The sequence below is a fragment of the Meles meles genome, chromosome 18, assembly GCF_922984935.1.
Source record: "Meles meles chromosome 18, mMelMel3.1 paternal haplotype, whole genome shotgun sequence".
In the NCBI taxonomy this organism is placed as follows: domain Eukaryota; kingdom Metazoa; phylum Chordata; class Mammalia; order Carnivora; family Mustelidae; genus Meles; species Meles meles.
The window spans coordinates 9,727,980-9,860,963 of record NC_060083.1 but is presented as its reverse complement, the minus strand read 5'-3'; the positions used below and the strand labels follow the sequence as shown (position 1 = coordinate 9,860,963).

The window sequence follows — 132,984 nt, the reverse complement described above, 5'->3', positions numbered from 1 at the left end:
CGGAGAGGATAAAAGAGCCACACACGAGGAAGGAGGCGGTGAAATCTCCCGTCTCGTCCCTTAGGAAGCCTGTGAGGAAGGGGAAAGGAATTTAGGGGCCTGGGATCCCGGGGCAGAGGACGGTTGCGAGCAGATCTGTTCACTCGGGCCCTTACCTGACAGCGGAGGGCCCAGAAGCCCCCCGAGGCTCATCAGCAGCATCACCAGCCCCGTGGCCTGGACCACGCCTCCGACGCCCACCAGCCCCGGGAGCACCCCGAACACCAAGGGCGCGTAACTTCCCGCGCTGAGCCCATAGGCCCCGGCCGCGGCCAGCAGGGCCCCCTCGCAGCCCTCCTGGCTGCCCACCAAGGGCACCAGCCCCACGGCCAGCAGCCCCAGCCCGGTCAGGGCCCCGAACACCGCCAGCAGCCGCGAGAGGGGCACCCAGCCCCGGTCCGCCAGCCACCCGCTGACGAGCCGCGCGCCCGCATCCCCCACCGCAGCCACCGCCACCACCAGCGCCGCCCCATACCCGCCCAGGCCCAGGTCTAAAGCGTGAGGGGCCAAGTGCACGTAGGGGACGAAGTAGCCGCCCCCGACCAGGGCTGTGCCCAGGGCGAACACCAAGAAGGCCCGGCGCGCGAAGAGGTCCAGGCCGAGGGCGGCTAAGGGCCCGCGGGGTGGGGCCGGGGGGTCGTCAGGGAGCACCAGGGGTCGCAGGAGGGCGCCACAGGGGGCGAGGTGGAGGGTGACGGCGCCGAGGAGGAGCAGGGCGCCCCGCCAGCCGAAAGAATCAAGGAGGAGCTGCAGGGTGGGCGCCAGCAGCAGCGAGGAGGCCCCGTTGCCCGTGAGGGCCAGCCCCACGGCCAGGACTCGACGGCGGGAGAAGTAACGGGACAGGGTCCCGAGGGCCGGGGCGAACACCAGCGCCCAGCCGGAGCCTGCGGACGGACGGGACCGGGTGAGGACTGGGACCCCGGACGCGGGCTCCGGCGATCCAGGCCCCGCCCCTCCGAGGCCCCGGCCCTCGTGGGAGGCCCCGCAGCCCCCAAGAAGCGCCCCTCTCCGGGATCACCCCTTGGGGACCCCGTACCCCTCTCCCCTCACCGGCAAGGACGCCCAGGCCCAGGTAGAGGTGCAGCAGACTGCGGGCGAACGCCGAGAAGACGAAGCCCAGCGAGGTGAGGACGCCCCCGACCATCACCACGGGGCGCGCCCCCCAGCGGGTGCTCAGGGCGCTGCCCACTGGGCCTGGAAGGGGGCGGAGTCAACGGAAGACACGCCTCTGCGTCCCAAACTTGATCCAACACTTCTCCTTGAAGTCTGGCCAGGCCTAAAACGTCTCCCCCAGCCTAAGAGCTCCTCCCCTTGACCTCAGGACCCTCTGTTTTCTGGGACTCGGTCCCAGCGGGCGCCCTTTCCCAGGGAGTCCGGTCATCAGGTGGGTCATCCATCTCCGCCAATCCACCCCGGTTCCCGCCTCCCGCCTCGGGGCCCCCCTCACTGGCTGCCTGCTGCACCGCCAGGGCCAGGGCGCTGACCCACGCGGTGTCCTGAGTGCTTCGGTCAAAGTGCTCCGCGAGGTCAGGGAGGGCAAGGCCCAGCGAGCGTAACAGCCCGTAGGAGAGCCCATTCACCGCGAAGGCTGCGGCCGCCACCACCCAGCCCCAGCCCCCGTCCGGGGGTCCGGCCGGCTTGGGAGTCATCGCCGTCTGGGGAAGGGGGAACACACCACGTCTGTGCCTCCTCCAGGGTCCAGGGCATCCCTGAGATCCGGGTTCCGGCGGCTGGCCCGGGGTGGGCACGTCCCAGGGGCACGGTAGGGCAGGGCGGAAGGAGGGGGAGCTAGGCCTAGGGATACATCTCCAGGGTGCGCGCGAGCTTCCGGGGCCCGGGTAACAGCCGGATCCCCCGGGCCTGGGACTCCCCCTCCCACACGCATCCCTTCCCCCTTACCCGACCTCTCCGGGCGGTGGGGGGAGGGGAAGAACGAGGAGCAGCTGGGCCAGGTGTCCTCCCCGCTTGCTGCGCGGGCGGGGCCCCCGAGGGGAGTGAGCGCGGAGATGGAGCCCCACCTGGACCGGCTCTCTCCGTAAACAGAGATCGCCACTGGGGGCCTGAGCCACCTGGGACGCGGGGGTGCGGAGGGCGGGGAGCTGACACCGTCAGCCAATCGGCCGAGCCGCGGGTGAGGCCAGACTCTGAGTCCCACGGGGATTGAATTATACACACGCACACACACACGCACACGCACACGCACACACAGCCCCCGCAGAGGGAGCGGCGGCGGGGGGGTGAATGCAGGCGGCCCCTCCCGGCTCAAGCGCACGCACCTGCCGCCTGCTGCTCGCGGAAGAGACGCGGGGATTGCAATCCCCAGGAAACCCAGGGCCCGGAGGCAACAGTTGGAAAGAGGGGTGACCCCCCCAAAGCCTGCCGCGAGGAGTACTTTTGTTCTCATGGAACTTTGCTGGGAGACCAGGTCATTGTCGGTATGGAATCGCTGACCTCCATCCCAGGTTTGTTCCTTGCTCAACAATAACCGGCTGTCCAGGGCCTACGGGGAAGAAGAGGGCTCCCTCCGTATGAAAAGCTGGGATGTGCCAGGCATTGACCCACCTCACCTGTTCCTGCCCAGGAGGAACGGCTCAAGAAGGTGTCCTGCCCATTTTCCTGATGAAGTCACTAGGAATAGAGAGGTTAGATGCCTTGTTCCCAAAGCACCCAAGTTAAAGATGGTGAGGACATTTGAATTTGGGTCTGTCCCGCTGCGGAAGGTACAGGGCGACCAGCCCCAGCATGGAAGCAGAATGCCCCCAGAGGGAATGACCTCATTGGCCTGGAAGGATCCCTTGGATCGGAATCGCTGAACACTAAGATTCGGCGTTGTAGAACAAGATGGGAAATCCGGGACTCGCTCCCAGGCGCTGGCTGCTTGAAGAAGTTGATTTGAAAGGACCCTTTCCACATTCGGATTGAGGTTACCGAGGCTTTACTTGAGCTGTTTGAGTAAGAGTGTTCTCGGGTTCAGTGATGACACAGTGAGAGAATTGGACGGCGTGCGGCTGGGAGCCACGCGGTGGCAGTGTTTCCTAGTTGTTGAGAGCCCCTCCGCGACTCGGAGGAAAACAGCCCATTTCTCTCCTTTGGCGATTAGGCCTTTCACTGCGGAAGGAACACTGCCTCCCCATCACACACACACACACACACACACACACACACACACACACACACACCCACACACACACGTCTCTGTCCCGAGCCCTTCCGCCAGCCTCAGCCAAAAGCTCCTCACCAGCTCCAAGGACATGCCTAGCTTTTTCTCACTCCTGAATTTCTGCATCTGCCATCCCCTCTCCCTGCAATGTCCTGGATGGGAACAGGTGTCCTTGAAGGTAGCCGGTCCTGCCGTGGACGCCCTAGGAGACTGATCTCACTGGTTTCCCCCGCCTGGGCTGCTGTTGTGGGAGACACCCGGCAGGGGAAGCTGGCCAGTCCTGAGCCAGCAGCTGAGAACTCTGAGGCGAGCAGCCCCCCTCCCTACCCCTGACCCCCCAACAGATCACACCCATAGCCAAAGAGGAGACTGGACCCCCTGTGTCTGGGAGTTGTACAAAGTAACGCCAGGCACCTTCTTATGAACCCAGAGGGCATCCCAGAGCCTGGGACTGGGATGGTTGGTCATCAAAGGGCACCGTCCTCCTATGCCACGTGCTTCGTACTCAGCCAAAACGACCATTATGGCGCCAACACAGCAGTGAGGCTGGGAGAAGGCGCTCCCAAGCTCGACTCTCTGGGTTTCACTCCCAGCTGTCACTTACCCTCCCTAGGGTTGTGAGCAAGTTACGTGCCTCACCTTCCTCATCTCTGAAATGGGCTCATAAGAGCAGCACCGCAAATGCGGGACCTAGCACAGGGCCTGCAATGTGGTGTGTGTCGCTCCCTTTTCTGGGATTGTTGGAGGACCCGGCTGGACCCTCCAGCGCCCCGTCCTCTCCCGACATGTGTTACGAGATGTGACTGGTGGCAAAAAGAGGTGGAGTTAATTTTGTTTTCTTCTTTATGATGAGTGGTTTTCTGAGCATTTTCCAAAGTTGGTGAGAAAATGCTAGCGTCCCTATCTGGGCTCCAAAAACAAAAAAGAAAGGCGTCAGAATAAGTTTTGTTCATTTGCTCCTTCAAACAAAATATTTTTAGACGCCTCACCATGCTGGAAGCTGTGCTCAGGGCTGAGGATACGACTATGAATGATCCTGCCTCTCCCCTCCGAGCCCCCACAGTCAGATTAGGGGAAAGGTGAATTGCAGAGAGCCCCACACGAGGACGGGGACAGACACCGATGCATGGAGGAGCTGACTCATTCTGCTCGGGCCTGCTGGGAAGGCTTCACAGAAGAGGAGCCCTTTACGTGGGGTCTTGAAGGATGAGTAGGAGTTTGCCAGATGGTTGCGTGGGCAGGGGCATTCCAGGCAAAGGGAGAAGCTTGTGGAAAATCACAAAGGCACCAACCAGCTTTACATATTCTTTATTGTTTGGGGAGCTATGGAGAGCAGCTCTGTGGGGAACGAGAGAGGATAGGAGGGTGGCATAGGGCAGAGGCTCCCATCGTCATGGGAGTTGAAGGCCAGGCTAAGGAATTTAGATGTTTCTCCAGAGCCTGATGGTTCTCAAAAATTTCCACTGATGTAGCATTCACTAGTATTCCATAATATTTGATGCTGAACACAGAGGGTAAGGATTCACACCGGTCAGTGCGGGGGGGAGGGGCAGGAGAGTCTGGTGTTAGACAGCTTTCCTCGGTGTGAGAAATTTCTTTGAAACATCTTGTTTTACATTGAAAATTCATCTGGAAGTTTGCATCCTACTTCATTCTACTTCGTAACTTTTTTTAAAAATTTAGTTTATTTACATAATCTCTATATCCAACACGGGGCTCAAATTCACGATACGGAGGTCGCGAGTCTCATGTGCTTCCCGCGGAGCCAAGGGGGCGCCCCTCTACTTCATGATCTTTGATGCGCAGGAAAATAATGCTTTAAATAACTAAATAAATTATTTCCATTTTTCTGCCCAGGTCCCCACTGGCGGTGGGGGTTGGGGGGCTCCCCTGCGGGAAGTCATGCCCCATCCCCACCCACTGCCTATCTCACCCCTCTGGGAGCCCTCTCAGCCTGCGGGGACACCATCCGTCTTTGCCTTCTGTCCCTCATCCCCACGTAGCCCTGGAGGTGGGACCTTGCAGAACTGATCTCTGCACAAAACTGGCTGAGACAGAATTGAGCAGGAGATTGGCAGACAGAGCAAACCCAGGGCCCAGCACTCCAGCGACGGGCCGGGATCCTACGGAACCGTTCGGAGGGCCTGGACTGGTAGTGGCTACCCACAGGGAGAAAGCTCCAGAAGCAGATGCTGGGCCAGCTCAGGTCTTTAGGGAGATCAGAAGAGAGGGTCAAACTCTGTCCATAATTTGCTTTGGGGACCCGGGGGTGTGCAAGTGTGTCACTGTCTGTGAACTCTGAAATTGCTTTGGGACTTTTTCTTGGGAGCACCTGCACGAGGTCCTCAGTGGAGGGGGCCCTGAGCCAGGCCCGGCCATTCCTGGGGCCCACCTGCTAGGGGGTGGGAGGTGTACCCTCTGCAGAAGGTAGGCGGGAGGGAAGGGGAGAGGCAAGGAAAAATGGCTCTACTTGAGGTACCCAAAAATAGGAGGTTTTCCCGGGTTTGGCCCGGCTGACCTTGGACTTCTACGTGCCCAATTAAGGGGCCTCTTAGCCCTCACCCCAAAGTCTCCTCCTTCTTCAGCTCACCCAGAGACCAGGCTTTGGGAAGTCAGCAGAGACCTCCAGGGCCAGACCCTGGAAGAGTGGAAGGAAACAGGGCACAAAGGTCAGGATGTGTATTTCGGGGCCCGGGAAGCAGAGATGCTGAGATGCTCTGGGAGGGGGTGGGGACGAGGCTTCGGGGAAAAGGAACCCACTCAGGGCAGTGGGGCTCACTGCGTGCAGGGAACAAGTCTGCCTGGGTGACCGCATAGGAATGGAGATCTGAGCCAGGTCCCCTGAACAGTGTCGGGGGACTGGGACGGGGTGAGGAGTTTGCTGAGTCTGTGGCTGGGGGAACCTGGTGATGGGGGTCACAGGGCTAAGGCTAGAGCCCGGCTGGAGCCAGGACCTGGGCCGGGCTGCACCGGCCTGGGTGTCCGATCCCACTCCTTACTCCTCACTTACTCCCTCTACCAAGTTTGCCTCCTGGGCCTCTTCCAGGCCCCCTGCCACCGCCCCCACCTCCCGAGACCCCTCTCCAAGGTCTTCAGTCTGTGGCTGCTGGAACTCTCTGGACAGCCCAGTTTCCAAGGACGAGGATCAGGATGGCGGGAGCCCCCAGCGAAAGGCTCTGGGTCTGGGCCGTGTGCCTTAAATACCCCAACGTGTCTGATCTGGCATCTTCTGGGGACTTTGGCTAACATCTGTGTTAGAATTCTGAATTACAGGCTGTGGGCACCAACTGTGACTTACTGAGGGACAGAAATGATGGATTTCGGATTACTAGGCAGTGTCAGAATTACCCAGAGGGCTGCAGAACTGGGTTTGGCAGAACATGGGCCTGCCACTCTTGTCCCCAGCAGACGCTAGACGTCCCTTCCGGCTTGCTGCCACCACTGCGCCTGGAAACGGCTGCTTCCACCCCCCATGATCTCCAGATTCAAGGCCAGGGTCCGTGGTCCTGACCACCGGAACCCCGGGCACAGGCTCTCATCCTGGCTGGGAGGGGACACCGGGGAGAGCACCTGGGCTTTCAGCGTCCACAGATAGCTGGATTCTTCCTCCCGTCAAAAGGAACAAAGGACATGTCGATCATATCTCAACAAAACACAGAACAAGTGTAGGTTCACCTCCATTCAGTTTCCTCCCATTGTTCCGGACACACGCAGCCACCGCTGCATGTCCCCCCATCCAGTGTCTTCTCCAGCTCCCTGTGGGCCTCCTGTCTTGATTTGAGAAGGGGGAGTTGCACCAGAAAGGGCAGGGGTGAGGCCTGTCATTTCTCCTCTGCAGTAACCCAACCTCTTGGCTACCCCTGCATTTGTCAGCCTTCCCAGGCCCAGTCTGGGACCTCACCTCGGACTCAGAGGACTCAGCCTCTTAGGGGACTCAGCTGACAACACCCGGACCTGCCCTTGGCCTGTCGGGACCCCAGAATCTGCTTCCCAGCTGAGCACTGTCAAGAGGGACCAAAGCCAAGGTGGGAGGAGACACGGAGTCAAAGAACAGGTTTTCCCGCCCTGGGGGGGATGTAACTTAGACTTCCCGGATTGTGTCCTGCATCAGGCAGAGTCTGGAAGGCCAAGAGGGGCGAGGGGACCTGCTTTCTTTCCCCCTGGAAGAGCGCCTTGTGTGCACACACTGGGAGGAGTGGTTGGGCAAGTCCCAAGACTGCTGGAAGGGTGTGCAGCTCCCAGGGTTCCAGAAGCCACACGACCTCTAAGTGTCTGTGCACAGGGTGGGAAAGACCTCCAAAAGGGCTCAGACCGTCGGCGCCAATCTCTGCCCCTCCCACACTCCACTGTCCTCGCCTCTGCAAAGCCTTCTCCAACATCTCCCTCCTCCCAAAGCATTTTCAGCCCGGAGCAGTCAGTCTCTCTCCCTAAGGGTCCCTTCCCTCTATCCTATCAGGCAACCAGCTTTACCCAATTTTCTTCCCTGAGCCTCAAGTCTGGTCTTATCTCTCTTGATTTACAACCAGAACCTCTCCAGGTGGGGTGGATCCTAGCTTAAAGCACATTTGTGAGTCTAACAGCTCCTGTCTATTTGAAGGTGGTGGCAGCTGGCCCAGAGGGAGGTCATACCTGAATGGGCCAACAGTGAAGGGGGATCTGGCTGGCCGGCTGCCTAGCAGAGGCACCCTGATTTATGGGTTATATCCCTACCTGCTCCTGGACCCAGAGATCTGGGAGGCGGAAAGCTGGTGCTGAGAGCTGAGGGGCACATGTTCTGGGGGACAGTGGCCAGCGACTGCTGAGAGCACTGAGCAGCAGTGTGGGGTAATATTGGGACCCAAGCTCCATGGTACGTAAAGTCTGGCTGTTCGTGGGTGGCTCGTGGCTTCTGGCTTTATTTTCATGTTGTCCTTGAGGAGAGCTGATTCATCCCTAGAGTATACAGGGCTTAGGGCTAGAAGCTTTCCAAGTGCTTACAGATAGCTTACAGGCCTAAGAAAAGTTTATTGAGTCTAAAATACAAAAAGAATGGGCTCCTGGAGGGCTCGGTTGGTTAAGCGTCTGCCTTGGGCTCAGGTCATGATCCCGGGGTCCCAAGATGGAGCCGGGAGTCGGGCTCCCTGCTCAGCGGGGAGTCTGCTTCTCCCTCTTCCTCTGCTCTCTCTCTCTCTCTCACTCAAAGAAAGAAAGAAAAACATTTAAAAATAAATAAAACACAAAAAGAAAACTGTAAACACCTAAACTGATAAACGTTTAAATAAATGTGTGCAAAACATCACATTAGTCAATCACCTTCTTTGTTAAATTTCATATTCCTAAAATTTCACGACACTGGAAAACAATTTGTGGGTAGGTTTTATTCACGTTCTAGAATTTCCTAGATATTCATCGGTTCAATCAGTTCCTTGTAGGCAATTCTTTTTTTTTTTTTAAAGATTTTATTTATTTATTTGACAGAGATCACAAGTAGGCAGAGAGGCAGGCAGAGAAAGAGGGGGAAGCAGGCTCCCTGCCAAGCAGAGAGCCTGATGTGGGGCTCGATCCCAGGACCCCGAGATCATGACCTGAGCCAAAGGCAGAGGCTTAACCCACTGAGCCACCCAGGCGCCTCCTTGTAGGCAATTCTAAAAAAAGAAAATCCTTTCAAAAATCTTAACAGCAAACATATTTTGTAGGGAACGTAAGTGTATGTTAGTACACAGGACACTGACAGGGACCAGGGACCCGTAACCAGACTGCCCAGGTTAAAATTCTGGCTTTGCCACCTTCCAGCTGTATGACCTAGAAGAAACTATTTCACCCACCTGTGCAATAGTTCCCTCCTCCCTAAAACAGGTGGTGATAAGACAGCACCTACTTCGGAGACAAAAGGGTGCCAGTGACGCTGATGGTGACGGTCAGGGCAGCTCCTGGTTGTTACCAGCACAACTTCGTGGGACTGTTGTGGAAATTCAGTGGGTTAATAGCTGTAAAGCATCTGGAACAATTCCAAGTAAGGTGGAAGCTCTATTTAAATTAAGGAAGCTCTATTTAAATTGTTTGTTTAAAAAAGCAAACGAATGTGGGAGAGCTGTGGATTTCTCCGTGTTTGCTTATGTCTTTAAGAAAGTTCCGTCCCAGGGGCGCCTGGGTGGCTCAGTGGGTTGAGTGTCTGACTCTTGATTTCAACTCAGGTCGTGATCTCGGGGTCGTGGGATTAAGCCCCCCATCAGACTTCACAATGAGCAGTCTGCTTGGGACTCTCTCTCTGTTCCCCAAATAAATTTATTATAAATAATCTTTAAAATATGAATAAGAAAAATGAAACTTAAAATTACTAGAAAGATTTCCAGCAGAGAGCGCCCACAGCAGGAGTGAGAATCCCCCACTCTAGGCACAACAGTGAGGCTGAGACCCGAGCTGGTCCCCTGCAGGGGCTGCGGGGGCTGGTCGGGCTGTGTGTGTGGGCCGTGTGTCACCAAGCTGGTGTGGATTTGGCCATGGTGGGTGGCTTCCCCTCAGAGGAGTAGAAGAGATGGGTTGAGTCCTCTCAGATCCCAAACAGATCAGGAGTTTGATTCATTGCCTACCTTACCATAATTCTACAAAATGCACCTTTTGGATGTGAATGTGTTGAAATAAGCTCCCAAGGGGCCAGGCAGGGAAACGGGGTGACTCTCAAGCAGGAAGACCCAGACGGCACGTAACCCAATCCTTCTTTGGCTTCACCGGATGTGATGGAACAGACCTTACCTCAAAGAAAACAGACATCCTGAGAATCCAGGAAAAGTCCTGAAGAGCAGTGGCGGAATGAGGACAGGGAAGGCAGGAGGGGGTTCATCCCAGTCCCTGCGGTTACGAAATAGAGACCTGCTGGGCTGTGCCGGGTGGTCACTGAGGGACGCTGGGACCGGTCCCCTGTGCCCTGCAGGCAGGAACCCTCCCACTCCCCGCTGCGCCCCAGACGGCTCCGCAGGGCCCAGGGAAGCTGCGGCAGAGCAGAGCCCGACAGACTTGCTGCCCACGGAGGACAACCAGACGCGGCCTAGCTTCGCACACACCCGGTCCTGACCGCCTTTCGGGGCGGCGCGTCTCCCCTCCCGGCTGTGCGGTCAGGGCGTGAAGCCAGAGGATCCCGAATGGACTCCCGACCCGGGTCACTGCAGGCAGCCGCGACCGCGCCCTGGAGAGCAGGTGGCGTCCGGCCCCGATTCTCGGGCGCAGCCTGTAGAAGGCGGCGGAGTCAGACCTGCGCCCGCGGACCCGGCTTCCCGGACGGTCTCGCTCTCGCCCCGCAGCCGCTCCATCCCGCCACAACGCCCAACCCCGCCGCCCCGCGCCGAAACCGAGCGGCACGCGGAGGAGCCGCGGCGAGAGCGGCCGGGTCGGGCCCCTCGGCCACCCGCAATCCCCGTAACTGGGGCGCCGCCAGTCGTCCCCCGGGCCCGCGGCTCGCGCGCTTCCTCCGGACCCCGCCCTCCTCCCTCGACCCGAGGCGCTAACACCGACGCCGGTGTCCGCCCCCGCCCCGGGGGTCGCAGCGGCTAACTATACTCCTCACTGCTGGCTGTGCCTGCATCGCGGGGCCGCCGCCGCCGCCGCAGACCCCGCGGCCAGCACGGACACAACGCGGGGCGACGTCCGCAGCTCCCGCCCGGCTCCCACTCCCTCTTCCCACCCGCGAAGACAAACTTTCACACAAGCCCCCGCCCAGTGCCTGATCCTCGCGTACCATTGGCCAGAACGGAATCCCGTGTCTACCCCTGAGCCAATCACCGGCAAAAGAGAGTGGGCGTGTCCTGCTAGGTTTAAACCAATCCTAACGGCGCTAGCCGGGGAGGGGGCGGGGCTGCCCTGGACCTGCGTCGCCTAGAGCGCGGGAAGAGGCCGCGGGGCATGCCGGGCTGACGGGCTGGGCAAGTGAGCGCGCCACGTGGAGGGCGGCGAGGCCCGCATGCGCCAGCACCGCTTTCCGGCCTGTCTCCGCTTCAGCCGCTTCCCAGCCGTGGGTGGGCTGTCGGTCTCTAGGGCGGCCGAGGAGCGACAGATCCCCAGAAGCGGACCACTGTGTGCCGGAGGCGGCAGCCTCCAGTCTGGGGCCGACGGGGCAGCGGGGCCTGGACGCCAGCGGGGCCGGCTCCCTCCGCAGCCGGGACGGGACGCCCCCACCCTGGCCTCTTCCTGGCCCCCGTGCTTCGCGGGCGGTCCTTGCCGGGCTGCCTGGGTGGCCCCTGGCGTTCTCCCCTGTGTGTCTGCGTCTGCCCTCCCCCGGGGACCGCGGCCATCCTGGATCAAGCTATCGCGACCCCATCGTACTAACCGCATCCGCAGCCGTCCTGTTCCCAAATAAGGCCGCAGTCACGGGTGCGGGGAGCTGGGACTTCAACACCTTCTGGGAGGACACAGTTCAGCCATGAACAGGTGTGCGGGGCACCCTTGTGCCAGCATGGCCTTTCTGTATCACCCAATCCACAGGTTTTCTGCAGCTTTTAACCAGACAGTCCTTCTAAGGTAGGGTTGCCACGGGGGTTCCAACGAGTCCAAAGAAACAAGGGCCACACCCTGTTCCGCAGTCTCATCCCCTCCTCACCTAAGCCTCCTTGTTTCCAGAAACAACTTAGAAAAGCCAGCAGGATCACCAGCGAGCAGTTTTATCTTTTTCAAACCCAAGTCCTTTATCAGAAGAGGGTCTCGGGTAACTCCGAATGCAGAGGGTTTGTTTGCAAAATCAGAGAGCCAGCACCGGCCAGCTCTTAAAATTAAGAAAGTCTTCTCTCTCTTTCTTTTTTAAAAGATTTTATTTATTTATGTGTTACTGTATTTATTTATTTATTTAAGAGAGAGAGAAAGAGCACAAGCAGGGGGAGGTGCAGAGGCAGAGGGAGAAGCAGGCTCCCCACTGAGTAGGGAGCCCAGGGTGGGACTCTATCCCAGCACCCTGAGATCACAGCCTGAGCCAAAATCAGACCTCAGCCAACTGAGCCACCCAGGCACCTAGAGCAGTCTTCTTTTGAAATATATTCTTGCCATTCAGAAGAAAATTCAGGGTGCTGGTTGTTATCGTTTTGCTTTGTGAAAACGTAGCTTTAACATAACACTTTTTATTCAGTCTTTGAGCTTTCTGAGGCATCAGCTGTCCCAGATTAGTTGAGCTGCTTCTAGTCCCTTCCCCGCCTTCTGGACATTAATATTCCTAATATCCAGACCCTGTCACAAATCACACGTGCTCACCTAACCAAGCCTCCCCCCAGGATTCCGACTTTTCTGAGCTGGGGCAGCCCGCTTTTTGTGGCCCCCCCATGACACTGCCTCCCGAGACCAGGTTGTACTTGATTTTGTCTTTGTTGGGGTGTGTGTGTGTGTGAATAAAATTTAGAAAACACAAATTACACAGTTAGAAAATCCAAGATATTAATTGAAACTTTTGCAAGCAGGCGATACCATTTGGAGCAGTCAACAAGGCCTCTCGGTCCCCAACATCAAGCCCCGCTTACCTACTGTCCTGCCCAGCCCCCAGGCAGCAGTGACCGCTCCCCACGGTCTCTCCCTCCTGAGTTGGGCAGATATGCGCGTAAACCAAGACAAAAAATTCAGCTGGATTTCTGAATGGATTTGCAAAGCTCATGACCGAAACCACATTGGGGAGGGCAAGGTGACTAAATGTGCAAGAAGCAGGCTGTGGAGGAGAGAAAACCTGTTTCGATTTCCAGCACTTTGATTTTCGGGATGAGCAGACCACAACGGCAGGGACACGGGCCGCAGGGCTGACTGCTCACCTGAGTCCGGAGAGAACGTCGGGACAGAGCCAGCCCCCCTGGGCTTGGAGAGACGCCGTGCCACCCGGGGACGGGGGACCTGCAAAGGAAGCGGGGAGTCATTTCTGTGGGTCCTGTCCCAGGGATCGGAGCTTGGACCGTTGATGGGGTCGAATTTCTGGGGACAGGAAGACTGAACGTGCATTGGGTTGGCGGTTGAGCAGATCAGAGAGAGTCTGTGCTTCTCAGATGAAGGGCTGGCAAAGGACCTCAGAGGGAAACCCCCCCTACAGAGGGCCCCCCAAGTAGATGTGGCAGCCAGTGTGTGCGGGCAAAGGGAGCTGAGGACAAACCCTGAGTCTCCCATCAGGACAGTTATCTAAAGATTTCTGCGTCCTTAAAGGAATGTGTGGGAGGCTAAGAGTGACCAGCAGACCCAGGGGCCATGGGCTTTGGGGTTGGGAGAAAGCAGGGTAAAGGGTGTGGACCAGCAGCCCAGGAACCTCGCCATATCCCAGGGTGGGGTGTGGGCACCTCGGCAGACCCCAGTGAGGACACTGTGAAGCCCCACTCGGACAAGATAGGGCTCCTGGACCCACAGGGGGAGAAGAGGGAAGGGAGAGAACCCAGAGTTCACCAAGCCAGAAAAGGAGGGAAGGCCACACGTGACCGGGGTGTGAGTACGGCCAAGCGACCGTCCCAGGTCAGAGCCACAGCTGCTTGGAAAGAAAGCAGTCAAATCCCCTTACAGGGTTGGATCACCTCGTCTGCTTTTTGAGGTGCCCTGTCCTGGGTCCTGCAGTCTGTGGAGGCGGGAGGGGGGCAGGCGGGTGTGGGGGCAGGTGGGGCCGCCCCCCTCCCCCCACCTCCACCAGAGCCCCACTGCCCTGATTGGAGGAGATGAGGCAAGTGGCTGACACTTGGCACCACCATCCGGGGCACGCTTCCTCTCCTTGTCCCCTTTCCCCAGCTCCCTGATTCCTCCTTTTGGGTCCCCCGGGGAGAAGGAGCAGGACTGGAGGTGGCCAGAGGGCTGTCTGCTCTTCCCCTCCTGCCTTTCCTGACCCTGAAGTCCCCGGACTGTGATGGCTCCAGATAAGTTTGCTCAGGTCCAAGGGAGCCGTTCCCCTTCCTCTCGCCAGGGCAAGCGCTTATTACAGGGCTCGTTCGTGGCCGTGGCGCCAGGCCCAGGGCTCTGCCTGGCACAGTCACCTCCCAGCCACTGCACAAGATCCACGAGCCCTCACGGACACCCCAACAGACTAACATGAATGGCAGGAAGACCCCCGATCACAGCCAGTGACCTACGGGCTGGCTGTGCTGAGGGTTTGTAAAAAAAAAAGGAAGAATGAATATCATGAGGCTTTCCCAGCCTGGACACCTGATGCCCCAGAGGGACCAAGATGGGGCGGGTGGGAGGGGCCAACCCTCCAGGAGCCGAGGCCCCTGCCCCTGCTTGGGCTCCTTGGCGACAGGCTCACTGGCAAGTGCTGTCAATTCTTTGAGTTGAGAAATGAGCTCTGGTAACAGCCTGGAAGCCCCCATCCTGCAAGACCTTGGCTGCAATGCTGTGTGACCTCTGGAGAGTTGGTTAGCCTCTCTGAGCCTTGGCGTCCTCTTCTCAGAAAGGGGAATGATCATCCTTGAACGCACACATCTCTCTTGTCTCTGGCCAGATCTCCTCCTGCCTCTCCTCCTTCCTCCCCCTTCCAAACCCACTCATCTTTCGGGGAGCCTGGTTGGCTCCATTGTTGAGCCCCTGACCCTTGATTTCTGCTCACGTCACGCTCTCAGGGTCCTGAGATCGATCCCTCTGTAGGGCTCTGCCCTCATCATGGAATCTGCTTAAGACTCTCTCTCCCTCGACTATGGACCCTGAAAAACAACCTGAGGGTTTTGAAGGGTCAGGGGTGGGAGGTTGGGGGAACAGGTGGTGGGTAATGGGGAGGGCACGTTTTGCATGGAGCACTGGGTGTTGTGCAAAAACAATGAATACTGTTATGCTGAAAAAATAAATAAAATGGGAAAAAAAAAGACTCTCCCTCTCCGTCTGCCCCTCCCCGCTAAAATAAAGAAATAAACCTTAAAAAATAATAAAATCTGCTGAGATTTCAGATATCACTTAAACATCGATTCCTCGACGTAGGCTGCTTCTTCCTCCACTCCTCCCCCTGCTCATGCTCTCGCTCTCTCTTTCTCTCAAACAAATAAATAAAATCGTCAAAAAAACAAAAGAATAACCTAGTTATTTTTAAGATCAAGGAAACTCAGCTGTACAAACGGACCAACTCCTAGATCTTCTGCATTTTTGTTTTGTTTGTTTTAAATTAGTAACATTCGTGCAGGACAGCAGGGCTGAAAGACAGAGAAGGACACCATGGAGCTTTTCCCTTCCTTTTCTTGCCTACCCCTCAGTCTCCCCTGGAAGCCGAAGCGTCATCCTTTCATGTGTGCTCCTGGGAGACCCTATGCATTCGCAAATGTATTTATTTATTTTTTTTTTTTACTCGAAGAGTAGCATGCTTCATACACCGCTCCCTACCTGGATTTCCCCATTTCACAACTAACCTTGGAAATCTTCCCTTGTTGAGCAGTTTCCTTTCTCACGGGCATGACATTCCACTCGGCAGCTCTGCCGTCCCCAGGTGGACGTTTAGGTTGTCGACTGGCTTGGGAAGGACACACCGTGTATCTGTGGGAGACATGTGTGGTGGAATTGTTTGCTGTTTCACGTTAACTGCTTTTGTCAAACTGTTTTCTAGAGGAGTTGTACCAACACTCCCAGCAGCTCTGTGGGCCGGTGCCTGGCTCCCCCAAACCCCCATGGATATGGTGAGTTTAAAAAGCCTTTTGGTCTCGGGGCGCCTGGGCGGCTCAGTGGGTTAAGCGTCTGCCTTCGGCTCAGGTCGTGATCTTGGGGTCCAAGGATCGAGCCCCGGGTCCCGATCCCCACTTCGCTGGGAGTCTGCTTTTCCCTCTCCCTCCTGCGCATGTGCTCGCTCTCTCAAATAAGTAATCTTAAAAAAAAATGCTTTTTGGTCTGTGACAGCTTGATAGATTAAATATTGTTTTATGGTCATTTTAATTTGTATTTTCCCTATTATAAGTGAGGGTGAGGATCTTTCTATGTGTTTAAGAGCCATTTGCACTTTATTTAAAGACTGTATTTATTTATTTGACAGAGAGAAACACAGTGAGAGAGAGAACACAAGCAGGGGGAGTGGGGGAGGGAGAAGCAGGCTCCCCGTGGAGCAGGGACAGGGACACGGGGCTTGATCCCGAAACCCTGGGATCATGACCTGAGCCGAAGGCAGAGTTAACTGACTGAGCACCCCAGGCACCCCCAGCATTATACTTTTAAAAGGCTCCTCACTCTGAGATTATGGGAGAATTATCCCCGGTTTTCTTTTAATGCTGCTATTATTTCCATTTTTACACTGACCTCTCGAGTCACCTGGAACTCGTTTATGTTAAGGACCAAAAGAAAGATCTGATTCTCATTTCCACGTGCCCATCCACTTGCTAACACGTTACTTGTTACTCCTCCGCGGAGTAAACCACACTTTTGTCACGTACTGAGCCCCTGTATGTATCTGGGCTCTCCGTTCAGCTCTTTTGAACTGTCTGTTCATGTACCAGCTCTGCACTATTTTAACTATTGTTATTTTTTAACTATTTTAACTATTTTTACTATTTTAACTATTGTGGATAATCTACCCACATTACTTTCTTTTTCTAGAACTTGCCTCGTTCTAGATATCCTCGCTTCTAAGGCACCTTCATACGATCCGTAGAATCGGCTTATCCACTGCTGTGTAGATCCTCCTTTGACTGTCTGTCTGCGATCGTCTCTGATCTGGTCTGTGTCGCTTTCCTGTCCCCATGGACAATCTTAGCAGATTGACCTGCTGGTGGTTTGCCCTCCGTCTCCTCTGGCTTTTAAATTTTGTTGTCCTCGAGGTGCGAATAACTCTCCTTATAATTCTCCAGTATCTGGGTACGACTTGCTCATTAGGTAGGTGCTACATGGTAGGGAACAATCAAGAAACAGCTTTCTTTGTCTCCCTCCCTTACAACAGTCCAAACACACACCTGCTTCAGTCTCTCTTCCCCGCACAGCTGGAGAGTGTCTTGGGTGTGCTTAGAACTAAGTGGTCATTTAAGTTTTGCACAGGGTCACCTCTTCAGCTGTGACATGCCCAGGCCAGCTGGAACCCAAACCTCGACTCCTAAGCATTGGGACCGTTCCCTGCCCCACGTTCCGCTTGCTGGGGGCAGGGCAGGGGGGCTGCGCTGGGTGACACGGCTGTTCTGTCCCTGTTCTTCCTCCTCTTTGTCTCCCTGTCCCATTGCTGTGTTTCTCTTTGCTCCTCCAGGGCTGAAGCGAAGGAGGGAGAGAAATAAAGGGGAGGGGCCCGCGGTCCTACGTGACTGGGGACTGGCGCTGTTGTGGGGCCCGGGTGATCTTCAAGGCGGGCTTCCAAACACTGGCTCTTCCGTGGGGTCCACTGCTGGTGGAGACCCCATGGTGCGCGCCCGCACTAGCCGCCCTCAGGAGGAGGAGGCGGCCCTCCCTGGGACCGTCACCCCCAGCTCTGCCCACTCCTCCCCTGCAGGGTCATCCCTACATGTCTCAAGCCTGAGCAGGAGCATGTAAACCTGCATGGGCCCTTAAGCATTGTAGACACCGCTCCCATGGCTGATGCCGCTACCAGGGCGAAAGCTCACTCCTTCCATGAAGCCCTCCAGGCTCGCAGGTTCTCTGATGTCCCTGCCCCCAGGGGCAGCTTAACCCCACGATACCCAGGGCAGCTCTAGTCCCACATCTCTGCTTCCAAATAGTTCCTGCCAAGAAAGGCGTGTTAGCTCTCAATATTTCCCAGGACGCATCCAGAGTGTTCTCTTAAGGTCTCCCGGGCGCCACTCAGAGGGCACCTCAAGGTGGGCCCTGGAGTCCCTGGGGTTCAGCTGCCACTAAACCCGGGGCTAGGAAACGCCCAAGGGGAAAAAGCCAAGCCTGAAAGGTTAATACAGCAGGATTGCACTTACGTAACCTTGGCAAGGTGACAAGATTCTCCTTCGGAGAACGGACAGTGGCCCCCCGGGGTGGAGTCCTGGGGGAGTAGGACTCAGTTGCTCTGATCGAGCTGCGTCCTGAATCCCGTCATACCTACTTAATCTACACAGGTGTTAACATTTCTAGAACTCTCCAGGGGCACCTGGGTGGCTCAGTGAGTTAAAGCCTCCGCCTTCGGCTCAGGTCATGATCTCAGGGTCCTGGGATCGAGACTCACATCGGGCTGTCTGCTCAGCGGGGAGCCTGCTTCATCCTCTCTGCCTGCCTCTCTGCCTACTTGTGATCTGTCTCTGTCAAATAAATAAATAAAATCTTTTAAAAAATCATTTCTAGAACTCGCCACCAAAGACAAACAAATCAAATAATGCATTTAAAACTGGAGAAACCGGGGCTCCTGGGGGGCTCAGTCGATTGAGCACCTGCCTTCGACTCGGGTCCTGATCCCCAGGGTCCTGGATCGGGCTCCCTGCTCAGCCTGCTTCTCCCTCTCCCGCTGCTGCTCCCCTCGCTTGTGCTCTCTCTCTCTCTAATAATAAAATACTAAAAAAATAAAAACAAAACTGGTGAAAACCCCTCGAAAGTCCTGTGGTTTGGTTAATAGTTTTGTACCCGTGTCAATGTTCTGGTTTTGAGAATTCTACTACGGTCCCATAGGATGTTGTCATCGGGGGAGGGGAGGAGGTACAAGGGAACTCTTTTTACTATTTTTGCAACTTTTCCTTTTTTCTTTTAAGGTTTTATTTATTTGACAGAGAGAGAGAGATGGAACGCACAAGAAGGGGAAGCAGCAGACAGAGGGAGAAGCAAGCTTTGGGGCTCAACCCCAGGACCCTGAGATCATGACCTGAGCTGAAGGCAGAGGCTTAACCCACTGAGCCACTCAGGGGCCCTATTTTTGCAACTTCCATGTGAATCTAAAATTATTTCAAAATTAAAACTTTGATTAAAAAAAGAGAGAGAGAACCCTACTGGGGTTTGACTTGGAATGGCATTAAAATTACTGGGAGAACCGACGTTTTGATGAAACTGAGTCTTCCCACCCCAATGGCAGGTGTGACTGTCCATGCATTTGGGTCTTGCTTTCTGTCCTTCCGTCAGTGTCAAGGTTTTCTTCAAAGACGTCCAATGCCTATATTTCAGTTTTTGAAACTATTGCGGGTAAAATAGATTCCTGTTTTTATGTTAATAGGTTCGTGTCATGGGACTGGTTTTTTCTGTACATTTGTTTCTCTTTATTTCTTCTTGAAGACCATCACCCCAACGTGGTCCCTCCAGTCCAACAACCAGAGCTTCCTTCCACCTCCCTGTTATCCATGCTCATTTCCTCCTGTCCCTTTGCATTCTGCTCTCCCCCGAAGTCCATACTCCCTACCTCGGCCATACTTTATGTTTATGGTATTTATTTCTGTTTTTAAAGATTTTATTTGTTTATTTGACAGACAGAAATCACAAGCAGGCAGAGAGACAGGTAGTGACAGAGAGAAGCAGGCTCCTCGCTGAGCAGAGAGCCCGATGCAGGGCTTGATCCCAGGACCCTGAGATCATGACCTGAGCCGAAGGCAAAGGCTTTAACCCACTGAGCCACCCAGGAGCCCCTGAAGTAAGACTTCTTTCAAATGTACCTTCTGCCTCTAGTTTTCCATCAGTTCCACGGTGGGTTTGGCCTCGAGCACCTGCTAGTCCTAGTGGTTGGTTACACGGTAATTGCGAAACAACACACCCTACCAGCTTTTCCCGACAGCTCTGGGCTCTGCCTTTCCTTATCACCCTAAGTGTGCACAGCTCTTAAGCGACAGAAAAGAATTGAACTGAAACACTTGTGAAAAGGAAATGCTCCTTTCACAGTCACAGAGGACTGCCCGAGGCCTCACCCAGCCTTCTCCACTCTGCTGTGTTAAGATTGCTGAAAATCAGGCCATGTGAGCTACATAAGGTTTCGCAAAAGAGCATATAGTGTGAACTTCTAGAACAGGCAAAACCAGTCAATAGAGAAAAGAAAGCAGGTCATTCACTGGCTCCCTGGGGACAGGAAGCAGTAGACAACGAAGGGACAAAAGGCAACTTTGGGCAGATGGAAACGCTCTGTATGTAGATTGGGCGGGAGTTACATAGATATTCACATTTGTCAAAAGTCATCTCTACTCTTAAATGGGTATATTTGGGGTGCCTGGTGGCTCGGTCGGTTAAGCAGCTGCCTTCGGCTCTGGTCATGATCTCGGGGTCCTGGGATCGAGCCCCGCATCGGGCTCTCTGCTCAGCAGGGAGTCTGCTTCCCCCTCTCTCTCTGCCTGCCTCTCTGCCTACTTGTGATCTCCCTCTCTCTGTCAAATAAATAAAAAAATTTTTTAAATGGGTATATCTATATTTATATTACATATTAATTTATGTAGGAATTAGATTGCAATAAAATTGATTTTTAAGATAAAAAAAAAAAAACTTACAATCCTCATGCACCGTTGGTGGGAACGCAAACTGGTGCAGTCCCTCTGGAAAACAGTAAGAAGGTTCCACAAAAAATTAAATATAGAACTACCACGTGATTTGGCCACGCCATTTCGGGGCATGCAGGCAAAGAAGTGAAAATAGAGTGTCAAAGAGGTATTTGCCCTTCCATATCCGTTGTAGCACTAATTCACAACCCCCAAGATGTGGAAACAGTCGAAATGTCCCACAGTGGATGCCAGGATAGGGGGTGTGGAGTGTATACAACGCAGCCGTGTCCAGCCATGAGAAAGAAGGGAATCCTACGCTTCGCAACAATAGGGAGCGACCTTGAGGGCATCGGGTCAAGCGGAGGAGCCAGAGAAAGACAAATACTGCACGGTAGGATTTATATGTAAATCGGAAAAAAGAAGTAAGTCAAATTCATAGAAAGAGAGAGTAGGTTGGGGGGGGCCAGGGAGTGGGGAGATCGGGAGAGGCGGGTGAAGGGACACCAGCTTGCGGCTGTTGGTTGATAAGGTGTGAGGATCTCGCCGTGATCACAGGTGTCACATGGTATAACTGGAATTTACCAAGGGAGCAGAACTTATGTGTTTACGCGCGCGCACACGAGACAAACAGGTGAGGTTATTAACTGGATGGGGACCCCTTTCCAGGGTATATGTTTACCAAATCACAGGGACGGACACCTCAAATGTCTTATAACTTTATATGTCAAAGACACCTCGATGCGCGCGGTGTTAAAAAGGCAAACCCTTGAGGAACTTTAGAGAGTCTTTTGAACGCCAAGGAAAAGGCTTGGTCCTCTCCCCACCGCGGGGTGAGGGTCTCAGGGAAGCCCCCCTCCCGCTCCCTGCGTGTGGCGGCGAGGGGTCTGCAGGAAGCTCCCCCGCGGCGCTAGCTGGCCGTGCCCAGGCCGGTCTCGCACACCCAGCGGAAGAGCCTCTGGCAGGCGTTGTCGTTCCACTTGCCGTCTTCGGCGTGGAAGTGCGCGCAGTCCTCGCCCCCGCCCAGCCCGTGCCCGTACCAGTTGTCCGGCTGGTCTGGCTTCCAGTTCCTGCGGGGAGAGGACCACAGCTAGCTGGGACGGTCCGAGGGCACCCCGGGGAGCAGGGAGGGACCCAGGAAGGAGGGGCTGAAAGCCAGACCCTGCAGGAGCAAGAGCTCCGGGCGGGAGAAGGGCATGGGCAGCCAGGGCGCGCTCACTTGAAGTTGGTCTCGTAGTCCGTCCCGTCCACCCATTTCCAGGGTCCTTCAGCGTCAGTGAGGCCCATCCACGTGTATGAGCTGATGTGATCCTGCACAAAAGTCTGGGACGACAGAAGGCCAAGGGTGAGGTCTCCCCAGCCCAGCCAGCTCCTCGTGCTTGCCATGTCCCAACCGTCTGCCCAGGCTGGGGCTGTTTCCTCCAATAACCCGCCCATGAACCCTCCGAAGGTGGCTCAGCCGGCTGGGGGGGGGGGGGGGGGCGCGGCTGTCAAGCCCCCAAGGTGATTCCGCCCTGCAGCGAGGTTGAGAACCACTTCCTTAAATGGGACACGTCTTGGGACCCTCGCCCCTGTGGCGCTCACCTGCTCCTCCCGGGAGTTGACGACCACCAGGTGCGCGCTCTCCTGCCGGCAGTACCGGTCGGCGTCCGCCCACGTCTTCTCGGAGGAGCCGGAGAACCAGTAGCAGCTGCCCTCGTGCTCCAGCCAGTTGACGGGGCAGCAGGTATTTTGAGAGCCTGCAGGGCCAGGGGAGGGAGGGTCTGAGATGCCACGCCCTGAGGGACGAGCAGGAGATGGGGCCCAGCCCACGCTCACCCCCTCACCCCCCTCACCGTTGCTCTTGAGAGCGGCGATCTGGCAAGTCAGGGATCTTAGGTCTCTGGCCAGCCGCTGCACCCGAAGGAGGGTATCAGAATGACCTGGGACACACACAGGTGCGCAGTGGGGGCGGTGCCTGGGGCTCGGCGAGTCCCTGGTAGCCCGATGGCCCTGACGGGGTCCCGCCGCAGAACCCTGGTGCCCTCCCACGCACAACACGCCCGGCCCCCCCGCCAAGTGCAGGGGAGCGGGGTGCGGGGGACTGACCTGCTTTGAGCTCCTGCTGCTCCTTCTCAAGCTTGCTCTCCAGGGAGAACACCTTGTCGTTCAAGCTACGGGCTGGAGGGGCGGGCACTCAGGACTCCGCAGCTGCCTCCACCCCGCCTCCGCCCGGAGAGCCCCTGGGGCTCCTTCCACACGGGGTCCTGAAGGAGCTCACCTGCTTGCACCTCCTGCTTCTGATTTTCCACCTCGGCTTTCAGAGATGTTATCACTTCTTGCATTTTGCCTCCTGCAGGACAGAGGGACTTGGTAGGTGCTCGGGACTTGGCGCCACCTTCCCCACAGACCCCCTGTCCCGAGCCGCTTCCCTGCGCAGGGCTCACCCTGGGATCTCAGCGCCTGGACCTCGGCCGCACTGTTTGCAGTGAAGTTGCTGAAAGTTGCTCTCAGGGTCACCAGGTCCCTCTGAAACCTGGAATCTGAGCAGGGAGGGGACAAGCAGGGCTGAGATTTACTGCCCCTCTGAGAGCTGGCACTGAGCCGGGCAGGTGACATGGCTTGACTCCCTGAGTCCTCACATGACCCAACACCAGGGGACAGGCAGTATCCTTATCCAGAATCCGGGATGAGGAAACAAAGTTCAGAGAGGTCAGGCCACTTGGCTAGGTTATCGAGCCCATAAGTGACCGAGCCAGCAGCCACCCTACAGGCCACTGTCCCTCACGACCACCCACCCGCCCCAGCGCTCCCAGCTTTCTGTCCCCCCCCCCCCCTGCGACCCTCACTCTGGGATCCGAGCACACAGATGCCGACCAGCAGGAGGAGGCTGAGGCCCAGGGAGCACAGCAGAGGCCGGGGGCCAGCGCAGAGCTGCTGCAGGAAGGGCCGGGGAGGAGGCAGCCCTGTGAGAGGAGAGGGCGTCAGGGCAGGAGACTGGGGAGAGGAGAGAGCCCCAGGGACCTGTCGGGGACGAGGGCTGGCGCAGGTGACGCTGGTGGGAGGCTGCCCCAGGGCTCTGTGGGGCAGGGGACACCCAGGCCTCTGGCCCTTCCTGGACCAGCACAAGCCCTCAGTCACACGGGCCCCTCACGCCCGCAGGGACACTTATACACAAGGGCCCACAGATGGGGGATTATGGTGACACTCAAGGTCCCATCCCAGTTGGGGGAGGGGACAGAAGGAGCCAGACCGAGCTGGGGCAGCCAGGCCCTTGAAGGCTCAACTCGCCTGCACGGTCAGGGTCACGGGTGAGGTTTCCTTCCAAACCCGGATGCTCTTCCCCCAGAGTATAAGAACCCAGGCCCCCTGTGGCTCTCCCTGCCCCTGTCCCTGTCTTTCTCAGGACCTTGAATCCTCTTCACCCTGGAGTCCCCAAGGCTGGGGCCGGGCCCCCTCCAAATAGGGGACCCTCCAACTGCGCACAGTAGGGGCACAGATGAGACATCACAGCAGGAATCCTCCGCACAATGGGGGGGCCGTTCAGGGCGAGAACCTTTTCCCCTTCTACTTACCCTTTCCAGGGCCCTGGCTCTGCTGCTTCTCGCTCTCCAAGTGCTGAAATTTCTCGTACTGCGTCGACATGCTGGGACCCAGACTGGGGCCGGCGGAGCCGAAAGGCAGGGCCAGGGGCCAGGCAGAGGCAGAAGCTGGGCCGAGTCGAGGTTCGGACGGAGTCGAGGAGGAGCCCAAGCTGCAGAGAGGCTTGGGGGTGGTTCTGGGTGTACAGGTGAGGTTGGGAGTGGGGTCAGAGCCGGGCACTGGGCGGGGGGCGGGTCGAGCAGGGCATTGAAGGTGAAGGTAAAAACCTCTGGTCCTGGCCCCAAGGGACACCTGCTGGGGTGTGCCGGGGGCTCCTGCGGGAGCCGTGGGTGTGCTGGACAAGGCCTAGCACTGAAACCAGAAACTGAGTCTAGGGTCAACTTCGGGTTGGGGCTGCTGCGAAGATTCAAGCTGACTCCGGGGTCAGAGCTCTGGTTGGGCTTAAGCGGGAACTGCGTGAGTATTAGGGTCAGGGCTCCAGCCCGGCTGGGGCTGGAACAAGGCTGAGTCCACGTCTCGGCTTGTGAGCGAGGCTGGGCCACCCTGTTCCGAGCCCAATGCAGGGAAGGGAGTGGAGGCTGGAATCTGCACTTGGCCATTCAGTCCCCGAGCAGCCCCTCACCTCTCCTCTGATTCGGTCCCACCCGAGACCCACGGTTCCCCGCTCTCGGCTCTCCCGACACCCTCCCTGTCCCCTCGGGCTCCCCTAAGCACCCAGCCCCGTTACCTGTGGAATGTCTGAAGCCTGCGATTTGGGGGTTCCTCGTGCAGCAGTGACCCAAGTTGGAAAAACACGATATCCTGGAGAGCGGAGGGGGTGGGGGAGTGAGGGAGGAGTCCTCTAAGGGACCTGAGCCCAGCAGGCTGTAAGCTGGGTTCTGGGGTGTCCCAGTCTTCAGGCAGTGAGTGGAGGAAGGATTGGAGGGGAACTCAGGGAGATCGCGCGAGGTGGGAGGTAGATATGGGGCAGCTCTGGCTCTCCTCCTCCGGGGTGTATCTACTCCCTTTCCGCTCCTCTGGAGCCCCCTGACTTCCTCATTTTTACCATTCGGGAGAAGGGAGCCAGGCCAGAGGGAGCAGAGGTACAGCCGGCCTATCTCCTCCGCCCACACCCCCTTTCACTTCCTGCCTCCCAAGTTCCCAGAACTGCGTCCCCAGCACCGCACAGCTGGGTCCGGAGGAGCCCACTTCTCAGCTCTTGCCCAATCCCACTGAGTCCTGGCTCAGGAGCTTTCCCTGGGGCCTCTGCCTCTGCGCTCTGAGGAGGAGGGAAGAGGAGAGGCCAGAATGGGGTTTCCTGCCTGGGAAAGGGAGGGAGGACCCAAGAGAGGAAAAAGGTACTGATCAAAAACTAACTCACAGCGATGGGGCCAGACCCGTGCTTGACATTCAGCTTTCGGTTCCCACAAGAATCTTGGGAGGCACAGTGGCCCGGGGTGAGGCTTGCATGGGCTTGCTGAGCACAAGGGCCGGAATTCAAGCCCCGCACTCCCTGACACCCTGGGCTGCCGCTCGGTACGCGAACCATCTGCAAGAAAGGGGCTCAGTCCACTCCCGTGACCTATAAATCTCGTGAAGGGGCTGCCCCGACTTCACACTCACAGTCTGCTCCATAGGAAGGAGCTTTAGTGTCTTAAAAGATAGAGAAGGGGGGGCGCCTGGGTGGCTCAGTGGGTTGAGCCCCTGCCTTCAGCTCAGGCCATGGTCTCAGGGTCCTGGGATCGAGCCCCACATCGGGCTCTCTGCTCAGCGGGGAGCCTGCTTCCCCCACCTCCTCTCTGCCTGCTTGTGATCTCTCTCTCTCTCTCTGTCAAATAAATAAATAAAATCTTTTAAAAAGAAAAAGGTAGGAGGGGAAGCAAATGCACCTTACACTACATTTTCTATATAAGTGGGATTGTGTTCTACTGGCTTTTTTTAAAGATGTTATTTATTTATTTGAGAGAGAGCAGGAGCAGGAGGAGGGGCAGGAAGAGAAGCAGACTCCCCACCAAGCAGGGAGCCAGACCCAGGACTCCATCCGGGAGCCCCGGGATCATGACCTGAGCTGATGGCGGACGCTTCGCTTCACTGACTGAGCCGCCCGGGCGCCCCTACTTGCTTTTTATTATTTGGTATTCAGATCGGTATTTGTCACAGGTTGGGTTTTTGGAAGCCAAGGCTGAGAGTGAAGCTGGAGGGCAAGTTGGTTTTAGGGACCAACACCGAGAGAGGAAGGGGGAAGAAGGGGGAGGGGACAAAGGGAGAAGGTGCACAGCTGTGCAGCCAACCCAACAGTCACTCTGGCAATCAATCTGGCCATCTGTCCCAGCTGTCCGCACGCGGCTGAGCTGGGACCTTCACACCCCTCCTGGCTCAGGCACCAGGGGCCCCCCCTCTCACCCCAGCAGGGGCGTGACCTCGGGGGAGGCGGCTGTCTGCACAGGTCGCGCTCCAGGGAACTGGGCCTCCCGTCCTTCCTGGAAGGAGGCGGAGGCTGGTGGGCAGGAGGATGTAGGGAGCTCTTGTCTGTGTCCCCAACAGCAGTGCATTGTACCCGTGCAGTCATCAGGACAGACTTCACAACCGCGCGTTGTTGGATCTGTCCCACAGAGAACATTCGTCCATTCTTCCCGCGTGCCTTTACTCATCCATTCCAAAAGCCAGGTGCCCTCCTTCCAAGATGCATACTTCAGAATGGAGCAGACTGACAGAAAAGGCCAGGCCCTCCCAGGATTTACATCCTGGCAGGTGACAGATAAAAATAAATGAGTGAAATCTGTATAATGTCACACGGTAGACGTTGGAAGTGTCACATGGTGACATATGGAAGAAAATACAGCCGGGAAGTGAGGCGGGATCCGTTTTCAACAAGGCCATCAAGAGTGAGGTGTCAGGGTCAGCCTTACTGGGAAGGTGATGTCCGAGCAAAAGTCACAAGGAGGTGAGGGAGCGAGTTGTGAGGAGCTCCGGGAGGAAGATGATTCGAGACAGAAGGCACAGCCAGTGCAAAGGCCCTGGGGTGGAAGAATGTCTAGTGTGTACAAGGATCATCCCTTTGCCAGAGATGCCAGAGATTTTATTGGAGAAGTGAGCCAGAATGGCAGGAAGGAGATGATCATGGGGAAAACATGGAGCACCAGTTCTCCAGGGCCCTCAGACTATGGTCAAGGATCTGCTTTTACTCCAAGTTAGAGCAGCGGACTGTGGAGGGGATCGGAGCAGAGGAGGGAATGAACGAGATGAAGGTGGAAACCGAGAGTCCCGGTAAGGAGCTGTTATATCCGGGTGACAGATATGCCCGGGGACGGACACACACACACACACAATAGTTCTCTTCCAGTCCCCCCCCCCAAAAAAAGTAAACTTTGAGCATTTTCCATAAATTGCTGACTCCTTAGGAAAAAAAAAACAGCTTTATCCCTGACTTTTGCAATGCCAACGCCTGAAGATAAGTCACAGCCTTTCGTGCACGTGATGATTGTGAGGACAGTGCTGTTTTGTCATCAGGAGCTGACAGATAAAAAACTTGATCGCTGTGCAGAGTTTTTCTCTGAACACCTCCTGTGGTCCCCCCTCATCCCGCTAAGCCTGTCTTCCCAAAGGCTGATTGCCTCACGGCTGCTTTGCCAGTAGCCTTCTTTGCTTTCCTAAATGCTTTTGCCTCTGAGACTTCTTTCTCGGTGGACGAGCACAGCTTCCCCGTGGAGCCTTAGCCCTCTCCCAGCCCCTCAGCTGGGCAGGATCCTTTTACCTGGTGCAGGGACTCAGAACGTCACGTCCACAGTGTCCAATCCTTTGCGGTCCTGTCTTACCGGCTCACCGCGATTTGCCACCGACCATTTCATGATCACGCGGGGGAAGCTCTGCAGCTCCCCAGACAGCCTCCCGGGCTGCAGACTCCGTCCTCTCCCCTCCCCATTGCCAAGCAGCACAGCCATGTCCCTCCTTAGCCAGCATCCGTCAGTCCCCTCCAAGGCGCAGTTACCTCCACCCCTACCTACTGGTGGCTTTGAGGAGCCCAAATCAGGCAGGAATCAAGAGGCATCTTCAAATCGCCACAGAACCAAGGCTGCTTTCCCTGGGGGGTGGGGGGGGGCAGAGGTTCCTTTCCTTGGGCACTAGGACTCCCAAAGTCCAATGATCCCACGGCGCAGATGGAGGGCAAATGCTCCAACCGTGGACTGTCAGGCGTCGGTGAGAGGTGGGGAAGACGGAGCTATACTGGCCACGGATTGAAAGGGTCTCGCTGCCCCCCGCCCCCAGTGGCTCAGGCAGGAGAGGTCAGGGAAAGGTAAGTAAACCAATACACTTACCCCATTTCCAGCCCCCAAACCCAGAGACACGATGAGTGGTCTTTTCAGACCAATTTCTCTGCATATTTGTACACCTGTCGGGCTATGCACACGGATGGGGCGGGTCACTGTTTTCCTTTCACTGAAATTTTTCTCCATGGCAGGCGTCTGCCTAAAAATGGGTCTCGAGTGTTTTCCCACGCCATGGCCCATGGCCGTCTGTTTAATGGGGCTCCGGAGCATACAGGTGCCAGACCTTATCTAGTGAGTCCCTTGGCCGTGCATTTTGGGGACGCGGCGTCCCTGTCTTCTATAAGTGATGCTGAAGTGGACAGGTTCCTCTCTGCCTGTTTGTAGTAAGAACGCATAATTGCTCTTGGTTAGATATCTAGAAGCAAAATGAGCAGAAACATCGACCTTAAAATTTACAAGTGGATGGACACTGCCAAGGCGCACTCAAAAGACATTACCAAGTCACCTTCTCTCCACCTGAATGAGGATTTCACTTACCCACACCTTTGCCGACCTGTGCATTTTCGCCAACGTGATGTTCAAGAAGTTCCTTCTGTCTTATCTCAGTTAACACCAACATGACAGCTGGTTTGGAAGAAACAAAGCTTCGAATTGTATTTTAAGTTTAGAAACTGTCCGAGGCGCTTTTATTTAAAGTTCATTATGAGCACCCACACCCGGGAGACAAATGAGTAACAGCTCTTCTAAAGCAGGACCCGCGGGGCCCCTGGGGGCTGCCCTCGACTCAGGTCGTGATCCCAGCATCCTCGGATCAAGCCTCGTGTGGGGCTCCCCACTCAGCAGAAAGTCTGCTTCTCCCTCTCCCTCTGCCCTTTCTCCTGCTCCTGCGTGTTTTCTCTCTCTCAAATAAAATCTCAAAAAAAAACCCCAAACAAACCAGTAAGTACACATCAAGAAAATGACTGTTTCCCACATTGTCAACACATTATGACTTCTCACCATTACTGAAATATTTCTCACAAGCCTTGATGTCCACACAAACAGAAAGATGGACACCTTCTACAGGAAAAGGCAGCCTCTGACCATGAAGTTTTGACCAGAGGATCCTTATCTTCTTATTCCTTTAAGTTAAAAGGCTAAAAAGCCCATCACAATATAATGCAAAACAGGGCTGATTTAATCTCACGTGAGGACACTTGCTGTGGCCCCCATGTCCCCAAATAATTGTTTCTTTAGCGCCATCCGTTGTAAGTACCCAGGTTCTCCGAGCACAGTACTGATGACCCACCACCACTGTTTTGGGTCCGAAGGGATGGGCTTTCTACCCATCTCTCACATCTGTGATTCAAGTGGATTCCCTTTATAAAGGAAGGCTTCTCCTTTCCTCAAAGATGGGAGCTTGCCTTATTCTGTTTCCATAGAAGAGGTGAATTCTCTTCAATGAATGGTGCTTTGTAAGTTTCCCTTCTGTTTCCATAAGCTTTCCAGCCCGGAGGCTTGGATGTACTCCTTTAGCTACACGATCACCCATCACTTATTTCCCTGCATTTCACCTTTTCTCCTAGGTGATACCCGCTCCACGCCCTTCGTGCTTTTTGTCTGAAGGTCGCTTCTGTCGTGTTTCACTTGCTCTATTTCTATTAGCGTTTGTCTAGATTGTATTTCCCTGTCTTGGTTTTCAACATGTTTGTGTCACTTTGTTTTAAACACAGGATCATGAAAAAAAAATATATATATATATATATATGGGCATGGTTTATAAACAGCATGTCACTGGATTTCTCTAACCCAATGTAAGAGTTTCCATCATTTGTTGGAATTAAACCCGTTCGTATTTATTGTGATGATTGATATGTTTGGATTCTATCCTGCCACTTGATTTCCCATTTTCAGTCTATCATATTTTCTTTTTTTTTAAGATTTTATTTATTTATTTGAGAGAGTGAGAGAGCGTGAGTACAAGCAGGGGGAGGGGCAGAGGGAGAAGTAGGCTCCCCACTGAGCAGGGAGCCTGGTGTAGGACTCGATCCCAGGACTCTGGGATCATGACCTACGCTGAAAGCAGATGCTTAACCCACTGAGCCACCCAAGCACCCCTACATTCATTTTTTTTAAAGATTTTATTTATTTATCTGACAGAGATCACAAGTAGGCAGAGAGGCAGGCAGAGAGAGAGGAAGGGAAGCAGGCTCCCTGCTGAGCAGGGATCATGACCCAAGCGGAAGGCAGAGGCTTTAACCCACTGAGCCACCCAGGCGCCCCACCCCTACATTCATTTTTAATAGACATGTTTAATCTCAAACCTATCTTTTTTTTTCTGTCAATATCTTTTTTTTTCCTCACATTTGCTGTGTGAGATTTCAATTTTGTACATTCTCTTCAATTTTGTTCCAGTATTTTTTTTAAGATTTTATTTTTAAGTAATCTCTTCACCCAACATGGAGCACAAATTCACGAGGGCGAGATTAAGGGTCGCACGCTCCAGAGACGGAGCCAGCAGGGCGCCTCTGTTCCAATATTTTTTAATGATTAATGTTTACATTTAAATAATTAATCCATCTGGAGTCTATCATTTCTGGGTAGTGTGAGATGGAACTCTGGCTCGGTTCCATGCCAAATGAAAAACTGATTTATAAACTATATTCTATTTTGTGTTTTCTCCCAACAGATTGAAATAAGACTTCTGTAAGTTCTTAACTATTTTCATACGTATTCCTGGGCTGGGAGTCTGTGTCACTGATGTAGTTTCTCTTCTTGTGCTCATACCACACTGATTTGATTTCAGTGGATTTAGAATAAGTTATCTGAAAGGGATCTATCCGCAACCCCCCCCCCCAACCACATTTGTACACAAAGCTCATAGGTGTCTGCTCTTGGCCCTAACTTTCTCTTTCCAGGTTCCAGCGCCCTACGTTCTCGGAAAGGAGACCCCAGCTGCAAGAAATACCCTTCTCTAGCCTGACCATGACCCACATCGTGGCCAAGCGTAGATCCCTTTCCCACATACCCAACCACGGGCACAGCTGCAACCCTCTCACGTCCTTAGAAACCCCTTAAAAGTCCCGACCACAGCAGATCTCAGAGCTGACATTTCTCTTGACATCTGGCCCCCTCCTCCCTTGGAAACTGAGTCAACTCGTCCTGCTCCTTGGTCTAATCTCGACGCAATTCCTTGCCGTCTGCATCATGGGCCAACCCAACATTATCTCTCACAATTTTTAACCATAAAATTTTATACATGGTTAGGCTTTTATTCTTCTGTGTGAATATTAATGTTATTTTATTCTGCCCCCTCCATCGTTGGCATTGAGGTCAAAATTGTATTTTGTTTATCCATCATTTCTCTAATGGGCATTTCTAGACCACCCCACCCAGCCACAATGCGTTGGACAGAAGACACAGTGTTTTCAATCGCGTATGGAACTCCCACCGGATAGACCAGATCAAGCAGCACAAAACAAACCTGAACAGAATTGAGCACGCTGAAATTTTCTTTTAAGATTTTATTTATTTATTTGACAGACAGAGACCACAAGTAAGCAGAGAGGCAGGCAGAGAGAGAGGAGGGAGCAGGCTCCCTGCTGAGCAGAGAGCCCGATGCGGGACTCGATCCCAGGACCCTGAGATCATGACCTGAGCCGAAGGCAGAGGCTTAACCCACTGAGCCACCCAGGCGCCCTGAGCAAGTTGAAATTTTACAACATACGTCCTCAGATTGTAATGGAGTTAGGCCAGAAAACAATCAGATAGAAAACAGAAAGATCATTTAAAAACCTCCAACACCGAAAAAAATGACACAACACATTCCAGAAGAATCCAAGGTCAAAGACAGAGTCTCTAGAGACATTAGAAACTATTTCAAACTGAACTGCGACGAAAAGACAACAAATCAGGATTTGTGGGATGCTGCGGAAGAAATGCTTGGAGAGAATTTTGTAACATAAAATGCTTATGTATGAAAAGAAAAACGGTCCTGGGGTGCCCGGCTGGCTCAGGCAATGCAACTCGTGACTCCTGATCTCGGGGTCGTGAGTTCGAGCTCTGCATCGGGTACAGAGATTACTTAAAAGTCAAATCTTTTTTAAAAAAGAAAAAAGGTTTTGGGGCACCTGGGTGGCTCAGTGGTTAAGCATCTGCCTTCCGCTCAGGTCATGATCCCAGGGTCCTGGGATCGAGCCCCACATTGGGCTTCCTGCTCAGCAGGAAGCCTGCTTCTCCCTCTCCCACTCCCCCTGCTTGTGTTCCCTTTCTCTCCATGTCTCTGTCTGTAAAATAAATAAATAAAATCTTTAAAAAAAAAAAAAGAAAAAGAAAAAAGGTTTCAAGTCAACAACTTAACATCCCACTTTAAGAAATTAGGAAAAGGACAAACAAACCGAAAGCAAGCAGAAGAAAAGAAATACAGAGAAGAGCAAAAATCAATCAAAATTTTGTTCTGAAAACAGAAAAATAGAGAAAATCGATGAAACCAAAAGTCGGTGCTTTGAAAGGATCAGTATAACTGATAAGCCTCCAGCAGGCCTGACAAAGAGGAAAAAAAAAAAAACAGGGAAAAACCAGAGATTACTAACACCAGGAATGAAAGAGGGAAAGTCCCTTAGACTCTGAAGAGGTTAAAACGATAATAAAGGAACGTTCTGGAAAAGTCTACGCACAAAATTTTAGCGACTTCAGTGAAATGGGCGATTCTCCCAAGACCACGAACTCCCCAAACTTACCTAAAATAAAATAAATCAACTGAGAAATTCTATAACCCTTGAAGACACCGAATTCATAGTCCAAAGGCTTCCCAAGAAGAAATCTCTGGCCTAGATAGCTAACCTAGAAGATCCTACCAAACGCTGCAAGAAGAAACACCACCAGTTCTATGGAATCCCGTCCAGAAAGTAGAAGAGAAGGAAACACTATCCCGTCCAGAAAGTAGAAGAGAGGGAAACACTTCCTAATTCATTTTATCAGGCCCGCGTTTTCCCGGCTGCGGAAACCAAAGATAACACACGCGAACCACAGGTCTGCATCTCTCGGGACCTCAGAGACTCAAAAGAGCAGGACTCAGAAGTGTCATGAGTTGGGACGCCTGGGTGGCTCAGTGGGTTAAGCCTCTGCCGTCGGCTCAGGTCATGATCTCAGGGTCCTGGGATCGAGCCCCGCATTGGGCTCTCTGCTCAGCGGGGAGCCTGCTTCCCCCCCTCCCTGCCTGCCTCTCTGCCTACTTGTGATCTCTCTCTCTCTGTCAAATAAATTTAAAAATTCTTAAAAAACAAAACAAAACAAAAAAAGAAGCGTCATGAGTTACGACGTGAGGCTGGGAATCCAGAACTCTATCGACGCCATCCGCCCCCCAACGATCTCAGAAGAAAAGTCCACGGTACTGGACCCATCATCCAGAATAGGCACGAGACCAAAAGGAGACCCATTCACAATGTTTTGGTTTTTTTTTTTTAACTCTCCGCAAACTGGGGATAGAAGGGAATTTCCTCACCCTGGTTAAGGATGACTGATGCATCTTTCCACTGTTACGGGACAAGCTCTCCTGGATTTTTCTGCCCCATACATTTAGCTCTAAGATGGGGCTTAACTCCGGGTCTCCAAGTCCAGGTTGACTCGAGCGAAGCTTTATGTACGGGCCTCGGGGTCTGCAAGGACGGGGAGGGGGCAGACACCGCCTGGCCTGGGCTTGGATCCTGTCTGGATCTGTACGCTTATCCTTCTCGGCCGGCACCTGCATCCCGTGGGAGCCCCGGGGACACGCGGTGGCAGGACGCACAGACAGCAGGAGCTCCTTGGGACTGCCTCGTTCGTCCACCGCCGGCCGTCGGGTACAAGACAAGCCAGATTCCAGATCCCTTGTTCCTGGCACGTCGTGGGGACCGGGCTCGTGACCCGACCACCCCGCAGGCGCAGGACCGTGCCCGACGTTACCTGGACACACTTCCTAACGGGCCCCTTTCACGAGAGCCTCCCCTCGGGGCCAGCTTCGGCTGCACCCTCGGGTGACTTCCTCCTCTTCCTCCTCCCACTTCCCCATTCGCCAATCCCGCGTTTTCCTAGGAACACTGTCTCAACACACTGTGTGCACGTCTCAGGCCGCCGCAGACATCCAGGACAGGAGTCATGGGCGGCCCTGGTCCCCCTTCCTCTTTCTTTCATCCTCTCCTCTCAGAGCTCAAGAGCTGGGGCAAAGGACAGCGGAGCTCGAGGACAGGCCAGTGATCGGGTGTCGTGGTGGCCGGTGGGCTAGATGCTCTTCACGGCAGCCTCCAACACGGCCTGTCGTGGGGTCTACGGGTGGTGTCCCTGAGATTCTGAGGGACCCTCTGCACCAGAGCAGTCCCTCATGAGGAAGACGGGTTGCGTGGCTCCAACGGCCGCCATCGGCTCCTGCCCCAGGGAACAGCTGCCTCCCCAGGGTCTCCTTCGGCCTCCCTCTGCCCCAGCTTCTCCCGGGCGGGGTCCTCCCTGCGTGGCTGCTGACGCCCCTGGAGTCCACCAGCTCTCATCCCGGTCCCCGCCAATAACCACGGGCAGCCTGACCCACTCCCGCCCGGGCCCGCTCCGGCTGGTTCTTTGCCTGCAGAGGGCTCCTGGCAGGGGGGCGTCTCTTTCTCCATGATCGCCCTCGAGACTCCTGGAACACAGCCGCAGCCTTCCCGAGAGCTCCTCCCCTCGCAGACACCCCAGCTCTCCTGTGGGTCCCTTGGGACTCCAGTGTCTGGCTAATGGCATGTGCAGAAGCATTTCCCTGCTCCAGATGGAGGCAGAAAAGCCCCCTGGGGCGGGCGGAAAGGCCTGGCAGGACCAACGATCCTCTCAGCTTTGGGAATGCTGCCAGAGTTCTATAAAAACAGGAAAAGTGTCGCTTAATCTCTCATGCGGCCGTGTCACTTTTCTCACTTCCTTAATCGAGCTTTGCCAAGATTTTATTCTTTTCACATGAGTGTTTTGGTAAACAGATTTTTTTGCTAAGAGGGTAGAAAAGACAAGCTACAGACTTGGAGACAATATTTGCAGACCACGCACCGAACAAAAGACCAGAGTCCAGAATACGTAAAGAATTCTCTGAACCCCTAAAAAAAAAAATAAAAAATAAAAAATAAATTAAAAAAATAAATAAAAAAAAAGAATTCTCTGAACCCCACTCAGTGAGGAGATGACTCGGGGAGGCTCTAACGTCCCATCCCGTCGCATCCACTCATTGATCTGCTCTCAGAAGATGCTCCGATATAGGTATTGAAAGAAATTATTCAAAAGGCCCAAAAATACTTTCTAAGCTTTTCAAATAAATTCATGCAGTGACGGTTATGCAATGAGATATATTTTTTAAAAAGAATTCTCAAAATCCGACAGTAGAAAACCCAAGAATCTGATGAGGAAAAAGGGCCCAAAACCCACAAAGAGACATTTCCCCTAAAGAGGATACGCAGATGGGAAACGAGCCCGTGACGGGGTGCCCTGTGCCATCAGCCATCCGGGAAACGCAAGAAACCGCACCGTGAGCTACCACACACTTACCAGAATTTTAAAAATGGATGGTAGCAGCCAAACGCAGTGGAGGCTATGGACAAAGGGATCGTTCACGTGCTGGTGGTTGGGCGGGACAGAAAATGGGGTGACCACTCGGGAAAGCAGTTGGGCACTTTCTTCTGGAACTGAAACATGCAACCACCATGTGACCTTGCATATTCATCCCAGAAAAATGAACATTTGTGTTCACATAAAAACCTGTGCATGAGTGGCGCCTGGGGGGCTCAGTCGTTAGGCGTCTGCCTTCAGCTCAGGTCATGGTCCCAGGGTCCTGAGATCGAGCCCTGCATCCGGCTCCGGGCTCAATGGGGAGCCTGCTTCTCCCTCTTTCTCTGCTTGCTGCGCACTCTCTCTCTCTCTGTCAAATAAATGTATAAAATCTTTTTTAAAGATTTTTTTTAAAAGAAGCTTAATTTTTAAGTATTTATTTATTTTAGAGAGAGAGCTGGGGGAGGGGCAGAGAGAGGGGGAGAGAAACAGAGTCCCCAAGCAGGAAGCCCTGCTTCCGGGGCTCAATCCCAAGACCTCAAGACCATGACCAGAGGCAAAATCAAGAGTCAGACGCTTAACCAACTGAGCCACCCAGGCACCCCAAAAGCTTAATTCTTTTTTTTTTTTTAAGATTTTATTTATTTATTCGACAGAGAGAGAGATCACAAGTAGGCAGAGAGGCAGGCAGAGAGAGAGGAGGAAGCAGGCTCCCTGCAGAGCAGAGAGCCCGATGCGGGGCTCGATGCGGGGCTCGATCCCAGGACCCTGAGATCATGACCTGAGCCGAAGGCAGCGGCTTAATCCACTGAGCCACCCAGGTGCCCCCCAAAAGCTTAATTCTTAAAATGGGTTTTAGCTTTACCCATTCTGCCGGTCTGGGGAATTTTTAATATTTTATATTAATTCCCTCCTCTTACTATATTTTGGGTTATATTGTAATTGACTTTTTCTGATTTTTTAAGTTGAATATTTGGTTTATTTTCAGTGTTTAGTTTTCAGCTATAAAAACATGAGGTTGTGGGCGCCTGGGTGGCTCAGTCAGGAAAGCATCTGTCTTCAGCTCTGCTCATGATCCCAGGGTTCTAGGACCCTCGTTGGGTTCCCTGCTGAGCAGGGCGTCTGCTTCTCCCTCTCCCTCTGTCTCTGCCCCTGACTCACGCTTGCTCGCTAGCTCTCTCTCAAATAAATGAAAAAGATCTTTAAAAAAGACGAGGTCGTCCATGTTCCTCTGGGCCAGGCTTTTGCTGTGTCCTATAGGTTTTGATATGTTTCTTTCTTTTCTAGATAATTTTCACGTTGAATCATGGCACAGAGATTACTTTTTTAAAAATTGACTTTAAAAAATTAACTTTCGGGGCGCCTGGGTGGCTCAGTGGGTTAAGCCGCTGCCTTCGGCTCAGGTCATGATCCCTAGTCCTGGGATCGAGTCCCACATCGGGCTCTACGCTCAGCGGGGAGCCTGCTTCTCCCCCCTCCCTCTCTCTCTGCCTGCCTCTCTGTCTACTTGTGATCTCTGTCTGTCAAATAAATAAATAAATAAAATCTTTTTTAAAAATTAACTTTCAATTTAAAAAAACTTTTAAAATGAAAAACAAATATCTTTCCTTTTGGCATGTGTTCAGGTCTTCCTCTGATAGATTGCTGTGGCCAAATCGCCTCTAAAAGCACAGTATAAGCAAGTTTTGTTTTTGCTTATTATTATTCTAGGAAGCTGTTGGCGCCGCTACACGTTCACTCCGAGCATGTCTCAGAGACGGTTCGACTTACGAGAGTTCCACTCACAACTGCGAAACACGCTTGGGTTTACTCTCTCCACGATGAGTCATCCTAATAACTCAAAAGAACGGAAGATTCTGTGTCTGGCCTTTTCCATTTTATTTTTGCCTTCCTTTTCTTTCCCATCTTGCCTTTAATATAAAGGTGACATTGATAGCCCTGATGAGACAATATTGACGCTTTTTTGGGGGGGGTTTTTTTTTTTGGTTTTTTTTTTTTAAGATTTTATTTATTTATTTGACAGACGGAGATCACAAGCAGGCAGAGAGGCAGGCAGAGAGAGAGGGGGAAGCAGGCTCCCCGCTGAGCAGAGAGCCCGATGCGGGGCTCGATCCCAGGACCCTGAGATCAAGACCTGAGCCGAAGGCAGAGGCTTTAACCCACTGAGCCACCCAAGCACCCTTCTTTTTTTGTTTTAAAGAAATCTTTACCATCTTGAACTCAAGACCCCGAGATCAAGAGTCACGTGTTCTACCGCATGAGCCAGGGGGAGGTCCCTTGATATGTTGTTATTAACTAAAGTCCATGGTTTGCTTTATGGGTCACTCTGAGAGAGAGCACAGGCAGGGGGAGTGGCAGAGGGAGAAGCAGGCTCCTGGCTGCGCGGGGAGCCCCACGCCGGACTCGATCCCAGGACCCTGAGGTCATGACCTGAGCTGAAGGCAGACGCTTAATGACTGAGCCCCCCAGGCGCCCCAATCCTATGGGTTTTGACTCATGCGTAATGACATGTATCCATTAGTAGACTATCCTATAAGAGAGTTTCACTCCCTAAAAATCCCCCGAGTACCACATACTCACCCCTCCCTTTCTCTCTCGGAACGCCCTGGACCCACTCGTCTGTCTCCCGAGTTTCCACTTTTCCAGAATGTCATAGTGTCATAATCCTAGAGAACGTAGTAGACTTTTCACATTGGCTTTCCTCACTCAGCAGATTTACCACTTCTAATGTGATCATTTAAAAGATACATTTTCGGGGCATCTGGGTGGCTCAGTCGGCGAAGAGTCTGCCCTCTCCTCAGGTCATGATCCCGGGGGCCTGGGATCGAGCCCCGCATCGGGTTCCCCGCTCAGTGGGAAGCCTGCTTCTCCCTCTCCCTCTCTCCCCACTCGTGTTCCCTCTCTCGCTGTGTCTCTCTCTGCCAAACAAATAGACAAAATCTTTAAATAAATAAATGTAAGTTACATTTTCCATTCATAATATGAGGCAGGGCTTGGAAAGATTTGGGTTTGGAGCATAAAAGCCTAAAATCCAAGGTTTGGAGGAAAATACAGAACAGCAATGTGAGGTCAGTGGTGCGACTCAGACACGGAGTTTTTGAAGGGAAGTTTTCCGGGGTGGCGGGGGACCGGAGAGGCGGGGAAGGTGGCCCAGCCGGCGCCCTTCCAGCAAGCGGGAGTACAACCCCCCCTGCAGCCTAAGGGACCAACCACGTGCCCCTCAGCCACGGTCCCGAACTTTGGTGAATTATGAAAACAAAAGTGATTTTGACTACACTCAGCTCCGGGGACCAGCGTCCCCTCCACACCGCCCCCGGGTCAGGTGGGCTGTTGTGGTCAGGCTAGGAAGTTAGGCGGGAAATGCGTTCGGTGTGAGTGCGAGGGACACGGGCATGTCGCGCGGCGTCCTCCAGGCTGGTCCACCAGCAACGGCTTTCAAGGGAGCTTCTCTCGCTGGCCGTGCAGACTCCCTGGGCAGGGGGGGTGGGGGGACCCCAAGAGCTCTGAAACACTTGACAGCAGCAAGAAAGGGGAGGCCGCAATGACCCTTCTCTTCTCTCTCTAGAAGGTCCCCCGACATCTCCACCACCTGCAGAAGCAAACAGAAAGAAGTGTAGGGAAAACGCATCCTCGAGGTACGTTGGCCAGTTGTTACAAACATTCCAGCATTTTTCAGGACTGTGACGCTCGTGGTAGCGTTCAGCTTTCTGAAGTTGGGGGGGGGGGGTCTGACTTAAGTGAATATTAACTGTGATGCTTTTGTATTCACAGTGTCATTTTTTTTTTAAGATTTATTCATGTATTTGGGAGAGGGAGAGAAGGCAGGGGGGAGGGGCGGAGGGAGAGGGAGAGAGAATGTTAAAGCAGACTCCCCGCTGAGCACAGAGCTGACCCGGGGCTCAATCCCATGACCTTGAGATCATGACCTGAGCCAAAACCAAGAGTCACACATTTAACCAAGTGCGTCATCCAGACGCCTCTATAATGCTATTTTCCTAAGGAGGCTCCTCAAAACTGTGTATGCTTTGGGCCCCATAAACCTCGAGCTCACTTGTTCACAGGTTTTCTCCAGGAAAGAGGAGCAGCTCAGATCCTGGGTAGACGAAAGGGTCGAGCCAGCCAGAATGGATACAGATCCTGAACTAGGATTTTTTTTTTAATATTTATTTATTTGACAGATAGAGATCACAAGTAGGCAGAGAGGCAGGCAGAGAGAGAGAGAGGAGGAAGCAAGCTCCCAGCTAAGCAGAGAGCCCGATGCGGGGCTCGATCCCAGGACCCTGGGATCATGACCTGAGCCGAAGGCAGAGGCTTCAACCCGCTGAGCCACCCAGGCGCCCCTCCTGAACTAGGATTTAAATGAAAATTGTTGCAGTCTGAATTAGAAGATCATGCCGGTCAAGAGGATAGAGAGTTACTAAGTAATACAACGGCTTGATAAAGAGATACCCGTCGGCAGGCATTATTTAGAAATTATGATGTCAATGCGGGGAGACACAACGAGACGACCAGAGCAGGCTTCTCCGAGCAGCAGGGGCGCGGCGTCGAGCCCCCAAGACTTCGGGCTGCACGTGTGATCACACGGACAAGTGTCTGAAGATGTCCCGGAGAACTTTGCAAGTAAATGCCGGGAAGTGTCCTCACGAGGACAGAAGCAGCAATCGCTGGAAACAGGACATGTGAAAACAAGCGAGTGGCAGCTTGCCGTGCGCCCCGGCGGTGTCTGAGTCAAGTTCGGCATGTCAGGTCCGTACTTGGGAAGTCTCTAGCGCTGGGACAAAACTTGCCAGGGACAGCCGAGGCTGGATGGATGCCCGCAGACCCGGGGGCAGTAGGAGGAGCCCCCTACCCAGGGAAATACGTTATGTTGCCTCCACGCTGCGAACCCAGGAAACATCCTGATGGGACACCTGGGAGGGGTGATTTTATGGGTCAACGGGCTGGGACCACAGGGCGCCTCGGTAGTCGGCAGACAGGATTCTGGGGCGGGGGGTGTTCGGGGAAGAAACAAGTATTGGAACTGGCGGAGCAGATAGGCCGGGCCAGCTCCGTTGGCTAAAGCCCGGATGGGAACAAGAAGACTGACCCTCCCGGGAGTAAGAGAGAGTCCTTCCCGCCTGACCCCTTCACGCTGGGACATGGGCTTTCTTCGTGGCTTGGGCTGCCATGGAAACACCCGCTCTTCCCGGGTCTGGAGCTTGCTGCCTTCACAGGAGCTACATCATCCGCTCTCCTGGGTCTCAGGCTCTGGACTCAGACTGGAATTGGGGTCACCAGCCCTCGGAGGTCTCCTGTTTGCCCGCGCTCCTGCAGAACCTGGGACTTGCCACCCTCCATAGCCGCGGAGCACACTCCTTGTTACAGATCTTTTTAATAATCGCACATACACAGACAGATCGTGCTGGTTCTTTGGGGGGCCCTGACTAAGCCAATGGCCATGAAATAGTTAACTCTGGGAGAAACGGGAGGTGTGCTGCACGTCCTGTGTGTGAGAGAAGGATTTTTTAACTAATAGGATCTATTACTTTTGCAGTAAAAATAAAACAACACTGATTGCTTGAAGAACCTCGGAGTATCGGCTTCAGTATGATTTGGGGAGGTGATGTTTAGAGGTGGAAACGGCGTAACAACCTGTGCTGGAGAAAGGTCTGGATCTCTTAGGGGTCCAGAAAGAGGTGATCCCACCACAGACAGGACACAGCGTCTCTCCAACCCCCATTCCCTTAGTGAGCATCTTCTGCGGCCTCCCGCCAGCCAGGCCACAGCCCCCCGGGTGAGGGGGAGCCTCACTGTTCCCGGAGACCTCTTCGCGGAAGACCCCATGGGGCTGGGGGCAGCGGCTTCCCAGGGCAGCCCCCACCTGCTGCCCCAGCCGAGCATCTCTGCTCCAAACCCCCCTCCCCTCCCTGACCCGTGTCCCTTGGCATGGGGGTCTCAAGGAGCAGCTGTCTAGGACAGAATCTGTCCCATCCCGACGCCCCCCTCTTCTTTGCTTCCCACACCTCCCAGTTGCAAACGCCCCGCCCACAAAACCTCAAGTCCGTCCGCCTTCTTTCCCCACTCCACGGAGCTGAGAATTATAATCACGACGGTGACTTGGCCGGAGGAGGTAGGACCTCAGTGTCTCTGGGGGTCAGGGATGCTTACAGCCGCCCCTCCAATCCGTCTGGACCCCTCCCCTTTATGTTTCCTTTCTTCAAAATCCCCACTCCGGCCGCAGAGAGCTGGGGGCGGGGCAGGGGCGGGGCGGGGCAGGGGCGGGGCCGACCTCTAGGCCGTGTTGTTCCGCCTCATCTCGCACACCCAGCGCTGCACCTGCTTGCAGAAGTTGTCGTTCCAGCGGCCGTTGGCCCGGAGTTCCGCGCAGTCTTCGCCTCCACCCACCTCGTGCCCCTGCCAGTCATCGGGCTGAGTGGCCGCCCAGTTCCTAGGAAGGCAGGACGGAGCTCAAGCTCCCAGCCCTACCCCTGGCACCCCCACCGCACAGCAGAGGAGGAGGGGTTCAGGGAGCCCGACGCAGCAGCCTAGGAGGGAGAGGGTTGGGGATCCTCGTCGCCCCGGGGGAGGGGTGGCAGTGTCTTGGGGCGAAAGACCAGGGCGCTGGCCCCAGGCCAAACCAACAGGACGGAGGGGAGGCCACTGACTTGTAACTGTGCTCATAGTCGGTTCCGTCCACCCATTTCCAGGAGCCGTCGCTGTCCGTGAGACCTATCCAGGCATCGAAGGGGTTCGTGTGTTGCATAATGAACTTCTGGAAAACAGGCGGGGAGGAAGGTTCTGGTACATTGAATGTCCATGCAGGCAGCAGCTATGGCTGCCTCTGCCTTGTGGAGCTCCCTCTGCCCCCGGCCGAAGAGTCCGCTCCCAACACAACTATTGCTTTTTCTCCTGGAACTGGAGAGACCGCTGAGGGGAACTTGGCAGGGCCACCCCTCGTGCCAAGTGCTTTCCGAAGGTTATCTTATTTGATCCTTCGAGCGCTCTCTACATTGGGTGCCCTGGCGATTCACACTTCACGGGTGAGGTTAGGGAACTCGAGGCAGTTGGTCAAGCCCAGGAATCCCAGTGGCAGGGTTCGTGACCGCTGTCCCCTGACCTGGCGCCCAACCTCATTCCCAGCTCAGAGCTGCTACCCCGGACTCCCATCTTCTGGCGTCTTCTGCCCACGACCTCGAACTCTCAGAATCCTGACTCTGGCCCCTGCTGCCCCCACAGACTCCAACACCCATTATGGATCTCGGCTTCACTCGCCTCTCAAGGGCAGGTGCCCCTGGTCTGGCTTCTCTGGGTAGCTGTGCTTTCTGGAGTTTTGCTGGGTGGGGGCTTCCAAGCTTGGACCCACTGCCCAGAGCCCCATTATGACTTGGCTACATGGGGTCCACAGTCTGCTGGCCATGTGCGAGGGCAAGGTGGGGGGGGAGGAGGTGGTTTCTGAGACAGCCCCCCGGGACTCACGCACACCTCCAAGGACAACAGACCTCCACGTGGCTTTCTCTTATAGAAGGGACTGACGTCCCAGGGTTTGGGAGGGTAGCAGTGGGAGGGTAGAGAGGAAACACGGCTTGGCTTGACTAACATACACACCAAGCCCTTCCCTTGGATGGCATGTGCAGGGTCCATAGTCCCCTTTGGGGGGAAATTTCCCAATTCCATTCACTTCCCAGAGATCCGATCATGATCGCAGACAACCTCACCAGAGCACAGGTATGGTAGCACCCTCGAATTCTAGAATCCTGCCGACAGGACCGCGTTCCGTGCCCGAGGAGCAACCCTCAGAGGCTGGCGGAGCAACCCTCAGAGGCTGGCGGGCCTGCCTCACAAATTCAGAGGACTCAGCAGAGCTGGAGGGAGAGTGCCGGAGACCAGATGTTCTATTCGCTGCCACCTGCTGCCCCTGCCCCCTCTTCCCATCACCTGCACAGCTGATGAGCTGAACAGAGTACAAATCACCAAACTGCCAGGGGCTATCCAGCCCTCTGTGGTGAAGACGGAGGGGAGGGATCAAATAGTGCCAGGTGATTGGAGAAGATGGCCCAGGAGAATTCATCTCCCCTATTCCTGGGTAAGTAACAGGCAAGAAAAGAACTGTGCCCATTTATAAAATGGTGGCATGCGGGGGCAGGATGATCAGGTAACTTACGCAAAATCAAAGAGGAGGCGGATGATAGAAAATATCAAAGAAGACATCCAAGAAGAAAGAGAACACAATGATAAGGGACGGGAAGCAAAACCCAAGAGAAAGATTTGAGCCACGCGAAAAAGCCTAGGGACTCAGCAGAAAGCAGAGTCTTGGGCGTGGACGACAGGCTGGAGGACAGGACCGCAGCGCAGAGGGACAGAAAAAGAAACCCAGGCTGATGGCTGTGGACAGGACACGGCAGAGCGACGTCTGGATGACCTGTTCATCCAAGAGATCTCACAAGAGAAAAATGCTCAAGTATTTAAAATTATGTTTGAGAATTTAGAAAACCTACATTTACGAATTTAGAGGATGCTCCTGGCCCTGGAGGGAAATCGCAGAGAGAAGGCGCAACACGGAGATATATCTGGGCGAGGCTCATGAGATCCAGGGACAGAAAAGACTTCAACTACTCGGGCAAAATGCTTGTGGGATCTCAGAGAAGAGAAGGAGGCATGACAAACCTCGAAGTTGCTAAGAGACTAGATCTTTATCGCTTTCTACACTAAAAATGTGAGAATTCTGAGATGGGCTAAGAGCATTAGCGGATGGTGTTGGAGTGATTCTGTTGCAACACGGATATCAAACCAACACACTGTGCCCTCGAACTTCCATGTTCTCCGTCTGTCACATCTCCGTTTTTAAAAAAGAACAAGGCAGGGCGCCTGGCTGGCTCAGTCACTAGAACGAGCCACTCTTGATCTCAGGGTCTTGAGTTCCAGCCCAAGACGGGGCCTGGAGACACCTTACCAACAAACAAAAAACAGGAGACCCGTGAAGAACACACGAGGGGGGCGCCTGGGTGGCTCAGCGGGTTAAAGCCTCTGCCTTCAGCTCAGGTCATGATCCCGGGGTGCTGGGATCGAGCCCCGCGTCGGGCTCTTTGCTTAGCTGGGAGCCTGCTTCCTCCTCTCTCTCTGCCTGCCTCTCTGCCTACTTGTAATCTCTATCTGTCAAATAAATAAATCTTTAAAAAAAAAAAAAAAGAACACACGAGGACCGGTTTCCTCGTCTTTCGTACGGAAAGTTGTATGAACTCTTTGATTTTTGGAAGCTGATACATTTCAGCCCATCCTTTAAAATGGTCGAAGTAATCGCCAGCATGGCCCAAAACAAGGTACATCTAGTTCAAAATACCATAGGGGAGAAAACAAAAAGAACACATCTCACACAGCAAAGGCGAGAAAAGAAAAGAATATCGACAGGAAAAAAAAAAAAAAAAGACAGGCTGGAGATTAAACATGCCTGTTAAAAACGAATGTAAGTGAGAGACACATCTATTAAAAGAGGAGAAGATGCTTCTTTGGTTTTTAAAAAATCAGAAACCGAATGTATTCACAACCCGTAGGAGAAATCACGCGTGCACGCGCACACGCGCGCACACACACAGTTTCCTTAGTCCCTTCATCTCTCCCTCCCTCCCTCGAAAGGGTAAGGGTGGCTGCCCCCGTGGGGCCATGAGGGTTACAGTTTATTTTAGGAACGTGCCTGGCACAGGGCAAAGCCTCAACCACTGTTACCATCACATCCTCCTTTTCTGAAAAAATGCCTCCCCTTGGGGCGCCTGGGTGGCTCAGTGGGTTAAAGCCTCTGCCTTCGGCTCAGGTCATGATCCCAGGGTCCTGGGATCGAGCCCCACATCCGGCTCTCTGCTCCGCGGGGAGCCTGCTTCCTCCTCTCTCTCTGCCTGCCTCTCTGCCTAGTTGTGATTTCTCTCTGTCAAATAAATAAAATATTAAAAAAAAAATGCCTCCCCTTATCCTAACAGCTTGGCTGTCCCCTGTGAACTCTGCTGTTCAGGCTTGTGGCCGGTGGTGGCTGTGGGCAGGGGAGACCTGGAACACTTTGGAGGGACCCAGTAATCCGCGGCAGGCGTGTCCCTGGGAACGCTGCCCACTGCGTCCCTTGCTCCCACGGCCGCTCAGCCCACATCCAGCACGAAGGGACCAAGCGTCTGGGCTGTGCTCTCCCCGCAAGCTCGCAGCACTGCAGCTCATTCCGTCTGGAACTCTGTCCCCCCGCCTGCCTCGGGTCACCTGCTCACCTGGTTCCTGCCCCTTTGCCCCAACTCTTGGCCTTAACAATGTCCCACATCCTAGAATCAGCGGCTGCTTCACCATGAACTTCCCGGGGCTCTCCCAGGCCTTTGCCTCCCGACCCTCCCTTTGGTTAGAGACCGGGAAGAAAGCAGCCGGAGCCGGCCCACCTGCTCCTCCCGGGAGTTGATGACCACCAGGTGCGCGCTCTCCAGCCGGCAGTACTGGTCGGCGTCCGCCCACGTCTTCCCGGAGCGGGAGAACCAGTAGCAGCTGCCCTCGTACTCCAGCCAGTTGACGGGGCAGCACTGTGTGCCTGGGGCACAGGGGGGGCAGGGAGGTGAGACGCTGCGGCGGCGGGCGCAGGCGCACTGCGCGGGGGTCCCCTCTGTCCCTACCGTTGCTGCGCACGAAGGCCATCTGACAGGTGAGGATGCGGAGGTCCACGGGGAAGTGCTTCACGTGCAGCAGCAGGGCGGCGTGATCTAGGGCACCGCACGGGGTGGGGGGGGGCAGCATGAGGGCGCTGCCCTACCCCACCCCACAGGGCGAGCCAGCCTCGGGCTGGGGACACACGGGGCACATACACGGGGGGCGGGGGGCGGGTCTCTGACCTGCTTTCAGATCCTTCTGCTGCTTCTCCAGCTTGGCCTCCAGAGAGGTCAGCTGCTGACCCGCGCTGCCCCCTGAGGAGGAGGAAGGCTCAGCCATCCCCCCCCCCCCCCCCCCCGCCACCTCCTTCACGTCCCTGCATCCCGCCCACCCGAGCACCCGGGCAGGCCGCCCCTCCCTCCGCCCCCGGCCTCCCCACTCGCCCCGACCCCACGGTGGGCCTCTGCAGCGGGTCCCCGTGTTCTCGGTACAGAACCTCTCTTCGTTCCTTAGCGCAATGCCCACCTGGGGCACCGGCCCTCACCACTTCGCCCCTGCCACACCGCAAGGGGTCACACTCCCGAAATGGAGGGTGCGTTTTCTCACCTCCTGGCTTTGCGGATTCTGTTCCCTTTACCTGGCATGAACCCCCATGCTTTTCACCGGCCTAGTCTTCCTTCCGGCTCCTTCCGCCCGGGGTCAGCGTCCCTGGAAGCCTCGCCCCACTTCTAGGGCTGGGTTTCCGACGGCCCCGGGCAGCCCGCACACGACCCTCCTGCAGACCCCGCACGGGCGTCCAGCACACAGCGCGGCAAACCCACGCGCGCGGATAAGCCGCAGCCGCTGCGGCACGGAAGCCCCACGCACCGTGGAAGAGGAGGGTGCTGATCTCCGACAGGACCCCGTTGGAGAAGTGGGTGAAGTTTTCTTTTAGGACCCGCAGCTCCTCTTGCAGTTGGGCTCCTGGCCAGGAGGCAGGGAACAGGACAAAGTGGGCAGGGCTGCGTCGGGCCAGACTGCTCCAGCCTGTCCACGCCCACCCCTCCGGCCCTATCACCGCCCCCCAGCTGTCCCAGCGCTGCCCCTTTCTGACCCTCTCTGAGCTCTGCGAGCTCTTGGACTCCCCCCTCCAGTGCGCTCCCCCCGCCCGGCTGGGCCCTGCGACCTCACTTTGGGACCCAATCACGCAGACGGCCACCAGCAGCAGAACGTTGAAGCCGAGGACGAGCAGACTGAATCGGAACGTGGAGCACACGCGCTGCAGAAGGGCGGGGCTCCGAGGCCTCCCTGCGGGGAAGGGGTGTCAGAAGAGGGGCCTGGGGAGCCGGGAACACAGAGAGGGGACATAGGGGAGCACCCAGGGGACCAGAAGTCTGAGGAAGCACAGCCCGCGTGGGCGGCAGGAAAGTAGACTGGGAGGGTGCCAGTTGTGGCCGAGTCCCGGGGCTTTGACCCCAGGGGTCAGGCATCGCACACACGTGCATTTGTACACTCACTGCCCCCATGAGCACACACAGACATGCACACACACCAGCACAGGTGTGCACCACACAGAGTTCATGGCCCACGATACTCACATCATCTGTGTGCAAACCCCGCGCCGCACCCGGGGCCCCCGGAGGCCGGCACCGTGTTCTTCTCGGGGTCCATGCCGGGGCCCCTCAGACACGTCCCAAAGCACGACACACCGCTCATCCCTTCCGTGCGGCTCACTCCGCCGCGGCTGCGCAGGGCTCCCCAGGATCCGCCCTCCCACCCCCGCCCTGTCTCCCCTCACTTCCCTTTGCCCTGGGGCCCCCAGACCCCCCAGCTCCGTGGCCAGCTCTCGCCTCTAGCCTCAGCCTCCTCACAGAAGCCTCTCCCTGCCCGCGGCCACTGGGACCCCGACCCCCACACACACGTGCACATGCTTCTCTCATCTGGCCGTCAAGCTCAGTGCCCTGCACACACTCACTGAGGCACACTCGTGGCCCCCAGAACGGCCTCTGCCACCCTCCCTTTGCGACCCAATCACACAGCCGGACCCCACGTTGACTCAGAGAGACCATGTCTCTTACTCGTGCTCTGCCCGTTCCCCTCTCTGCGCACGGCCTCCCCTGTGCACACCCTTCCCCTCACACCCTCTCCTCCCCGGGCATCTCTCCATGCAGAAGCCCTCCTGGACCGCGGTCTTCCCCACCCAGCCAGGACCCCGTGGCGGAGTCCTACCATTCTCTCAGCCATGTCCCGCTGCCGCTGCCCTGCTTCCCAACCTCACCTATGATCTATAAACCCCAATTCCGGGCTGCCCGCACGTCCACTCTGAAGCCAGATCTCCTGCGGTTGAGCCCGGCCATGCCATCAACTGGCTCTGAGATTATGGGCAAGTCACTCGACTGCTTGGTGCCTCAAATTTTCTCATGGCCACTTCTAGTATCTAAAATAGTCAGACTCGGGGCGCCTGGCTGGCTCAGTGGGTTAAAGCCTCTGCTTTCGGCTCAGGTCATGATCCCAGGGTCCTGGGATCGAGTCCCCACATCGGTCTCTCTGCTCAGCGGGGAGCCTGCTTCTCCATCTCTCTCTGCCTGCCTCTCTGCCTACTTGTGATCTCTGTCTGTCAAATAAATAAATAAAATCTTTTTAAAAATTAAAATTAAATAAAATAGCCAGACTCACAGACAGGGTCTGGGAAAACAGGAGTCGCTGTTTCGGTTATGCAAGACGAGGAAGGTCCAGACATCTGCTGCTCCATCCTTACACCCGCATTGTCTCTAACCAGGTGCTATGGCACACAGAGACGCTGGTGAAGACGGCAGGACTCATGCTGGGTATTCTTTTTTTTTTTTTTTAAGATTTTATTTATTTATTTGACAGACAGAGATCCCAAATAGGCAGAGAGAGAGGCAGAGAGAGAGGAAGGGAAGCAGGCTCTCTGCCGAGCAGAGAGCCCAATGTGGGGCTCGATCCCAGGACCCTGGGATCATGACCCGAGCCGAAGTCAGAGGCTTTAACCCACTGAGCCACCCAGGCGCCCCCATGCTGGGTATTCTTACCACAGCTTTTCAAAACAGGGTAAGAAGAGTAGTGACCTGATTGGACTGTTCGGAGAACAAAATGAGGCCAAACATAAAAAGCGCTGGCCAGGCAAGTTGGAAAGTAAAAGGGTCTGCCAGACATGGAAACACGGAGGCTAGATCACCCTCTCCACCAGAAACAACTGAGACAAAAACAAAAACAAACAAACAACAAAAAAAAAAAACAACAAGAACAACAAAAAACCCAGACAACTACAAGAAGCCATCTTTTTCAAGACACCTGAACTGCGGGCAACAAAGGGTATGGATCCCTGAGAGATGGGGGACAACCGGATAAGCCCGATGTTCCCCCGGCCACTGCTAGGGGAAAGTTTCCAGCCAGACAGCGAGGAGGGAAATCCAAGCAGAGCCCAGCAGACTCCCCGAGCTGAGGAAATGGAACTGAGAGTCTGGGGAGACCACGGTGGCAGAGGTCATGGGACAGGGTGTCAGAGAGGAGAGAGCTGCCCATAGAATCATGGAGGTCTGCGGAGGGCTCCCCCATCCCAAGGAACCACTGAGTACTGACCAACACGAGCATGTCAGGAAAACTATCTTGGGCTAGGACAAAACCAACCCAGAAGGGCTGGGGAACAGAGCCTTGCACTCATACAGGTTGGGGAATGGTGCTATGGGGGAGCTTCGGACCGCCTAACAAATCATAAAAACAGGGGCACCTGGTTCACCCAGACGGAAGAACGTGTAGCTCTTGATCTCAGGGTTATGAGTTCAAGCCCCAATTTGGGTGTAGAGATTACTTAAAAAGTTAAATAAACTTAAAAAAAAAGTAACAGATTTTCTTTAAAACAAAAAGTCATAAAAGCAAAACAAAAAGGATCAACTTGATTCCATGTTGCTTGACAGCACCCCAGAACACAGCTCGAGAATATCTAGAGGGATACAGACATATCCAGCACACAGAGAACTAAAATTCACAATGTCTAGCCCACAGTTGAAGATTACCAGACATGCAAAGAGACAGGAAAACCCAGCTCGTAATGGGAAGGTTAATAAATGTATCAAAACAGACCCAGAATGGACACAGGTGTGAGAGTCAGCAGACATGGGACTTTACAACAGACATTGTAACTGTATATTGTTCCAAAACATATGTTCAAGTCAAGGAAGATACTTGAAAGTCCCAGGTTGAACTTCTAGGCTTGAAAACTACAATGTCTGAAATGGAAAATACATGTGGGTAGCATTAGTGGAGGGTTAGACGTCAGTATAGACACAGCAATGGTAACTATCTAAAAAGAAACACCGAAAGAGAAAAGAATTAAAAAAACAACGGAGGGAGCATCAATGAACTCTGGAGCCATGAATCCCAGGATAATTACATTCCTGGAAGGAGAAGGAGCAGGGTAGGGGGCAGAAAACGGGGTTTTGAGGAAACAGTGGCTGAAACATTTCCAAAATGGCAGAGAGCCGCGGGCTTCTTGAGTGCTGGGAAGAGCAGAAGCCTGTCTTGGAAAAGCAGGTGCCTCAGTCTCCTGCCTTGCGGCCCATCGGGTCTTTTGGGGTGAGCTCCCCCCTGTGTGAAATCCAAAACTTCTTGACTCTGTCCAAGCCTCCTGCTTAAACCGTGCATCCTCTCGCCCTCAGAAGATCTGACAGTAGCCGAAATCATTCTGAGAGTTAACCACATACCAGGCATCACGCGGGCACTGAGGACACACAGGGAGTGACTCATGTGGCCCCTGGCCACCCGCAGCTCACTCCCTGGGAAAGGAGAAACCGTGGGTGGGAATGCCTGTCCCCCCTGCTGCCCTCGCCCTAATCAGCGCCCACCGGCCCCTACAGCACTACCAACCCTACCGCTGTGTGCCAGCCTCGGGCATGAGGGCCCCCCTCCCAACCCAGGGTAACCAATCCCCACCCTGAGCTCGGAGCCCCAACCCTCCTGTCTCCACGAAACCTCACCCCATCACCAGAACCCCTCCCCGCTTTCTAGCTCCTGCCCCTCAGCCCAGATCTCTCTTGCCGGAAAACGTTTCCCAGATACTTGGAGCCTTCCTTCGGGACTTGCTAGGGAAGGATCTAGACAGGGTGCTTAGGGGAGTGGGGGTCTCCTGGGATCTCTCTGTGCCCCTCCCCCACCCCCAACCTTCCCATATACACACTCTCCTGCCTGCACGGGCTTTCCTCGCACACACGGACATGCACACACATGGCACACACGTGCACACACACGTGCACACACACGTGTACACACGCTGCTCAGCTTGGGAGGAAGGAGGACAGAGTCATCTCCAGCTTTCAGTGCGCCCTGACCCTCAGGGCAAACACCCTTCCCTGGATCCCCGAGGGAGAGCCAGGTGAGGTCAGGGGACCAGCAGAGGAGATGGGCCTCCTCCCCCTAGAGAAGCCTGGTGCCTTGTCTCAGCTGAATGTGACCTCGGAGAGACAGAGAGCGATCCGCAGCCAGATGGAGGGGAGCGAAGCCCCAGAAACGGACACTCACCTACGCAGAACTTGTCTCCTCTCCTGAGGGTGTGCGCGCGCAGGCCCGGGCCCTCCCCTCCATGCAGCTGCCGGTCACTGTCCTCGGCGTCTGGCTGCCGGATGGCCATGCCGGGCCCGGGGCTGGAGCTGGGTGGGACTGAGGCTCTCTTGGGGCAGGGGCTGAGCTCGGGGCTGAGGCCTGTGCTAAGAGGCCGCTTCGGGCAGAGGCCGACGATGGGGCTGGAGGCGAGCAGGCCGAGGCCACCACCTGGGCTGGGTCACAAGGGGGAGGTGAGTTTGGGGCGGAAATACCGCTGAGCCCGTCCCTTCTCAGGACACTGTGCAGGCCTTGACGCGGCCTGGAGCCTCCCTTCCATACTCTCATGGACCGAACGACCCCCTCCTCCATCCAGGCCCCGCCGTCCCCAAACTGGGGTCTCCTCATGACCCGATACCCCCAGCCCCACCTGCCGCCCGCCTAGGTTACCTGTAAGAGGTGCAGAGGACTGACTCCCGGGTCCCTCAGGTGGCCCGGGCCCCAGGGCGAGAAGTGGAGCAGGCGGCACCAGGAGGTCCCTGAGCCCGTGTGTCCTGGCGTCCGAGTGGCTCTAACCTGGCGTCTCCTGCCCCCAGGACTTTGGACAGTAAACAGAAGAGGAAACGGGGTTGGAACTCGGGCAGAGCATGGCGGGGGCGGGGGACACGACGGTCTCTGTTCTTCCCAGAGAAAAGGGTCTCCTGGCCCTCCTCCCCCACCCCCGCATGCCGGCCACCTCGCTCCCCGCCACACAGTTCGGAGGGGTCCAGGCCAGGCGGGGCTGGGGTGCAGGTCACCTGTTCCCCCTCTGCCCCTCCCCCGCTCTCCCTCTCTGCCCCCCGGATTTCCCATCACTGCTGGTGTCTGCAGACGTCCCCGGCAGGGACCTGAGGGGCCGGTTCTCTGCTCTCGCCCAACATATGGGGTCTGCATCCAGGCTCCCCAGCTCTGGGCGGGGTCGCCTCACTCTCCCGGGAATAAAGCCCCTCGAGGACCTGGAGCTTGGGGGGAGGAGGCGGGAGGCAGCCCTCCCTGGGCCGAGGGATCCGAACTCACCAAGCCCTTTCCGTGGCTTCATGTTCCGTGGCAACGTGAACCTTCTGACCCTCGCCCAGCGGGCTGCCGGCCGAGGGCAGAGTTTCTCCTGTTCAACTAAGCCTTCCTGCTGAAAAGGGAATGAGAGGCCTGTGTGTTCTGGTGGTAACTTTCTGACACACACAGTAACCCCCCGTGAGGGACACATGCGCACGCACTTGTGTGTTTTACTTTCTTCTGAATCCCAGGCTCCTGGTACACAGCAGGCACTCAGCGAGGACTTACGGAAGGCATGAGGGAGGGAACGGAGTCTCGCGTTATTGACATGACGGTTCTGTCCAGCAACGTTGCCTTTGCTCCCTGCATCCTAGTTCATGACCAGCCGAAGCCAGTTTCCCAGTCCACTCATGGGCCACTGCTCGAAGCCTGGAAAACACTGCTGGGAGGCCCTGGTCTTGGCAGGATGTGGTTTTTGTTCCAAGATTTTTTTTTCTTTTGAGATTTTGTTTATTTATTTGACAGGCAGAGATCACAAGGAGGCAGAGAGGCAGGCAGAGAGAGAGGAGGAAGCAGGCTCCCTGCTGAGCAGAGAGCCCGATGCGGGGCTCGATCCCAGAATCCCAGGATCATGACCTGAGCCGAAGGCAGCGGCTTAACCCACTGAGCCACCCAAGCACCCCACGTTCCAAGATTTAGGTAAGAACTCACCAAGTGGATTTTCTGCTGCAGGCCAAGGTTGACCGATGGCCATGTGGGGATGGGGGGTTCCTCACGTTCCTCACTGGCCACACAATTCAACGGAACTGATTCCTAGTTGTGGAGTTCGATCCCCACACCCCCTCCTGGGGAGAGAGGGCAAGGACCATGAGAGACATCCTCTGCCCCCTTCTCTTTCGCCCTGTTTGAAAGTCAGCATCTTAATTTACCAAAAGTCGATGTAAACTTTCTGAAGGTTTCATCTGGTCTCGTCATATTTTTGGTTGGCTTTTTCTGATTTGGGTTATGGAATCCTGTTTTATTATTCCTGAGTTCATGATACGCCATCTTCTCCCATCTCCCGTCCTACTTTCCTTCCTCCATCCGGTTTCCCAAACCAATTCTACTCTCCACAGGCAGCCAAAATGGCACACTTGCTTCTGTGACGGTGTCCAAAGAGGGTGGCCGTCAGCTTCCTCCCCCACTGTACGTGCAAGTCCCATCACCCATCCACAGCTAGGATCTGTTTTCCCTCCCCTTGCATCTGAGCTAACGGCATGACTTGCCGTGGCCAGTAGAAAGTGCTAGAAGGGACACTCTGCCAGTTCTGGGCCCAGCCTTCGGAGACCCAGAAGGTTCAGCTTTCAGTCTTGGACTCCAGCCACAGGCTTTAAGGAAGTCCTACTCTCCTGCTAGACAGAGACAGAGAGACAGAGAGAGACCACGCAGAGGAGCCCTGAGGCCCGGCGACTTCTGGGAGCTCCCAGCCCAGCCCCGCCAACCGCTGAGTGCCCCAAGCGTGTAACCCCAGGCCAATACAACGTGGGCCACCAGGCCTCGCCCTGCCCAAATTTCTGGCCTCTGAGAATCTTAAAAAATGATGCGTAGTCCTTTATTTTAAGCCGCTGACGTTGGGGTTGGTGTGTCGTGTGTCCATAGGTAACGTGAAGTGTTTCCATGTCTCAGTGAGAATCATTCTAAAACACGGGTGGCTTTTGTGTGTCTCTGCTCTAGACGTAATCGGATCTCCCATAAACCTTTTGTTCCTCACCTTCTCCACCCAACAACAAATGTTTAAGATCTGTCCGTGTTGCTATTTGTACATCTGGCTTGTTGCCTGGAACCCGTGCGTGGTAGGGGCTGGCACGGACCCGTCACGGTTTATTTACGCGATGCCCCAGTCGTGAACCCTAAGATGTCGCCAGCCCCCGGCCACCACGATTAACACCACGGTCAAGGTTCTCATCATGCTCCCATGAGGACCTAGGTGAGAAGTTCTGGAACCATCTCCAAGAACGAAATCGCTGGGTCCCAGACAATTCCTCCGCCTTGTTCCAAGCAGAGGCACATGTTTGCCCTTCATGAGGTCGCATCCACAGTATTTTTTTTTTTTAGTAGTCTTTGCCTCCTTTTTCTTTGCTTGCCTGGTCCTCTGTTTCCCTTACACACCCCCTCAGAGCATCGTCCATCCCTGCCCCTTCTATGAGAATATTAATAAGCCAGAAATTATCTTTCTGTCTTCTCTCGGCTATAAAGACTTCATCATGTTCCCGGGTGGCTCTAAAGGAGACCTTCCCGCAAAGTACACCCAAGGTCAAGTGACAAGATCACAACTTCCCAGCTGCTGCCCGTCTTCTGCTGTCCTTCTGCTTTCTTATTCCACATTTCTAGAGGAGAGTGGGCTCGGACACTACCTCATCCCTGCGCTAATCACTTGGGTTTCCCTTTGTGTGTGTCACTTTCTCGTATCTATTTTCCTCTCGTGTTTCCTCGACCCACATCGTGATTAACCAGAATTTCCGGTATCTTCTATTCCAGATACTTGTTCAGAGAGCAAGAAAGATCTTTCAAAAATTAAAAAAAATGGTAATAATGTTGCTACTAACTAAAAAATTAGTAGGAGCTTTGGAAGATACATTTTTCAGAAAGCTCCAGAAAAAAAGACAGAGAAAGAGGGAGCGAGAATGACCGAAAAGACAGAGACAAAAAGAAAAAATGAGGAAACAGCTAAACTGGGGGACTTTTTTCCCTGGCCTCATGTTTTTGTGGTTATTTCTCAGCAGGGAAAGTCTCTGCTCCTCCCACAGCCCCTCACTCCCATGCCAGGGAGAAAGCCTGCCTTCCTGAGCTGCTTTCCACCCACCGTGTAATCTGCCCTCTGCCCGGGGCCGGGGTGGGGGGGGATAGGGGCACCTGGCCACAGGGCCGACAGGGCTGCATAGTTCTTGGATGAAATCTTTATTTTTTTTAAGATTTTATTTATTTATTTGAGAGAGGGACAGTGAGAGAGAGCATGAGCGAGGAGAAGGTCAGAGGGAGAAGCAGACTCCCCGTGGAGCTGGGAGCCCGATGAGGGACTCGATCCCAAGACTCTGGGATCATGACCTGAGTCGAAGGCAGTCGTCCAACCAACTGAGCCACCCAGGCGTCCCTCTAGGATGAAATCTTTTTTTTTTTTTTAAGATTTTATTTATTTATTTGACAGAGAGAGATCACAAGTAGGCAGAGAGGCAGGCAGAGAGAGTGAGAGGGAAGCAGGCTCCCTGCCGAGCAGAGAGCCCGATGCGGGACTCGATCCCAGGACGCTGAGATCATGACCTGAGCCGAAGGCAGCGGCTTAAACCACTGAGCCACCCAGGTGCCCCTAGGATGAAATCTTAAAGAGTCCTTTTGATTTAAGGTTTGCTTTGCTTTGTTTTGTTTTGTTGGTTCGTTGGTCTTGATTTTAGGTTTTAAGCCAAGTCCGCCTTTCACTGCTGATCAGCAATAAAGCCAACACTCTCCGCTGGTTTCAGGCTTTGCAGGAGAACAGGCTGTTCTGTCATTAGCCCCGTAGGACGACCACGAAGGACCAGTATGGGGAGCCAACCTCCCCTCATGGCAGTTCTAGTAGGAAAAGCAGGAAGTCGAAGCGGGAAAGTTACCAAAGAAATAATGCAAGAAAGTTCGTTAGAATTAAAATGTTAAATTAAATGTTTTTTTTTTAAATTTTTAAATTAACATTAAAAATGTTCATCAAAATTAAAATGCTCCAAATTCAGATAAGCTACGAATGGCTCAGCTTTCCACCGAAAAATGACCCAGCACGCACCGCTGTGAAATTTCAGAATCCCGGGGACGGAGAGAAGGTTCCGGAAGCTGTTGGAGAGGGAGAAAAGTCACCTACAAAGAAACACGGATGAGCATGGGTCTCACTCATCAGCTGCTACATTCAACCCGGGGTGGGGGGGCGCCAGGGTGGTGCACGCACTCCAGCTTCCAGCGGAAATTGCCTTCGTCCAAGAACGGCAGGGTGAAACGACCATCGGGGTAAGAGAGTAGAATCAGCCACTTCCAGACCTGTCTATGTCAGAGCATTTACCTCCTACCGCCCCCGTGTTGGGAAATGCCGTGGAAAGTGAGGGAAGAATCCAAAAACAAGACGTGCAGAGCATCTCCACATCAGACTTTTCCATTACATTCAGATAAAGTCTCCCGCAACTCTTTCTGACTCTCTGCCTACGGGTGAACACAGACTAGTGAAATTCAAGGGTCTGTCCTTGAACATGCAAGTCGTCCTGAGGAACATGGGGTCAGCGGTGGCTGAGTCTGTCAAGCACTGAGCGGGTTCCTGGCAGCTCTGGATCTGAAACGAACGAATGAAAGGAATGAAAGGTAAAGGAATCCGTCTTCAGCCCAGCAGGCAAGCGAAAGAAGGTCTTCTCAGCCCTTCCGTTGTGCGGAATTCCATCTACTCGAACCTGACCGCATGTGCACTGCATTACACGAGACCCAGGGCATGGGAGCTGGGACTCGAATCGCATTTTAGCAGCTGGAACAGGGGCTCAGAACTGCTCCCTGTGGCTCCAGGCCCCTTCTCCCAGCCCCAGAGCTCCGACCAGTAAGAAGCCTCCACCCCGTGTAACACGGCAAGGCGAGGCTCTCCTCCAGGGAAATCTATTCGAAACCCAGGAAGATTTGAAACTCAGGCATAAATGACAGAGTAAACCAAACGCATGCTATTAACGGTTCTGTGTTCAGCGTGAGAGCGGTCTGCATTTGGTATTATAGTGTGTGAGGGAATTTCGTACACCAAAGAGTTGGAAGTGAGCCCTGGGACATCAAGATAAAATCTAAAATCAAGTACTTGAGTTTAGGCTTGTGGCTTCAGTCGGAAGGTATAAAATAATCTGATGGCTTTCACAAGACTGTCACAGTCTTGGAATTGTTTAAGAGACCTGGAGACTCATTATGAATATTTAATAATTTAACATATTGGCTTAGGTCATGTTTGCCGGGTCAGGCACTGTTAAATATAATACATCAAGTTTAAAATATTTAAATTGATATTTAAATTATTTAATGTATTAAATAAAATACATCAAGTGTTTAAAATGTTTCCGAGGGGGCACCTGGGTGGCTCAGTGGGGTAGGCGTCTGCCTTTGGCTCATTCGGCTGAGGTCATGATCCCAGGGTCCTGAGATCGAGTCCCGCACTGGGTTCCCTGCTCAGCACAGAGTCTGCTTCTCCCTCTGCCTGCTGTACTCTTATGCACACTCGAGCTCTCTCTCTCCCTCTCTCTCTGACAAATTAATAAATAAAATCTTTAAAAAAAGAATTCACCTTGAGGGGCACCCAGGTGGCTCGGTCGGCTGAGCGTCCAGCTCTTGGTTTCAGCTCCGGTCGTGATCTCAGGGTCATGAGATCGAGCCCCATGTCAGGCTCCGTGCTCATCGCAGTCTGCTGCAGACTCTCTCCCTACCCCTGCTTGCGCTCACTCTCTCTCTGTCAAATAAATAAATAAATAAAATATTTTAAAAGCAATTCACGTAGACATTAGGGTGCACAAGCGTGTGATGGGGGAGGACTAGGGGGAGACAGTGAGAGTGGGGAGAAGTGGACCACAGGTAGGTCTCAGAGGAAGACCTTGACTGAGGGCAGAACAAGGGGGCCTTGGGTGTGGCCGGAAAAGTGGGTAGGTTGAGTGAGGCAGGAAGACAGAAGGAGCGTGGATTCATCAGCAGGGAAGAAGGAACAGGAAAAAGCCCGACCTGGGACACAGTGCGAGGTGCCTGTTAGGCCCCAAGGTGTAGATGGGGTGCAGGGTGACTCACACTCACCCTGGTCCCCGAGAGCACCTGCCAGGTCAGCCCCTCCCTGGCCACTGGCCCTACTGGCTCGGGCTGGGTCTCCTTCCCAGGCCCCTGCATTTCTGGGGGTGGAGCACTGCGACAGGGAGTTGGGATAGGAATCCCCCCCTACAACCTCCAAAAGAGCCCCTCCATGCCAGAAACCCCCAGCGGTTTGGACTGTGCCCCGGAATCAGGACACGCTGGTGAATGACCACCTCCACCTGAGGACAGGGATGGGGGGTAAATGTTGCTAAGGGGACACAGACACTCTCACAAGGTCACAAGGGTGCCGGGAACCTGAATGGTTGGAATTGCCCACCCCCTTGGGGTATTAAAGACGTCAGATGTCAAAGAGCCTTCGAGGATGACCATCCCCGGGAACCTTCCTGGAGCCTTCGAACCACGGTGCTTTGTCTTCTCGATGTGGCCACAAGATCCCGTGAGCCGGATGCACCCAGAAGGTCCCGTGATGACGTCAGATGCCCGAGGCGTGCAGCTCAGCGCTCGTGCGGGGAGCACAGGAACAAATGGGGACAGGCCTGTCAGAGACACACACGCTTCCTCGCAATGAAGGAGGATGTTCAGGGCAGGTTTTCTGGAGAAGCCGGTGGCTCAGCAGCTCAGCTGCCCTTGGGAACCCCAGTCTGAAACCTCAGCCTCCCGGCTTTCCGCGGACATCAGAGCCGAGCAGACTCTGGATCTCTTGCCACACCGGCTAGTGTCCATTATCATGCATTTGTGTTTGTTTTAATATGAAAGTCAATATGACTGAGTCAGATGGAGTCTCCAGGAGGAAAAGAATGCACCTGACGCACTACTCCGTAACAACACAGTCAGAATAGCTCAACGTCTGTCGAGAGCTCGTCATGTGCCAGGCCTCGGAGGACATCCCCTGCGCCCATGACTTCAGTAGAGCCTAATAATGGCCTGGGGAGAAGGTTCTGCCATCATCCCCATTTTCCAGATGAGGTTTGGAGAAGCTTTGGAGAAGTCGAATGATTTCCCTATAGTCACAAGCTGGCGGCAGAGTCAGGGTGCAGTACGCGATGCACCCTTGGGGTGCAGGGGTGGGGCGTGGGGTGCAGGGGTGCATCCTGATGAGCACAAGATAGGAAAGTTGGAGACTCCCTGAGATGCGTCAACCAGCGTCCCAGATCTTTTGTTAGCTTGCTGCACCCTGCCCTGTGGGGACTTGGGCAGAAATCGTGGGTGGAGAAGGGGAGGCAGAATTCCAGCCTGAGAGGCCCTGGGGAGACCACGTCAGCCATATCTCCCCCTCCCCGGCTCCCTCTTGTCCCGGGCAACCGCCCAACACGCTGTGTGGACGGGACCCCACGGGACCCTGGAGATCCCAAACCACAGAGACGTAGGACCTTTGACGGTCTTGCTCCGTGCTGGGTTTCCACCACTCAGAGCAGCACCGGGTACACAGGAGGCCTTCCCGAAATGTTAGTTGATCTAAGGACTTCGGTTAGAGGAGACATTCTTGCGTGATCGTGGTAGGAAAAGCCCCCGAACTCCCCCACCCTGCCGGGGGCGCTGGAACACGGCCGTCTGTTTGGCAGCATCTGCTGAATCCGGACACATGAGCCAGGAATGCCAGGCCGAGGGGTAAACCCAACAGAAATGCACCCTCGTTCTCACCAATCACATGTTCGGTGTCCGGGGCAGCGCTCTTCCCGGCAGCCGAAAGCAAGGAGCCCCCACCTGCCCTCGGGCAGCCCAGAGATAACTATCCGGGGTGTCTTCACACGGTGGGACACCGTGGGCCACACATTTGGGGGACTGTCACGCTGGGCGAAGAACAGGAGAAGCCAGAGTCAAGGAGCACGAACAGGGGGATCCATTTACTCAGGGACAAAAAGGGGTAACACTAACCTATCCCGCTCGAAGTCGCAGACGGCAGCCCTGATTGAAAGGGGGATGCCGTGGGCTCCGGGGGGCTGGTAATGATCTTCCCAGATTGGGTTTCTGGTGGCACGTGTGTTCAGGTTGTGCAATTGGACCTATGCATGCGTGAGATCATAGAAATATATATATATATATATAGGGGCACCTGGGTGGCTCAGTGGGTTAAGCCGCTGCCTTCGGCTCAGGTCGTGATCTCAGGGTCCTGGGATCGGGCCCCACATCCGGCTCTCTGCTCAGCAGGGAGCCTGCTTCCTCCTCTCTCTCTGCCTGCCTCTCTGCCTACTTGTGATCTCTCTCTGTCAGATGGATAAATAAAATCTTAAAAAAAACTGTTTAAAAAAAAAAGAAATATATATATACATATATTTCTTTTTTTTTTTTCCCTGTCCCCGGTTTCTGACACAGGGCTCCTGAAACCCTTGTAAACCCCCGAGGGGCCAGAACACAGGAAGCCTCGTTCGTCCTGTCGAGGTGACTCTGGGTGGGCTCCTGGACGGCTCCTGGCTGGGGCTGACCCACAGAAGGACGGACAGGACAGGAAGCTTAGAGTTTTCAGCCCTGACCCCCCGTTCCCCAGAGAGGGGAGAGGAGCCAGAAACAGTTAAAATCGATCCTGCCCACGCGGGGACGCCTCCATAAAACCACAGTAGTCGGGGATTGGGGGCTTCCGGGATGGGGAACACATCCACGGGGCGGGGGGGCACAGGTTACACACCCCAGCTCCATGGGGACAGAAGCTCCCGTGCTCGGGACCCTGCCAGACCTCGCCTGTGCACCTCCTCACCTGCTCACCCGTGGCCTTCATCGCGTCCTTCAATAAGCCGGGAACTGGGAGCAAGGTTTTCCCTGAGTCCCCTGAGCCACGGTCACTCATCAGCCGAACCCAGGCAGGGGGTGGGAACCTGGGATCTCGGGCCCGGGGTCAGAGGCACGGCTGGTCCTGGGCTTGGGCTGGATCTGGAGGAAGGAAGGGGCAGCCTCGCAGGACTGAACCCCTGACCTGTGGGGTCTGATGCCACCTCCGTGTAGACACCCAGCCCGTGGCACAGATTTGCTTGCTGTGGGGGGGGGGGGGGGGACAGGCCACATCCACCCACCTGGGGACCAGGAGTATCAGAAGAACTGGGGTTTCCCCTGCGTTTCTGTAAAACTTCTTTCCAGCCCTGTTAGAGGCGTCCCAGGTCCCTTGGGGGGGGGGGGGGGACAGGACTCTCGCCGGTGAAGAAACTGGGTCTCTGTCCCGCGGCTCTCAGCTCCCAAGACGTGGGATGACAGTGCCACCTCATGGTCACAGCCGCGGGAGGCTGCGGGAGGCTCCCGAGGGGACCCAGACTCTCCCGCCGCCCACCTACTCTTTAAGACCATGTCTCCCTCCCAAGAAGCGAAGCCAAACTTTGAAACCAGTCGGTGGTCATTCTTGGAGCTACAAGGTCTCAATCATTGGCAACTTTTTCCCTCTCACCGTTGCTTGCGTTTCTTCATTTGCGTTCACTTGCTCTAGCCGGAATCCTGCACTTTCCGGTTCCTCTGGGACAGACGGATCACCCATGAGTGAAAAGTTTGCAAAGACCCGAAGATGTCAGGTCAGGTGATATCACAAGGATTAGGGTTAGGGTGATAGTTTCTCTCCCCCGTTCAATCCCCAGATCTGTGGACCTTGGGGTCAGAAACCAGGACAGCGGGGTTTCTAAATTCTGAGTTTGTAAAAACTTGGTGGAAAGAGGTCCCTTGGGCTTTCCTTCCCATGAAAGGACCCAATGCCCCCTGCAGCTCCTGCCAGACCTTTGTTTCCTTTCTCGTAGGAAAAGTACTTTTTTTGTATTTGCCTTTCTCCGTCTGGCTTCTTCCACTAAGCGTAATGCCTTCAAGGTCCAGCTGTGTTTTCGCAAATGGCAAGACCAAACGTCTTCGTTGCGTGGAGGCCGAGATCATTAAGGCCGTCCCACCTCGACGTTAGCGTTAGCACGAGCATAGCCATCTGAGCTTTGGCAGCCATCTCAGGCCCAAGGACTGAACTTACCCCGACTTGACTTTAGTTCCAGGAACCCCCACCCTGCTTCAGTTCCAAGAAAGTACCCCTCCCTGCAACACCCCGGCAACAGCTAATCAGCTTACTGCAGAAAAGTCTGAAACTTCTCCTCCTCCCCAGCCCAAGCCTCTTGTAATGACCCACGAAAACCCTTGCCTTAACTAGCCTCGGGGTCCAAGTCCCTACTCCGCTGTGTCGAGCATACTTAGGCCCAAGCTTAAGCTTGTCAAATAAACCCTCGTGCGATTGCATCCGTGCTGACTCCTTGGTGGTCTTTCAGATGCGAAAACTTGGCCATTACAATTGATTTGAGGAAATGACTTTCTTTTAGACACGCAACTGCATAACTTACGAAAAATACAGATGTCTGGGATGCCCGGGTGGCTCAGTTGGTGAAGCGTCTGCCTGCAGCTCAGATCATGGTCCCAGGGTCCTGGGATCAAGCCCCGCATGGGGCTCTCTACTTGGCGGGGAGTCTGCTTCTCCCTCTGCTGATGCCCCTGCTTGAGCTCTCTCTCTCTCTCTCTCTCAAATAAATAAAATCTTAAAAAGAAAAAGAAAAACGTCCACGTTGGAAACCACGGTAGGTTTGTTATTTTGATGTCTGTGTAGGTTGTACTTCTGATGTGGAATTTCTGTTTTAAGTGATTGCAACAGGTTGTAACAGGCTAATTTGGGTTCAAACGTGTTCCCCGCGGCCCCTCCCCCAAACCAGAAAGTGCTGATAAGGAAGAGTTCATCTGTTCCTAAAACAAACCTAAGGTTTTATTCTACCAGTGGGAACATGACCCTCCGTTTTTTGAGGTCCTTCGGTGTTTGCAATAAAAATACAATTAATCGGCGACCCGAAATGGGCTGTTTGTTTAAGGATTTAGCACCTCCCTTGAACAACAAACCATATTGTTTCATCACAACCGTCCTCTTGTGAAGGACATTAGAATGTCTTCATTTCATTCCTGAACAGGATCCAAGACAAAGAACGCCGGTTGCAAGATCCAAAAAAAAAAAAAAAAAGGTCATTGTCAACTGGATTGAATTTGAGAGAACTCATGTGGCGTTTCATGTTTGTGAATTGTTCTCTTTCCCTGCACAAAAGCAGAAATGGAGGCCCCTGCTGAGGACGCCGGTGGGAGCGCCCAGCGGTCACGGTCACCCGTGGCAGGGAAGCCTTCGGCCCTGGCGGGCAGAAAAAGGCCTGGAAAAGAAGAAAGAGGTGACAAAAATCCAAGCGAATGTTGAAGGCCACTCCGTGAACTTTTGCTCCTTTCACCCAGGCCTTTCGGGGACAGAGAAACAAACCGCTAAAAATACAACAAAAACTGGTTTGATGGGAAAGGCCCTCCTCCGCCTTCTGGCCGGGGCAGAGTGGTCCCTACGGGATGGGGTCTTCAGCAGCAGGAAAGAAGGAATTGCTCGGCCCAGAAACTGCAGGGGTGGTCCAGAGGGGTCCCGAGAGGGGCAAGTTCATGGCCATCACTCAATGCGTGTCACTGTTCAAAGCAGTGAACCTGTCGCACCCTGGCCTTGTCTGCCAAAACCGGAATTGGTTACTACGGCTCTTGCGGGAAGTGGTCCTCCCTCATGGGGTTTTGCGGATTCGTCCTAATTTGTGCGCACAGGAATGTTTGTTGGTGGATTTGGTTATTTCGCAGCATTGTGGTTTTTTCTGGGGTGACGGCGTATTTTATGGGCATCCATGCCCGAGGGAAGCAATCTCCACTTGCTAGGGCTGCCCTAAGTGAGTAGCACAGGCTGGGGGGCTTAAACAGCAGAAGTGTAATTCCTGGGCATCTGGGGGCTCAGTCTGTGAAGCGACTGCCTTCGGCTCAGGTCATGATCTTGGGGTCCTGGGATCAAGCCCCGCATGGGGCTCCCTGCTCAGCAGCTCTCTCTGCTGCTCCCCCTGCTCGTGCATGCTGTCTCTCTAACTCAAATAAATAAATAAAATCCAAAAAGAAAAAAAGAAAAAAAACGTAATTCTTCACAGTCCTAGAAGCTGGAAGTCCAAGGTCAAGCTGTCATGTCATCAGCAGGTCCGAGAAGGCCATGAGGAAGGCTCTGTCCCAGGCCTGTCTCCCTGGCTCACAGGCGGTAGCCTCCCCTCGTGTCTTCACATCGTCTTCACTCCTGTGTATCTGTGTCTGAACGTTCCCCCCCCCCCCAGTTCAGCCAGGTGGGCGACAGGCAATATTTGTGTGATTTTTTAACCAAGCATTGGAATTGTACTGACTTAATTAAAATAATTTGGAGATTTTTCTTCTTTTTCCATGCCCTGGGCCACATCCCAAAATCTCCTCTGTTAGAATTTTTTGTGAAATAGTCAGAATATGGATCCTTCGGGGGAAGCTAGTGACTCATTGCAAACTTTTGTGTTTCTTTTATAAGAGCCCCTGTTTCCATTTTTCTCTCTTCTGGGATCTTTCTGACAATGTTTTCCCAGAAAATGATCCACCTTCTCAAAAAAATTTTTTAATGAAGATGAATGAGTTAGCCTATATCCTCACCTTCCCTCCTTCTGTCTCCCGACCCTACCACCAAACTTTCGTGTTAGTTGTGTGATAATATATTCGACACTACCTTCCTTTTACTAAAATGCACTGTTATTCCGTGGTTGACCCGAGTTGATCCTCTAGTGATCTCTTCAAGAAGAGCTCATGAGACTGTTCTCAAATCATACATGTCCAAAAGTGTCTATGGCTTAGAGAATTAAAAGACAAGCCTCAGACTGGGGGAGAAATTTTGTAAAATATATATCTAATAAATGACTTCTATTCAAAATTTACAGAGTTGGGGCACCCAGCTGGATTAGTCAGTGGAGCTTGTCTCTTAATCTTGGGGTCATAAGTTTGAGCTCCACATTGGGTGTAGAGATTACTTAAAAATAAAATCTTAAAAAAATATTCACGAAGAGCTCTTAAAATTCAACACTAAGAAAACAAACAACCCAATTGAGAAATGGGCGAAACATCTGAACAGTCACCTCCCGAAAGACAAGCAGATGACAGGTAAACGTATGAAAAGATGCTCACATCCTATATCACAAGGGCACTTAAAATTAAAACACCAGTGGGACACCGTGGCACACCTATTAGAACGCCTAAAATCCAGAACACTGACAACAGAAGTTCTCGTTCACTGCTGCTGGGAATGCAATGTGGCCCCTCCACTTTGGAAGATAATTTGGCCGTTTCTTACAAAACTAAACGTAGACTTACCATACAATCCAGCAATCATACTCCTATGTATTTACCCAAATGAGCAGAGAACTGATGTCCACACAAAAACCTGCCTGTGACTGTCTATAGCAGCTTTATTCATAATTTTCCCAAATCGGAAGCAAGCAAAATATCCCTCAAGAGATGAATGGATAAGCAAACTGGGGAGTTTTCACACAATGGAATACAAAAAAAAAAAAAAAAAGATATTAAGCAACCAAAGGCCATGGAGGAAGTTTAAATACATATTGCTAAGAGAAAGAAGGCATTCTGGAAAACCTGCACACCTAGGGCTCCAACTATATGATATTTTGGAAAAAGCAGAACTATTTTAAGATGGTACAAACATCAGCGTTTGCCAGAAGGAGGTGGGGCGAGGAGGACAGAAAACAGCGGCCTTTTTGTAAAATCCTGACTCCCCTTGCTTCCTTGAGAAACTCGTGTCGGCTCTGCTAGCGTTGGCTGTGGGTCTATGGATGGGCAGGTCTGGCGTGATTTTTATTCCCTGGTGAGGGGCTTCACCCCCTTTTTTTCCCCCTGGCTGCTCAAAAAGTTCTTTTTTTTTTTGAAATTCAACAGTTTTTAATTTGAAAAACCAGTGATCAGTTTTCCCCGGCATATGGTTTTCTCTTTCGATATATCGTGTCACCTGAGGAAGACTTTCTTGAATAATTTATTGAACTGTATGTATGTTCTATCAATCGGTTGGGGTTTCTTTCTCAGAGAGCCCGACTCTGTGTTTATGAGACCTCTTTACATGTCATGTATGGAGTATAGGACGTGTGTCTATCCTATAGAGATACAGTACACGTGTTACGTATCTGTGTGATTGCATACATATAATTTCTCTCTCGTTCCTTTTAGCTCTACCTTCGTTTGCTCACTTTCGTGCCCTCTTTTCGCTGCGTCCTGTGGTATCGTCCACAATGTCTGTCCCCCTCATGCTTCCTCCAGCTGCATTTTTTTCCTCTGCTGTTTGTGACGTTTGTCTCCCACATCTTTCAGCGGCTCGGTAGCTCCCTCGGTCCCATAATCTCTTCTCTGAGTCCTTGCATTTCGGCCCAGTGACCCCCACCCCCCCATCAGCCGGCTCGCTGAACTCCTGTTCCTAATTCAGAGCAAAACATCTAGTCACCGTCTTCAGTGGCTCCAAGCCCGCATTTTCTCCGGAGGGCATTCTCCATCTATTCCAGAGTCTTACGGTCGTTTTCCGCATCTGCCTGTCCGGGCCTCTCTTAGCAAGGCCGTGCCAGCTACTTGCTTGGACCGAATGGGTTGGATGGTCCTGGGCCAGCTCATGGCACAGTGGGCCCCCAGCTTCATAGCCCAGGGGCACTCCCCTTGGCTATTTCTTTCGGATAAGATTCAACAGTGCGATTTTTAAAAATATTTTGTTTATTTATTTTGAGAGAGAGAGAAAGTGTGCGTGTGTGTGTGTGTGTGTGTGTGTGTGTGTGTGTGTGCAGGGAGAGGGGCAGAGGGAGAGGAAGAGAAGCCAACTCTGCTGGGTGGGGAGCCCGACCCAGGGCTTGAGCTCACGACCCTGAGATCATGACCTGAGCCGGATGCTTAACCGACTGAGCCACCCAGGCGCCCCTCAACTGTGGGATTTTTTTCTGGGGCCCCAAACCCGTCCCCTCAGTGAGCTTGCTTCTGCAGCTCTGGCTTATTGCTTTACCCCAGGGAGACGCCAGAATGACCTGCCACCCCCCAACCCCCAGAGCGGTTTCAGAAGTCCTTTTGTTTTGTTTTGTTTTTTTAAGATTTTTATTTATTTATTTGACAGACAGAGATCACATGTAGGCAGAGAGGCAGGCAGAGAGAGAGGAAGGGACGAGGACGGGTTTCAGACACCCTGAAAGCCGCAGGCCTCACACCCTCTTGCCGTGCCCCCCTTCCCTTCCTCCTAACCCCAGCTTCTGCCTTGTCTGATTTTGGAGTCCGAGCATATGTCTAGTTTCCAGTTTCACCGAAAATGGAATCTCTTTTCTTTTTTTTTTTTTCCCCCATGCTGTTTACTCCTTTTATATGCTTTTCGGGCATCGAGTTTAAAGCTGACTTATGCAGACGTGTTCCTGCTGGAGACCTGCAGAGGTTCACAGGGCGCAGTGGCGGCGGGCTCGTGGCCAGGCAGGCCTGGGGGACCGATGCCAACATGCGGAGGACAGGGAAGGTCCCAGCCGCCTGCCATTCCTCCCAGGAGTGGCGAGGATCAGCTCCCTCCCTGCCCTGCTAGGCTTTGGTTTCATGAGTCAATAAATTCTTGTTGCTTCTGTCACTCTTCCCCCTCTAGCTGGGAGCTCTGACCAACGCGGAAGTAGACCACACTCTCTGGTAACCTTGTCCTTGTGTGCCTGGGCGTCTCCGGGTCCCGCTGCCCCAGCCCGGCACCTCACACAAAGAGGCTCTTGTCCCACAACAGGGGCGGAAAAAGGCGTCTGCAAGGGGCTGGCAGCTCACAGGCAGGACATGAGGACCGGCCGGCCAGCCGGTGACCCTGTCTTCCCCACGGCGTCTCCTCTGCCCTGTGCTCCCTCCCTGTCTGCGACATCATTTCCAGGCCCATTTCCAGGCCGTGCCCAAGGCAGCCTCCACGCTCTCAGAGGGACGCTGGGCCTGCAGAAAAGGCATTCCAGGGAGGGAAGGCGGGGGTGAGGCCCCAATCAAGGAGTAACCCAGGGCAAAGCAGCATCCACTTCAAAGAGGGCTTTCCCGAATAAACACGTGTCTAGCCCCACCGCGAGATAAAGAGCCGGGCCACCTCCCCGCACTGAGGCTCCTTTTCAGAGATCTTGGTCGATTTCCATAAGGGACCTTTGGGCCACTTGCCTTTTGTCCTCCCTGGGCTTTTAATTTCCACGCCGATGTTTCAAGTTCACCAGTAGGGGGCGCCTGGGGGCTCAGTCGGTGAAGCCTCTGCCTCCGGCTCAGGTCATGACCCAGGGTCCCAGAATCGAGTCCCGCATCCCGCTCCCTGCTCCACGGAAAATCTGCTTCTCTCTCTGACCTTCTTCCCTCTCGTGCTCTCTCTCACTGTCTCCCTCAAATAAATAAATAAAATATTAAAAAAAAAAGAAAAAAAGAAATGTCTCATTTGATCCAGACTTTTTGAGAAGTATCATTCCAGCCGTGCACAATGGAAAAAAAAATAACATTAAAAAAAATGCTTTCCATCATCCAAAATTTTTTTAACTTGACGAGGTCAGCGAATGGGGTCACTCCTGTCCCACCACTATTTGCGGCACCTTTTCTTCTCGGGTTTGAAACTCCTCCTTCATTATTAAAGGGAAACTCTCGTTTCCTCTACCCGCAGCACTTCTGACGCCAAATGTTCGGGGAGCGGGAGGGGGGATCGCACACCAACCAACTCGCCGACTCCGCAGACATCCTACAGTTCCATTATGACCATAACTACCGGAGTCGGTGCGGACCCACAGGTGAGCACCCCGTCCCACGTGGCTGCCTTCCTCCACGCTGGATGCCTCCTGCCATTCCAGATTGTCACCTGCACGTGGGACCGGTCAGCTGTAGATCGAGGTGCCCACGAGCCCTCCCCAGATTTGACATTCGCTCTAATGGCTCACAACACTCAGGGAAGCCCTTACACGCACTGCTTTGTTATAACAGATATGACTGAGGACACAGATGAGCAGCGAGAGGAAGAGGTACAGAAGGGAAAGTCCTGGAAGTTTCCAAGTGCACGTGCTTGCAGTGGTACCATTGTCCTGGCAGGTGAATGCGGCCACTGACCCAGAAGCTCTCCGAACCCCGTGGTGGAGGCTTCGTCACGTAGGCGTGGTCAGTTATGAACTCGGTCCCCGGCCCCTGTCCCCTCCACGGAGGATGGCGGTGAGTTGGAAGCCCCGAGCTTCTAAACGTGGCTAGGTCTTGGGGGTGACCTGCCCTCACCCTGAAACTCTCCAGGAGACCACCCAGGTCACCTCACTGAGAACAAAAGAAGCTGCTGTCACGCAGGAAATTCCAGAGGATTTAGGAGCTTGGCATCAGGAACTGGGGACGGAGACCAGTATTTCTGATTATGTCCCAACGAACTACTGAACTGAATCTGTATTCTGATGTAATAGCTATCTGTTGTATGGTTGGCCCAGGCCCACCTCCACCCCCATTCTCCCGAGTCACCATCTTTCTATGATCTCTCCCTCTCCTTTCCATGCGGTCCGTGTGGCAGCCACCAGGACGTGAGCTGGTCCTTGACTCTCCCGTTTATTGGCCCAGCGGTAGCTGAACCAGAGAGAGCCAATCGGTGTCTTCATCCATGAGAGTTTCGAGAAGGGGAGAGAGGGGGAGAGACAGAGACAGGGAGAGCAGCTCTGAGACCCAGGGAAGGGTTGTAGGGCTGGGAACTGAACCACAGAGAAGCCGTCTGCAGAGAGAGAGGAAAATGAGGCTGGAGCCCCAGATGGAGTAGAGCTGATGCACAGGCCCTCCGGCTGGCCTGCAGGGCACCAGCCCCACGCGTGCGGACTCACGAGGCCCCACTGATCTCTGCCCCATGCCCAGAGAGCCTGTGAGCTACTCCACCACCCTGAGATGCTCCTGTCTTTGCTTGCGCTGGTTCCTCTCGGGTCTCCGTCACAAACAAAGCAGGCTCCGGATAACTCTGCATCCAGTTCCGGTCTGTTCCATGTCTCTGATCTATCCGCTCACTCCTGGGCCAGGAATGCTTTCATTACATGCTTTATATATATATTTTAAGATTTTATTTATTTGTTTGACAGAGAGAGACACCCTAAGAGAGGGAACACAAGCAGGGGGAGTGGAAAGGGAGAAGCAGGCCTGTCGCTGAGCAGGGAGCCCTGTGGGGGGCTGGATCCCAGGACCCCAGGATCATGACCTGAGCCCAAGGCAATCGCTTAAGGACCAGCCCCCCAGGCGCCCCTACTTTATATTTTAATATGTGATAGGACAAGTGCCTCTCCCCATCCCATTACTATTCTCCTTAAAATTTTCGCTGGCCATTCCCACACATTCTGTCCTTCCGGGTAAATTTGGAATCCAGGTGTCTAGTTCCAGAAGAGAAAAGAAAGATCGCATAGGAATTTTGATTCCGATAACCTTGCATTTGTAGATTAACCCAGGGAGAAGGGCCATGGCCCCAAGATTGGGACTCAGTCGCCAGGAATCAGTCGGCTCCAATTAAGTCCCTGCACAACCTTCGGGAGGTTTCCAGCTGTCTGCATCCACAGCCTCGCGCCTCTCCCAAGGTCGTTCCTCGGTGTCCCGTATAGCGGCCGCTACCGCGTGTTCCCAGCCTCCTTTCGCGGGGCCTCCAGGTGGACCTCTCCAATTGCCCCCAACGCGCCCCCCTTCCTGTTCCTCCGGCGGGCGGCGTCGGGCCCCAGCCACCAGCTTGCCTTCTGCGGGGACTCGTCCAGCCCAGGGCCCGCGGGGGCCGGGGACCAGCACAGACCAGCCCCGAGCCGCTGCGGGAGAAGCGCGCCCCGTCCCCCACCCCCACCCCGCCCGCGCACAGTCCCTGCTTTCCCGCGCCAGGCGCCAGGAGAACCCCCTCCCTCCAGCCTTCCTCCCAGGCTCTGTTTTGGGGACCCTCAAGCCAAGACAGGTCGCTGGGGGATTCTGATTCATTGCGACGTTTAGGGGAGAGTCCCTGGGGCCGGCGGTTGCTTTCCCTGGTGCTGGGAGCCGCGCCTCCGTCCGCCCGCACGCGGCGCGGACCGCAGAGCTGGGCCGGGGGCGGGGGTGCAGAGGGGCGGGAGTGAGCACCGCCCTGGGCCAGAGGTGGCGAACGGCCGGAGAGCCTCGCTGGAGGCGTCCAAACTCCGGGTGGCCGTGGGCGCGTGTGTGCACGCGTGCAGGTGCAGGCCGCGCGTGTGCGGGTGTGCGCGCGCGAGCCCCGCCGCCCGGTTCTCCAGCTTCTGGCGCCTCGCCCCCTCGGAAATACGCTAATAAGCGCGTAACTAACTCCCCCATGCAACACCGCAGCCCTCCCCCGCCCGCCTCCCGCCCGCGATCCAGCCCCAGCTCCCCCGCCCATTCCCGAAAACTGTTAGCTTGAGGCAGTGGCGATCCTCGAACAGCGGCTGGAGAGGGGCCAGGGGATCAAGCGGGGGTTTTCTGGATGGAAAGTCTTCGAACACGGAGAATCTGCAAGGAGGGGAGAGGAGTGGCTTAACACAGTGGAGAAAGCAACCATCTCTGCGTGCGAGTTAAGGAAATATATAGCACTCGTGGGCGGTTTGGGGAGGGAAGCGCCATAGATGGGATTACATTGTATATATTATGTTGCGGGCTGAATCTTTTCAGCTTCGTTCCTTTAAGACCTTAAAAGCGTGATGCTCACCTGGGCGCGGCAGCTGTCGCCCCCCACCCCTCCGCAGCCTCTACTCTGCTGTAAGGCTCAGGCCATACCCACCGCTGGCTACAAGGGGGGGGGGGGCAAGGAGGGAGGATGCGGCCCCTCTCGCTACTTGCACCCCAAGTTTGCACACAATGGACTCCCTAAAACAGAGAGGACAAATATTTACTATAGTGGCCTCTTTCACTGTTGCGTTGCTTTTTTTTTTTTTTTTTTTTTTCTTGTTATTTTGTGGAGTTCTTTATATTCTGGACGTTAATTCCTTGTTATAAATGTCGCAAATATTGCATCCAAGTCTTCTGCTCGTTTCTAACTTTAATGAAGTCAAGCTCTTTCTTTTCTTAAGATTTATTTATTTGTTTTAGAGAGAGAGCAAGCGCCCGTGGGGCCAGTGGGGGCAGCGGCAGAGGGAGAGAATCTCAAGCAGACCCGCGGCTAAGCCCAGAGGCCAAAGGAGGCTCCTTCCCAGCAGCCTGAGATCACCACCTGAGCGGAAACGAACAGTCCCATTGCTCAACCAACTGAGCCACCCAGGGACCCCTGCCCTCTTTTGTTTTTTAATACTTAAATTATTTTAAGATTTTTATTTATTTACTTATTTGACAGAGAGAGAGATCACAAGTAGGCAGAGAGGCAACCAGAGGGGGAGGGGGAAGCAGGCTCCCTGCTGAGCAGAGAGCCTGGTGGGGGGCTCCATCCCAGGACCCTGAGGTCATGACCGAGAAGAAGTCAGAGGCTTAACCCACTGAGCCACCCAGGCGTCCTCAAGACTTTATATTTAGGTCCTCTCTGCACCCAACATGGGGCTTGAACTCCCAACCCGGAGATCAAGAGTCCCATGCTCCACCCACTGAGTCAGCCAGGCACCCCCAAATCTGTCCCTCTTTTCTGTAGAAACAAAACCTGGTGCCTCCATACGGCACTTGTAACAAATCTATTATGTCCTATTTTCCAGGTAAGTCCTATCTTTAGGTCCTGCCATTTTTGATTCCGCTCTAGTGAACAAAGTAGGTCCAAAAGTGGAGAGACTCGTATGACGAACACCCACGTAGGCGCCGCTGGCCTCAGCAATCACCAGCGTGTGTGGCCAGACGTGTCTTCCGTGCCCGCCCCACCCCACGCCCTGTGCCCCGCTCATGTAGCTCAGAGCAAATCCCAAACGCGCCATTTCACCTGGAAGTGTTTCGACATGTGGATTTCTAAAATAGAGCCCTCCTGTTCTTAATTAACCCCCATACTACTGTCAGACCAGAGATCATTGACAATGATGCCTTATCTAGTTAGTAGGGCAAGTTCACCAGACTTTCCCATAAAGTCTTTTTACAATTGGCTTGTTCAAATCAGGATTCAAAGTCCCTGCTTTGCATGTACGAAGTATGTCTCTTAAGGTCCTTTTAATCTAGAAAAATTCTGCCTCACCCCACCTCGTTCATCTGTGTTTTCCTGCTCATTTATTTGTTGAAGAAACCAGATACGCATGTGATAAAATCTTCCACTTTCTGGATTTGAAGGAATGCACACCTGTGTGGGCGTTCCCTGCCCTGCTGAATGTCCCCTAAACCTCTAGTTGATGCTAGAAGTTCAATCCGCTTCAGGTTCAAGGTTCCCTGAGAAGAACACTTCACAGATGATGCTGGGTGGTCCCCACTGCCTCACAATAGGAGATGCCTCGTGTCTGCAATTTTTTTTTTTTAAAGCTGACCTTTCTAATACTTTTATTGTCGTTACTCACTCTGGATCCACCTCTGTAAGTAGCCCAAGCGGTCTAGGTCCTGGCTCCAGGGGATTGTTCTCATCTGTCCGCATTAAGGATCCTGGTGGCGTGGAGGGTGCGAGGGACTTACACACTTTTCCTTCTGGACCAGAGGCAAGGTTTAGCAGCTTCCTGCCCTCAGCTAAGCGCCGCGCTCAGCTCCGATCTGTACACTGTCCCCACTGTCCCCTGTACACTTTTCTTCACCCTGGTTCCACCTCCTTTGCTCCTCCCTTCCTCAAGCAAACACTCGAATGGGTTTCACGTGTCCTTGAACACGTAAGGACTCTTGAAAATCGTGTAGTGCTGTCGGGACCGTGGGCTGTTTGCTTTTTATCGATGCGATTGTGCTCTAGACTGCATTCTGGCTTTTTGCTTTTTTCCACTCAGTGCTGGTGTGAGGGCTCTCCACACTGCTGTGCGTACGTGTCTTCACTGTTGGTTTTTTCCATGAAATATACTTTGGTTGTTTTTTTCCAGCTTTACTGAGGTACGATCGACGAACAGAAATTATTTATGTTTTGGTGGTACAGCGTGCTTTTTAAGCATGCAGTGGGGTGATTTCACACATGTACATTGAGAAATGATTCCCACTCTCTGTCAAATTTTTTTTTAAAAACTTAATTTACAAAAACAGGTGAAGGCCCGGATTTGCAGACTTCTCCACATCGATAAAATCTCCTTGCTTTTTTTTTTAAGATTTTATTTATTTATTTGACAGACAGAGATCACAAGTAGGCAGAGAGGCAAGCAGAGAGAGAGGGGGAAGCAGGCTCCCCACTGAGCAGGGAGCCTGATGTGGGGCTCGATCCCAGGACCCTGGGATCATGACCTGAGCCAAAGGCAGAGGCTTAACCCACTGAGCCACCCAGGCGCCCCAATCCCCTTGCTTTTACCTGAAAGCGGATCCCCTAGAATATAGAGTCCACTTCTCAGCCCCATTTGGGGCTGTTGCCCTGGGACCAGTCCCCATCAAAGAGATATAAGAGGAAGTGCACACGGCTTCCAGAAATGTCCTCACGGAGAGGTCCTTTTCTCTGCCTCTTTTCTCCCTTCTCTTGCCTGAAAGGCGTCATGGCTGGAGCGGGGCAGATATCTTGGAAGACTGATGGAAACTGTATATCGAGATTGTAGATCAACAGAAAGTTCTAAAAAAGGTTGCCGAATGCTTTTTCCACATTATGCGACTTTCCCTTTTGTACTCCCTGGGTCTTCTGGACTCCCTAAGTCTATTTTATTAATAGGTTTTTCTGATGTTAAACCATCTTTGAATTCTTTTTTTGCCCCCACAAGTTTTTATTTAAATTCCAGCTGGTTAACATACAGTGCAGTATTGGTCTCGGGGGCAGAATTCTGTGATTTATCGCCTCCACACGTCACAAGCGCCCTCCTTAATACCCATCACCTATTTCACCCACCCCCGTCACCCCCCCGCCGCCCTCAGTTTCTTCTCAGAAGTTCAGAATCTGGTTCTCAGTTTGTCTCTCTCTCTTCTTCCCCCTTTGCTCATTTGTCCCATTTCTAAATTCTACATGGGAGTGAAATCATTTGGTATTTGTCTTTCTTTGACAAACATGTTATCTTTTGTTTTAAGATTGATTTTTTTGAGATTTTATTTATTTATCTGACTAAGAGAGAGAGAGAGAGCACAAGCAGGGAGAGCAGCAGGCAGAGAGAGAGGGAGAAGCAGGCTTTCTGCTGAGCGGGGAGCCTGATGTGGGGCTCTATCCCAGAACCCCGGGATCGAGACCTGAGCAGAAGGCGGACACTTGACCAACGGATCCAGGCAGGCGCCCCTAATTATTTATTTGAGAGGGGCAGGAGGGAAGGAGAGAGAATCTCAAGCAGACTCCCCACTGAGCAAAGAGCCTGATTCTGGGCTTGATCTCATGACCCCAAGTTCATGATCTGAGCTGAAATCCAGAGCTGGATGCTCAACCGACTGAGCCACCCAGGTACCCCAGCATGTTATCTTTTTACTATATCCTTTGTTGGGTTTGCTAGTGATGTCGATAGGAATTTTACCTTTCTGGTCATTATAGTGGAAATTCTCTATGTGAAATTTGTGAAAGCTCCTTGATGGACCAGTATTTGCTCAATTTTTTTTTTAATGTCCCAAGCTCTCGAGTAGAATACATAACCTATGGTGGATGATTTGGTAGGAAATCCCTGCCTTCCATTCTGAGGGGCTTTACTCTTTCTCAAGTCCCTGGAGTTGAAACTGAGCTTATTTCCATTCGACCTTTTTTTTAAACAAACATGCTTCTGTCTGTACAGCTTTCCACCTGAGAACCGCCTTACACCGTCCCATGCACGCAGTGCTCTCTCCTTGTTCATTTCTCAAGTGTCTGACTTTCATTATCTTCTCTTATACTCAAAATGATCTGGAAAGTTGGTTAGCTGTTTATATAGTGATAGATCTTCTTGTCTCTACTTTTGTGTCCATTTCATGTTTGCTTATCCTCCCGCCTCTGCCCTTGTGAGTTTCCGGGAACTCCCATCCTGGCTTGTGGATTCTGTTTATGGGGGGGGGGGGGGGTTCGGCCACCCTCCTGGTTTTCTGGCTTTCTTTGCAGTTTCGGTGGTTCTTGGTGCCGGGCTCATCTTTGCCTGAACTGTATTTGTTGCCTGTCTGTGGGTGGACACTGCCTCTGTCCACTGAAATGCACGCAGCAGACACCAATGAGTTTCATTCAAAGCCCCTGGAGCGGTGTACACATGGTAGGGGTGGGATTCTGGTCCTGGGGGACTGCTGCAGGTGCAGCGGTCCCCAGCAACGGGTCACTTTTACAGGGGAGACTCCAAACAGGAGCCGTACCTCCCACACCTGTAAGCACCAAAGCCCAAGGGGTTCCCACCAGACCCCACAGCCTGCCCCAGTCTTCCCACCCGATTCCCACTCCCGATTCCCAACGCCCAATGACCAGACGACGTGGGGCGTGTTTAGAATATTTCTGTTCTTTTTACTCTAAAAAAGGTTGGCCATACCCAGCAGGCTGCCGCTGGTGACAGGGTTTCCATCTCCCCGCCCCTCCAGAGGTGACTGTACCCTCCTCCTCGGACGTCGTCTTTCCCCTTCCCTTGCAACCCTAGATCGCCCCTCTCCCCAGACGCTGGAGGAGGCCCCCGCACGGGAGGGTCACGCGGCCGGCGGAGGCATCGAGGAAATAAATTAGGGGAGGGGAGGCTCCTAGCTGGCCGGCTCACGCGGCGTCTCGCACACCCAGCGGTAGGGCCTCTGGCACACGTCGTCGTTCCAGCGGCCGTCGTCGGTGAAGTGCGCGCAGTCCTCGCCTCCCCCGAGCCCGTGCCCGTACCAGTCGTCCGGCTGCTCCGGCCTCCAGTTCCTGCGGAGACGAGCGGCTGTGCGCCCCCCGACACCCTGCCCCCGCCCCCTCCAGCCGAGCCCCGGGGACGCGCGGCGCCCGGGGACGCGCGGCGCCCGGGGACGCGCGGCGCCCGGGGACGCGCGGCGCCCGGGGACGCGCGGCGCCCGGGGACGCGCGGCGCCCGGGGACGCGCGGCGCCCGGGGACGCGCGGCGCCCGGGGACGCGCGGCGCCCGGGGACGCGCGGCGCCCGGGGACGCGCGGCGCCCGGGGACGCGCGGCGCCCGGGGACGCGCGGCGCCCGGGGACGCGCGGCGCCCGGGGACGCGCGGCGCCCGGGGACGCGCGGCGCCCGGGGACGCGCGGCGCCCGGGGACGCGCACACTCACTGGAAGCCCGTCTCGTAGTCCGTCCCGTCCACCCACTTCCAGAGCCCGCTCTGGTCCGTGAGGCCCATCCAGGTGTTCACCGGCCCCATGTGGTGCTGGACAAACTTCTGCGGAGGGGGAGGGGCGGTGAGCGCTCCCCGGAGCCCCCCGCCCCCCGCGCGCGAGCCCCAGGCCGCTCACCTGCTCCTCCCGGGAGTTGACGACCACCAGGTGCGCGCTCTCCAGCTGGCAGTACCGGTCCGCGTCCGGCCAGGGCTTCCCGGAGCGGGAGAACCAGTAGCAGCTGCCCTCGTACTCCAGCCAGTTGACGGGGCAGCAGGTCCTCGCCGAGCCTGGGGGCCAGGGAAGGGGGGAGGCGCTGAGGCGCGGCCCGCGGGGAGGGGGGCGGCCGAGCGCGCAGGCGAACCCGCTCGCTGCTCACCATTGCCCTGCAGGACGGCCATCTGACAGCTCAGGCTGCGCAGGTCCGACACGAACTGCTTCACGTGGAACAGGAGGCCCGAGTGATCTGGGGGGGAGCGAGGGCGGGGGTCGCGAGGTCGCTCACGCGCGCCGCCAGACCCCGGCGTGGGCCCTAGGGACCCCTAGTCCCACTTGCTCGTGTCTGACCTTCGCTCAGATCCTGCTGCTGCTTCTCCAGCTGGGACTCGAGCGACTTCATCTTCCTGCCCACATTTCCTCCTGGGGAGACACCTGCTCAGCGCCCCCGCGACCCTAGCGGCCCACCGCCCGCCCCCCAGCCCCAGCCCCCGCCCCCTCACCCTGGCTGCTCAGGGCCTTGACCTCGACCTCGGTGGTCGCCGTGAAGTTGCTGAAAGTCTCTCTCAAGGCCTGCAGCTCCCCCCGCAGCTTGGAGTCTGGGCGGGAGAGGGTGTGCAGAGGCCAAAATGACGTGCCGCGCCCCCCAGCATAGAAGCCCGCCTCTCCCATCCCTGTAACCCACCCACCCTCGGCCCCCTGCCCAGGCACCCACTCTGGGATCCGATGACACAGACGACCACCAGCAGCAGGAGTCCGAGGCCCAGGGAGAGCAGGAGGAGGCAGGGTCCCGAGCAGAACCTCCGGAACAGCGGCTGCGGGGGCCGTGGCACTAGCAAGAGAGGGCAGCAGGGTCTCGGGGACACAGGGACACCTGGGCCGCTCTGCAGTCGCGAGAGCAGAGCGGGCTAAGGCTCCTCTCCGGGGCTCTGAGGAAGGGTATGGATTAAGAAATTTGGGGCGGGGGCCCCTGGGTGGCTCAGTGGGTTAAAGCCTCTCTGCCTTCGGCTCAGGTCATGATTCCAGTGTCCTGGGGTCAAGCCCCGCATTGGGCTCTCTGCTCAGCGGGGAGCCTGCTTCCCCCTCTCTGCCTGCCTCTCTGCCTACTTGTGGTCTCTCTCTGTGTGTCAAATAAATAAATAAAATATTTAAAAAAAAAAAGAAAGAAAAAGAATAAATAAATAAATAAATAAATAAATAAATAAATAAATAAATAAATAAATCTGGGTGGTCCAGGACCCAAGGGGCCTGAGGCCGCGGGATGCGGGGGCACCCAGCCTGGTCCCTCCCCAGCCCACCGGCCTGAGCCTTTGCTGGCACCTAGTGGCCGGACCATGTCACTGACGCCGATGAACCCGTCCCCGCTGACAGGTTCCAGCTGAAGCAGCAGGTGGAGCGCGTGGCTGGCTGGGGTCACTGGGCGCGCCCCCTGCCCGGGAAGGCTGGGAATAAGGAGAAGGTTTATTCCTCTCCCCATGAACCCCCTCCTCTGCCTTCACGCAGGGAGAGAAAACCCAGTAACCAGAGTCCCCCAAGCGGAGGCCCCCGGCAGCCTTTCCCCACGTCCATCCCCAAGGACCCTCCTGCTCAGCCCAAAGGGCATCCCTGCCAGCAGGAGAAAGAGGGGGGTGTCTTTGTTGGCCAGGGGCCTCACCCTCCTTGGGTACTTGGTCCCTCGGCCTCCTTACAGAAGTCTGACCCCTGGACCCAATGGTCCCAGGGACCCCGGCACTCCCGCTCACACACACTCTCCAGGTGTTAGAAGGAAGAAGAGGAGACCTGAGGTCCCCCGGTTACTCCTGGACCTCTGGATCTGCACCCCCGCGCCCCTGCCCCTGGGCTGTGGGTGACACAGCGAGGCTCAGGAGGCCTTTGGAGGCCTGGGAGTCCCGTCACCAAGAAAGGGACGCCAGCCCCACAGCTGACATCCCCCCCCACCAAGAGGGGCGGCTCAGACCGGCTTCTGGTGAGTGGGGCAGACCCAGAGACAGGGTCAGGGGTCCCCGAAGGAAGCGGGAGCCGAGGCAAAGAGGCCAAGGCCACCTCGCACTCACCTTCCAGAACTGGAAGGAGACGTCCCCTTACCTTGTCGGAGCTGGTGGCCATTGTCCTCGCCGTCCAGATGTTGCAGATCTTGATAGTCATTTGTCATGGTAGGGCTGGCTGGACCTGGGCCCAGGACAAGGCAGGGGTTAGGTCCGGGGCTGGAGCCGACTGGAGCCGGCCTGGGGCGTCCATTCGATCAGTGGCTCTAGGAAAACTTTCTCCCATCCCCTCCCAGGCCTGACATCCGAACTTGGTCCCTGAAGTCTTCCCACCCGGCACCCCCCACCCCACTCTGAGGTCCCCCTGGCTTTCGTCCCCTTTTTACTTGCTGACAGTCTTGAGGTTGGCTCCGGGTTGTGCAGGTCCTAGGCTAAGAAGGGAGCTAGAGCCTGGAGCCTTGGGGTGCACGGACAGCCCTGGACGATGGGAGGGGACGGACCAGGGTCCATACGAGGGCCCCGAGCACTGCGTGTCTGCGTGTCTGTGTGTCCCAACACTCAGAACCTGGCATCCCCAGTGCCCGGGACTTTGGACAGTAAACAGAGGGGGAAAAGGATTTGGAACTCTGGAGATGTGTGGAGTGGGAGTGGGGGATGGGTCACCCCTGCCTTCCTCCCCAGGGAGGGGGACTCTCCTGGTCTGTCCCCCTCCCCCTCACGCCCCTGCCAGTCACCTCTCTAATTTCTGCAGGGTTTGGGATGGGGAGCCCGGCGGGGGTGCACCCTGTCATTTCCTTCTGCCCCTCCCTCCTTTCACCTCCTGCTGCTACATTTCCCAGAACTGTCGGTGTTTCCAAATATCCCTGGCCAGGATCAGGGAGCCCCACACTCTGCTTTTGCCCAATCCGGGCTCTGACCCTGGTATCCGAGCCTGGGCCCCAGCCTCCCGTAGAGGCCCAGTGGCCAGGCTCTCTGGTGTGGGACTCACTGGCTTCCCTCTCCCCGGGAGCAAAGTCCTCCAGACAGCACGGGGGCGGTGGGGGAAAGGCAGGAGAGCTGGTTTTCCCGCCCCAGCTGGGACTTGAGCCAACACACTCCCATTGGCCCCTACTGTGTGCCCGGCTTCTCACCCAGGAGCTCCTTTCATGAAACCCAGACCGCAGTCCCCTTTGCTGGTGAGGGAACAGGCCCAGCAGGTCAGAGCTTACACAGGGTTATAAAGTGCAAGGAAGAAACAGAGGGAGGTCTGGAAGGTAAGCCTCCCGACTCCGGGACCTGCGCTCTGGCCCCAAAGAACCCGGACCCCGTCCACCACCGCGGCTAGGCCCTGGGGTCCCCAGGAAGCTGAAGTACAGACCCTCACGGCCCCACGGGGCATTCGGGGACGAGCGTGTGGGTTCAAATTACACTAAATTTGGGGGCTCCTGGGTGGCTCAGTGGGTTAAAGCCTCTGCCTTCGGCTCAGGTCATGATCCCAGGGTCCTGGGATCGAGCCCCACATCGGGCTCTCTGCTCAGCAGGGAGCCTGCTTCCCTTCCTCTCTCTCTGCCTGCCTCTCTGCCTACTTGTGATCTCTGTCTGTCAAATAAATAAATAAAATCTTTTAAAATAATTACACTAAATTCGAAATTGGGCAATATTAAGGATGTTAATTGGGCACCTGGGTGGCTCAGTGGGTTAAAGCCTCTGCCTTTGGCTCAGGTCATGGTCCCAGGGTCCTGGGATCGAGCCCCGCATCGGCTCTCTGCTCCGCAGGGAGCCTGCTTCCTCCTTTCTCTCTGCCTGCCTCTCTGCCTACTTGTGCTTTCTCTCTGTCAAATAAATAAAATACTAAAAAAATTTTTTAAAGACGTGAATCAGTCTCGCTTTAGGTCCCACAGGAAGAGGTGTGCAAACCCGATGTTACAGTCATTTCGAGGACAGAACTAGACTTTATCACGAGAGTCTTACGTTACATGAGACCTTCGGGACACAGTCCTTGCATGAAATACGAAAGGCCTGGGCGCACCCACGTCTGTGTCCTGAAAAACCCCCTGTGGTTTGCATGCCTAGGGCTGTTGCCAGTCCCCCTGGGGACCACGGGGCTGTGAGTTTGACATTCTCTGATATCATCACTCGCAATCTGGTTTATTCAGGCCAACAGACCTCCGATGCTTCAGGCGCCACAGCGGCTTCTCTTGCAGAAGCCGTGACTGGGAGGCTGCTGGAGGGGGCTTCTGGGTAACAGAAATGTTCTGCTTCTCAGTCTGGACCCTGGTTGCATGGGTGGGTTCCACTGGCGAAACTGAAGAAAGCCGTGCACTTAGGACTTTGTGCATCCCTCTGTTTGCAAGTTACCCTGGAATACAATGTTTCCGAAATCTGGTTTTTACCTATAACCACAATCCCCAAACGCACGGATTAGGGAGCCAGACGCACGGATCGGTGCTGGCAAATGAGTTCCAGAGAAATAGTGTTAGAACGGGAGTGCGAGGTGATAACACAGTGTGAAGAAAGCCAGACGAACCACACGATGCGCTGACCGACCGGGCCCCTGATTTACAAGCCAGCCTTCTGCAAGACGCCAGAGACGTAGTCCGCAGAAACTACAAAGCAGCCAGAAAGGAAAATTCTGCCATGGTGGTGGTGTGTTTATGCTGAGAATTCACCACCCCTTACATTTATTTCTTTAATAATATCTATCTTGGGGGATCCTGGCTGGCTCAGTCCGTAGAGCACTCTTGATCTCGGGGTTCGAGCCCCACGTTGGGTGCGGAGCCTGCTTTGAAAAAAAGAGAGTATGGATCTTAAATTATGCAAGGTCTTCGGGGATATAGGGCCTCGCGTGGTGTTAATTCTCTACTGCTGAGTAACTAAGAAGCACAGACTTGGGGCCTTAAAACAACACCCGTTTATTAGCTCACAGTCCTTCTGTGTCCTCTGCTCCGGTCTCACGCAGCTGAGATCATGGGGCTGACAGACTGGCTCCGTTAATGGAGGCGAAGGAGAACAGGCCTGTAGTACGTTCAGGCTGATGGAAAGGGGGTCTTGCAGCTGTAGGACTGAGGTCCCCCCTTCCTTGCTGGCTATGAGCCAGGGGCTGGCCTCCTCCCCTGTGGGCCACCCACGCTCCTTGTCACGTGACCTCTCCATCTTCAACGTCTCCAACAGCACGTAGAAACGTTCTCTTGCTTCAGGTCTGACTTCCTCTGTGCTTTTATTTTATTTTATTTTATTTTTGTAAAGATTTTATTTATGTATTTCATAGAGAGAGAGAGAGTTAGCACAGGCATGAGTGGGGGAGGGGCAGAAGGAGAAGCAGACACCCGGCTGAGCAGAGAACTCGACATGGGGCTCCATCCCAGGACCCTGGGTCGTCACCTGAGCCGAAGGCGGTTGCTTAACTGACTGCGCCTCCAGACGCCCTCCTCTACCCCTAGAGAAGCAGGTCGGATTTCATCAGCGGTTATGAGCAAGTGGCCCCGGGGAGAGGAGACAGCAGGACGTAGGGGAGCGGGGGCTGCCCGGAGAGCCTTGGATATCGGGTTGCAGATCTGGGAACACCATTCGGGAACACCCGTGGTCTCCCCGTGGGAAAGGTGCACCCCAGGGGATTCCCAAGATCCTCCGCTGGGAGTGTGGCAAGCAAACATTAGCACGACGTTTATACACCTTCGTACCCCTAGTCTTGACTTCCACTCGGCGAGGACACGCGTCCGTGACTTGTCGCACCAGGGGGATCTCTTCACAGGCCAGCATCCGGCTCTGCTCCTACGGGCCGGGAGTCTGGATAGAGCAGAGCCGCTGGCTTGGCTCTGGCCAGGGCAGGTGTCTCAGGAGGCTGGAGGCCAGAGGTCATCCTTGCCCTGAGGCCTCTCTCCTCTCAGGGCTGCAGAACCTGCTGCCAGGTGACTCAGGGGCCCCTTGGTGGAGGCTGTGGGCCAGGGCGGCCGAGCTTGCCATGCAGGTCTCTCCGCGGGACCTGGGCTTCCTGACAACGTGGTGGCTGTCCCCCCACCCCCGGGCCAAGGGATTCGGGAGCTCACGACACGACAGAAGCCACAGTTCCTTGCCCTTGGAGTTGACGCTCCCTCTGTCATTTCCGCTGTATCCCCGCGCCAACCTGGGCCAGCCCCACGCAGGGCAGGAAAGCGCTGCCCCATGGCATGAGTACTGGGAGCCACAATACTGGGAGGCCATCCTGAAGGCCGGCCACGTGTCTGGAATCGGTAAGCGGGTGAATGTATCTTGGGGGACATGTGCTTGACAATGTTTTACAAACGGGGCCCCTGAACAACCACGTTCCAGACGCTGGCTCTGGGCTCTGAGTCCCACGAAGTTGCGGGCAGGGCAGATCCGTAAGTTCCACGGTGGTCTGGCCTTAGGGTGGGTGGCGGGTCTGAGGTGGGCTGCAGGGAGCCGGGCCCTGGGAATCTGGGAGGCCGGAGGCTGGAGAGGGCAGGTCCCAGGGGCAGGACTGGAGCAGAGGACGGGATTGGGCCGCGTGATTGCTAACATGCGTGAGGAAGGGAATTGGCATGGGGGGAGGGCCGCATCAGTGCAGTTAAGGGGGGTCCAGAAGCTTGCTGGAGACGGGTCTGGTGTCCACAGAGGTGTCTGGGCTGGAGACCCAGACTCCCGACGGGAGAGCCTTGAGGGTGGCCCGGGTGTGGCCCAGCAATGAGGCGCGGCTGTGAGATGTGGTGGGAAGGAAGCAGCCGGGACAGTCCCTGCTGATGGAGGAGGCGGAAGGAAGGTCCCAGCACCGCCAGGCCAACAGGCTGACGAGTAGGGCTGAGCCCAAGTGCCAGGCTCAGACTGCCAGGGAAACAGAGGGAAGGGCCTCTGGGTGGTTGGGCTGAGTCAGGAGAAGCAAGTGCTTCTGGCAGGGGGGAGGCCCCGGAGAAGAGAAGGAAGGGACCTGAAGGCTGGGGGATCCTCAGCAATCAGGGCAGGGAAGCCAAGCAGCAGAATGAGGGCCGCTCTCAGATCTGAGCTCCACTCGCCCTTATCTGGAGAGCGGGTTCAATGCCCGGCTCAGAGGGTTATCGCCAAGGTTAAATGAGAGGCTGGGTGAAAAGCGCTTAGCACAGGGCCTGGGACGCGCTAGGTGCTCGGCACCTGCTAACGATCTGGATCCTTCTTCTCATCACTAGAGCACAACTTAGAGAGTTGGGTCAGCACCCCACCCCACCCCACCCCCGGGCCTGTGAAAGCCGGGAAGGAGGGAGGCTGCGGTCAGGACAGCAGAGCAGGCCTTTCCCCATCCCCCGGAGGGTGGTCAGCATCTCCCCTGGGATAGAAACTGGGGGCCTGGCGTGTTGGCTGAGTGAAGGCAGCCCCTGTGCAGAAGACCTGGGGGGGTGAGGCCCCTCACCCTTCGCCCACCGCCAACCCCCGCTCGGAGCACTTGCAAGGTTGAGATCAGCCTGCCTGGCTCCTGCCCCGGGCCCCCTAGGGTCTGGACTCAACAGCATCTGAATCCTGGGGGGTTCTGCAAAGTCAGGCACCTGGAAAACATCTTCAAGAGGTGACTGAGCTGGGGCACCTGGGTGGCTCAGTGGGTTTAAGTCTCTGCCTTCGACTCAGGTCATGATCTCAGGGTCCTGGGATCGAGCCCCGCATCGGGCTCTCTGCTTGGCGGGGAGCCTGCTTCCTCCTCTCTCTCTGCCTGCCTCTCTGCCTACTTGTGATCTCTCTCTCTGTATCAAATAAAATAAAATCTTCAAAAAAAAAAAAAAAAAAGAGGTGATCGGGCTGACGAACAGAAGGCTGGGTGCTGACTTCCAAAGAGGGCGCCTGTGGCTCCCCAAATCTAGAAGCTGAGCAGGGCCAGAGGGGAGGTAAAGCAGGAGAGAGGCTAAGGGAGTGCCTTGGGGTTGGGGGCTCAGTGCTGGGAGCTCCCACAAGGGAAAACCAAAGTCCCTGCTGCTGGGCTAGAGAGAACTTTCTCCATCCTGGCTTCTCAGCGTTGGGCCAGCCAGGATTCTGGGACCAGGGACCTGCACTCCTCTTTCCCACTTTTATCTAGAGACGTCCATTTAGAAAAAATTAAAACGCCCCGTTCCCCTGTTTTACTGAGCTGAAGAACAGACCAAGAGGCCAAGCGCAATCATGGGTAGCGCTCCGTGGCGGGGGCGGGCTGTGCACTGAGGACCTTACGGCTCGCCCAGGGCCTGGATGCCTCGAGGTGGTTACTGCTCCCAATTGTGAGCTGAGCTGAGCTCCCACAAGTTGCACTCTGACCTCTGGCCACAGGACGCCGCCACCGCGCTGCCCACCCGGGCTTTCTAGCGCCTCCTGCCGCGCCCTCGCCCCGGGTGCCCACCTGCCAAGGCTTTGCAAGACTCTGTCCAACCCACGAAGGGCTCACGTCTCTGACCCTCTCCTCTCTGCCTCCTTCCCCCCAGCCCGCTCCACCCCAGTGACCTCCTTCTGTCCTCCGGCATCCCCTGCTGCTTCCCACCTCGCCCTTCCTCGCTCTCCAGCTGGCACACCAGCCGCCCCGGGCTTCCTCACCCTGCCGGCTGCAACTCAAGTGGTGTTCCAAGGAGACGCCTCCCTGAGCACCCCATCTACACCAGCAAAATGCGCACCGCGCTGCCACTGTCTTTGCTTGCTGGGACCATCGTCTTTCTCGTGATCTGCATTCCTTCCCTTCCTGTGGTCCGCAGTCCCCACTGCAAGGACCCCAGGGTCCCCGAGGGCCAGGACATCGCACTCGCAGCCTTTCCAACGCTGCTTGGCATCCAGGGAGAGCCAAGTAAGTATTTGTTGAAAGAAATCGAGGGGGAGTGAAGAGGAGGAGTCGGGATTTGAACCCCAGTCTGCTCGGGAATCCAGTGCGCCTATTCACGCAAACATACGGTCTCCTTAGCCCGCCGGGGAAGAGCTCTTTATAGATTTGGAAGAACACAAAAACTGCCAAAGTGCTCCCCTCTGAGGAGTATGTGGAATGAGATGGGGAGGGAACTTTTTTTTTTCACCATATGCATTTCTATATTTATTTGAATTTTTATAAGGTACATGTACTCCTTTCGTAATCTAAAAAGTGATGCATGCAGAATTAGGAAATTCTACCCCTTCTCAGTGAACTCTCCTTAACCCCTTTGATCCAGACGCGTTACCTGGCACACACCTTCCTCAGCTGATTCCTCCCTCCGGCCGATGGCTGAGAACATCAGCACAGCCTCAAACCATCTGCTCCTACGCAGAACCAAGCTAAAAGAAGGGTTATTTGAGAAACATTCTTGGAAGCAGTGCTTCTGGGCCCAGCAAAACATCAGAGTCACCTGGGAGGTTTCCTGAAGTGCAGACCCCCGCCCCAGGGGCCTGCCCCCGGGACCCAGTGGGCTGGATTCTTTCGTTTAGAGCCCTTCCCAGAAGTTCATGTAGGGCGATCCCTCGAGAGGACCACCAGATTGAGTGACACTCCGCTGGAGATCTCTACCGCACTCCCTGGATCAGCTCAGGCCCTGGGGTGGAATTTTGCATCCAACTCTTAACAACTTCTGCACTGTTCCAGGCTTAACCATCTTGACTCCAGTAGCCACCACATCCCCCTTCCCCTCACTCTTCCCCGTCAGGGAACCTGAGTCAGAGGGAGCACGCTGCAGCTGAGGTCCTCCTGGCTGCGGCCTCTCGAGCATGTGAACAGCGGCAGAAGCAAAGCCGAGAACAGATGCCCCATGCCGCTGCCTCTGAGAAGCTACAGTGAGGCTCAGGGTCAGGAAAATCTGACTTCCTCAAAGAACCAGAGCTTTTTTGCTCCTTTATAAGAAAGAACTAGGTTAACGGACCATTTCCCTTTTTGCCCTGTCTACCAGGAAGCTCAGAGATGGTATGTTCCCTCATACCTATTGCATCTGCGCTGGCTTTTTTTTTTTTTTTTTTTCTTTTAAATCTCTGGTCTCATCCATTCTCCTACCTGATTATTGGCAAAGCTGCTTTGAATCTTTCTATAGAGATGGGACATAAAGAAATCCAATGAATATTTACACAGCATTTCTCATCAATAAATCTGTGAACATAGATGCCAGAGCCCAGCTCTGTCCACAGCCCTATGAACCCGAACCAAGAAAGTTCCCTCCACATTTTCCTTTCGAGAGCCTCATGCTGCCCCAGATGGGCTCGGGGAGTGATCAGCACCGGACCAAGTTGCTTCAGGGACCCTATGCCGGTCTTTCCAGGTCTGTCAGTGACTTTGGGCAGTGCCTCCAGCCCTTCCCAGGTCCGTACTTCACTACTGACTCGGGGTCTCTGGTTTCGGGGTCCCTCCAAGGCCCCTTTCAGGGCGCTCTCCCCTCTCTGGGCTGATGTGAAGAAGCGTCTGACTCCCAGACCCATCCCTACACTCCCACCCTGACTCCCTCCTCACCGGCGTCCCAAATAACCAGGCCACACACCAGGTTTCAAGTATCTGTCTCTTCCTTTCACTCTCTCAAAAGAAAAAAATAAATAAATTGCAGAAGGCGGCAGCATTTCCAGTCTTCCCCTGGCTCCCAGACGCCCGACCCCCAACCCTTGCCCCCCACCCTCCCTCCCACGCTCCCACTCCCTAGACCCATCCCTCCCCGTTCCCAAAAAAAAAATAAAATAAGATAAAATAAAACAAAGTAAAATAAAAAGTAAATCCCAGGGAAAAAAAAAAAGCCACAGTTAGACCTTCCACTCATGCAAACCGGCAAAGAAAAAAGGAGGGGGGCATGTGGAAGGCAGGGGGCCCACAGGAGCGTCCCCCCACTTATCCCCCCAAAAAACCACCTTTGAGAAGAAAAAAATGGGAAAAAATAAATGCTAAACCAAGGGACCTGGGGAGTTCTGATGGGGGCAGGGGGGCCCCAGGCCTTGCCTCAGGAGGGAGAGGAGGCCTGTGGCCCTGCATCCCTGCGTCGGGGTGCTCCTCGAGGGGGCCCTGACTTCTGGAATGTGTGTGGGAGAAGGTGGGGAGGGCAGGTGGCCCCCGCTGGGCTGTGTGTGCATTGGGGGAGGGCAGGGGCTCCGGTCCTCAGGAGCACAGGCTCGGGAACAGGAGCCCGGCTCCCCCCCCCCAGACCCCAGGTTCCTGGGGTTCCGGAGCCCAGTTCTGGGGTGCGGGGATACATGCAGGGGAGTGTCCCCCCTCCAGGGCTGGATCCAGTTAGAAAGGAAATAAATAAGAAGGGATGGGAGGGAGGCTAGGGGGCGCGAAGGGCTTGGGCAATTCAGTCCAGACCAAGGGGCCCGCGGGAGGGAGGCGGGGCGAGTCCAGGCCACGCCAGGGCCGGAGTCAGAGTCTCTCTCGGGCCGGGACCCAGATGTAGGGGCCTGAGAGGTCCTCGATGACACGCTTCACCTTGTGGTAGATCTCCTCAAAGCTGTCGCCCTCCACGATGGCTGGGGGCGGGGGAGGGGGGCAGGCAGTGAGGCCAGAAGCCGAGCAAGGGTCCCCTCCCACAGGGGTCCCCTTCCCAGCGCCCAGAGCAGCCGCGGCCTCACCTGAGAAGCACTCTGTGAATTCCTGCTCCAGCTTGGTGGCTCTGTCGAAGGCTTTGCGGGCTTGCTCCTCCGTGATGCGCTTATTGATCTCCCTGCGGACAGCCAGAGGCGGCGCCTGAGCGGCCGCCGCCACCGCCTCTCGCCGCCGTCCAGGGCCCCACGTGCACGGCTCTCTTCTCATCCGGAGCCTGCAGCCGAGACGCAGCTCCCGACGGCCCCCCGGGGCCTCGACGGCCACCCCGCCCGGGCCCCCCACGACCCATCCCCGCCTGGTGGGGCCGCTCAGGGGACCTCTCAGAGCCTCATCCTTCCTGCCTTCGCCCCGGGGGGGAAGGCACTCAGACCCCAGCTCCCAGCAGATCCGAAGGCCAGCAAGGGTCTGCCCCGGGGGCTGCTGGGAGCTGTAGTCCTGGCCAGGCCCAAGTGGGACAGGAAGGCAATGGCCTGGGACTCCCTGCGTGCTCTGGGCTCCAGCTCCCGGGGGGCAGACCCCCTGCAGGGCTGCCGGAGCTGCTGTCCCAGGCGCGGAGGGGAGAGCTCAGCAGAGGCCCTCTGAGGCCCAGGGCCGCGGGTTGGGGGCTGAGGGGAGGCCCCTGGGACCATACTCACAGCACATTCTCCAGGGAGCGGGGGCGGATGAAGATGGCGATAGGGTGCAGGTGGGCCGCCTGCAGCCGCCGCACGGCATTGGCCGAGACGTCGAGGATGCAGTGCTTCCCCTGGGGGCGGGCGGGGGGGGGGGTGTGGCGGGGGGGGGGGGTGTGGCGGGGGCGGGCAAGGACAGACAGAAGTGCCAGGACAGGACACAGGACACGGGACGCGGAAAGGTGGGGGATGGGAGGTTGGCCAAAGGGGCAGTGACGTGGATGTGAAAAGACAGGTGAGCAGGGAGTCGAGGTGGGAAGGGGTTACAGACAGACAGAGTGAAAGACAGAGAGAAAAAGGAAGGGACAGACGGAGAGCGAGGAGAGAAGCCAGCACAGGAGGAGAGGGTTGGAGGGAACAAGGGAGGTAGGAGTGAGGGACAGGCAGGACAGGGGGGCGGGGAGGGGGGCAGAAGATGGGGCAGAGCAAGGCCAGAGGGGCGGCAGGGAGCAGGGTGGCGTGTGGAGGGCAGGAACAGGAGAAAAGTAAGGGGAAAGGCGAGAGGAAGTAGGATGGGGGGGGCAGACAGGACAGACAGATGGAAGAAACAAGGAGAGACAGGTGGGAGGGAGGAGAGGCAGATGGAGAAAGGAGCCATGGAGGGACAGAGGGCAGGGTGAGGGGCAGTGGGGGGAGAATGGAGAAGGCAGAGGAGCAGGAGAGGGGGGTGCAGACCCCGGGAACAGGCCAGGGCAAAGGGCCACAGGGGAGCAGGACAGAAGGAGGGACCAAGTTGGGGAGGCCAAGCCACCAAGGGCAAGGCCGGAGGGAGAGAGGCAAAATGGGGCAAGGAGGAGGGAAGGAGAGGAGAGGGGACAGATGGCGGCAAGGAGTTTGGGGTCAGGAAGCAAGCGAGGGAGGGAGGCAGGGGGAGCAGGCAGTCAGACAGAGTTGCCCAAGAGGAGAAGGAGGTGGAGGAGGGAGTGGAGACCCAGCAGGGAAAGAGACAGAGAGAGAGAGTTAGAGAGAGCTGGGGGGAGGCCATGGGGTAGGGAGAGGGGAGAAGGAAGAGGCTGGATGCCCACGGGTCCTACCTGCTCGGCCACCTCCCGTACGGACTGGACGCTCGTCCCGTAGAGATGGCTGTTGTACTGGCCGGCCTCGATGAACTTGTGTGCCTGGATGTCCTTCTCCATTTTCTCCCGGGAGGACACGAAGTGGTAGTCCCGGCCATCTATCTCATACTCCCGCTTGGGCCGCGTGGTATCTGCCAGGAAGTCACGCCACCCCCCAAAGATCTAACCATCCCTCCAGCCTCAAGCCTGCCAGCACCCGCCACCACAGCGCCAACTTGGGGGCTGCTGGGGAGACCACGACCGCGGGGTGGGGGAGGGCAGCACCACCGCCCCCAGCCCCCGCTGGCCCCCTGCCCGGGTCCCCGACCTAGAACGCGGCTGTGGAGCATGAAGACCGGCTGAGAAGCACCCCTGCTCTGAGAACCCCGCATCCTCCTGCACCCCAACCTCCGCTGGCCGCTCTGCCAGAGGCCCCGCCCCACAGCTCCTGGGCCCCGCCCCCACCACCCTGCCCCGCCCGGGGCCCGCCACACTCACGGGGTACACAGGATCCAAACTTGTCGGGGAACTCAGAGAGCAGGTCATCATTGGCTCGGTCCTTGGTGGGCCCAAGGATGATGATGGGGCGAGCATAGTGCACTGAGGACAGAGAGCCAGCTGAGGCGGACCGCGGGGTGGGGAGCAGCCAGGGGCCGGGGCCGGGGCCGGGTCGCCGGGAGGGCCTTACCTTCCATCTGCGTCACCGTCTCGTAGCTCAGAACAGAGTCTTCTCGACCTAGTGGGAGGCAGGGCATCTGCGAGGAGCTCTCAGACAGGGCACTCGGGGCCCCCGTATCACCTTCCTGAGGATATCAAGAGCTTGGGGCTCCCTCACCCGGGGCGGCCCAGCTGACCCTACCTACCCTGTGATCCAGAGCTGGAGCCCCAGTCCTGTGAAGAGAGAGCAGGCCACGCTGTGGCGGAGTGCCCCCTGCCGTGAGGCCCCCCCCCCGCTCCTCCCTCCAAGCTTACTCCCCCCACCTACCTTGGCCTTTAACCTTGACCACTCCCGCCGTTCAACCCTGTGGGGGACATGGAGGGATGGGAGGGTAGGGAGATGGCCGGCCCGGGGCCCTGCTCCAAAGGCTCGCAGGAGGGACAGTCAGTGCCCAGCAGACGGACCTCCAAGGAGTCGGAGGGCAGGCCCAGGCCCTCCCCGCTGCCCCCCCAGCCCCACCCAAGGGGCCTCTGGGACCTGAGCACCTGCAGCAGGAAGCCTACAGGCCCCAGGAGCCTCACCGCCGTTTGCTGGGGATGAAGCCGATGTCATCGGTCTCGCTGTCGGAGTGGACCCGCCGTGCCTGCCACCACTCCTCGTCGCTGGCATCGATCACATGCAGCACGTCCCCAAAACGGAAGCTCAGGGCCTGGCTCAGGAAGCCGCAGTCCTTGGTTTTGTCATAGTCAAACAGGGCCCTGGAGGGTGGGCAGCCAGCGGTCAGAGATGGGCAGAGGCCCCGGGCACCCCGAGACCCTGCTAGGGCCCCCAGACCAGGGCTCTGCAGCTGAGCCCAGCGGCCGACAGCCCTTCCAGCAGGGTCGTGGACTGCAGGGAACCCACAGTGTGTGGACTGCGGTCTGCGGCGCCCATGCAGAGGACAGCCACAGGGGTGAGAAAGAAAAAGACCAAATTCTGGCCAGGCCAAGGAAAGGAAGGACCACCAAGGCAGCCACGGGACTGAAGAGGAGACAGTCTAGAACCCCCGGGAGCCAGCGCAGACCGAGCCGGGGAGCCCCTGGAGTCCAGCAGGGCGGGAAGCAGGAGTCGAGCGGACAGTTAGCGGCACCCGTCAGCGAGCGAGGAACACGGGTTCAGCAAGACCGAGAGCCCGAGGACACGGAGACCACGGGGAGCCCAGTTCGGGACGTGTTGAGTGTGAGACGCCTGTGGGACATCCCAGGGGACATGTCCAGAAAGGAGATGGCCAGAAATGCAGGTTTGGACCTGCGGGAGGAGGTCAGGCCAGAGCAGACCACGCTGAGGACAGCTATAGCCTCGGCAGAGGAGCAGGGAGGCCGTGCGAGCCGCGGGACAGGAGCCCAGGGCGAGGAGGGCCGGGAGGCGAGGAGCCACGGTGCCCACGGTAGTCCACACAGCCTCAAGGCCCCTCTCCGCCAGCCAGTGACCTCTGCGTTGCCGGACTGCGGAGGTTCCGGGCAGTGGGCCGGGGTGACCGGGCCAGAAGGCACGAGGGATACTCGGCACGGAGTCTACATTTCAGTGGCTGCGGGCGTTTCAGATTGCTAACGGAGGCCACGGAGCCCACCAGCAGCGGCAGAGTGTGGGCCCGGGTGGGGAGCGGGAGGCAGGCAGGGGTGAGGGGGGAAATGCAGAGAACCAGGAGGGGCGCGGCCCGGGGAAGCATCCGACCTGATGTAGAAACCCCGTTTGGGGTTGCTCCGCAGGGAGGCAGTCCCCGAGCCCAGGCTGCTGTTCATGAGCTGCTCCCGAAGGTCGTGGATCTTGGCCTCGAATCGGCTGTACTCTGGGGAAGGACAAGAAGATTCCTGAGCTCTGGCCCTCCGCCGCCGAAGGGGCCGGCAGAGGGGATGCTGTTCCCAGGACCATCCTTGCCCGCACGGTGGGGAGCTGCAGGCTTGGTACCTTCTGGTTTATACTGAGCGATGATGGTGACTGTCTGCCCCGCGTTCTTCAAGGCGATGGCCGCCTGCTCGTGGCTAGCACTGCGGAGGTCGACGCCGTTCACCTAGGGAGAGGGGAGCAGCTGAGCGGCCGCAGCTGCGGGCCCGGCTCCGGCCCCAGGGGAGAAGGGTGCAGGGCCGGCCCTCCCTCACCGAGAGGATCTGGTCCCCCTTCCGCAGCTCCCCGCTGAGGTCCGCGGGGCCGCCCGCCAGGATGAAGGAGATGAAGATGCCCTCGCCGTCCTCGCCGCCCACGATATTGAAGCCCAGGCCCGTGGAGCCCCGGTGGATGACAATCCGTCTCGGGTCCCGGGGCACGTCCTCCTCCCCCAGCAGGTCCTTGGCCACCGGGGAGTAGCGCCGAGGGGAAGTCGGGGTCATGGCCGTGGGGTAGTCGGTACCCAGGTAACTGCTGTGACTGATCTCGTTGTCCAGGTGCTGGGAATAAGCTAGAAGACGTGGGAGGAGGCGTGGGACCGAGCTTCGAGACGGGCGACACCCACCAGCCCACCTTCTCCCTCGGGAACCAGGGGAGCAGACTCAGAGAGAGGAGACGGGATTTCGCCAGGGCCCAGGAGGGGTGAAGGGGGCGTCCCATCCCAGCAGTGCTGGGATGCAGGAATTCCTGGAGGGGCAGGAATTCACAGGCTGTATCAGGGGCTGGCTCTCCCAGGGGGTCGTCCATTTGAGGGTTACATGTCCTAGGTGTGCCCAGGGTGGTCAGGTCAAGGGGACCATGAATACCAGCCCTAGGGGGCTTTCTTTCAGATTCTGTTTCTCAAATCTCTTAATCTATAAAATCCCTCTCTCTCTCTCTCTCTCCCTTTTTTTCCTTCTCTTGGCCATCATTGGTTGGGAAAACTAGGTCATTTGTCTAATAGAATTTCCCACTTTCTATTAGGCAGATTCTAATGGGGAAATCACGGCTGGCATCTTTGATGGTGTTAACATATGCCTGTTTCTCCTGTAAGCTGGAGATTTGTTCTAGAGATTTCGACAGACTCTAGTTCCATTTTTCTTGGCACAAACACTTCGTAGGCGACACGGTAGGAAAAAAACAGCTATGCGGCGGGAGGCAAAACTATCTGGTCGTCTTAGGTGAGACTAACTGGCAAGTTCAAGGTGTGGCCAGCTGACCTCCTCATTATTATCTCCCCGGCAGCCTTTCGCCCAGGAGCTTGAGTGGCCACTGAGGGCCACTGCCTGGTTCCGTTTTTTTTCTGGGGACAGCAACATAGGATGTTCTACTTTTTCTTTTTTTGGAGGAAGGAGCACTTATCAGGAGGAATTACGCTACAAAAGAGAACCTTCCCTTGGGCCGCCTGGCTGGCTCAGTCAGCAGAGCGTGCGACTCATGATCTAGGGGTTGTCAGTTTGAGCCCCACATTGTGTGGAGCCTAGTAAAAAACAAATAAATAAAAATTTTTAAAATGGGACGGCTGGCGGGGTGCCTGGGTGGCTCAGTGGATTAATGCCTCTGCCTTCAGCTCAGGTCATGATCCCAGGGTCCTGGGATCGAGCCCCACATCGGGCTCCCTGCTCAGCGGGGAGCCTGCTTCCTCCTCTCTCCCTGCTTGCCTCTCTGCCTACTTATAATCTCAGTCTGTCAAATAAAATAAATAAAATCTTAAAAAAAAAAAAATGGGACGGCTGGGTGGCTCAGATGGTGAAGCATCTGCCTTCAGCTCATGTTCACAATCTCCAGGGTCCTAGGATGGAGCCCCACATTGGGCTCCCTGCTGATCAGGGAGCCTGCTTTTCTCTCTCCAATAAATAAAAATCTAAAAAATAGTAGTAATAAAAATAAAAAGCATTTTGCCATTATCAACCGTTTGGTGATTCTGAGGTGTGGTTTGTCTGAGAAAGCGAGCAGACACGCATCCCTCTCTCCCTGCATTTGCCAGGTGTCCTAACAGAAGGGCCCCCAGCACCCTCCAAGGGTGCCCAATTACTCTCAAGCAACATTATGATCTCAAGACTTTTATATAGTGAATGAGTTCTGATTGACTCGCCAGTAGGAACCCCTCCTGGGTCTTTAATACAACCCGGCAATCTTGGCTATCTCCATTGCTTTCTAGGCCAAGACTGAGAACTGGCCCCTTCTCCAAGGAGCCTGGGTCCCTCTTGGTAGGATAACTACCATTCATCGCATTAAGGAAAACATCTGTGTTCCTGGTTTACTACACTTTCGCATGAAAACAGAAGCTGAATTTGCTCTGTCTTATCCCAGCGTCTAACTGAAACAATTTTATGATGTTAGTCCCTCAATTGTTGAATACAACGAATCGTATTAAAAAGTTTTCCAATACATGGGGCACCTGGGTGGCTCAGTGGGTTAAAGCCTCTGCCTTCGGCTCGGGTCATGATCTCAGGGTCCTGGGATCGAGCTCCGCATCAGGCTCTCTGCTCAGCAGGGAGCCTGCTTCCCTTCCTCTCTCTCTGCCTGCCTCTCCGCCTACTTGTGATCTCTGTCTGTCAAATAAATAAATAAAAATCTTAAAAAAAAAAGTTTCCCAATACAAAACCACCTTAAGTTTTTCTGGAACAAACCCCACTTTGAGACAGTGTAATTCCCCCGACCTGCTGCTGTGTTTGGTCTACGACTGTGTCCCTATAAGCTTCCACATCTCTCTTCAGAAGGAACATGGGGCCGATGTTTTCCTTCTCTGATGTTACCTTTGTGACCATTTAAAATGCCCTCATATGACGAAACGTGAACTTTTTTTAATCTTTTTTCTTGCTCAAAAAGAACGTAAGATTATCTATTTCTTGAAGATTTGAAAAAATGAGCCACAAAACTGTCTGGGCCTTGTGCCCCCTGGGGAAGAGACCACGGACGATCTTTTCTAGGTCCTCCACGGTGACTGATCTTTTTGTCTATGCTCCAACCACAGAACAGGAGAGAGAGTTTCTATCTGGCGGTCACCGGGATGTCCCGGTGGGTCACCGGGATGGGCCATGGGGAGCTGTGAGGGATGGAGGGCGCTCACAGGTCGTGATGTCTGGGGGAGCGTAGCTGTCACTCAGGTAGGCGTTGCTGGGCTTGGCCACCTTCAGGTAGACCACGTCATACGTGTTCTTCAGGGCTGCCACGGCGTCCTCGTGCATGACATCCTCCAGCCCCACGCTGTTGACCTGGGGCCAAGGACGGAGAGCTCAGATGGAGCCGGAAACACCCCGGAGACAGCCGCGCCGCGGGAACGGTGCTGCAGAAGGCGGGGTGTGCCCGGGCCGGGAGGCGAGCCCCAGGTGCGGGCTGGCAGAGGGATGGGGGTCCTCACCGCTAGAATCTTATCCCCGATCTGCAGCCTCCCGTCCTTGTGGGCGGCACCCCCTTCGATGATCTTCGTCACGTAGATGCTGTTATCTCCGGGGATATGCTGGTTCCCTACACCCCCTGCGATGCTGAAGCCAAGACCTGAGTGGAGGGCAGGGCAGAGGTGGGCGCTCCGGCACGGGGGGCGGGCGGGGGGCTGGGGAGCAGGCCTGGGGGCGGGGGTTCCGGCTGCGATGGGGGCGGGGAGAAACGACTGGATTACTACCTTTAGGGCCCTTGATGAGCTTGATCTCCATGAGCTTCTCCGCCGGGGGCTTCCGGCGCATGACGTAGAGGCGAACAATGGAGCCTGCCTCCTTGAGGGCCTCCACCGCGGCCGAGTGGGTCACCTCCCGCACATCCACTTCGTTTACGAACAAGATGCTGTCGTTGACCCTGAGGCGGCAAGGTGGGCCTGAGCCAGGGGCTTTGCGCTGCCCCAGCCCTCCCTTTCCAGGGAACCGGCACCCTGACCCGTGTATCCCCTCCCCACCTGAGGCGGCCATCCTGGGCCGCAGCCCCGCCAGGGATGATCTTGGTGATGAAGATGGACGGGTCGTCTCCGATGTGTGGGTTGTCGGTGCCGCCTGCGATGCTGAAGCCCAGACCCGAGTTGCCCTGGGCAGGACGAGGGGAGGAGCGTCAGCCCTCCTCCCTGCCCGCTCCAGGCAGGGTGACTGGGGGTGGGGGCGCGCATAGGGGTTGGGGAGCTGTGACCAGAGCAGGAAGGGACAAGGCTAAGAGCGTGGCACCCGCAACACACAGGCACAGAGAGAAGCACCGACAGGGAGGCGGGGGAAGGGGACCTCGGAGCGGGGAGCCTGCTCACCCTTTCCAATGTGATCTCCTCGTATTCCATCTCCCCCTCCGTCCCGTTCACCTGCAACTCCAGCACGGACCAGAAACACAGCAACAGTGAGACAGACATCCCCGCCTGACAGCCGGCCCCCACCCTGCACTGGGACCCAGGCCTTCCCTCTCCCCCTCCTTCCTTCTGCAAGGGCCCCAAAATCTAAACAACTCACATATCCCGGGGCTTCTAGGGTGTCTGTGTTGACAATCACAGGAGGAGAATTGGCCTGTGAGGGGGAAGGAGATGACGAGCTCCTTGAGCCTTGGCTCAAGAGGAAGCCCGTTGTCCTCAGGGTGGGGGTGGGGGGGTCCCCACCGGCCTGGCTACCCCTTCAGCCTCTTAACCCAGCCTGCTCTCGAACCCCTCAAGGACCCAGCTCAGCCTCTACCACAGACACACACGCACCTGCGCCAGGCGCGCACAGTGCCCAGCCCAGGCCCCCTGCACGTGGAAGGAGGTGTCTGAGAAAGCGGGAAGGGAGGGAGAGACGGCCAGATGGGGGAGCAGCAGATGGTAAAGAGTGGGGGGGCAGGCAAAGGGGGAGCTTCTCACCGGATGTAACACCTCAGGCTGCCACACCGCCTTATGTGCTACACACACCCCAGTGCTTCCACGTCTACCGGGTCCTGCCCCCCCCATCCGGCCCCCCACCCCGTCCCTGTCGGCCTAGATACACCCAGAAACCTTGAGAACCCTCCCTCGGATCTGCCCCTCACCTTCACACACATCTGCCCTAAACCCTGGGTGCCCGGAATCCGGGGTTCCCCCAGCTGCAGGCCCCTCCCTCCCTCTCCCCCACCCGCCAGCCAATCCGCCCCTTCCTCCGAGGACTCTGTTGCCTGGCAACGGTATCTAAGCCCAGCCAAGGCCTGGGGAGACCCACCTCCAGAAGGCCCTGTCGCCAGGGCAACGGGAGGGGGAAGATGGGCGTGGCCTAGGGGCGACCAGAGTCCCCAGGGCAGAAGGGACCCGCTAGCCCCGCCTCTCCTGCCCTGGGCCCCGCCCCCAGGGAGCCGGCGAGAGCAGTCCGAGCTGAAGAGGTTTGTGGGCGCAGCGCATCCTGAACAGCCCCTTCGGCCCTCCCGTACGCCCCTCACCCTATGCAGAGTGCACAGCACGTCAGGAAAGGGGGCGTGGGGAGGGACATCCGGGTCCTATCTTCTCAGCTACTCCCCCCCCTTCATTCAGGAAAGGGTTAAAGTGGGGCGTGCCCCCGCCCTGACGTCAGTCGCCTCCACGACGCAGCAGGGTCTCTAGGCTCTGGGGCGGGGCCAGCTTCGGCCGGTCCTAGGGGCTTCCCCAATTGCCAGGGCAACCGAAGCCCCGTCTCCATGGCAATGGGGGAGGCGGCCAAGCGCTTCCTTCCGGGGTCCCCAACCTGTCTCCTCCTTAAACTGATATTTATTTGGAGCCTACCAAGCGCCAGGCGCTCCTCCCGGATTCCCCAGACCCTTCCATCCTCCCCTCCTCTCTCCCACCGCGACTTCTCAACACCACACGCTGCTTCTCAAGCTCCGTCACAGATCTCGTTTCTACCCCTCCGTCTACTAACGCCACCAACCTCCGACCCTTCCAATCTCAGCCAACGCTGTTATCCAACCAATGGCCACTGACTGCCAAATCTCATTCCACACGGCCGGTCTCCATCCCACAGCCCGTCCTCAATCCCCTGCCCATCCCCAGCCTAGAGCCTCCTTCCCCAAAAGCCTCCTCCTCAGCTACCTTCGTCTGCCTCCCACCCCTCTCTCTACAGCATCCCACACCCTCCACCCGTATCCCTGTCCCACCCTGCAGTTTCCACCTTCCAAAGCAGTCCTTGTCCTCTGCCCACTTTGTCCCTGTCCGCCCTCCAGCCCCATTCCCCCTCAGTGTCCATCCCAAGTTCTGACTCCCTGGAGAGATCAGCACCTCCCTCATCAGACTCTCCCTCATTCCAGCTTCAAACCCTCCAGACTGTCCCCAAATCACAGTCCTTCGTTCTCAACTCCCTCCTCACTCCTTCTGCCAACCGAGGCTTCTCCTGTCCCCCTGCTCAGGCCTGGTCCCCAGAAGTTGCCCAGTTGGCTCAGGGCCTCCAGCCTGCTTCCCTTGCTTCCTGAGTCCCGATCCCAACACTCACTAGCCTGAGCCCACTACCAACTGGCACACCTCCCTCTCCCACACCCCTCCCCAGGGACGTCATGGTCCCATCCCACAAAGAGCATGTCCAGTCGGCCTTCCTTGACTCCCGGGCTCACAGCACAGTCCATACTGGGGACAGTCCATACTGTCTTCTCTCCTCCAGGGCCTTCCTTCTGGTCCCTTCCATCAGCTCTTCCTTAGCCCTGACTTCATAGCCTTGCACTGTCCATCCCCTGCCCCCAAGGCCTCTGACCCTTTCATGGTCTCCCCATTCTGCTCCAGGCCACAGAATGGTCTTCCCTTCCCTCAGAACTCCTCCTCGCCCCAGAACCTTTGGCTGCCCCCTCCCTGCCTCCTCATCCCCAGGCTCAGAAAACCTCCTCTGGGTCTCCTCTGGCAAAATGTCAGCAGCCTCCCCCTCCCCCAGGGGCATCCCACAGGATTCTGGAATCCCACAACTGCCCCCATAGCCCGCCTGGTGTCTCCCTTCCTCCCCATCCTGTGCCCCCACGGGAGGAGACTGAAGGGGAAGCAGCAGCAGAGTGGGCTGGAGAAAGGAAGGTCCCAGAAACAGGGTCTCCCCAGGGACGGGAGATGGAAAACCTAATGCGAGCACAGGGGAGGAGGAGAAGGGGAAGGAAACGGGTGGTGGCGAGCAATAAGTGGGGGGGGGGGACAGGAGGGACCCGAAGAGGAAAAGCGAGGTGGCGGAAGGATGAGAGAGAGGGGTGGCTGGGACGGGGAGAAGGGAGGACCAGGGAAGGGCAACTGGGAGAGGGAGAGGCTGGCAGCCTGAGCAGGAGGACTGAGCAGCACGGAGGGCCTGAGCTGGGGCTCGGGGAGGGAGCCAGAGAGTGCGTGGGAGGAAGAGAGAGAAAGCATCCAGAAGCAGCAGCCAGCCAGCCAGCCAGCGGGAGGGAAAGGCAGGGAGGAGGGGAGCAGAGGCTGCAGCCCGACCGAAGCAGAAAGGCCCCACGACTGGGAGCCTCTGACCAGACAGATGGAAAGGCCTGGAGACTCGAGGACGCGGACGGAGAGCCAGGCCCAGAGGCCGGAAGTGGGGGGAGGCGGCGGACGAGGGACTAGAGCAAATGAGGGCAGCAGAAGCTGGGAACAGAGCTCAGGCCGCAGACGGAAACGGAGATGGGCGTGTGAAGGACTGCAGAGGGCCTGGGGTGGGGGGCATCCTGGGGGCGCACCCATCTCAGCACACACATGCGTGCACACACTCAGGCACACGCACCCTGACTGCAAGCTCTACGCCCGCTCCCACGGGTCTGGCCTCTGTTCTCCTGGGTGGGAACAAGGTGTCTCCGGCCCCCCCAAAGGTCCCCTCCCCAGGCCCCAGGAGCCCAGCCCCAGGCACCCCATCCCAGCCTCCTCCCAGCTACAGCTCTCGCCCTACCGGCCCTTGGGGATGGCTGTCGCTCCGAGGCTCCGAGGGCCGCACTGGGGAGGGGGCCGCCTGAGTCTCCTACCTTGAGGGGGGTGAGGTGGGCGTGGCCCACGACCCCGTGGACGGCCTCGAGGTGGGACAAGTTCCTCTCCGCCACGTGCATCAGCTCGGGGGCGTTTACCTGGTTGGGGAGGTGGGCCGGGCTGTGCTCCAGAGGGGGCGTGTCTTCATCTTGGTAGCGGTATTTCTGGGGATGGGGATGGAGGCGTCACTGGGGCCAGCCCAGGGCCTCAGGCTCCAGGCTGCCCCGCGGCCTCCTCTGCCCCCACCCCCGCCAGTGCAGTGCGGAAGGCCCCGGGGCCTGACCAGTTCCTCCCCCTCCCTCTCCTCCAGCCCCATTGGCTCCCCACTCTCCACCCTCCCCCAGCCCCTCTCTGGCTAGGCCGCCACCACTCCCCACCACTCTGCTCTGTGGGTCCCAAATCCCAGCCCCTCTCCCCAACCGCCCCCTTGCACACCCCCCATGTCCCAGGGCCCCCGCCTTCCACCTGGCACACCCCTCTTCTGGCCTCCTTTTCTCCCGCCCCACCCAGGCCTTCAGGTTCAAGTCCCTGTCACATCCATCACAGGCCCTCTGACACTCTGTACCCCCCATTACAACGCCCATCCCCCACTTCTCAGCTTCATGAGGCATCTTCACCCCAGTCCTCACGTCTGTAAGCCCTTCCTCCATACTCCAGCACCCTTCCGCCCAGGCCCTCTGGGCCTCAGTCTCCCCATGGTGGCCTCTACCCCAGGAGTGACTGGCTATCCAGCATTGGCTGGTCAGAGGCAGGGACTGCAGTCAGGCCCTCGGACTAGCAGGTACTTGGCATCAGCCCCCCCAGGCAGGACAAAGCTCAACTCCTCCAGCTCCTCTTCCACTGGCCCCACTGGTCCCTCAAGGAGTCCGCAAAGGGGCCCCCAGGCATCTGGCCCCATCCCTACAAACGCCCACAGCCCAGCCAGCTAATCGGATCGACTAGAAGGGGATGGAGAAGGCAGGGGGAGGAACGGAGGTAGTAGGGCTCAGGAGGGGGGCAGGGATGGGTGTCAGTTCCAGGTTCGCTGACTGGGGAAGGGGGCAGAGCACCGAGTCTCAGAGTCCATGCCTAGTCTCCCTCTGGCTTTTAGGGGTGCGAGACTCAACAGGACCCCTGACTCCCTTCCCAACTAACCACCAGCCCTCTCACGGACTCCCACGCTAGCTTAACAAGGATGCCAGTAAATGAGATTAACTGGGGCCCAGAGAGAGAGGAAAAGGACAGCCGGATACAGCAGTGAAGGGCGGCAACCCTGCCTGGGTCTTCCCACACCAGCCTCAGCCCTCACACTACCCCCCTCCTCAAGAGCCAGCCCCCACAGGAGCAGGCCCTCCCAAAACTCAAAGCTCAGGGAAGGAGGAGGAGGGTACCACAGGCAGGGCTCCCTCAGAGGCAGGAGAAGACAGAAGATACCCCCCCACACACATGCACCCCACCGGACACAGGTAAAAAAAGACAGAAATCCCCTCTCAAAAAAACATTTGAAAAGCTGAGCACCCCAACCCTGGAAGGGCAACAGTTGCAAGATCCAACTAGAGGAAGCTTATCAAGGTCAATGTCTGATGCTCAAGCAAGATTCTGAAAATGAAAAATTCGGAGGATGTAACCCAAGTTCAGCCATAGTTGGGGGGGGGGGGGGTTGGCCAACCACAAGAAGCCTCTCCCACCCAGGACAGAGCGGTAAGAGATAAGAAGTTCCCCTAAGAAGGAAAAACAGGGGCTCATCACGATACACTCCGTTTTCTGGGCCACAGACTTGGAAAAGAGAATCCTGAGCTCCAGGTTTCAAGACCAGCCTTTGGGCGCAAAAAGTTGGGAAGGAGGAAAAGTGAAGGGGCGGGGAAAGGAAGCTAAAAAGCGTCCCCCCCCCCCCCATCTTGGGAGGCTGGGCCATCTTGGAAAACAGAACCCCACGACCTGAAGGAGGGTGATCGCTGCACACCCTGAAACGGTGGTCTGCAGCCTAGATGGTGCCCCAGAACTGGGGGTCCAGGGGAAAGGGGAGGAAGCAGCTCCCCTCTGTACTTCCCAGGAGTCCCATAACCTTCCTGGTCATGAGGCAGAGCCTAGGGGGGGCAGCTTCTAGTTTCTCCAAGTCTGGGGAGAGTTCAAACCCCCTGCCCCTCCATTTTCAGCCCACCTCACAGAGAAAAATCCCGGAATCTGATGAAGAAATGTCACGGTGCACATAATGCACATGGGATCGCAAAAACTCATTGTTTATTCTAGAGAAGAAATGGAGGTAAAATTTTATCACAGTGAGACTGCAGACACCTCTCCCTGCCCCCAATCCCATGGGGGTGGGGGACTGTCTAGGACTGGGGAAGAGACTCCCCTGCAGTAGAAGACAATGTGAGGGAAATGGGGCACAAGTTCCAGAATGTGGCTGAAGGAGGTTAGGGCCCATGTTCAGTCCTGGGAAATTTTCAGATAACTGTACATGTTGTAAGGATGGGGGGGGGGGGGGGGGCGGGGACGAAACGTCTGGAGGGGTGGGGGGAGGGTGATTCCCAAAGTGGGAACTGGGCGGTGGGGGATCCGGGTCAGCACCCCTAGGTCCCAGATTACAGGACCACTGAAGCAGGACTGGCAGGAAAGGAGGGTCCCCTCTTTACCCTACTGGGACTCAGCCGGAAGGGCTATAGCTCAGATGCCATTGGGATCAAGTCTGAACCCCCAATACGTTAGGGCATAGGCAAGTAAAAAGCCTGGGGATCGCTCTTGTTCCTTCCCCCTTGGTCCTCTCATCACTGGAGCCCCAGCTGTACAGAATGACCTGGAACCGGGACTTGCACCCCCAAAATAGAGGGGTGTCAGTGAAAGCGGGGATGTGGATAAGAGGGGCGACCCGCTGCGCGGGTCCGCGAGACACTGCAACCCAGAGACCCCGCGCCAAGCAGAAGGAAGAGCGACAGCACTTGAAGCTTGCACCCTGAGATTTGGGGGGTCCGGGAAGAGGGGAGCGGGGCCGGAGCCCGTACCGCGGCACGTACCACGCAGAGACACATGGAGGCGAATCTGTTCCGAGCCGACATGGAGAAGGGGAGGGGGACGCAGGGGAGGGGGCGGGTGGGAGAGCAAGGGTCCCAGGGTTGGGGGAGGGGGAGGGGCAGAGGGGCGGGGGCTGCGGCGGACGCGGCGACTGGAGGCTGCGGCCGGAGGGGGGGGGGGACGGCGCCTGCGCAGTGCGGGAGAGCGTCACGATGGGAGCGAGGGGGTGAGGGGAGACCCTCTTAGCCATCAACTTCCCAGGTTCCAGCTGTTTCTCTGTGGACTTCGCCTTCCACAGGACACGCCTATTCCGACCCCTCTACAGACTGACCAGTTTACAGATACAGTTTCTCACCTAATCTCCTGCCCCGGAAATCACCAGGCCCCTAACGACTCCCAAACCTCCCCGGGCCACTCATCTCCAGCCGACTCCGATGTGCGGGAAAGCAGAGCACTTCTGCCTCACTGCAGAGGGACCCCCGGAGGATCGAAAATGCCTCCCACAAGCCCCTCCCCGCTACCTCCCCAAACATGGCTATTAATGCGGACAAGCATCCCCTCGGATGCCGAGACATCTCCCACTCTAACCTGCAGCCCAGCCCCACCTGCAAGTCAGGAGACGCTCTTCAGGCGTTTACAGACCACCCGGTGCTGGTCGTCCTCTCGAATGTAACTGCCCTTTAAATCCTCCCTTTCAAAATCATATCCCCTAATCCACCCACAGAGACCTTGAAATTAGTGCAAATATTACCTCTGCTCTAATGCAAACATCCAAATAAACAGTCTTCAGACGCGTTTGGGGTCCCTGTCCAAATAAATCCCTGCACATAATGAGATACTCCTGATTTTCCAGTATGCCCGCCCCGGGTACCACCGGAGGGGCCCCTGGCTGGCTCAGTAGAAAGAGCGTGCAACTCTTGATCTTGCAGAGTCGTGAGTTCGAGCCCCATGTTGGGAGTAGAGAGTACATAAATAAGTAAATAAATTTAAACACTTAAAATTATCTATATCTATATGTATCTCACCAGACATCAATTTCTGGGAGTCCTTAATGTATCTTAAAGCTTGACCCTCCACATTCAATTGCAGTCTTTTCAATTTATTCCCAAACCTTTAAATTAGGAAATACTTCCCTATCCCTTTCCTTCACTTCTCAAGTTCATACAGCACTCCTCTTCCTTTCTGGCTGCCCTTCCCACATCTCAACATCACCTTCATGATTCTGATTCCAACTCTGTTAGGAGAATGCTCCCAAATATATCTATCTCCCCCACCTCCAAGCCTCAGAAAACATTCACCCAAAGTAAGATTTGGACTGCAATTGGCAGTGACCCACAAATCTTCCGGAACGCCTCAAAACGACTGCCTCTGAGGCTTGCATTTTCCCGCAAACGACTAACCCTGAAAGCACCTCTTCCAAATGTTCTTCCATTAAACGCCCACCTTCCCGGCTCTTAGAGCCCAGAGAGCAGTCTCCTCAAATTTGTCCCTCGGGCTTCTTTATAATGCCCACACAGGACAGAGAGGACGTACTCAGAGGCCCCAGAACCTCGCCTATGTCCCTCTCTTCCCATTGATCGGAATCTGCTGGGTGCGCCCCCAAGATGACCCCCAGCGCCCTAGTTTCATGTCTGGCTGAATGCTCACATCTCTCGGAGGTTGCCCAAGCGGAAAGAAGCCAACTTGAAATTCCTTCTAGAATAGAAAATGCACAGGCCCCGGTTCTCCACCAGCGGGCGCTATGGCCCCTGAGACCCTCCCCCACCCCCCATTTCCTTTTTCCCTCCATTTTCCGTTTCCCTGTTGCCTGGCAACGCAGCAATCAAGGACTTCGCTGTCGCCTAGCAACCGTCTCCCTGGAACAGAGAGCTGAGGTAGGAGGTTGTGTTCTGATGAAATCTGAACAGGCCTCCATCTTAGGAAGGCTGAGACGTCAGACCGCCCAGCCCTCGGATTCTCCTTCCCAAAGACCCCCCGCACCCCGCAGTTCCTCAGACAACAGGCCCCTCAAACCCCGTCTCCTTTCGGCACATGGGACCACGCCACGCCCCTGCCGGGTCAGCCCCGCCCTCACTTCTGTCAGGTTACCCCGCACTCAGGCCCCGCCCCTTCCCGAGGGTTGCTGCCCGCCTCCCTTGACAGAGTAAGCCAGGCCCCGCCCACCTCCCGCCAGGAGACCACGCCTCCGTCCACTACCCGCCCATTCGCTCCCCCGGCCTCGCCCACACTGCCCCTCCGCCACGCCCCTGTCCGCCAATGAATGGGCCGTTGGCCACCCTGCCCCGCCCCCGGCATCCCGGCCGGGCCCAATGAGGACCACCCGGAGGGTTTAACCGCTTCGCCTCCGGGGCTCCGGCCCAAAGCCCCCGGTCTTTCCCCGCTCTCCCCCCTCCCCCCCCGTTCTGCTCCGCCCTCCGACACCCGCGCCCGGCCCTCAAGTCCGCCACGCAACTTCAGTCGTCGCCGGTTGCCATGGCAACGGCGGCAGCAGCGCGGAGAGAAGGGGGAGGGACGGGGGCGGAGTGGGAGCGAGAGGTTCTCCGAGCCCCATGCCGGCAAAGACCCCGGCGCGGAGTAAGACGAGGCGATCGCTAGGCAGGCGGGAGCACGACGCGCGGAGCCTGGCGCGGGCCCTCCATAAATGTTCCCTAAATTACTGCGGCAGGAATCTAAATATAGGCGATGAAAGATGGAGGACTCCCAAACGGGGCTGGGAAGCCTGAGACCGCAAAGCCTGGGCACCCCCGACCCCACCCAGCACGTTGGGCGCGGGGGGCGCTGCGGGCCGGGGGGATGGGGAAGCAAGTGCCTCGAGCCCCCTGCTGGCTCCTCCCGGGCTACCCTCCGCTGCCCTGGATACAGAAGGACCACAACTCCCAACAGCCCCACGGACAGCAGGCCCCTTAAACCGAGGGCGCTCGTGCCTCAAGGCCTTATGGGAGTTGGAGTCCCCGTCATCCCAAGACTGACAAGTTTTCCGGCCAAGGAATGTGGCAAGCCTGGGTCTCCTCCACGCCTCTGTAAAACCCCAAATGCATGATTGATCCTCTCTGCGCAAGGCTCCTTCCTTCGGGGATGCTCGCCGTGGGCTCCATCGAAGAAGCAGGAGTCTGGAGGAGAGGCGAATAAGCTCCCCCCTCCCAGAAGAGCCTGCCAGCCAAGCCCCTCACCCTCGCTCGCGATCGCGTGTGTGTTCACATGCTGGAAGCAGAGCCCACACATTCCAACTGGCTTTCTGGGTACACCTGAGCACAGGGAACCACAGCCAGAGAACCTAAGGCTGAGGGGCAGGCTAAGGGCAGGAGACGGGAGAAGCAAAGGACCAGACAGACATTAAGGAGACCAGGCCCGAGTAAGGGAGGCACGAAAAATCCACTGACACTCCAGGGAACAGGGGAAGCAGGAGCCTGGGAGAAAACCTGGAACCACAGAACTGGGGGGGTTGGAGATAAGCAAGTAACCCCAGAGGGCGTGGGGACTTGGGACCCGAAGGTCCCCGGGCTCCAGTCTCTTGCATCCATTGCTCACACGTGCACGGTGCATGTGTACACACATGTGTGAGTTTGTGGCAGGGAACATGTGTGTCCTCAGCTCCCTCCCCTGAGAAGCTGCAGTTCCCACTAAATATAACCCCCTCCCCAGCCTGTGACTCACCCGGACCCCGCCTCCCCGGCCCCCACTTCCTGTCCCACCCCCCAACCCCCAGCTGCCTGCCACCCGCCCAGGCCTCCCTCCACACACCAGGCATCCAGCTTGCCAGTCCCAGAGTCTCACAGCCAAGACCTAGGTATTCTGCACCCCACCAGGAGCTTGCCTGGGCTCCCCATCCAAGATCTGCCCTTTCCAGGCTCCAACCACAGGGACACCCTTGTCCAGTCCTCCGGCCGCTTGCTGCCAGCTCTGGCCTCCTCCAACTGCTTTTCACCCTGGTAACCTGAAATCCAGGTGTCCTCCCCCACCTTGATCCCCAGTGTCAGGGGTAAGAGAACATTCCCCTCCATCTGCTCTTCTCCCTCTTCCTCAACAAGGGGTGGATACGGTGTGGGAGGAGACGGGGATAGTGAGCACCTGCCTGGGCCACCCCCAAATTCTGCACCACCCACCTGCTCCCCCTCCTCAAATCCCGTCTCCCAAAAGCTCTCCTCCTTCTCCTCCTCAGGGTCTGGCAACCTGGGCTGCTGCGAGCTTCTCCCTCCCATGGGAGTATCCCAGATCCTCGCCTCACCTGGTCCATTCCCTCCGGGGATCCTATGCCAGGCCCTAGCCCTCTGACAACTCCCAACTAAACCCATTCTGTAAGATCAAACCCTAAACGACCCGTTCCCTGTAATTGAGCGTACCCCGAAATGCATCTACCACAAGATGCTTGCTCTGTAGGTTGAAGGCCCACCCCTTCTCTGCCCGCCGACACCCCCAGACCATTCAGGCGCTCACAACCAAAAACCGTCTACCCCCATGCCAAGAGCCCCCTGAAACTGGACAAGACACCTGGAAGCCAGTTTGTTGCCCAGGAGGGAAGAGGACCCCCCTCACACAGTCCACCTTCTAACGTACAAGAGCAGGGCTCCCCTGCGAGCCAGGTTTCTCCTTAGATAAGTCCCCTCCAACATCGTTGGTGAACCCCAAAACCCATTAGCCCCCCCAAACCACAAAACAGCCCAAATTTTCCATTTCTCCACAGGTACAAAGGGATCACTCCAGGGGGCACCTGTGGCCAAACCCAGTATTACCTCAGATGTGAACCCCAAAACTAAACCGTGACCCCCAAATGCATCTTTTGATGCTGTCGCTCCAGGGCCCCCCAGCCTGAAATGAGGCCTGCCTAACCCTTCCCCACAAACTCATACCCTCCTCCCAGGGCAAAGCCCCCCCCCCCATCATGCTTACCTTGGTTGTCACTATACAGAGACAGTCCATGTTGGGGGGGCTGGCCGCGGCGGCGGGTAAGGGGCTCTGACTTCATCGGAGTTTCGTTCCTCCCCTCCGTGGGTTCTCACCCCTCCCCCCTCCGCACCCCACTTTTGCAGGGGGGGCCAGGATGGGGGGAGGGGTGAGAGGGGAAAGAGGGGGTTGGAGAAGGGGAGGGGAGGGGAGCGTGGGAGGGTGGGGAAGGGGGCCCTAAAAGGGGGTCCCCAATGGAGGGGAGGGGGCTTGGGGAGCACACCCCGATTCTCAGGAGGGGCGGGGGCACCGGGGGCTGGCAGCCCCGGAGTTCGGGGGCTGGGGCATGAGCTGGGGTGGGGGTGGGGAACTGGATTTCGGGGAGCCCCGGGGGAGGGGGGGGTCTTGCCTAACGGCCAGGGGCTAGGGGCCGTGGCGGGGGAGTGGGGTGGGGGGGTCGGAGGCGGCAGCGGCCGAGGGAGCCGTGGAGCCGAGGAGGGAAGGGGAGAGAGGAGGAGAGAGGAAGCAGGGGGAGGGAGGGAGGGAGCGAGGAGCGAGGATGGGGGGGTGCCTTGGCAGAGTTAACTGCTTCAGTGCCGGCAGGAACCCGGATAATGGGAGAGGAGAGGAGAGCAGCAGCAGAGAGGCCCTGAGGCAAAGATGGAGGCCTGGCTAGCCACCAGCGCAGACGACAGAGATCAGGAGGATGACTCCCGTTTCTCAGAGGGGGAAGCACCCCACCGTGGGGCTGGGAGCACCCATGCTCCCTTCAGTCCTGGGGCCGGGCCCTGGCAGGGGGCAGGGCCCGAGGGAGGGGCTGGCAGGAGGGACTCCGGGGGCGGGGGGGGGGGGGGGGGGGGGGAGCCATCCCTCAGGAGGCCTGAGAAGTGACTGTCCTGGACTCTTCAGTGTCCTCAACTGGGGCCCAGGAAAGGGGGGAAGCAGGAGGCAGAGGGGGGGAGTGGAGAGGGCATTCTCTGCACCCCAGACTCGAGAGTTTGTCCTCAGGGCCCCCAAGTCGCCCAAGCGAGCTCAGCCATCCCCTGCCTGCCCGCTCCCTGAGGACGGGGCCCCACCTCACCCCCTTACCTGGCTCTCCGAGACGCAGGCCTCATAATAGTCCAGGATGTCTGCCACCAGAACAGAGCTGAGTTACCCTCCCCCACCCCTGCCTCCCAGGCCACCCCTGCCACCATCTCGCCTCCTGGTGTCGGGCCAGGGAGGAGCACCTCCAGCCAGGGCTGCTGGATCCTGCAGGAGGACGGTGGAGACGCCTGACCCCTGCTTAGACTCCCGCTTGCCCCATACCACCTGCTCGCTCCCGACCAGCCCCCAAGTTCAGTCACTGCCCTGGCAGGCCCAGGCCACCCTTTCCACCACTGCCCCTCAGAGAATTGGGGCTACTCACCCAGCAAGGCCTGGAAGAGGTCACTGTGCAGCACGGTGAGGAGAGGGGGTGCCCATCGCAACAGTGGGGGGGCCAGGAGCCAGAGGGCTGAGCGGGGGGCTGGCGAGATGCAAGCGAAGGATGAGTGGGACAAGGAAGAGACAGAGGGACCAACACACTCACCTTCCCCAGCCTGTGCTCTTTCGACCCACATTCCATGGGAAGGTTCAGGAGAAGGGTACCCGAGTCCCAGTCCCCACCCCCCCAACTCCCACCCCGGCCCCGCTCAGCCCCCAGGCCTTTCCTCCACAGGACTCTCGAGTTTCACCTCTGGGTCTCTCGGACATCTCTCCCCTCTGACTTTAATCTCCCTAATCCGCTGGGTTGCAGCTGAGCTGCCTCCCCACCCCGTTCTAGCTGTTTGCTCAAGTGGTCAGTCCCATGGTCCCATGGCCGGTCCCTCTGCCCAAAGCCGGGGGTGAGTTTGCTACACTTCCCAGAGGGGCTGGGGGCGAGGTTCACCTCCAGGGAGGCTCCCGCAGCCCAAAAGAAAAGGCAGGTGAGCCCAGATCTCTCCTCCTGGGTGTGTCACCAGTGGGTGGCAAGGCGGAGGTTAAATCACCTGGGATTGCTTGGCCTAGGGCTAGAGAAATAGGTGCCTGTGTGAGGAGGGGAGGGGAGGAGACGGCCCATAGGTCCTCTGGGGCTGGGAAAAATCCAGTGTCAGAGATCTAGCCTGAACACACGGTCTCAGAAAGGAGCCAGGGAAGAGAGAGACGCTGGGGAAGATCTCAGAGGCTCTAAAGGCGAGGCACTGAATTTGCGGGGTCCGGGAGGGTCCTACTGTGAAAATTCAGCTGTTTCCAAAGTCAGTGACACCTCCCATGTCTCAGGACAATATACTTGGTTCCCCTCGTCCCACCACGTCCCTCCTTTTCGTGTTGGTGATGGTGATGGTGATGGATTCCACAAGGGACCCCAAAGGGTCGCCTTTCCCTCCTCTGCCTCTGGTATCTATCTTAACTTCTTCCTTCCCATCGTTTCCTGCCGACTCCACCTGGAAGTCCTCCTTCTGGTCTAGCCTCCATCCCTCAGGCTGCAGTCACCTAGGCTCCTCCCTCTTCCGTTCCAGCCTATCCCATCACCCTCTCCGAGGGCTACACTTTGGTTCGGACGGGCGGGATGTAGGCGTCTGGGGGAGACCGGGACGTTCGGAGATCGCCCTAGGTCAACCAGAATGCAGGGGCTGGGGGCGCTCCGGAACTACATCTCCCAGCATGCCCGGGCGACCGGAAGCCCCGCCCACCCGCCTCCTGGTGCATTGTGGACGATGAGTCAAGACTGGAGGGAGACAGCCAGACTTGGGCAGACGGGACAACGGCGGTAGACCCGCGGTGGTGTCAGCGGCGGCCGGAGCGGTTCGGAGATGCAGGCGACTCGGATGGCCCCGAGCGTGGGGCGGCTGCTGCGGAGGCTGGGGGCCGGAAGGTGCGTGTCGGACAGGAGGCACGGCGCGGGGGGTGGTGACCCCGGGGCGGGGGACCGGGCCAGGACTGAGCCCCCTGTCCCCACAGCTCGCGGCCCAGTGCGCTCCTGGGGCAGCCCCCGCCCGGAACGGCCCACCGACCCTACGCCAGTGGGGCCGCTCAGGTGAGTGACGGCGGGCTGGGGCGCGCGGCGTGGGAGTCGGGGCTCCGCCTCGGCTGCCCCTTCCCCACCGCCGGCAGGGGTCTCCCTCCGCGTCCCGGGCACCTGCCGCCCGGCCTGGCGCGGAAAGTAGGGGAAAGGGCAGGCCAGGGTGCCCTGATGATGGAACTAGGGGAAAGGTCGCCGCACCCTCTCTCCGCCGGCACCCAGCCCTTCCCTCTGGCTCTCCGAAGCCCCTTCCCCGGCCTCGCTAACTACGACTTCTCCCCAGGCGGTTCTGGAGAAGTCAGATTCCCTCTCCCCCGAGGCCTCGACCAGGGAGAACCAGGCCAAGGCGGTATGTGGCCTCCAGGCCGGGAGGAGCTAGATCGGGGCTCACCCGCCCCGCAGACAGCTGCCTGAAACCCGCTTTTCCCTGCGCAGGAATCGAAGTCCTTCGCTGTGGGGATGTTCAAGGGACAGCTCACCACCGACCAGGTGTTCCCCTACCCGTCTGGTAAGGGCTCGCCAGAGCTGGGTGGGGCAGGGCAGCGTCCCTCCGTGACCAGGGTGACCTGACCAGCCTGTTCCCCATCCCCCACAGTGCTCAACGAGGACCAGACACAGTTTCTCAAAGAGCTGGTGGGGCCTGTGTCCCGTTTCTTTGAGGTGAGGAATGACTGCGGTGGGGAAACAGGGCTTTGGTTCCTGCTGGCGTGTGAGAGGTGCAGAGCAGCTTAGAGAGTCTGGATATAGCCTCCCGGGCTTTCTCCAGGAGGTGAACGACGCTGCCAAGAATGACATGATGGAGACAGTGGAGGAGACCACCATGCAGGGCCTCAAGGAGCTGGGGGCCTTTGGTCTGCAAGTGCCCAGCGAGCTGGGTGGCGTGGGCCTTTGCAACACCCAGGTGAGAAAGCCCCCGCCTTCCACCAGCACCTCTGTCTCCTCCAACTCACGGATTAAAGCTCCTTTCTCACCTGACCCAGGGATTAGGTTTGTGCAGTAACCGCCCCTTGGGCCTCCGGGATGGTGACTGTACCAGTCAATACACACTTCCAAACAAAACAAGTTCTCTGCATGTACACTTCCAAAGAAAACTGAACTATATGTAGTCTCTTGGGCCCACGGGCCTCATCTAGGTTCACAAGTCCTGGTGCGGAGGGGCTGACAGTGGGCTAGAAAGCTTCCCTAATAGTGTCCCTCTCTGCTGTGGGGATGTTTCCTCTCTGCAGTCACTGTGGGGGGATGCCCAGGTCAGGCCCTGCCCTGTTGTCCACACTTTCCTGCTAAGGCCTCCACACAGCCAGGAGCAGCCCTGGATGCCTGCTTTACCCCCACAGTACGCCCGCTTGGTGGAGATCGTTGGCACGCACGACCTTGGCGTGGGCATCACCCTGGGGGCCCATCAGAGCATCGGCTTCAAAGGCATCCTGCTCTTTGGCACAAAGGCCCAGAAAGAAAAGTACCTCCCCAAACTGGCATCTGGTAAGGGAGCCCCGGGAGACCAGGGACTGGGGGTGTCCTGAGCTTGGTACAAATTAGGGTGGTGACATGGAGGTCACTGCCTAGCCGGCGTGTCAGCTGGAGGAGATTCTGGGAAGACATCAGTGTGCTGGTCAGGAACAAGAAGGGGACCGTGGCCAGAAACACTGAGGGAGCTGCCTGTGGGCACGGTTGGGGCAGTGCGGGGCCTCCAATGCCCACAGGACCCAGTTTAAAGGCACGCTCTCTCCGACAGGAGAGACCATTGCGGCTTTCTGTCTAACCGAGCCCTCCAGTGGGTCTGACGCGGCTTCCATCCGAACTTCCGCTGTGCCCAGCCCCTGCGGAAAATATTATACCCTCAACGGAAGCAAGATTTGGATCAGGCAATCTTCCCCTTCTCCGCCTGCCCCCCATTTGTCTCCTCCTCTCCACCTCTTCCCAGTTTCAGGCCCCACTGCTCCGTCCTCCGCACCCTGACCGCCCCCTCATCTTTCCATAGTAACGGGGGCCTGGCAGATGTGTTCACGGTCTTTGCCAAGACCCCAGTCACAGACGCGGCCACAGGGGCCGTGAAGGAGAAGATCACGGCGTTTGTGGTGGAGCGGGCCTTCGGAGGCGTCACCCAGTGAGTGGGTGCGGGGAGAAGACAGATGCGGAGCCGGGCGGGGGGGGACCCTGGGGACATGCACGAGACCCAAAGTGTCTGGGCTGGACAGCATGTTCCTTTTGGGATTAAGCTGCATGGAACTAATACAAGACTTTGGCTCCTGCAACCAGTGAGCTCAGCGTCTGGGAGCCCAGACAACCAGGTGTCCGCCGTCGGGCCTAGGGGCACTACTGCCTACACCCTCTTCCCGACAAGCAGCTGCCAGGCCTCCCGGGCTCCTACCAAAGCCCCACCCCCTGCCCGTCCCGCCCCTCCCCGCAACCTCTTGAGCCCACGTCTGCTTCTATACCCTGCCCCGTCGCAGTGGGCCCCCCGAGAAGAAGATGGGCATCAAGGCCTCGAACACGGCAGAGGTGTACTTTGACGGAGTACGGGTGCCGGCAGAGAACGTGCTGGGCGAGGTGGGGGGCGGCTTCAAGGTCGCCATGCACATCCTCAACAACGGAAGGTTCGGCATGGCCGCAGCCCTCGCAGGCACCATGAGGGGCATCATTGCTAAGGCGGTGAGTGCCCTCCCCGAGTCAGCCAGCCTGAGGCAGAGTCACCCCATCCCCCAGGCCCCTCCCCCAGCAGGACACTCCAGAGCCCCACGGCCACGCATGTGCCCTCTTCCAGGTGGACCATGCTACGAATCGTACCCAGTTTGGGGAGAAGATTCACAACTTTGGGCTGATCCAGGAAAAGCTGGCCCGGATGGCTATGCTGCAGTATGTGACTGAGGTGAGGGCCCGCCCCCCCTCCTCCCCCCAGAGCCCTGCGGCCTTCCTCCCAGTCGGGTCGGACTACAACCCCCAGCAGCACCTGGGGCAGTGGGTCTCCAGCTTTACACCAATGCCCTAGGGGATGCGGGGAGGCATAGTCAGCTCAGCCGCTGCAGGAGGGGGAAAGCCGGGCCCTTCTGCCAGAGGTCCCTCAAGTGGACTCCCCCTGCACCCCCACCCGTAACTCTGCACCCCTTCCGAAGAAGTCCAGTGCCTAGACGCTTGGGCAGAGCCGGCTCTGGGGAACAAGTGCTTCCCTGTGCCCCCCCTGGGGGGGGAGCTAGGAGGTGAAGGCAGGGGCCGCCAGGAGCTAGGGCAGACCTGGTCTGGGGGCCTTTGGGTGACCGGGGTGAGCCTGACGCTGCTCTTTCCCTTCCCGCGTCCCAACCGTGCCACCTCAGTCCATGGCTTACATGGTGAGCGCCAACATGGACCAGGGAGCCACGGATTTCCAGATCGAGGCGGCCATCAGTAAAATCTTCGGCTCGGTGAGGTCCCCGGCCTACAGGGTGGGAGAGCCCAGGGGGGAAGCTCAGCTCCAAGACGATCCTTACGTGTCTCTCGGTCCCCAGGAGGCGGCCTGGAAGGTGACTGACGAGTGCATCCAGATCATGGGCGGCATGGGCTTCATGAAGGTACGGACACGCGCTCTGCCTGGGGCGGCCTCGAGGGACAGGAGGGGTGGATGGGGCCACTCAGTGAGGCTGGGGCCGCTCAGTGAGGCAGGGGCTCTGGCTTCCCCTGTGGCAGGAACCTGGGGTGGAGCGCGTTCTCCGCGATCTGCGCATTTTCCGGATCTTCGAGGGGACTAACGACATTCTCCGGCTGTTTGTGGCTCTGCAGGGCTGTATGGTAAGAAGGAACTGGGGAGGGGGGTGGGGGGAAGGAGAGGAGAGCACGTCCTGACTGTTGGAGCCTCTTCCCACACAGGACAAAGGGAAGGAACTTTCTGGACTTGGCAACGCTCTAAAGAACCCCTTTGGGAACGCGGGCCTCCTGCTCGGAGAGGCGGGCAAACAGCTGAGGAGGTAAGCTTGGGCCGGCTGGGGCAGGGGCCAGGATGGGGCGTGCCAACTAACCTGTCACTCTCCCCATTCCTCGAAGGCGGGTGGGGCTGGGCAGTGGCCTGAGCCTCAGTGGCCTCGTCCACCCGGAGCTGAATCGGAGCGGAGAGCTGGTAAGCAGCTGGTGGGGGGACGGCAGTCGGGGGTGGGGGCGGCTGATGTGGCTGGGCTGCTTGAGCGCTGGCGCCATCCTTCTCTGTGCAGACAGTGCAGGCCCTGGAGCAGTTCGCCAGTGTGGTGGAGGCCAAGCTGATAAAACACAAGAAGGGGATAGTCAGTGAGTGAGCCCCACTCCCCCCACCCACCTGCAGCCCCTGCCCCTCCGCCCCCCCGGCTTTCACCTGCCGACCCTGAGCCCCCTACCTAACAGACGAACAGCTGGTCCTGCAGCGCCTGGCAGACAGCGCCATCGACCTCTACGCCATGGTGGTAGTCCTGTCCAGGTGAGGCAGTGGCCCAGGCCGGGGGGAGGCACCCGGGGCGGGCTCATGGCCCAGGGTCGTTTTCCCTTCCTGCTTCGCACCAGGGCCTCAAGATCCCTAAGCAAGGGCCACCCTACAGCCCAGCATGAGAAGATGCTCTGTGACAGCTGGTGCATCGAGGTGAGATTCAGGTTACTGAGGGCTAGCGATGGCGGGGGGGGGGGGGGGGGGGTGCGCAAGGCCTGGACCTGAACCGCTTGTCACCTGCCCGCAGGCGGCAGCCCGCGTGCGGGAGAGCATGAGCGCCCTGCAGTCTGACCCACAGCAGCAGGAGCTCTTCCGAAACTTCAAGAGCATCTCCAAGGCCTTGGTGGAGCGAGGCGGCATGGTCACCAGCAACCCCCTCGGCTTCTGACCGCTCCCCGCTGGGGCCTGGCCTGGCACGTGCCTTCTCTCATGCCCAGCTCCCCGCCCGGAGCTCTGGGTCTGCCTTAAAGAGGGCCTGGCCCTGGGGCCCTGCGGCTCAGACGCCCACGTGCGGCCTCTCAAGTAAAGCTTCTGACAAGCCACACTCTCTGCCCGGTGTCTCGTCTCTCCCTCGCTACCTGCCTCCCTCCCAAAGAAAGGAGCCAGAGGCAGCGAGTTTGCCCCTATTGCTTTATTTGGTTTTATACAAGTGACTAAATAAATAGAGTAACAAAAGCAGCTACGTGGGCCCCAGCACCAGCACCCGCACCCCCCAGCTTCGTCTGACTGCCGGCTGGGGTGCCCGCCCCGTCCTCCCAGGGTACCGCGGCCCGGCCCCCGCCCTGCACAGGACACAGCTGACGGGGCGGGCAGAGCAGGAGGTCACATTGTGGGGTTAGAAGGGCCCGGGAGACAGGGGTTCTTCATAAAAAGGGAAATAGCTACTAAAAAAATAGTTCCAAAATATGAAAGTCTATCTCAACCCCCCCCCCCCAAGGCTTATAAAAACAGTAAAGCTAAAAACAACCAAAGGTCCCTTGCACACCCCCGAGAACAGGGGAGGGACCAGGCACGGCCGGTCAGAGTCACAGTGGCAAAGCCCGTGGTGGGCACGGGACGGGCAGAAGCACCAAACACGGACCAGATGGGCCGAGGGAGGAGACCCGACACGGCCCCCTCTGTGCGCTCTACATGACATCCACAAAGAACTCACTGGGGTTGCCCATGGCCATGTGGAAGCTTTGGCGGCTCGCTGTCAGTTCGGGGGGCACAGAGCCCAGGTCTCTGACCGGAGGGGCCCCGGGGGGCTGCACAGCTGGAGGGATGGGGGGTGGAAGCGGGGGCATCACGACCACCATCATGGGGTTGTAGGGGAGGGCTGTCCCCGGGGGCGGTGCATAGGGATGGAGCCCAGGCTGGGCTCGGAGATTGGGAGCACCCCCTGATGAGCCTCTGGAAGGCGGAGGGCCCCCATCAGCCCCGCTAGGATCCCCGCCCCGCCGGAGGCTGCCCCCGCGGCTGGAGGGCTCAGACTCACTGCCACTGCCGGACTTGGACTCGGGGGCCCGCTCCTCAGGCCTCCCCGTACGCCCTGCCCCCCCGTCGCTTCGCGTTGACCCACTGCTCCGGCTCCCTGTGGGGGTGGAGGGGATGAGGCCATCTGAGCCCGGGCCTAGCATCCCTTGGCCTCCCCAGCCCCCACCCCAGCCTCTCTCCTCCCTGGTCCCCCAGGCCTGTCCCCAGGCTCTGGCAGTGCCGGCATGGGGACAGTGACTTACCCTCGCTGTGCTGGCTGCTGGCGCTGCCGCCCCCGTAGGTGTAGGACGAGAGCTCATGGTAGGGCGGCGGCTGGGGGCTGTATGGGTGCGGGGCTGGGTACTGGTAGGAGAAAGTAGGCAGCAGGGGCCAGGGGGTGGCCCCGGGCAGAGGAGCCAAGGTGTCCTGGTCCGATGCCCCGCTGGAGCCGTCGTTGTCATTCAAGGACAGGTTGACGAGATCTGAAAAGCAAGGACAGGAGACTGGGAGTCACTGCTTTGAGAGAAGCAGTTTCCCCAGAACCATCCAATCCATGAGGGGGACAAAGACGAAGGCCACCACGGCCAGGGCAGAGCTCGCCCAGGGCCACCAGTCCCACACGCTCTGGTGAGACTCAGGAAGATACGGCCGCCCCCAAGACCCCAGGCCCAGTGCAAGCTCGCTCACAGAACACGGCTGGGTGTTGTCAGCCAGGGCAGAGCCTCACGCAGGACACATGCTGCGCAACTGTCCACGGCAGCCCTGGCTGGCTTTTGGGCTAGGGGTGCGGCCGGAGGGGCAGGACGCCACGCGGCAGGAGTCCCGCTCTGGGGGCCGGGACAGAGGGACTCACAGCTCTCACAGCCGCCGCTGAGGTCCCCAAAAACGTAATAGCACTGCTCGGAGAAGGTGATCTTGTTCACGGTGTGTCGGATGAGGCCGGCCTTGAGCAGCCCGCTGGCGTACTTGCGGGCCTCCCGCCGCTCGGGGAAGCCTTCCACGTGGTGGTAGAGCCAGTCAACCACGTCCGAGCCTGGGGGCGCCCAGAGCAGAGAAGCTCAGGTTTTCCTCCCCGCCTTCCGCCTCGCCCCTGCCCGGCCATCCTCAGCGGGGCGCGCCCCCACCTGTCCAGAACCCAGCCGTACCAAGAAAGGCATTAGGGATGGTGATCTTGAGCCACATGCGGTCCCGAACTTCCAGCCCAGACTCCGGGGCTGCCATGGCCTTGGTCACAGACGCCATGTCCGTATGGACAGATAGACCCCGGCCCTCGCAGCCTGTCCGAGAAGAAATGAGGGGTCAGAGGTAGGGCCCATGGCCGAGGTGCGGCCGGCCACAGCACCAGCGAGAGGCCTTCCAGGGCAGGGGACGGGGCGGGGGTGAAGTGGGCTGGGGGCTCACCCTCAGGCAGGGAGGAGCCCGACGTCATGGTGCTCATGGACGAGGAGCCCGGATAGGCTGGGAAGGTGCCCGTCAGCGCAGCGGAGTGGGACACCCAGGCAGCAGGGTCAATGGGCTGGATGGGCTCGTCTGCAACAGAGAAGGTCCCTGTGATGACGGTTTCCCCGCTGCTCCCATCCCACCCCTGCCCTGTCCCTCCCCCCTCCTCCACCCCTTCCTATTGTCTGGAGGCCCGACCCCAGCTCCCCTGTGTTCTGCCCCTGTAGCACTCACTTCGAGGAAGAGTAAAATAAGCCTGGGGAGAGGGGTCCCAGCACTTGGCCACCGTCAACACGATGGGGCTGTGGGGAAGGGAGCAGCAGTCATGCAGGGGCTGGGCTGCAGGGCTGAGGTGGGGAGGCCCCGGTGCAGGGGACCCACTGACACGGACACCTCTGGAAACACTGCTGACAGACACGAGAAAGCACGCGCGGCCCGGGGCCCTGGGGAGCCCGGCCCTTTAAGGACGGGGACAGACAAGCGCACACACGCGCAGGCGCACATGGGGCTGAGACCACACGAGCGGACCCGGAGCGAACACACGAAGACAGGGCAGCATCCCCCCCACCCCCGCCCTCGGGGAGAACCGGTGGGGGGCCCTTGGAGGGCTCTGAGGCCCCCCCGAGCTCCCAATCCGGGTGGGGGTCGTGCAGGCATCCCCTTGCCCCGTGGGTGTTCGTCAGGGTCCGCGGTGCTGCCCCCACTCCCCGGGCCGGCGGCTTACCCTGGCTTGTGCACGATGTCCCTCAGCACCCGCACCGCGTCGTCATTGCTCATGTTCTCGAAGTTCATATCGTTCACCTGGAAGCCGGGCCAGCGGGCTCAGAGGTGCCCCCAGCAGCCACCCCAGCACCCACAGCTGACACCCTGCAGCGGCCGCGCGCCCCACCTGTAGCAGCATGTCGCCCGGCTCGATGCGCCCGTCGGCTGCCACAGCGCCGCCCTTCATGATGGAGCCGATGTAGATGCCGCCGTCACCCCGCTCGTTGCTCTGGCCCACGATGGAGATGCCCAGGAAGTTGTACTTCTCTGCAGAGGGGGCGCGTGCGATGAGGGGAAGCCCGCCCGGCACGTGCCCCCCCACTGACCCCGCGCCCCCACGTACCCATGTTCAGGGTGACCGTGATGATGTTGAGAGACATCGTGGAGTCGGTGACGCTGCTGAAGGAGGAGGCCTGCGGGGGACACGGGGAAGGAGCGGGGCTGCCTCCAGCGGCCCATGGACCCGCCCCGGAGTCTCACTTCCTGTGCCCCTGTGCCCCCTAAGCCAGGGCCCCTGCTTCTCCAAGGTCCAGCTGCCCCGGGAGCTCCCCCTCACCCTCTCCAGGCGGGGTGGCCGCTGTTTCCTCCGCCGCCGGTGGCGCTTGAGGAGGCGGGAGGCACTGCTCTGCTCCGTGGAGCTGCTGAACCTGTCAGGAGGTTGGCAACGGGGGCTCGCGGGCAGAGGCCATCGGTGGGGCGAGGCAAAGAGATGGGAGGTGTGGTGGGGACGCGGGAAGAGAGGGGGTGGGGGGCATACCTGCTCATGGTGTCCTCCTCGTCGGAGTCCCCCAGGCTGGTGCTCTCCAGCTCGCTGGTCATCAGGGTTGAGGAGCTCTCGTACCCGCCCAGGTGGCGCTCCAGCCGTGAGGGGCCGCTGGGCCTGTGGCCCCCCGCTGCGTGCGATCAGGAACCTCAGGATCCCAGGCCTCACGCCGCTTACCTTCATCACAGCTCAGGCCCAACCCCAGGCCTACCCAGCTCCCCATGGACCCGAACCTCGGGGCCTGCCCCCCTCACCGCCATGCTCACTGCTGTCTCTCCTGCGAGGCCGTTCCCGCCGCAGGGACACAACCGACTCTGTTTCTGTCTCAGGCTCCAGGTTTTCCCGGCTGCTGGACACATTGGGGCTGGGAGGGCAGAGATGCATCAGGGGGACAGGCCTTCACGTCTTCAACTTCTCCTCATTGAGAGGGGCTTGAGGCACCCCCTCACCTCCTTCCCCCGGACTCAAGAATCCCAAAGACTCACTGGAAGGACGGGGGCCTGGAGTCCCCAATGCCACTGGTCCTCTCCGGGGGCACAGGGGGTAACGGTGCAGGGGGCGGGGCCAGTTCTGTCCGGGGCTCGTGGGCCGGGGGAGCCATCTCGGGTTGGGGGTTATCTGACGACACTAGCTGGAGAGGTGCCATGACAAAAACCTGCTCAACCAGGAAGGCAGGCGTCCGAGATGAGAGAAAGGGAAGGGACTGGGGGACAGGACCAGGTCTGAGTGACCACACGGCCAGTGAAAGGCCCAGAAGAGGCAGAAGCAAGCAGTAGAAGCTCCAGATGGAGGTGAGGAGCTCCGGCTGGCTCTCCAAGCCGGTGAGGCAGCAAGGAGCCAGGGCCTCCAGCTCCGAGGCAGGGGGCAGGCGAGGCTCAGAGGAGCCTGGCGATGTGGGAGGGACGGGGCGCTCACCCAGGACACCACCCTTCCATTGAAGCAGGGAAGGCGGGCGTTGTCATCCGAAATCTCCTCCTTCACCACTCTGCCAAGAGACAGCATTGAGACCAGTGAGAACCGCCTAGGGCCCCCCACATGCACCCCCATTCAAGGCTCCCCTGATTCCTTGTCTAGATCAAGGACATTGACTTTCCCCCAGCCTGACCAAGTCCTCGTCCCTGACACCGAAATGCTTCTTTGCTCTCTCACCTGGGGAGTCTCCAGATTCACTCCCTTCCTCCTCCCCCTCTCCCCAGCCCATCCTCAGGTTTTGACACTGCTCCAAAGATTTCCTTGCGTCTAATTCAAATCTCTCACTCCAATGTCAAAGGCCGACCCATCCCCTCCGGTGACTGCAGCTGCCCCAAATGTATGTTTAACCTTAGGAGTCCTGTGGGCACGTCCCCCAACCCCCAGCCTGCTCCTCACACGCCACCCACGAAGCCTTGGGTCTGGGATCTGTAGTCTCCTACTTTCCTTAGTTTTCCCCATCTCACTCCCAGAAAGCCATCCAAATGTGCCGCTACCTTTCCCCAAGTAAAAATACCCATTACACGGAAGAGTGGTACTTCCTTACCAGGCTGAGCCCTCCCAAGTACAAGTAAAGCTCCCAACTACAAGTAAAGGCTTCCCATTCCCCTGTGACTCATCTGGCACAGAATTCTACACTAAGAAGCCCAGCCTTGGGGTCATCTCTCCCATGGGTTCCCTAGGATGGACGGCACTTGTCCCTTCTTCTCAACCACCAAGGGCAATGCTGGACGCCTGTTCTGTTCAGCACTGTATCCTGGTCACACAGCAAGGAACCTGATGCTTGGTGAGCATGACCAGCTATCTGTTGAGTAAACATGTGAACTATGCAACTCCCCGCCCCGAACAGACTCACTCTCTCATACACACACATCCTTGCCTCCAAATTAGGACAACCTGTCTGATTAACCCTTTAGCCTGATATGGTTCCAGGAGCCTGGATACGTGATGACTTAAGCCCATTTGTTATCAATGGGGCAACTCAGCCCCAATCACGACCACCACTCTCTGTCACTATAACACAGTACTCTTTGCCACGTGACCTAGGCTCGGCATAACCTAGTCTGGCAAATTATTCCACTCTAGTGACCCCATTTACAGACTAGTCAGCTCCATACTAGTCACAATTACAACTCACCAAAAAACCACTGCGCGTCGCTTACCTGGACTAACCTTTTTCCGTTACCTGTGTCCATTTCCCGGATTATGTTACTAACAAACAGAAAAACCTTGATCTAACTCCCGCGTAATTCCCAAGACAGTCCCGCTTTCCCAACCAATGTCCAGCAATCTTTTCAGTAGAGGCCACTCTGTTCTGCTATCCCCGAACCTGGACTGTCCGGGTCTAATCCAGCCTGCCTTCAAGGGCTGAGGCGGGCTACCTGGAGGGCTCAGCTCAAGAACTATAAACGCATTTATTACTTAAAATCCTAATCTACCCCAAAATGACCCAAATTACCCCAGAACAGAGCAATATGTTTTAGCAACACCCTAGAGAGTCCCCTCACGCAGCTGTCTGCACCAATGCAGACCAGATTATCCCAACAGGGCTGTCTGCTCCTCTACAGACTGTCTCCATAGAAATTAGGCCGCAGCAGAAACTCAGATCAACCAATCTAACCCGGTAGAGATCAGAATGGCCGAAGTTTTTCCAGGAGAGCCCCGTTTGCTCCAAAACAGGCTAGACCATCCCCATACACCATTCTCTGCGCTAGTAGAAACCAGAACGTCCCCAGACAATCCCGCCTGCTGTAGTATTTCCTAGAACATTTCCCAAGTTATGCCGACACGGTTCAATCTACATCAGCGGATTCCGCAACCCCCACCCCCCAGCCACCGAGCCACCCAGAATACCCCCAAATCAACCAGGGTGCCCCCACCCTATTCCGGTATCGTCTAATCTTCCCCAGTCTGGTTTGGCACAGCCCGGTGCGTCGTCCTTCGGCTCCGTGCGCCCCAATCTGTCCAAGCATAACCTTGCTCATCCTGGGATACCCAATCTACCGCCAGCCTAATGCCCTCTGCTGCACTGGCGCCCGCAAACCCCAGCAAGGCCCGGAGCAGACCTGAGCCCCACATTGGAGCCCAATCCACCCCAGCACAGCCCCGGTCGGTGCCAGCCTAGGCCTCGCGCTCACCCGAAATCCTGATCCATAGACTTGAAAAAGTACTTAGCGCCCGCGGGCCGCTGCAGGACGCTCTTGAAATCGCCGAGGGTGATGCGCTCGGCGGGCACGGGGATCTTCACCAGGTAGGGAGTCTCCTCCTCGTCCAGGTGGTAAATCACCTTCGTCTCCCCGACACCACCGCCCCCCGCGCCGCTGCCCGCCATGGTCTCGCCCGCGCGCTCCCGGGCTCCGCCGCCCACCCAGCGGGGCGAAGCGCCCCCGCCGCGCCTGCGCACACCCGCACCCCGCCGCGCGAGCGCCCACAGCACCCGCCGGGCGCAGGAGAGCTGCAAAGAGGAAGGGGGCGGGGGCCCAGCGGGGTGGCGGCCGACGGAATGGAGGGGCGGGCCGTGAGGCTCGACCCGAAGCCGCGGACCGAGCCGCCGCCGCCGCCGCCGCCGCGCGCCACCGCCACCGCCACCGACGTCGCGGGCGCCCTTCAGCACCCCGCCCACCTCTCCTCATGTCACGTGGCCCGAGTCGGCCCGCCCCCGTCACGTGATTCCCTCTCGGGTCACGTGACCGGCCCGGCTCCTCCCAGCACCCCGCCACGTGATCGTTGCTTTCAGCAACGGTCTCCTAACGCTCAACGGCCCCGCCCCCAAATGTGTCCCCACCCGCGTCCTCCCGGGTACACCCGCGAAGCTGGCCCCGGCCCTAGGGGGCTGGCCACCGGCTCCCACCCCCGCTCTGCCCCGCTCCGGCGGGGAGCTCCAAGCAACGCGGATTCCCCTGGAGCGTGCGTGTTGGGGGGTACGGGCTAGGGGAGACGGGGTTCCTGGGCCGGGGGCGCGGTGAGAGCAAGCCAGCTGTGGCCGCGAGGCTGGGTGGGCCCGGGGGGAGGCGCAGAGCCCGGCCGTTTTCCACTCGGCCTCGAGGTGGGCTTCGGTCTTCCTGCCGGCCTGTCCACTGCCTCCCTCCTAAGCAGGACAGTCAGTGAGGGCTAGAAACACAAAGAGCCCACTCTGCTTTATTTACAACACGCAGGCTGTCTGTACAAACAGCTGGCCGCTATTATTAAAAACGCGAGGTGAGCGAGCGGATCGTCACCTTTCTGTTTTCCTTCCTCCCTCGGCCAGACCCTGGTTGGTACTCCACCTCTGAGCTGCCCTGCCCGAAAGGGGAAGTCCAAAATTAAAAATACAACCGGTGTAGAATAAATGGGGATAAAAGAAAAGAGGAGGAAGGGGAGTGCTCTATTTACACTAGAGTTTTATAGACAACTGTCCCATTCCACCCAGCTCCAACCCTGGCCCAGAAAGTGAGGGGCAGCAGGTCTAAGGGACAGAAATTAAGTGTCTAGGGACCCAGACGGCCTCCCACCCCCAACTGTAATGGGTCCATGTTCAAGTCCACAAGGTGGGAAGGAAAGGTTAAGGTTGGAACGTGAGACACTCATTTCCAAACGAGCCTCCCTTGGGAATTCCTGCCTTGAAGTGGGACAACAGCCAAGCTCCAGGGGACAGGCCCAGGACCCTGAGGCTCAGTTCCCAAGTCACGTTGTCATTTGAAGTCCCAGCCTGGAGACGGCGATGTCAGGGCTCTCCAGATTTTGGAGGCCCCCCTACCCGCCGGGCCTCTGGCCGCAGTTCCTTGCATTTCTGGCAGTAAAAGAAGTCAGGGACATTGGTCTTCTTGATCTTAGCACAGGAGAGGTGGATCCAGGTCCCACACAGGCTGCACTCAATCATGGGCCGCCCCGCAAAGGGCTTTCGGCAGTAACATGTGATCAGGTCCCATGAGTCATCACCTGGGGAAAGAAGGTCTGGTTGGTGTTCTGCCTGAGCTCTTGGGTCCACAAGCCCAAGCCCATCCTCCCGGCCTACCCTGGGCCTCTGCAGACCTCTCACCTGATTCTACCATGATGTCCTCATCCATGACCCGCATCTCGCCCTCACTGGAGCTGGCATCTCCATCCTGGCTCGTCTCAGTGCTGCCCACTTCCTTGTTCTCGCTGTCAGTGGGAGGGGCTCCTTCGGGGTGCACTGCAGCAGGGGGCCTCGGAGCCTCGGGGGGTGTTGGCAGCACTGGGGCCGGGGCTTCACCCCCTACCACTACTGCCATGTCTTCCTCCTCCTCCTCTTCTTCTTCCTCCTCCTCCTCTTCAGAGTCTGTATCACTGGGGGGGGCCCGGGGAGGCCCAGGAGGTGGGAGTCTGTCCCCCCGGTCTGCCTTTTTCAACTTCCGTTTCTTGCTCTTCTTAATTCGAGACCTCTTTTCCCCATCCCCAGGAGCGGGCCGAGGCCTCCGAAGCACCCCAAAGCCAGCCCCGCCTCCCGGCCCAAGCTTTCGGTTTTTTCGGTCCTTCTTTCGAGGAGGCTGGGAGAGGTCCCCCTGGGAAAGGGGTACTGGGGTGAGAGCAGCAGGGGGCCGGGAGGCGTGTGTCAGGGATGTGGGGGACAGTGGAGATGCCATTTTGGGCCCATCTAGATCAAAGAGAGAGTCCTTAAGCTTCATCTTCTCAAGCAGGGTTGCGCTGTCAGGGGCCTGCAGACGAGAGAAAGTGGACCTCGGGGGTCCCGGTTGAGTGGGACCTGATTGAGCTGCCCTTCTCTTGGATGATTTTGCTTTCTTAACAAAGGTCTGGATGGTTCGGAGGTCTGAGGGGGCCGAGTCCCAGCCGTCACTGTCTGCCGCACTCTCACCGCGCAATGGAGAGCTGGAGCCAGAGGCTGGCCAGTCACTTTCCTTGGTAAAGGGGAGAGACCAGGGTCAGTAGGCAGCCCGGTGGCATCTCAGCCCCTCTACAAACTCAGCTTAAAAGCCAAGGAACAAGATCTACCCAGGAATATCGTGCCCAGACCACCCAAAATCACTACACTCAGAACTGCCCCTCTACAAGTCCCCTGAGAATCTCCTCTTGAAAATGTCCCTGTTGTCTCTGCCCTCACCTTCTGGCCATCTCCCCAGTCCCACCGGCCTTACAGCCCCGTCTCCCCCAGACCAGAACCCCATCTATCTGTTTCCTCAAATGCACTGAGAAGAATCTCCCACGAACACCCCCAGGCCATTAACTGCTGCCCAAGCCACCCCAAGGCTCTAGTCCCGTCCCACCCCCCCACCCCCCCAGTTTCCAATCTCCATGCTCCTGCCCATCCCATCTGATAGGCTTCTGCAAAGCAGCGCACTCCCCTCCGTCCCCGTCCCTTCTAAGGTCTAGGACTGCCTCCCTCAAGCTAGTCCACTCCCTACCTCTTTGCTAGGGGGGATGTAACCGGCATAGGCCAAGACGAAACTGCAGAATTTGTTGAAATCCTCAATTGTTCTCCGGCGCTTCTCTGGTGGCTGAAAGGAAGGAAACCTGTATCGCAAGGAATTTAGGAGGGGCATTCCCGAAGGCACAGTCCCCGCAGTGAAGGATCTAGAGAAGACCGGGGAGCAGGCCCAGGGAGAGGGCACAGGGAGGGCATTGGGCAGTAACCCCAGGCTGCAAAGGGAAGGGAAGGCTCACCTGAGTTTCTGGTTTCAGGGTCGGAGGTGGATCTGTGGAAGCAGTAAAAGCTGAGTCAAGGCCCCACCTTTCAATCTCGGAGGTCCCAAGCGACCCCCCCCCCCCCCCCCCCCCCCCGCCTTCCTCAGGTCCCCCAGCCAGGCCAGCAGATCCCCAGCTGTGCGGGACCCGCCCCTGCTCCCCCTTCCGCCCTGCGAGGGGCGGAGCCAGGGCGCGGCGCCCTCTCAGGCCTCGCTATAGCGCTCCCCTTCCCCCCACCGGAGGCCTGGCGCCCCGCCCCCCCCAACTCACGGTTTCTCTAGACTCCAGTCTACTCGATCTCTTGGCGCCCCACCCCGCCATACCGCTCCCCGGACCGAGCTCGGGCGGCCGCCTGCCCCTGTCCTTCACACGCGCCCAGTGCCCCGAGTTCCTCCCCGGGCGCGATCTACCGCCCGGGGCCCTCCGAGACCGCGCTCGCAGCCCGCCGGCCCCCGGGGTCCAGGATGACCACGCCGAACCGCTCCCCGCCCTCCGGCCCCTTCTACTCGAGCACGAGGCCCGGCGCGCCCCTCACCCCCACCCTGAACACACACGGGCACACACATTCAACGCCACTCCGCGGCCGGGACGGACCAGAGAGCGCTAACCCGGACGCGGCCCCACCTGCCCCCCCATACCGCGCTCCCCACAATTTCGCCGTCCCTCCGCCCCCATCCGGGGCCTTGGCCCCTCCCCGTCTCGAGCTCCTCGGGCTCCCCGCCGGGGCCCCGGGCCCAGTTCCGAGCCCTCCGGCCGCCGCCCCCCCACCCCCGTACTCACCACCAAGTGACTAGGCTGCGGACCCCTAAACTCTAGCCCCCCCCCACCGGCTACTCTCTCCCTCTACGGCAACCCCCGCTGCTGCCGCCGCTACCCCCCCTCACCCTCCGCAACTCCCAGGCGCTAGCTCTCGCCGACCAACACTCCCCCCCCCCCCCCGCAACTCGCCGGTCTCAACCCCCCCGCACCCCGCCCCACCGCCCCTACAACTACCCGGCTCGCCTCGCTTCCCAGCGCTCTCTCCCCACAACTGCCCGCCCTGTACAGGTCTCTCCACCGCAGACAATACCCAGACCCCCTCTTCTCCCCACAACTATCTGCCCACCCCTCCAACAATCACCGGGCCATCTCCGGCGGCAACTACCCGGAGCTCCACCGCCACAAACTCCCCCACCCCGGCGAACTACCGGGCTCCTCACACAGTCCTCTCCTACATCCTCCCTCCTCAACAACTCTCCGGCTTCCAGACTCCCCCAGCCTCCCAGCCTCAGGGCCCCAACGTGCTGGAGGCCCTTTCGGCCCCTAAGCCCCCGAGCTCCGGGGCTCCAGCTCCCACTCCCCACCCCCCACACACACATTCACAACGTCTGATCTCCAACTACCCCCAGCCCAGTCTTCCACTCCTCTTTCACCAAGGTCCCTCAACTCGTCGCTCTCCCACCTCCGGGGGCAGGCCCCCGACCCCCTCCCCGCGCTCCCCCGCTGGGCTCCGGGGCTCGACCTCCAAGTTTGCCAATTGATTCCTCGCCCGCCCCCCGCACCGACTCAGCGCTCCGTGCCGGTCGAGAGCTCACCTTCGGGACTGGGCTCCGCCATGGCTTCCAGCATCGCCCCCTCCCCTCCTCCCGGTCCGGCGGCCCCCTCCCCTGAGCCGGGGGATCCCGGTGCCGCCTCCGGTGCTCGGTGCTCCTACTGCCTCGCTCCACAGAGGTGTCTGCCTCGGCCCGGTTATGACTCCAGTCCGCTAGCCGCTGCCGCCACCTCCCTCTACCCCTGCCTCCCGCACTCCCGGACCGGGCCCCCTCCCCCCGCGCCGCCGGCCGCCTGCTCCCTCCTCCTCCTCTCTCCTCCCTCCCTCCTCCTCTCTCCCCCCTCCCTTCGCGGGCGCCGACGCGCAATGCATCAAGGGGCTTGTAGTCCTTCCGGCGGCCGCGGAAAGGGGACCGCATAGGCCTCCGGAACTTCAGTTCCCAGCAAGCCGAGCAAGAGCGCAGGCGCACTAAACCGCTCCCCTCCCCCGGGGAGTGGCGCGGAGATTGGGAGCGGAGGGTAGAGCGGAAGAGCGCGCGCAGGTTCCTGGGAAATGTAGGCTGGGCGGGACTAAGAAAGAAGGAAAAGAAGGGATTAGAGCTCTCGGCCACCATACTGCCTCATTTTGCGGCTTTTCTTCCCCCGGGGACCGCCCCACTTCCGGCCAGACGAAGAAGTGGTTGCTGGGGGATGAAGTTCTCCGGATAATGGCTCTCTCTTCCCGTCTTCTCCCCCACCTCGAGTTCCACCCACCCGCGCTAAGTCTGGTCAAGTGAGATGCAACCGAAGACAGAGTCCTCTGACCAGTTCCCATGCACGATAACCCCTTTCTTAATCCAAGGGCTGTAACAAACTTGGATGCATTTCTCTGAAGCAGGTACTTTCAAACTTTCTCCCCGGGAACCCAAGGTAAAAAAAACCAAACCATGTATTTTTTCACAACGGGACCCACCAGACACGTCTATAAAACTTTAACTTTGATGAAACGACACTCGGAGTATTCCATCGCAACAAAAACGCCTTTTTCCCCCCTCAAGGAAAAAACTCAACATCAACAGAATAAACCAAATTACTCTTCCTCCAACCTCCACTTTCCCCACCAAAGGACAAATAAAAAAGGAAAAGGGGGTGGGAAGCAACATAAAGCAAAATCCAGTTCAGCTTGGTGGTTTCCTCTTTATTGATGTGCCTCCTACCTTCCCCCCACAATTTCAGTCCCTTCCACCTACCCCCAAAAAAGAAGGTAGTGAAAGGAAGGGAATGTTGGGGTTCTGAGCCCCTTGGGCAGTTAGAAAGGGAACAGAAACCAAAACAATCACTGGGTGGGGGTGACAGAGATTGACAACCGAGAAGCCTAAAGCAAAGTGGGAAAGCTGGTAAGAGAAAGGGGAGAAAGGGGAGAAAGGAGAGGTCCGAGAGGCCACCTCCCCCGGAGCCCTCGGGCTAAGAAGGGCTAGAGGAGAGCCTCAAACATTAGGAAGTGCAGGTCCTGAAGAAGGGAGGTGGTAGTTGAGCCCAGAGGAGGAGGTCGGGGAAGGGGGGGCCACCTCTTTGTAGAACGAGACCCCCCCACCTCAGGGGCAGCAGCTTCGCAGACCGTAGACACTTTCATCACTGTAGGCGATGTACAGAAAGAAGTCTTCTTCGTGGTGCTCCTGGGGCGGAGGCAGAAAAGGCTGGTACTCGGCTGTAGCTACTTGAACTACCCACTGCCCAGACCCATTCTTTGAAAGCACCTTCCTCTGAAGAGCCCCCAAACTCTCAGGCCCTGGCCCACTCCGTCACTTGCTCCAGGACTGAGGAGCCAAGCCTATTAGCCGAGCAGCAGTCCTGGGCAAAGAGATCTCAAATGTTCTCTGATGCCCTGGGGGAGGGGCAGAACCACAGGTAGGGCTCACTGTTTCCTCCCTCCTCTCTACTCCTACTGCACTCGTCCAAACCTTCAACCCGGAACTACCCCAAAATCTTGAAGTCAAAGATAAAACTAAGAGCTAAACAAGGGGCTCCTCTAAGAACTGCTGACCTGAAACTCCTTTCCCTTCAAGCTCTTCCCTCGCCTCTCCAAAGTCTCGACTCCTCCCGCCGCCATACCTGGTATAGCTGACCCATTGTAGCACTGGTGGGTGGAATGACGTTGTTGACAAAGAAAAACAAGGCATCTTCAGCTCGGAGATGAATTCGCTTCCGGATCAAGAAGTAGAACTGACCAACTGCCAAAAAGACAAGGTATGACAAAGTCCCAGAGGTCCCAAATGGCCTCAAACAAGTCACCGTGCAGAGCGTCTTCCCGCAGACTGCACTCCCACCCGCAGGAAAGCAAACCCGGACCTCGGGGCAGGACCGCACCTGTGAGATCAGAAGGCACCAGGTATTTCTTTTTATCCAGGTCTCCTATCCGAGCTTTGGGAGCCTTTTCTACTATCACCTGATAAAGAGAAGATGAGAATTAGGAAACACTGCGGGGACAGCCGCATAGCTACACCTGTCAAGAACTCAAGTAACAAAATTCCGAGCACCCAAGCCCACCCGACTCGTTTCTCTTTGTCTCGGAACACAAGGAGCAGCCTCGAGTGGAGACCGTGACCCTACTGCGTCGGACTCGCCTAAACATCCAGGATCGCCCAGCAGGGCGTCCTAATAAACAACTCTCTTAACCAGGCCGGGATGACTCGTCTAGGCGGACTAGAGCGTCCACCCCAAGAACCCAGCTAGCTGGGGGGGATGGCCATGTGCAGCTCAGGCTGTCAACCTCCCTGCAGCCTCCCACACCGCTCCCCGCGTCTCTCCCTGCCAGCCACGTCCCCTCACCCCCAGCTCGTCCGCTGCCCCGCTCCGTTCAACCTCGGGTCACAGCCACAGCAGCTTCGGGCCCGCTCCCAACCCAGCTACGGCCCGGCAGCCCGATGCCCGCGCTGCGCGGCCGGACCCCAACCCCGGGCTGTGGCGTCAGAGCCAGCGCCCCGCGCCCTCTGCCCTGGCTGGCTACTGTCCTCACCGGAACCCGGTCCGGGTATTTCTTTCGGATCTTCTCGCCCTCAGAGCGGCGTTTCTCGAACGGATGCTCCTCTTTATACACGAACTTCATCCTCCCGGGAACCGGGCTGGACCGGGCTGGGCTGCGGGAACCCGGGGGGGGGGCCGGGACGGGGGGCGGCGGCGACGGCGGCGACGCGCGGGCGGACTCAGCGGAGCGATCCCGGGACTTGCGCCACTTCCCTATTCACCAACCCCGCCCCCGACCGTCCGGGGCCGCCCCGCCTGCTGGGTTACGCCACTAGCGCAGCGGCCCGGACTCCGCCGGCGTAGCACCGCCTACGGACGGCCCCCTCACGCCGCCTGCGTAGTCGCTTTGGAACCAACTTGTGGGCTACGCAAGCGACGTAGCGAAGGTGGTTGGCTTGTGCTATGCTCGAAAATAACTGAAAACCCACACTCGGACCTTCCCCCAGCGAGCTAGAGACCCAAAGGGCTAGGAGCTGCTAATTATAACGGGAGGCTTGGTTCTTCCTAAGTTCTTTTCGGAAACGAGATGAGAGGAGGGGCGATGGGGGAGGCAGAGGTAATTATGAGGCTAGCTATTCACAAAACGTGCC

General features: G+C 57.1%; 9 protein-coding genes and 1 long non-coding RNA gene across 20 annotated transcripts in view; 1 reads left to right on the top strand and 9 right to left on the bottom strand.

Annotated features, from left to right (window-relative positions):
• SLC16A11 (solute carrier family 16 member 11) overlaps positions 1 to 2,282 on the bottom strand; it is a 2,990-nt gene extending 708 nt beyond the window's left edge. The window contains exons 1-5 of one of the 3 annotated variants that reach the window (XM_045986583.1): positions 1,939 to 2,282; positions 1,487 to 1,694; positions 1,090 to 1,233; positions 156 to 923; positions 1 to 69 (exon numbers count right to left, since the gene is read on the bottom strand). The exon at positions 1 to 69 is cut by the window's left edge and continues 708 nt beyond it. In XM_045986583.1, the coding sequence (XP_045842539.1) occupies positions 1 to 69; positions 156 to 923; positions 1,090 to 1,233; positions 1,487 to 1,688 (1,183 nt within the window). In that variant the 5' untranslated portion in view covers positions 1,689 to 1,694; positions 1,939 to 2,282. Of the gene's footprint in view, positions 924 to 1,089; positions 1,234 to 1,486; positions 1,916 to 1,938 lie in introns of those variants that run through there. The other 2 variants (XM_045986582.1, XM_045986585.1) reach the window with 2 other exon arrangements.
• An 18,618-nt stretch (positions 2,283 to 20,900) lies between these two features.
• LOC123929549 (asialoglycoprotein receptor 1-like) lies at positions 20,901 to 25,182 on the bottom strand. The gene is made up of 10 exons (XM_045985365.1): positions 24,749 to 25,182; positions 23,994 to 24,196; positions 23,268 to 23,384; positions 22,866 to 22,961; positions 22,700 to 22,771; positions 22,528 to 22,599; positions 22,275 to 22,361; positions 22,024 to 22,178; positions 21,659 to 21,762; positions 20,901 to 21,509 (listed from the first exon to the last, which is right to left on the bottom strand). Exons 2-10 carry the CDS (start codon positions 24,061 to 24,063, stop codon positions 21,350 to 21,352), a joined length of 933 nt encoding a protein of 310 aa, XP_045841321.1. The 5' UTR covers positions 24,064 to 24,196; positions 24,749 to 25,182; the 3' UTR covers positions 20,901 to 21,349.
• A 13,687-nt stretch (positions 25,183 to 38,869) lies between these two features.
• Positions 38,870 to 53,170, bottom strand: LOC123929932 (asialoglycoprotein receptor 2-like). Of its 2 annotated transcripts, none has more exons than XM_045986111.1 (12): positions 53,156 to 53,170; positions 52,959 to 53,067; positions 52,353 to 52,500; positions 51,885 to 52,138; positions 47,538 to 47,654; positions 47,235 to 47,330; positions 46,610 to 46,681; positions 46,394 to 46,480; positions 46,166 to 46,311; positions 42,425 to 42,531; positions 42,049 to 42,207; positions 38,870 to 39,369 (listed from the first exon to the last, which is right to left on the bottom strand). In XM_045986111.1, the coding sequence occupies exons 4-11, from the start codon at positions 51,991 to 51,993 to the stop codon at positions 42,051 to 42,053; spliced, it is 891 nt and encodes a 296-aa protein (XP_045842067.1). In that variant the 5' UTR covers positions 51,994 to 52,138; positions 52,353 to 52,500; positions 52,959 to 53,067; positions 53,156 to 53,170; the 3' UTR covers positions 38,870 to 39,369; positions 42,049 to 42,050. The 2 variants fall into 2 exon arrangements, with proteins under 2 accessions (XP_045842067.1, XP_045842068.1); XM_045986112.1 differs by having other exon boundaries at positions 51,885 to 52,133.
• A 3,103-nt stretch (positions 53,171 to 56,273) lies between these two features.
• Positions 56,274 to 58,254, bottom strand: LOC123929934. Its single transcript, XR_006815988.1, has 3 exons — positions 58,237 to 58,254; positions 56,725 to 57,258; positions 56,274 to 56,519 (listed from the first exon to the last, which is right to left on the bottom strand). It is a non-coding gene; the product is annotated as an uncharacterized LOC123929934 (long non-coding RNA).
• Positions 58,255 to 76,938: 18,684 nt separating this feature from the next.
• On the bottom strand, positions 76,939 to 80,517 carry LOC123929933 (asialoglycoprotein receptor 1-like). The gene is made up of 9 exons (XM_045986113.1): positions 80,337 to 80,517; positions 80,051 to 80,134; positions 78,681 to 78,797; positions 78,469 to 78,564; positions 78,317 to 78,388; positions 78,129 to 78,215; positions 77,888 to 78,039; positions 77,708 to 77,814; positions 76,939 to 77,337 (listed from the first exon to the last, which is right to left on the bottom strand). Exons 2-9 carry the CDS (start codon positions 80,115 to 80,117, stop codon positions 77,181 to 77,183), a joined length of 855 nt encoding a protein of 284 aa, XP_045842069.1. The 5' UTR covers positions 80,118 to 80,134; positions 80,337 to 80,517; the 3' UTR covers positions 76,939 to 77,180.
• Positions 80,518 to 88,352: 7,835 nt separating this feature from the next.
• Positions 88,353 to 109,563, bottom strand: DLG4 (discs large MAGUK scaffold protein 4). 5 transcript variants are annotated; one of them, XM_045984151.1, is made up of 20 exons: positions 109,397 to 109,562; positions 101,518 to 101,682; positions 98,091 to 98,144; positions 97,895 to 97,945; positions 97,559 to 97,683; positions 97,292 to 97,461; positions 97,031 to 97,167; positions 96,740 to 96,884; positions 93,903 to 94,198; positions 93,712 to 93,814; positions 93,478 to 93,592; positions 92,346 to 92,522; positions 92,092 to 92,128; positions 91,970 to 91,997; positions 91,795 to 91,842; positions 91,605 to 91,706; positions 91,086 to 91,258; positions 90,016 to 90,125; positions 89,407 to 89,498; positions 88,354 to 89,304 (listed from the first exon to the last, which is right to left on the bottom strand). In XM_045984151.1, the coding sequence occupies exons 1-20, from the start codon at positions 109,424 to 109,426 to the stop codon at positions 89,198 to 89,200; spliced, it is 2,265 nt and encodes a 754-aa protein (XP_045840107.1). In that variant the 5' UTR covers positions 109,427 to 109,562; the 3' UTR covers positions 88,354 to 89,197. The 5 variants fall into 5 exon arrangements, 4 of the variants coding, with proteins under 4 accessions (XP_045840107.1, XP_045840106.1, XP_045840108.1 ...); XM_045984150.1 differs by having other exon boundaries at positions 88,355 to 89,304; positions 97,895 to 97,954; XM_045984152.1 differs by having other exon boundaries at positions 88,356 to 89,304; positions 97,895 to 97,954; positions 101,617 to 101,682; positions 109,397 to 109,561.
• A 2,434-nt stretch (positions 109,564 to 111,997) lies between these two features.
• ACADVL (acyl-CoA dehydrogenase very long chain) lies at positions 111,998 to 117,374 on the top strand. The gene is made up of 20 exons (XM_045984158.1): positions 111,998 to 112,265; positions 112,352 to 112,427; positions 112,696 to 112,761; positions 112,848 to 112,920; positions 113,008 to 113,072; positions 113,179 to 113,313; positions 113,747 to 113,891; positions 114,145 to 114,274; positions 114,391 to 114,516; positions 114,863 to 115,061; positions 115,174 to 115,278; positions 115,721 to 115,807; positions 115,892 to 115,954; positions 116,070 to 116,171; positions 116,250 to 116,347; positions 116,424 to 116,496; positions 116,588 to 116,660; positions 116,754 to 116,826; positions 116,910 to 116,985; positions 117,080 to 117,374. Exons 1-20 carry the CDS (start codon positions 112,204 to 112,206, stop codon positions 117,218 to 117,220), a joined length of 1,968 nt encoding a protein of 655 aa, XP_045840114.1. The 5' UTR covers positions 111,998 to 112,203; the 3' UTR covers positions 117,221 to 117,374.
• A 145-nt stretch (positions 117,375 to 117,519) lies between these two features.
• Positions 117,520 to 124,834, bottom strand: DVL2 (dishevelled segment polarity protein 2). Of its 4 annotated transcripts, none has more exons than XM_045984154.1 (15): positions 124,360 to 124,834; positions 122,168 to 122,237; positions 121,738 to 121,907; positions 121,507 to 121,616; positions 121,247 to 121,382; positions 121,046 to 121,136; positions 120,833 to 120,902; positions 120,617 to 120,756; positions 120,452 to 120,528; positions 119,962 to 120,029; positions 119,689 to 119,817; positions 119,433 to 119,564; positions 119,141 to 119,320; positions 118,551 to 118,769; positions 117,520 to 118,405 (listed from the first exon to the last, which is right to left on the bottom strand). In XM_045984154.1, the coding sequence occupies exons 1-15, from the start codon at positions 124,551 to 124,553 to the stop codon at positions 117,960 to 117,962; spliced, it is 2,232 nt and encodes a 743-aa protein (XP_045840110.1). In that variant the 5' UTR covers positions 124,554 to 124,834; the 3' UTR covers positions 117,520 to 117,959. The 4 variants fall into 4 exon arrangements, with proteins under 4 accessions (XP_045840110.1, XP_045840111.1, XP_045840112.1 ...); XM_045984155.1 differs by having other exon boundaries at positions 121,519 to 121,616; XM_045984156.1 differs by having other exon boundaries at positions 121,738 to 121,883.
• Positions 124,835 to 125,341: 507 nt separating this feature from the next.
• Positions 125,342 to 129,688, bottom strand: PHF23 (PHD finger protein 23). Its single transcript, XM_045983762.1, has 5 exons — positions 129,436 to 129,688; positions 127,841 to 127,872; positions 127,582 to 127,674; positions 126,240 to 127,077; positions 125,342 to 126,139 (listed from the first exon to the last, which is right to left on the bottom strand). The coding sequence occupies exons 1-5, from the start codon at positions 129,467 to 129,469 to the stop codon at positions 125,925 to 125,927; spliced, it is 1,212 nt and encodes a 403-aa protein (XP_045839718.1). The 5' UTR covers positions 129,470 to 129,688; the 3' UTR covers positions 125,342 to 125,924.
• Positions 129,689 to 130,547: 859 nt separating this feature from the next.
• Positions 130,548 to 132,598, bottom strand: LOC123929439 (GABA type A receptor-associated protein). The gene is made up of 4 exons (XM_045985090.1): positions 132,387 to 132,598; positions 131,738 to 131,816; positions 131,483 to 131,601; positions 130,548 to 131,046 (listed from the first exon to the last, which is right to left on the bottom strand). The coding sequence occupies exons 1-4, from the start codon at positions 132,474 to 132,476 to the stop codon at positions 130,966 to 130,968; spliced, it is 369 nt and encodes a 122-aa protein (XP_045841046.1). The 5' UTR covers positions 132,477 to 132,598; the 3' UTR covers positions 130,548 to 130,965.
• Between the last annotated feature and the right edge of the window lie 386 nt (positions 132,599 to 132,984).

Excerpts from the sequence above, each read along its gene's own strand:
- LOC123929549 (XM_045985365.1), bottom strand. The coding sequence starts at position 24,063 with ATGTCGACGCAGTACGAGAAATTTCAGCACTTGGAGAGCGAGAAGCAG. Across the intron at positions 22,600-22,699 it reads GAAGCAGGAGGTGCAAGCAG|CCCGTAGCTTGAACGACAAG; the intron begins GTGAGCTCCTTC and ends CCGCCCCTCCAG. Across the intron at positions 22,362-22,527 it reads GCAGCAGGAGCTCAAAGCAG|GTCATTCTGATACCCTCCTT; the intron begins GTCAGTCCCCCG and ends TGTGTGTCCCAG.
- LOC123929932 (XM_045986111.1), bottom strand. The coding sequence starts at position 51,993 with ATGGCCATCCGGCAGCCAGACGCCGAGGACAGTGACCGGCAGCTGCAT. Across the intron at positions 46,682-47,234 it reads CAGCACCCTCCTCTTCCACG|GGGGCAGCGCGGGTCAGCAG; the intron begins GTGCGTGGGGCT and ends CCTCCTCCTCAG. Across the intron at positions 42,208-42,424 it reads GACTATGAGCACAGTTACAA|GAACTGGGCGGCCACTCAGC; the intron begins GTCAGTGGCCTC and ends CTGCCTTCCTAG.
- LOC123929933 (XM_045986113.1), bottom strand. The coding sequence starts at position 80,117 with ATGACAAATGACTATCAAGATCTGCAACATCTGGACGGCGAGGACAAT. Across the intron at positions 78,040-78,128 it reads GGCCGTCCTGCAGGGCAATG|GCTCGGCGAGGACCTGCTGC; the intron begins GTGAGCAGCGAG and ends CCTGGCCCCCAG. Across the intron at positions 77,815-77,887 it reads TCAACTCCCGGGAGGAGCAG|AAGTTTGTCCAGCACCACAT; the intron begins GTGAGCGGCCTG and ends CCCCCTCCGCAG.
- DLG4 (XM_045984150.1), bottom strand. The coding sequence starts at position 109,426 with ATGGACTGTCTCTGTATAGTGACAACCAAG. Across the intron at positions 93,815-93,902 it reads AGGGGGACCAGATCCTCTCG|GTGAACGGCGTCGACCTCCG; the intron begins GTGAGGGAGGGC and ends CCCTCTCCCTAG. Across the intron at positions 91,707-91,794 it reads GACGGTGACGCAGATGGAAG|TGCACTATGCTCGCCCCATC; the intron begins GTAAGGCCCTCC and ends CTCTGTCCTCAG.
- ACADVL (XM_045984158.1), top strand. The coding sequence starts at position 112,204 with ATGCAGGCGACTCGGATGGCCCCGAGCGTGGGGCGGCTGCTGCGGAGG. Across the intron at positions 112,921-113,007 it reads GGTGTTCCCCTACCCGTCTG|TGCTCAACGAGGACCAGACA; the intron begins GTAAGGGCTCGC and ends CATCCCCCACAG. Across the intron at positions 116,661-116,753 it reads ACACAAGAAGGGGATAGTCA|ACGAACAGCTGGTCCTGCAG; the intron begins GTGAGTGAGCCC and ends CCTACCTAACAG.
- DVL2 (XM_045984154.1), bottom strand. The coding sequence starts at position 124,553 with ATGGCGGGCAGCGGCGCGGGGGGCGGTGGTGTCGGGGAGACGAAGGTG. Across the intron at positions 122,238-124,359 it reads TCTATGGATCAGGATTTCGG|AGTGGTGAAGGAGGAGATTT; the intron begins GTGAGCGCGAGG and ends GTCTCTTGGCAG. Across the intron at positions 120,030-120,451 it reads GACATCGTGCACAAGCCAGG|CCCCATCGTGTTGACGGTGG; the intron begins GTAAGCCGCCGG and ends CCTTCCCCACAG.
- PHF23 (XM_045983762.1), bottom strand. The coding sequence starts at position 129,469 with ATGCTGGAAGCCATGGCGGAGCCCAGTCCCGAAG. Across the intron at positions 127,873-129,435 it reads GGCGGAGCCCAGTCCCGAAG|ATCCACCTCCGACCCTGAAA; the intron begins GTGAGCTCTCGA and ends CTGCTTCCACAG. Across the intron at positions 126,140-126,239 it reads GGACATCATGGTAGAATCAG|GTGATGACTCATGGGACCTG; the intron begins GTGAGAGGTCTG and ends TTCTTTCCCCAG.
- LOC123929439 (XM_045985090.1), bottom strand. The coding sequence starts at position 132,476 with ATGAAGTTCGTGTATAAAGAGGAGCATCCGTTCGAGAAACGCCGCTCT. Across the intron at positions 131,817-132,386 it reads AATACCCGGACCGGGTTCCG|GTGATAGTAGAAAAGGCTCC; the intron begins GTGAGGACAGTA and ends TCTCTTTATCAG. Across the intron at positions 131,602-131,737 it reads GGTGCCTTCTGATCTCACAG|TTGGTCAGTTCTACTTCTTG; the intron begins GTGCGGTCCTGC and ends TCTTTTTGGCAG.